General features: G+C 34.1%; 5 protein-coding genes and 1 long non-coding RNA gene across 6 annotated transcripts; 2 read left to right on the plus strand and 4 right to left on the minus strand.

Annotated features, from left to right (window-relative positions):
• Positions 1-3,382: 3,382 nt before the first annotated feature.
• LOC127794522 (uncharacterized) lies at positions 3,383-23,095 on the plus strand. The gene is made up of 2 exons (XR_008021667.1): positions 3,383-3,800; positions 22,620-23,095. It is a non-coding gene; the product is annotated as an uncharacterized LOC127794522 (long non-coding RNA).
• Positions 23,096-28,325: 5,230 nt separating this feature from the next.
• Positions 28,326-31,827, minus strand: LOC127794521 (probable LRR receptor-like serine/threonine-protein kinase At3g47570). The gene is made up of 4 exons (XM_052325690.1): positions 31,312-31,827; positions 31,078-31,149; positions 29,109-29,219; positions 28,326-28,937 (listed from the first exon to the last, which is right to left on the minus strand). The coding sequence occupies exons 1-4, from the start codon at positions 31,793-31,795 to the stop codon at positions 28,684-28,686; spliced, it is 921 nt and encodes a 306-aa protein (XP_052181650.1). The 5' UTR covers positions 31,796-31,827; the 3' UTR covers positions 28,326-28,683.
• A 16,059-nt stretch (positions 31,828-47,886) lies between these two features.
• Positions 47,887-51,166, minus strand: LOC127794211 (putative receptor-like protein kinase At3g47110). Its single transcript, XM_052325153.1, has 2 exons — positions 48,478-51,166; positions 47,887-48,302 (listed from the first exon to the last, which is right to left on the minus strand). Exons 1-2 carry the CDS (start codon positions 51,164-51,166, stop codon positions 47,887-47,889), a joined length of 3,105 nt encoding a protein of 1,034 aa, XP_052181113.1.
• Positions 51,167-56,641: 5,475 nt separating this feature from the next.
• Positions 56,642-79,507, plus strand: LOC127794212 (uncharacterized). The gene is made up of 3 exons (XM_052325154.1): positions 56,642-58,465; positions 78,929-79,300; positions 79,478-79,507. The coding sequence occupies exons 1-3, from the start codon at positions 56,642-56,644 to the stop codon at positions 79,505-79,507; spliced, it is 2,226 nt and encodes a 741-aa protein (XP_052181114.1).
• A 921-nt stretch (positions 79,508-80,428) lies between these two features.
• LOC127794213 (uncharacterized) lies at positions 80,429-81,202 on the minus strand. The gene is made up of 3 exons (XM_052325155.1): positions 80,943-81,202; positions 80,714-80,846; positions 80,429-80,629 (listed from the first exon to the last, which is right to left on the minus strand). Exons 1-3 carry the CDS (start codon positions 81,200-81,202, stop codon positions 80,429-80,431), a joined length of 594 nt encoding a protein of 197 aa, XP_052181115.1.
• Positions 81,203-111,832: 30,630 nt separating this feature from the next.
• Positions 111,833-115,110, minus strand: LOC127794219 (putative receptor-like protein kinase At3g47110). The gene is made up of 2 exons (XM_052325163.1): positions 112,422-115,110; positions 111,833-112,248 (listed from the first exon to the last, which is right to left on the minus strand). Exons 1-2 carry the CDS (start codon positions 115,108-115,110, stop codon positions 111,833-111,835), a joined length of 3,105 nt encoding a protein of 1,034 aa, XP_052181123.1.
• Positions 115,111-144,179: the final 29,069 nt, after the last annotated feature.

Here is a 144,179-nt window from a genome sequence, read left to right on the forward strand (position 1 = left end):
ACTGATTTAATTATCTAAAACTGCGTTAGTGTATCATATAGCCTTATTCTTTCGATAATTCCCGTTATACCCTTCATTAAAAATCATTTATACTCTTAATAATTTCTCGGGTATTACATAAATAATTCTTAGAAAATAGGCATAAATATATCATTAAATTTACTCCTTATTCTACTATTTGCTCTCTTAACAATGAATACTGACTTGTTAGTAAAATAAATTAAAATTAGAGAGACCTTTGTGATATACGTGCAAATAAAATAAAGTAAAATTAATTGAAATTTTAAATTACAAATGTTAGTTTATTTGAATTTTAAATTTATTATTATATCAAAATAAAATAATCAATAGAGCTATTTTTAAAATAAAAAAATTAAATAGAGAACAACTTGAAAAATTAATCTCATAACATAAATAGTTCACAACACATGCTCGGAGCTTGGGTTACCGCAACTTTAAGATATCGAATTTGCCTCCATATAACTCTCAATAATTTGTGTACATCTATGGCCATGGGGGTAGGGCTTGGGTTTCTACTTACAACTCACTTGCTTGTTTGGCTAGTTAAGGGTGTGAGGGCCATAAATTTATGAGAAAGGGGGACAATTATGACCAAAGATTGTGTGTTGATCAAGAACACTTTCGTGTTTCTTATATTAAGCAAAGAAAACTTAAAAGTTAGGGTTTTCAGTTCCTTAAATGATAGAATAGATTAAAGAAGGATAAATTATAAAATTAATTGATAAATAATTATTAATATTTTTCTATTCTATTACTTTTTTAAAAAAATATTTTACATCACATATCTCATATTATTTGGAAAAAATATTTACATTTTTTTTGATTTTGAGAGTTACCAAATAACCTGAATAAATTTATATAATATCATCATAAACTTTTATCTCTTAAATTTAAATATAAACATAGCAACCATTTTATTCATTCAATTACATCTAATTATGTTACCAACTCTTTGTCTAACGTTATATTAATAATTCTCTATTGCCTCTCTAATTTAAAATTAGAAAGATAATTCGTGCTATACACATAAACAAAAATTAAAAATTTTAAATAAAAGTTTATTGAGTAATATTGACAATAACAGTTTACTTTTTATTTTTTAAATAAAATTTTAAACAAAATGAGATTTAGTGTAGTGATAAAGTTGTTTCAGACACTAATTATTATTTAATGATTATGAGTTCAGTTTTTTTTATTGATAGTTAATTCTATTTTTTAAACAATATATGTGAAATCTATTTTTAAAAAATATCTTCTTGACATGATTTTATAATTTATTACACTATGTTCACTCATATAATAACATAAAAGTATAAATAATGAAAAAAATACAAATAATATCCTAAGATTTAAGATAATTATAAATGATATTTATCTTGTTCTTTCAAGGATAAAATTCCTTATGGATGATTGTCTATTATTTTCTTGAAAGAATTTTAAAATGTCGAAATTATTTAGTTTACGTATTATGTGGGAGACCTCGTATTTCAAGAAATACTTTGGCGACGTTGTCGTCATTTTGAGGATATGAGGTGTCATGGGAGTTTCCCACGGATACTAGGGGCTGCGAGGGCTCCCATGTGCCTCTTAAAGCCGTGGGGTCACTCGTGTGCCCTTTAGGACTGCAGGTCCTTCTGTGTGTTTCTTGAGCCCAAGGTCATCAGCAGGCCCTTTGGGGTTGCAAGGCCTCTCGCATGCCTCTTTGGGGTACACCCCCACGACTATCTCTTTCATTCTAGTTTGACACAATTGGACTTGGGTTGACCTTATTTATTAATGTTTTCCTTTTACTCTACCTTTTTGTATCATGGCATATTAATCCCTTCCCACTCTTTTTCTTGGGTTTTTCAGGAAAAAGAACAATTCTTATTTACTGATTATTTTATATGTTTTTCGTAAGCTGTGAGTCATTTTAGAGTGTTTGACTCAAATATCAGAGTATTTGTGCGGATACCTCTTTACACATTTTGACTTTTTTTTTTTTTTTTTGCAGTCTTAGGTGACTTGACAATAATGTTTTCAGTCAAATAAATTTATTATTATATCTTAAAAATAATAATTGGTGAAGCATGTGAGAAACGTTCAAAAAGCTTAAGGATACTAAAATGGTTCTTACACTATTTCAACTCGTAAGTAATAGACACAATAAAGAGAGTCCTAATGTCAATAGCTCTCCTAATACTAATCTTATAAAATTCCAAGATCCACGAGAATAATCTAGTCTTGATCTGCACATTCATCATGATTTCAAAATTCTTATCACTTTTGGTTCAAGCCTGATTGTCCCCTATGCTCAAATTGGGGAGCCAACGAGATATTATTCTAATATTACAAGAATGTTTTATTTAAGATGATCAACTTTTATATAACGGTTCATATGTGGTTGGCAAGTCCAAGGAAAGTATGTTCAAATTACAAAGTCTTATAATTTAAAATCTAGTATCGAAACGTGAAATACACGAGAATGATTTAGGGATCATTGTCAAAAAATCTAGCATCATAAATGCAGAAAGAGTGAGAATGATTTGGAATTAGAAACGCAAAAAACATGAAAATGATCTAGAATCATAAATGTAGAAAGAGTGAGAATGGTCCAGAACAAAAAACTCAAAAAGTGTGAGAATGATCCAAAATCAGAAACTCAAAAAGTGAGAATAATCTGTTATTAGAAATAAGGGCAGACCACGACACAGTTTACTCTTGCATTTGGGAGACTCGAATAAAAGAAGGGAGCAATTGTTAAGTCATAGGAAAAAGCCATTAAATGACCAAAAAAGTCCAAAATAACTTATTAGGTTAAAAAATTTAAATTTCTTCGTATGTCCGGAGGGTCCCATACAACGAACAAATTAGATAATTTCGACATTAATAAATTCCTTCGAAAACAACAAAATAATTTTTTCACTATGATTTTTTTTTCTACGTAGAAAATTTCGTAACAAAATATTAATATTTTGTTACGAAATTATTAAATTGTAGACAATTTAAATGAGGCAAAAATTTTCTCACAAAATATAGTTTTTGGCTATAAAAATTTTATTTAAACTATAATTTTCATAGTAAAAAAGTTAATATTTACTATGAAATTATTAAATCATAGGTAATTTAAAAGAGCTAAATTTTTTGCCCCCAAATATAATTTTTTTACTACAAAAATTTAATTTACGATGTGTAGTCAAAAAATAAGATTTTATTACAAAATTATTAAATTATAGTTAAAAAATAAATTTAACTTTCTCTTAATAAAAATAAAAAATATAAAAAATTAGCTGGAATCTTTCTTCCTAAAATATACCCACCATTCTAATCAAATTAAATGAAAAAAAATTACATTTAGAAAACCCAAATTAAATGAAAAAAATTAGCGGGCAAACCCATTAATTAAGCATACATATTCTCAATTCACTTGCAGAGAATTAAGCATACATATTCGGCTGATTCAATCCGAATCTTCCCGTCATTCCAAATCTTCAATTTTTTCCTATCAAATCCAAATCCTTGCACAGAATTAAGCCTCCCACTATTCACTTGTGCAAACCCAATCCACGACTCTACGATCATTTAGCACGATTCTGTGCAAACTCACTCCAAGCACCCCAATCCTTAGGTTCTTTAGCACGATTCTGTGTGAACCCTTGCATCCCCGATTCTTCGCTGTGGCTTGCTCCAAGAACCCCTCTAGCAGCATCTCCACCGTCTCCTGATCTGACTCAGCCAGCTTCCTCGGCACCCAAAAGAGGCAGTTCGGACTCCTCCTGATTCTTCTCAACGTCAATCCGGTTTGTGCTTTTGTTTTTGCCCTAATTTGGTTTTGGCCTTATTCCCTGGATTCATTGTTTTTGTTTTAGTTCCACAAGCACACCATATGTTTGATAAAATGCCTAAACCAGGTGGACTGCAAATAACGACGTCATTTTGAATACATTGATTTTTAATTATTCTCGTGTATATATATACAGATATCTACGCACGCACAAGAAGGACATTTATGGATTGCTTGTTGCTTCTTTGATTTTTAGGTCTCCAACCGTTCTGCGGTTAAACAATATACTTTGATTTTAACTGTTGCTTCTTTGATTTTAGTTGTAAATATATATATATATATATATATTGATTTAAATTGTTAGTTATTTGTATTTATGTTATATCTCCCTTTCATATGTATCGATTCATGTTGTTTTGATTGGTCGGTTGATAGCCCACCAAAGCTTTCGAGTGAGAGTTGAATTATTTTTGTTAACTTTGCCCACTTTTTGGATGTTTGATGGCGGCGCATATTTGGATGATTTGGCTCTACTTCTTGTCTATGTGTTTCTATTATTTAGAACTTATTATTATTATTATTGTTATTATCATTGTGTTCTTTGTGAATGGATCTCATAATATGTAGCCTTTTTGATTAAATTTTTAACAGATTAATATATTTGATTATCTATATGAACTCTGAACTGCTCTCACATAAGAAGCATAGAGAAGGCGCATACATTAAATAATATGCATTGCAATGATTTGACTATTATCCCATGATTTAGCCTTGTTATCTCATATAACATGCCCTTATTGTTTTTATTTTTTTAAATTTTCATGTTATATTAATATTATATGTCTTAGTTTGTTTTCTCTCACTTTTTCTCTGTTTACATCAAAAGGTAGTTAGAAAAGACATTTTATGACGATAAAAATAATTATTTTGATAGAGAGAGTCATCACTGAATTAATTTGGTACAACTATTTCTAAAACTATGAGTGTGCTTAGTTCTCTTTATTCAAATTATTAATAAATCTCTCAAATTGAAATAAATTATATTAATTTGTCTAATCTTTCGTTTACTTTTGTTTTCCAGTGTCAAGACCCTATGGTGGTTGAGGGTAGTTAGAGGGATTAAACAACGTATGAGAGGTTGTAACAAGTAGAGGATATTGTAACAAGAAGCTGCTAGCTACAGTTGGATGGTTGTAACCAAATAAGAGTAGGTGGTAGCTGGGGGTGTTAAACGATTGAGGGTAGTAGGTGGTTGTAACAGTTGAATCCGCCATTGAGGATGAGCCTATATAAGGGGCTTTCCCTCTCAATAAGGGATATCGATGCATATCTTGATAAACTTCTAGTTTCTCTCTATTCTTAATTTCTCTCTGTTCACCCTTTCCCTCTTGTTTCTCTCTTTCTCGTTCTTTCTCTCTCTCAAACCCAATCGTAATTCTCCTCACATGAGGGGAATTACCATTGTTAGGCCGAGACCCTGAAAAAATAATAAAACTCTTTCTAGAAACATAACAGTAGAAATATTACATGAAATATCCCTCACATTACAAGCCCTAATCTAGAACAAATGCTTTAACAGGTTTATTAGTTGTATATAGAATTAACTATAAAAATTTAAGTATTGATTACAAAATTTTTTGTAGAGAAATTATATTTGCTATGAAAGCTGGTATCATTAGCCATGATTTGTTGTAGTGAAAAACAAGTATTTTCTCTATAATTTGGCATTCGTAGTGAAAGATATGTTATCTACTATAAAAATTGGTGTCAACACCTACGAAAATCAACATAATTAGCTACGATATATGTTGTAGTAGAAAACTAATGCTTTCTCTACGTTTCCCTGATTGTAGCGAAAAGTGTGTTATTTTTTACGAAACATTAAATCATAGCTAAAGACTATTAGCTAAGAGGCTTTTGTTACTATTCTCATTATGAATAAAATTTTGTAGCTAATTGGTTTTGCTATGAAAATTGATTTTTTTGCTACAAAAAGTTTTGTATAGAAAATCAAATTTTGTTGTAGTCATCTATAAAAGATAGGCGTTATTTGAAAGAATCTTAATCATAACAGAATTAGGAAAAGTCAAGATAGACGTTATCTATAAAAATTCTTAAATCTTTTTTGTTATGAGTTTTATGTATATGAGATCACATTGGTTATTGGCATGTATTGTTTGAACTAATCGAAAAGTCCATCTAGTGAGAAAATAATGACAATTCGGTTCATATAATAATATAAAAGTATAGATAAAGAAAAGAAAAAATTACACATAATATCTTAAGATTTAAGATAATTATAAATTACCCTTAGTATTTTAAAAAATATAGTAAGTACTCTTGAAATTTATTATTGTGTTGTAATTTTCATTGTCATTTGTTAACCCATTAAACATTTAAAATTGATCAAATTTTTTTTTCTCATTTTTGTTATAATTTCTCTCCCTTCTCAAAGTTACTTCTCTTTCTCAAATATTAGAATTTTTTTTTTTATAATTTTACCAAACATTAGGACTAGTGTTGGTAATTTACACTAAAATAAATAGAGTGAATTTAGAAGGTTTTTTTTTTTTTTTTTTTAATTTTACCAAATATTAGGACTAGTGTTTAGGGGTATTCGCGGTTCGGTTTGGCCGATTTTGAGCCGACTTAAAGCGCTGAACCGCAGGCTCGGTTTTCGAGGTTTGATTTGGTGTGGAAAACCGAACCGAACCGAACCGCACCACATTTCGTGGTTCGGTTTCCGCGGTTTCACATTTTTTGGGTTTGGTCCGGACGAACCGGAACTAAATTCGTATTTTTGTTGCGAACTCACTGAATTACACTGCAATATGACAATACAACAGATTTAAGTCTACTAAATTTTTGGATCAAGCCAGTTCCTGAACAAACATTTAATACGCATAAATGCAACAGAATGCTTTCCCTAGAACCAATAGATCAACTTAGAATCAAACACTAGCAAACGGAACAAAGGAAATATTAATGAATAATGAGTATAAATGGAGAGCAACAATTCCATTCCTAACACATCATGTAGATGAAAACCTATACATGTATAGCATTTTTTGACTAAAAATAAGTAAAAATATAGAAAATACAAGACGAAGTTGCTGAACGTTTTTCCCACAAGCATTTTGTGACAAAAATAAGTAAATAAATAATCAACTCAACTTCAGTGAGAGAGACCCATACCAGCAACCAACGAATTGGCGATCGGAACGCTGGGGGAAGAAGGCGACGAGACGCTCGGAGTCTCGAACTGTTGTGAGGCGACAATATGCTGGCGGTGTCAAGAGGTGTGTCTGTTGGAGAGTGGAGAGCCTGTGATGTGGGGCTGCCGGTGGGACCTTGGCGCCGATCAGTGATCTGAGGGTCCATGGGGAGAGAAACACGGTGCGACGGGCGTGGGTGGGTGCGGGTTAGGGTTTGGGGGAAAGGGGAGAGAAAGAGAGGAAGGAATAGCTGAAGGAAGAGAAGATGGTGTTTGGCGCCCCCTTTTATATTTAATATTTTAATTTATATTTTTTTAAATTATATATTATATATATATGCGGGCGGTTCGATTTTGAACCGAACCGCTGGTCTGCCAAACTGCAAACCGCGCGGTTTGGCATTTTTCCAAACCGAATCGAACTACCAATTCAAAAAATCGGCCGGTTCGGTCCAGTTAAGCCGGAAACCGCGGTTTGGCGGCTTTTTTGAACACTCCTACTAGTGTTTGTAATTTACTCTAAAATCAATAGAGTTAATTTAGAAGAATTGGGAATTAAGATAAATAACATTTCTTTCTATCCCCTTCTTTGTCAGGAAGAGAACTCCCACCGCCACTGTTAACTGACCCAATAGTGCACAAACAGCACATCACCTAAGATAATGGAAAGCATGCGAGTGTGGAGCCTAGAGCAATTGGAAACTGTCAACAACTAAGCAGTTAAAAACAAGTAAACAGTAAATGAAATAATGAAAATAAAAATACTGGGATAAATCAGATCCCCAAAAAATGGCGGTTGCAGCACAATGCCTGCAACAGAAGTGGCCTGCACGGCCAAGAAGTCCAGAGCCACAATAGAGAGCTGGGGGTAGAAGGGTTCTAGAAACGTGTGCAAAATGTTCATGGCATTCTTCTCTAGCTAGTGTCTCCCCTTATTTTCTAAACTCAAATGTAGACATTGTTCGAAATAATCAAAAGATTCATACAACAACAACAACAACAACATATCCAGCCTTTATCCCACTATGTGAGATCGGCTACATGAATTCTAGACTTCTATGTATTTCTGTCTTTTGTCATATCCTTATTTAGATCCATATATTTCATATCAAATTTTAATGTCTCTCCCAAAGTCTTTTTGGGTCTACCTCTACCTCTTTTTGTGACTAATTGTTCCATTTCATCAACTCTCCTAACAAGAGCGTCTCTTAGTCTCCTTCTCACATGACCAAACCATCTTAATCTAGTCTCTCTCATCTTCTCCTCGATTGGCACTACTCCTACCTTATTACGAATAACTTCATTTCTAATTTTATCCTTTCTTGTATGTCCGCACATCCATCTTAACATCCTCATCTCCGCTACACTCGTCTTTTGCTTATGCTAGTATTTGACTGCCCAACTTCTGAGCCATACAGCAAGACTGGTCTTATAGCTGTCCTATAAAATTTTTCTTTCAATTTTAATGAGATTTTACCATCATATAACACCCCCGATGCATTTCTCCATTTTAGCCAACCTGCCTTAATTCTATGTGCGACATCCTCGTGGATTTCTCCATCTTTTTGAATCACTGATCCCAAATATCGAAAATGGTCTTTTCTTTGTAAGATTTGGTCTTCTAATTTTATTATAACATCATCCACTCTTGCATTTTTACTAAATTTGCATTCCATATATTCTGTTTTCTTTCTACTTAATTTAAATCCCTTAGATTCTAAATTGTTTCTCTACAACTCAAGCTTAGTGTTCACTCCTTCTTTTGTTTCATCCACCAACACTATGTCGTCTGCAAATAGCATACACCATGGCACATCTGTCTGAATATCTTTAGTGAGTTCATCCATTACTAGGGCAAATAAGTATGGATTTAGTGCAGAACCTTGATGCAGTCCTATTGTAGTTATAAATGGTTCAGTATCCCCTTCGCATGTTCTGACCCTTGTCTCTACACCATGATACATGTCCTTAAGGGCTTGTATATAGGCTATTTTGACTCCTTTCTTCTCTAAAACCCTCCATAATACTTCTCTAGGGACCCTATCATAGGCCTTTTCTAGATCTATAAACACCATATATAGGTCCTTCTGATGATCTCGATACCTTTCCATTAGACGCCTCAGTAAATATATAGCTTCCATTGTTGACCTACCAGGCATGAAACCAAACTGATTTTCTGACACCTTTGTTTCCTTTCTGAGCCTCTGCTCTATTACTCTCTCCCAGAGTTTCATGGTATGACTCATTAACTTAATTCTTTTATAATTTTCACAGTTTTGAACATCTCCTTTGTTCTTGTATATAGGAACCAAAGTACTCTTCCTCCACTCATCTGGCATCTTTTTTGATTTAAGGATGGCGTTAAATAGTTGCGTTAGTCAGGAGATGCCCTCTTCTCCCATACATTTCCATGCTTCTATTGGTATATTATATGGTCCCACTGCCTTATGATTTTTCATCTTTTTTAATGCTTGCCTTATTTCATTTGAACTTATGCGTCGATAGAATATGTAGCTCACATTCCTTTCGGAGTTACTAAGATGTCCCAACCTAACTCTTGTGTCACCACCATCATTGAATAATTTTGTGAAATATTCATTTCATCTCTCCTTAATTGCTCCCTCATTTACTAAAACATTTTGATTGTCATCTTTTATGCATTTCACTTGATTTAAATCCCGTGTTTTTCTTTCTCTTGCTTTAGCTAATTTATATATATCCCTTTCTCCATCTTTTGTATCAAGTCGTTTATATAGATTCTCATATGCTTTTGACCTTACTTCACTAACAGTTCTTTTTGCTGCCTTTTTTGCTTCTTTATAATTTTTTTGATTTTCTTTATTGTTGCATTGATATACTGCCTTATAGCAAGTTTTCTTATTTTTAATTTTCAATTGTACCTCTTCATTCCACCACCAAGACTTCTTAAGGTTAGGGGCTCTACCATTTGTCTTTCCAAGGACTACCTTTGCCGTGCTTCTCAGAGCATTAGCCATTTTTTTCCACATTTGGTTTGTCTGTCTTTCTCCATTCCATTCCCTTCTACCCCTTAATTTTTCTTTGAAGATTAGTTGTTTCTCCCCTTTTAAATTCCACCACCTGATTTTTGGATTTTGTTTTATGTGATTTTTTCTCTTCTAATTTCTTACTTGGACGTCAAGTACTAGAAGTCTATGTTGAGTAGTCAAGCACTCTCCCGGTATCACCTTACAATTCCTACAACATAACCGATCCTCTTGTCTCATGAGGAAGTAATCTATTTGGGTGCTTGAGGTGATATTTTTATACGTGATTAAGCGTTCGTCCCGTTTTTTGAACCTAGTATTGGTTATAATGTGCCCATATGCCATAGCAAAATCTAGGATAGATTTACCCTCATTATTAATTTTCCCGAATCCATACCCTCCGTGTACCTCTTTATATCCGTTTCCGTCTCTACCCACGTGCCCATTTAAGTCACCTCCTATAATCACTTTCTCTCCTCTTGGTATCATTTGTATGAGTCCCTCTAGGTTCTCCTAGAATTTTGCTTTTATCTCATCACCTAACCCCGCTTATGGTGCATATGTACTAAAGATATTCATAGTCATTCTTCCTAGACTAATCTTCACCATAATAATCCTATCCCTTATTCTCTTTACATCCACTACCTCATCTATTAAGCTTTTATCCATAATAATCCCCACTCCATTTTTCGCTTGATCAGTTCCTGTGTACCATATTTTATATCCAGCTTCTGATAAAGTTTTTGCTTTTTTCCCTACCCATCTCGTCTCTTGAAGGCACATAATATTAATTTTTCTCCTAATCATCACATCCACCACTTCCATAGCTTTGTCTGTTAATGTTCTTATGTTCCATGACCCAATCCTTAATCTATGATTTTGTTTTTGGCCTTGACTTTGGATTTGATTTTGTTTTTGGCCTTGACTTTGAATTTGATTTTGTTTTTTATTTTGATTTTGGTTTTGGTTTTGATTTTGATTTTGATTTTGGACTAGCTTCTTTACCCACATCCGTCCAAGCAAATGCGGGAACCCTTGTTCATTTATCACTACATCCGGGCGTCGATGCAACGGCCCTATCTCACTTGTCACTACATGGGGGCAGTGTAGCGCGTCGCTATGAAGGGTTACGCCCACGCCCAAACGATTTTTCATAATTTGTCTAGAGTTCATGTTTTGGATCCGACTAAGTTTTACGTTGGCTGTCGGCTACCTAACACAACCCTCTTCCTTTATCCGGGCTTGGGACCGACAGTTGATAATATCCCCAGACGGAGTTAATCAAAAGATTCATATAATTAAAAAATACTTATAACTCAAATTTAGTTTGATTTATATCTAATCGTCAATAAATAAAAGATATCCAAGTATCTAGGATAGAGTGAAAGAAAAAATAGTACCAAAGCCCTTCTCTCTTTATGGTAATATGTAGTAATTACTAAATTTTGATAATTATAATTAGGTTGGTGGAAAATATGCTGGAGGTCACCCTTAAGCATTATGGCCCTTTTCGGAGCCCTTAGAAAATGTCCCCGAGTAGATTCAATTCACAAACAACATTGCTTATGTCCAATCTATCTTGGGGTGACTCCATAGAACATGCCACTCCAATCTTGATCATAGGAATCAAGCAATCATTTTTGTTACTGCTATTTCTTGGGCGGGTGGTTGCCCTTCTCCTCATGTTGCTAGTCGAGACAACCACTTCTTCTTCATCATTGCACACGAGTTTTGGATACACAATGCCCATCACATGGTTGGGTATGGCCATCTTGGCAAAGGCGTGGAGATTGAGACCTGCCTCAAACATCGATTCAGTTGGCCTCTTACCTGTCATCATCTCCAATAGTAAGATCCCAAAGTTGTAGACATCCCCATCTCTTGAGACTTCACTTCCAAGCCCATATTCTGTAGATTTTCAAAATAAATCATCGACTGTTGAGGCTCACATTTCAACATTGATATGGATTTTGTTATGTTACAATAGTAGAAAAATCTCTTGTTGTTTTGTATATATGCGTGGCGTATTTTACTTCAATAAAATAATCAGTTGTTTCGTGGTAATTTTTGGATATGTTAAGTCCACTGCGGTACTTGTGATTTTGGGACGAAAGTGTCTCTGTGTTGATGTTTACAAACAAGACGTTGCAAGCTAAAAGTAAATTCTTACGGCATAAGTTTTAATGTAATAGCATTTGGTTGACAGTCCAGTCATATGTAGCTAACTTGTTATAATTATTCTAATAATTATCTATCCATTAGTTGTAACTATTTGAGACAATGTTATGTGACATTAATAGCATTCACATATTTCACATAATACTCTTTCATTGTAGACATTCTTTGAAAGTATCGAAAGGTCCATCTGGTTAATTAGAAAATTCTTATAACTCAAATGTAGTTTGATTTATAATTAGCCATGTCAATAAACAAAAGATGCCTAAGTATTTAGGACAGAGTGAAAAAATAAAAAAGAAGAAATAGCACAAAAGATCTTCTCTCTTTACAGAAACATGTGGAAAATGTGTTAAGACCATTATAAAAGATGTCTAAATTTTGACCATTATAATTAGGCTGGTGCAAAATATGTTTAGAGGTCACCCCTAAGCATTATGGCCCTTTCCGGAGACCTTGAAAAATGTCCCTGGTCATATTCAATTCACGAAGAGTATTGCTTATGTCCAACATATCATAGAGTGACTCCACTGAACATGCCACTCCAATCTTAATCATATGAATCAAGCAATTATTTTTGTTACTGCCATTTCTTGGGCAGGTGGTTGCCTTCCTCCTCTCATTGTTGGTTGAGGCAGCCACTTCTTATTTATCATTGCACATGAGTTTCGGATCCACAATGTCCATCACATGGTCAAGTATGGCCATCCTGGCAAAAGTGTGGAGATTGAGACCTGTCTCAAATATTGACTCAATTGGCCTCTTGCCTATTATCATCTCCAATAGCAAGATCCCAGAGCTGTAGACATCCCTGTCTCTTGAGACCTCACTTTCAAGCTCATACACTATAGGTTTTCAAAATAAATCATCAACGGTTGAGCTCACCGTTTCAGCATTGATATGAATTTTGTTATGAATCAACACCAGAAAAATTCAGTTTCCTGCACTATTTGGATGAGATCTATGTGTCATCCTCAGCAAAATAGTAATCAAATGAAACACAATCATTGTAATGATTACGTGGAGTTGCATAGCCAATGGTTCCTCTCACACCCATTGAACTGCTTTGATTTGGATTCATTTATAAGGTTAACTTGACCAACCCAAAATCTCCAACATGGGCAACCATGACTGCGTCAAAAAGAATGTTGCTTGGCTTTAGGTCATAGTGAATAATTGTTATGTGGCAATGGCGATGGAGGTACTCTAGTGTAGAAGTCACATCAATTGTTAGGGCCCGCTTCCGGATATACCCGCCAGCATAGGACATCCGAAAGAGAGTTCTTCCAAAATAGAATACAGAAACAAACATAACCAAAAACTTCATATTATAAACGGGCTCACTTCTACTAGGAACGATAATCTTTCTTACAACATTTCTTTAGGCTTACAAGCCATACAATTCTCAAAATAAACAAAGGGCCCATAAACATACAAAAGAAATAACCTTTGACACTAACCCTCCTCACATGTCTCAAAATTCTTTAGGTCAGGGGAGATCTCTGTACACGACTGAACTCAACCTCAAGCCCCACTAGACTCTCTTTTTGCTATAGATTTTCCCTTACCTTGAATAACAACAAGTAAACAAGTGAGTCACAAGACTTAGCAAGCATAAATATAGCAAAGGGAATAAGATAGATGGGTTTCTGAAGACATGCATAAGATAAGAGTCAATAGAAGACTTCTATCCGACATTTAAAAACAAATCTTTTGATCATGTCTTCCTCATTAATAATACCTCAAAAATTGGTATTTCTTCACTTATCAACAATGTACACATTTAATTCATAGAGTAATATTTGCATAATTTAAATGTTGGCATAAAACCCATTTCTTTCCATATGTGACTCATAGCACAAGAAGCCACCAATTCATGCTCATGCAATTTTAATATAATGGTAGAAATACATGCGCCACATTGGCCCTCTAGGCCTCCACATCCATGACTAGAATGCATACATATATATCAAAATCTACCAGTCACCACAGTGGCAAGAGCATCACCTACCGAGTTTATGGCCACCTAACTCGCGCCAGACGCTCAATGGGATATCCCGTCTCACACTTGCGGAACTTAGCCACCGCGCTAAAATAATAACAAGAGGCGCAAAGATAATGATAGCAATGCATCACACAAGAGAGGATATTTCTGTAGACATGCCAACCAAAAAAATTACTTAACAACTTCCCAAAACGTGATCGTTATGGTTAATATAGATTTAAGAAAGCCTTAACCGACTCAAATAATATCCAAAATATATGATATCATATATCAAATCGAAGCCCTCGAAGTCTAGTTTATGACATTTCAAACGGATCGCAATTTCGAGTTCTACATCAAAAGTTATAGCTGAAGCAGTGAAGCATGCGTAGTGCAGGCAAGCTGTGGCCGAGTCGACTCGAGGGCAAATCCGAGTTGATTTGGACCGAGTCGACTCGCCCAAAACCTAGTCAACTTGACCTCTTGGACGAGTTGACTTGGTCGAAAACGAGAGAAAAAAGCCCAAAGAACCCAGCTTCGGTCGAGTCGACTTAACCCACTAACAAGTCGACTCGGTGCAACCCAAAATGCACAAAACGAATACAAAACACCCAAAACCAACCATGGCTAATCTCCTAAACCCCAAGTTGCCATTCCTTGAAGAAAAGATGGGAAAAACAAGCCCCATAGAGACCCAAAAATAAGACTCACTGGCCTTATTGGAAGAAACCCACATATAAGAAAAGATGGAGACAACCATTAACTCAAGTTTTCAAAACATCATTTGGAGATATGAACATATCAACTTGGCTAAACATATAGATATAATCTTGCATCAAAAGATAGGAGAAATGAAGAGGAATGCTTACCTTTTTGATGAAAAAACCCAAGAGAAGGAGAATCACTTCAAGATCTTCAAACCTTCCCACCTTGAGAGATTGCTTCTACCACAACTATTGGAAGAAGAAGAGAAGAAAAAGATGAAGAAGATGATGGAAGATATTGCTGAGAGAAAGAGAGAGAGAAGGAGAAGAAAATTAAAGAAGAAGCAAGAGGGTATGGACAACCCTCTCGCCAGCCACCAAATCCACCAACCTTGCCCCCCTCTTTCATATTTGTCCCTTGCACTCACACACATCACTACTTTATTAAGCCCATTTTAGACTTTTGGCTTATTTCCATTTTCATATCTCTTTTTCTTTAATCATCCATTTTACACACACAATTCACACACATAATTATGAACATGCCCACTTTTATTTGTGGCCCAAGCCCACTCAAAAGCCCATCCCATGCTAGGCCCATGAAATTATTCAACACATCACTTCCTTTGGGCTACAACTCTTGGTCCAAGCCCACTTCATAACACATTTTATACCTTAAATATCACACATACAATAATTTATGTTCAAGCAAAAATCTTAAACAAAAACATTAATTTTATTTAATTGCATCTAACAATTAAGGCCACATAAAATGCACTACACAAAAAATATAATTATCATCTAAGACCCATTAAACGGGTCGTTACATCAATGGCTACATTTATTCTTTTTAGAAGATTAAGTCCCCCCGCTTGATTGTCTTGGTGGTTTTCTGTTTTTGAATTGGGATGCAACCACCTCTCCAAACTACCTCAGGGCATGAATTTGTAAACTATAGCTTTGATAAGGAATTCAACGACGAACGGCTGTGGTAGAGGATGGTCTTGATGCGGGACAAATGCCAGCCGTTGGATTTCTCCGGCATGATCTATTACGATAGCAACGGGAAACATCTATCCGATTGCCAGCGAGATTGCCTTGCGCTAGTCTGCTCTCAGGCTACCTTTACGTCGGAGCAAATCACACGGAGTAGCTCTAGGGTCACCCGTGGGTGTCCTGTATAGGTCACTCCTCGTTATATAGTACACGCATGCCTATGAAATGTTCTCGTTTTTGGTTTCTATAGTGTCTCGAGTCACTGCATATTAGCACCGACAGATGGTTCAAGTTTTAATTTCAAGCCTGAAACTACTGAGTCTGGCTCCTTCAAGCTTACCGTTGTACAAAAGTTGTCAAAATTTTTGTCATGACCCTATGAGCATTAAAGGGTATTATTGTAATATGGTAGAATAGTTTGTTTTGGATATTTTAACAATTAGTTAGGTGCACATGGCTACATGTGCAAGGCTGTTATGAGACAAATATGCCTATATAAGGCTACTGTAAATGGATGGGTTTTACATGTTGAATGATATTTGAAATTCCAATATTTCTCTCTACAATTTCTCTCTAATCTCTCTCCCTCGTTCTTCTGCCATTCTCCATCAATTCTCTCTAATTTTCTCCCCCTATTCTTCTTCAATTTCCCTTCTATACAATTTATTCTTAACTTCAACAGTATCGGATCCTTTCGATTTCCATTCTAGTCCTAGGCTAAACCCTTGGATCATGACAAATTGGTATCGGAGCCACCGTTTCTTGGCGACTTTCCTTGTTGATTCTCGAAATTAGAAGGCAACTTCGGAATCCAGTAGTAGCAGGCGAGTTCAGGCAGTTTAGGCCAACACCTCGACTCTAGCGAAAGATTGTGGAACCGAACGAATGCAGTAGGCGTTTCCGTAAAGCGGCAGTAGAATTGATCGAACAACTGAGTCGATCAATTACAAAGGTATGAGCTTCAAGGGAAGTGAACTGAATTCCGTTCCGGTGATTCCGATAGCCATTGGCAATAGATTTGGGAAGAAGCAGTGACTGAATTCGAAATTAAACTTGGATTCGAAAGGCGAAGCGGAGCAAAGCAAGCTTCGGCTTAGAATTGCAAACGAGCAGGCCAGGCGATCCGAATTGGAAGGCATCACAGAGTGAGGTGCCTTGTAAGAGGCCGAACTGAGCCGATTAGATCACAAGAAGTTGCGATTTTCAGCGATTGTGGTGGTGAAACAAGGCCAGGCGACTTTAGTGATAAATGAATTCAACCTCGGCCCAGAAGGTCGTGACTGGAGTGAGTGACCAGAGGTGAAGTGAACGGCCCAGATGGTTGTGATTGTTCAAGGCGAGCGTGAGTTTGTTGGAGGTGAAGCGGACGGCCCAGTGAGTTGCGACCAGGCCGAAAGACTAGTCTGACCAGATCGATAAGTTTCCTACAGGTGCGGCTGTGTTGTGGAGGTTTTGATTGGAATTCCGACCAGAGTTTTGGGGTGTTGCCGCTTCGATCGGAAGGTACCGTGTGCTACGGTTTTGGTTGCCTTCCGACTTGTGTTGGTGAAGCGACTGGGGGGTGTTGCGATTCAGTGGGTTGGACTCGAGAGTGGGTGTAGCTATTGAACTAGCAGTGAGTTGTGATTTTGGAATCAGAAACGATTGCAAATTGTGTAGGGAGCCCTGGACGGTGATTGAGCAGTAGCTGTTCTTTGGCTGCGATTTTGATTTGAGTTGAAGGCAGGGAAATCAGTTTCCATAGTTAAGGTCCAGGTTGAGAAGGCTTGAAGGCGACTTGGCCTGGCTGGTCCGACTGTGTTTTCGACAACTCCGGTGAATTGATTGAGCTTGGGCTGATAGCTGAGGCCGAACTTGGAAGTGCAAAGCAGATTCCAGTGAGCTCCGACAATTCCACAGATCCGAGTTGAAGGCAGGGGCAATCAATTTCAGCGATTAGAAGTTCAATGACTAATAACAGCGAATCAGTGAAGAGCGGTATGTATACAATCCCTATCCCTTGGTCTTCCAAGTGTCATGTCCGTGAGATGTCGACCATAGGAAGCAGGGCACATGTGACACAAATGGGGTCTCAATTGCAGCCGAATGATGCTGCATTTTCAGTGGTTAATTTTCATGCAAGAGAGCAGCCTCAATTGCAGCCGAAGGATGCTACATTTTCAATGGAATGTCTTGTTCGTGAAGCCTTGGGAAGTGGCGCATGAAGGAGTCCAATGGAGTCTCAATTGCAGCAGGAGAAAGTTTCCTTTTCAGCTGGAATGGAGCCTCAATGGCAGCCAAAGGAGGCTGCATTTTCAGTTGGCAGTAACAAGGACAAATGAACAAGCAATGGGATTCATGAAGAGTGCAAGGAATTCGGTCGAATGTTCCGCGAGAAGTTGCAAGAATTTGTGATGATACTTATTAAGAAGTATCATTACAACTTTTTGGTGGAATATTTTGATGATTATCATGGAAGCTTTAACAAGGAGAAATTTCTTGGAATGGAGCAGCAGGAGGAGAAGCTGAAAGAAAGAGCAAACAAGGAAGCAAGGAGCATTGATCATTTTATGGAAGAGTTGGAGCATGGATCAGAAGTGAAGGAAAGGCGGAACCAGAAGCAGAACTGCTATGAAGATGACCTACTTGTAGCTGAAATATCTTCCAATGTTGTGAAGGTGTGTAGAACTGATCCTAAAATGTGCCACAATGTTGCTGTAAATTTTGAGGTTGAGGAGCAACAACAATTGAAGGCTGAAGGATTAGATAACGTGGAGGGATTTTTATCAAACGATAAGAGGGAGACGGCCCCAGCAAAAGGAAGACTTGCTGATCCTAAACAATGCCACCATATTGCTGCCAATTTTGGAGATGATAAGAAGAGGGGAACATATGTGGTAGCTGGTCGGTTAGAGTTTCAGAATGATCGACATTTGAAGGCTGTAGGGTTGCAGATTTCAGCTGCTACCTACGACAAGGAGCGGCTAAATTCATTGAGGGCATTTGATGTGGACACTTTGACAGGTTTTGGCATTATATTGGATCCTCAGACTATGAGTACTAGCAACCTTAATTTGGTAGCTATTACAAACCCAAGGGAAATAGTATATTACTTTTTGGAGGAAGATGCAGCCTTGTCTGCAATGATTATCATTTTTGTTTCAATTGAGAACCTAAAAATGAAGAAGAAGAGACCTAAAAGGAGGAAGAAGGAAAGAAGGATGAACCAGATGGAAAAGGCTAGAATTGGATGAAGAGCCATGGCTACTTGTTGCAAGTTCTTGGGGACAAGAACTCTCTTAAGGAGGGGAGAATTGTCATGACCCTATGAGCAATAAAGGGTATTATTGTAACAAGGTAGAATAATTTGTTTTGAATATTTTAGCAATTAGTTAGGTGCACATGTGCAATGCTGTTATGAGACAAATATGACTATATAAGGTTGCTGTAAATGGATGGGTTTTACATGTTGAATGATATTTGAAATTCCAATATTTCTCTCTATAATTTCTCTCTAATCTCTCTCCCTCGTTCTTCTGCCATTCCCCATCAATTCTCTCTAATTTTCTCCCCCTATTCTTCTTCAATTTCCCTTCTATACAATTTATTCTTAATTTCAACGGTATCGGATCCTTTCGATTTCCATTCTAGTCCTAGGCTGAACCCTTGGATCATCACAAATTTCAGAAAAATTTCATATCAAAACAGTCCATAAATGCATAATAAAGCCAATACTCAATACTTCATGTTAAATTAATAACATTTTGTGTAAAAAGTATTTAATAATATAAGCTACATTTTCTTAAAATATAAACCCATTAAATTAATCTAGTATATGTTCTAAGAATTTTTAATTTTGAGTTTATAATATAACACTGAAGGCGTAAAAAGAGACCTCGCATGTCAATTTTGAATTCCATCGAGAACAAGCCATAATATTGACTATTTCTATTAGAATTAATTCTTATGATTCTTATCATGGTCGACTGTTATATTTGCACATACTTAAAATTAGAAGTTAAAAAGTTTTTAATTTCTAATTAATTAGTTCGATCTATACTTATATCCTACCTCTACAGTAATTTATATACTTTTGTATTTGTTGGGGCTTATCTTGAGCACCTTTTGAACTTGAATTAAACACCTAATATTGTTTAATTATGAGATTATTGTTGAGTTACGAGGTTATTGTCATCGTCGATCTTGTATGTTGAAAAAGTTTGTACTAAATTTTCATCAATATGTCACATGAAAGTGAAAAGATTGTGCTAATTTTTTTATATCACCCTTGAAAATGTTATTAGAATTAGGTAATTTGACCTGATCTTATTTAATATACATAATGTATAATTTATTGTGCATATTTAATAAATTTATTTGATACACTTCTAGAAGCTAACCTTCAAAGGGTGGGTTTATTTGAACCCCAATTACACCCACTCTGTCTTTGAACTCTAAGTAATCAAGTTGTTAGGTCTTAATAATAATTTAGTTTTTGATCTAAAATTAGATTTAGATTGAATTGAGACTGATAGTTTAAATTTTTTAGAGCGAATATCAAACGAAACTTATTCGATTTAAGATTGAATCAAAATTTTAAAGATACTTAACCACTTTATAATTAAATCATGAATGCAGTATCATTGTCTCTGTCATAATAAAAACCATGGGGTTTGTGTAGTTGAGTGGATTGAATGATTCTAACTCCATGCCAAGAAGAAGAAGAAGAGATATCATATTGTATTTGGGCAAACCATACTTTGAACACTATAGGTGGAGTTCTTTAGCTCTCTAATCAATGTCAAAGTAACAAGAGGAAGAATAATGTCGTATCATCTTTATATATATAGCAGATAATTTGGGGACATACATACAGAAGGGCTTTCCACCACAAAAGCCTGCCTAAGGCATATGGTGGCTTCCATGTATGTTTGCATTTGTAATGACTAGATGATGGTGGTCCTTAAATTATCTATCTTTTTTGTGATGTGCAAATTATAATGTAACATGTATTATTTAAATATTTTTCTAAATTTGAGAATCTCAAGTCAATTATTTTTTTTTTCTGTAAGTGAATCTCAAGTCAATTATTATTGAGGATTCATTCGAGATTTATAGAAAACAAATCTTATTAAAGATCATGCTCACCTCTTTAAGAGTCAAATCATATCAAAACCATAGTTCTTAGAAAATAGATATAAATATATTATTTACTTTATTTATTATTCTGTTACTTGCTCTCTTAATATTAAATATTGATTTGTTCATTAAAATTTATCTTGAAAGATGAAAACTCTGCTCATACAATAGTTTAGCAAAATAAGAAGATGAATTGAATTAACCCGAGTTTGAGATGACAAATTCATTCAAGCTTGGAGCCATGAATGGTCGCCTCTATGTGAGATTTTATTCCATATATATAAATTAGAGAGACCATTGTGATATACCTATGTTAGCGGAAGATAATTGCAAAACAGAGGGTTAGTGCAAACCAGATTCGATAACTAGATTAAACAAAAAACAAGAACACGAAGAACAGTAAGAGTGTTGATAGGGGTGGAAAATGGGGATGGAATTAAAATTCCATCCAAATTTCAAGAAATTCTATCAAACATTTTTTTTTTTTTTTTTTTCTATGGAATTCTAATTCCATCTTAGTTCAAAAAGTGAAGATTTTCCTTGAAATCAAGGAATTGGAATTCCTAGGGGGAGGGGTGAGAATTCAACCGTCCCACTTTCCAGTCCCCAATCAAACACACCCTAAGTAAAACTTCTTGTTGAATCGTTCAAGACTTAGATCTAGTATGTTCGTTCACCACTTTGGTAAGGCCAACGAATAGAGACCATAAAGCCACAAAGAAGCCTCCAAATCGACAACTTAGAAAACCCCCAACACCTCTCGGTCGAAACAGAACGAAACCCTCTCTCCCCAATCGATTAAAACCACACAAAGTAGGTCACCACAGAAGATAGATCGGTCACAAAGATGGTGGGTCAAAAGCACAAAGCCAAGAGAGAAACCTTACTCGTAAAAGAGACCTAAGTCTCAAATATGTACACAAGGAAAGGTGACCGCGAGAATGGAAGGATAGATCAACGCACAAAAGGCAAGAATTCCCAATCACAATCGGATGAACATGGAAGGTGAGAGGAAGTAATCGACCAATGGAAGGAAACACGAGAGGAAGAGGTTTCGGTCGCAAAAGGAGAGACACACAAAGAGGGCCAAAATGCCTTTTTATATGAGGATTTTAGGGCTAAGGACAATAGGCTTCTTCCACTTGAGCAAATGGGCTAAGACCTATTTCTCCTTCAAAGTGGGATTAAGGCTTATGGCCCAACTTTTAAAATGGGCTGCCTAAAAGTGGTGATAGACACAAGTCTCCAATGCTGGACCAAAGCCTATGAAGAAAAATACCTGCCCAAAATTCGTCACGGCCTTGGGTCTTATTAGGAAACATAAACCAACAATCTATCTTTTAAAATTGATCAAAATATTTTTATATTTAAAAACTTTTTTCTCATTTTGGTTATAATTTCTCTCCCATATCTCAAAGTTACTTTTGTTTTTCAAATATTAGAATTTTTTTTTTTATAATTTTACCAAACATTAGGAGTAGTGGTGGTAATTTACTCTAAAATAAATAGAGTGAATTTAGATTTTTTTTTTTATAATTTTACCAAACATTAGGACTAGTGTTTAGTCTAAAATAAATTGAGTGAATTTAGAAGGATTGGGGATTAAGATAAATAACCTTTCTTTCTGTCCCTTTCTCAGGAAGAGAACTCCAACCGCCTAAGCTCTCCGGGCTTCTCTGTCTCTGCGGCAACGTCGTTGTCGCTGGCTCGGCACCATGGTTCCTTATAGTTTTCGGGCATACTGGTCAATACCAAATCCAAATTCATAGCTCTTCAATTTGGGAAGTCATCTTCTACATTGGTCGAAGATTCAGATCCAGGTCTCCTTTGGCGGTACTATTCATTCGACTCTAATTCTCAACATGTTATTGAGTTGACTCTAACAATTTTCTATCAATTGCACTATGGTAGTTAATTAACTTGTTAGGACCACTGCAAATTGGCTCTATATTGAAGTTTACAGACATGAAGTTATATATTGCCTGGGCCCATACTTGGACCAAATAACATTTGATAATAGAAGTACTTGCGGCTAACTTGATATGATTCTAATAATACATCCATCAAATATTTATTATAAATTAAACGAATACAAGAACCTGTGTTTTTCTTATTTATTTTCTGCTATTTACCTTTTAAATCTTCTTTGCTATGAGTTTCATGTTTTTGAGATGACATTGGTTATTGGAATGTTTTGTTTGAACTAATCGAAAGGTCCATCTAGTGAGAAAATAATGACAATTTGGGTTATGTTGGAAGCAGAATGGTATTTTTGATTTGTAGCTAGTCATGTGAATAAGTAAAAGATGCCAATGCATCCAAGCGAGAGTGTAATAAATAATTGCGGGCAAGCGCCTCTCTCTTTACGGTTAATGAGAACTATTGAAAATTTCAAGCTCTCAAGCATTACAAATAGGTTTGTAAAGTGAGTGTTGGCCATCACCCCTAAGCATCATGGCCCTTTCTGGAGCCCTTGAAAAATGTCGTGCAAGTTAAAAAAAGGAAAATTTCGTGCAAGTTTGGGGAGTAGAAGATGACTTACATGTTCCCCCTTTGCCTATGGTTCTCCTAGTAAAAATTTCCTGGACAACCTCCACTAGTATTTCCAAGTCATGATTTGTGTTTCTGTCTGAACCTGCAGCATTGTTATCTGCTGCTGCTGCTGCAGTGGCTGCCAATTCCATCAACCGCTCATAATCTATCTCACTTAACCTACACATGGTCGGGCATGGCCATCCTAGCAAACTTGTGGAGATCAGGACTTGCCTCAAACATCGATTCAATTGGCCTCTTACCTGTCATCGTCTCCAATAAAAAGATCCCAAAGTTCATAAAACAAAGAGAAAGGGTTTATTTTGTACAGTTACTATCAACATTAAAATAGGTTCGCTTAATGTGCTAGTCTTTCCTTAATTTCTAGGTGAGAATTTGATTTGGAAGTGCACTTCTGGGCATTTTCCGCTTTATCATGGCCACAAAGAAATTTTTTGGGTGAGTGGTGACATTGACATGTAAATGCCAATGCTCAAACTAAGATTCTTTATGTCTTTATTGAAAAATTATAATATTGACAATAAAATAAGTATAATTATCAATGTCTTATCACAACATTCAAACTCACACTTGTATTATATAAAAAAAGCTGTTAGAATATATTTTTTTTCTTTTTATATTTACAAGCTAATATGATTCTTTTTGATAAAAAAATAAACAATGTCATTGCTAATTATATTTCCTATACAAATTTTTGTACCAATTTTTCATTCTTAACTTATCAAGCCCCGTAGAGAACTAGATAAAAGATTTAAATCTAGATCTCTGACTCTATTTCTCAACCTATTTAGTGACCTGATTTTTTTATTTTCTCTATTAATTGCTCTGCAAATGTTAAGAGGCCACTCCAATATTTGTGCTTTCTGGGGAAAAAAAGTGGCTCCATGTTTATGTCTGGACAAAATTGGGGAGATTCATTAGCTTCTTTAAATTCACTTAGGGTGCGTTTGATTGGAGGGTGAAAAGTGGGATAAAATTCTATTTCCATGGAATTTCAATTCTCACCTCACCTTCTAAGAATTCCAATGTGCTTAAATGGAGCAAATTTGTCCCTCAAATGATGTAAATTTGCGCCCCGTGTCTCACTCACACAACTATATATATCACTTTATATTATCCCATAATAATAGAAAAATTACACATTTAAATCTCAAGATTCATCTCTATTTCACTTAGACAATTCTCTAATTGCATTTACATCACCAAACGTCAAATTAGTTTGCATTACGATATCGAAAATCCAAAATTAATAATTCATAGCCTATTCGATAAGGACAATTTCGTCCCTGCGCCCTCACCGGACATTTGTTTCGTCTCAAAACCACTCCAGGGTTTATCCTTACGCGAAACCGGAGCATTTTTAGGGTTCCATTTATTTTTTGAAAGTCTTATACGATGATTCGATTTTTCAGCCTGAATTGAAGTTGCATTTTAGCTGTACCGAAAACTGACTCAATTTCGATTTCTTTTAATACCATAAATCCTATCTCGAGATGTTTATAGAAACCATAACATTTTTCATAGATATTTACACTCCGGGACATTCTCTGTAGTTGATTCGACACTTATAACTATAAGAAATTACACTTAAGTCCTTAATCTTTTGATAATTTCACCTATGGTCCACGTTAAAATTACTCTTGAACCCTTTAGAAAATTTGGGATATTACACTCCATATGCTAGTGATAATTTGAGATGTAACACCCCACTTTCTTGGGCGTGTTATAACTTAGAACAATTTTGAGATAATAATTTTTTCCTTCAAAACTAATGTTAAATCATATCATTATTTATATTCATCCCAAAATTTTCATTCATCTATCTCGAATGAGAATTATCATAAACATCAAATGCGGAAGCTAGAATCGAACCTTAACTTTAACATTAACTAATGAAAAAGTTATACATCATCACTCTTCGAAACATTCAGAATTTAAAGTAGCAGAACCTTAAACACGTAGGCAACATGAATGCATAACCATTACATCATGCACTTTAGCTAAGTGTCATTACATACCTCTTTCATCCTCGTTCCTGTTATAATCTCTATTTGGAACGTTTGAAGATTTCAGGGGCAAAGCCCACTTTATATACTGAATCATCTAAGTAAGGGTACATCATTTAATGCACATGTATGTATGCAATGCACATTTATCATTACTCTATGTTTGCGCTGATCGCACGCAATCGTTGCCCGCCATTTTTATAGTCTCCCTATTAGACTGAGGTGTATGGGTGCACACTTGGCAAAGTAACGACGTTAGTTCCTAATCCCAAACCCATGCGTCGTATGACCGAAAATCTTATCGTACACATATGCATATCTCATCATCAAAAAATGTAAATGCACTCTATATGATGCTTAACATACTAAGACATAGTAACATGATAAAAAAAACGTTTGCATGAAATTGGGTTTTGGATTGAACCACTTACCTCAAACGTATCTCAAAATATCTTGATTCTCATGCCAAACTTCTAATTTACTCAATTTGGAACCTCAACATACACTAACTATCATATTTATTCAAGAATATCAATATTATATTTTTTCTTAATTTCCTCATAATTTCCCTCAATTTCTTCCTATTTTTCCTTGATAAATCTAAACTAAATATTTTACGGATATTTTCTCAAATATTTCTTTATAACAATTCATAAAATAAATTTCCTGATTTTTTGAAATTTTCTAAAAAATTTTACTCACCTTAACTTAGCCTCTCAGCCTTCCTCAGTATGAGTGCTCTGACCTCGAAACACGTGCCTGAATAGTTTTCTGGTTTCGAGCATACAACTCTAGCCCCAAATTAATTCATAGATTTTTCTAGAATTTTCGGAACCTTTCACCTATTTTTCTTCATTTTTCTCAATTTTCTTTTCTTTTTTCTTTCTTCTTCCTTATTTTTTCTTCCTCATCCCTGCATCCTGCAACGCAAGAACAGAGCTTCACCATGCCCAGCTCCGTCGAGTCGCCGGCCACCTATGTCGGCTGCCACTGCCTGCACTGGTCGCCTCCGACCACATCGCAACCACCGGCCATCACCGCGCCGTTGCCTGCTCCATCGTTGCTACTGCAACAACTTCTTTGCTTGCCTTTTTTGGCATGGCCATGGCCGCTTGCTGCAGCCGTTTCCGGCCACTATCTCGGCCATTAATCCGGCCAACTTGCCACCCTTTCGACGCCAAGCTTGCTGCTGTTGCTCTGCTTCAGTCGTCACAGATCGCCACTTGCTACCTCTGCTATTCTCGGCTCTCCCATTTCTTCTTCATCTTTCTCAAATTCTCCCTCTCTATTTATAGGCATCTCCACTGCCTCAAGCTTGCCGTGCCCATCCTTCTTTGCGTGAAGGACTCCCCTTGCAACCATGCCATTGCAGAGGCATGGGTATGAAATTACAGAGGCGTGGCCTCTCATATACGTACTATATATATATATAAAATTATATATTATATTATAATAATAAGAAAATTACATATTTAAACTCTAATTTCATCTCTATTTCACTTGGGCGATTCTCTGATTACAATTACATTCTTAAACATAAAATTAATTGGCATTACGATACCAAAAATCCAAAATTAATAACTTAAATCTTACTCGATATGGACGATTTCACCTTTGCATCCTAACGGGACCTTTGTTTAATCTGAAAACCATTTCGGGGTTGATCGTTACGAAAAATCGGAGCCCCCTTAGGGTTCTGTTGACTTCTCGGGAGTCCCCTACGATGATTCGGTTTTCCATCCCAAATCATAGCTGTATCGAAAACTGTCTCAATTCTAATTTCTTTTAATAGCATAAATCCTACCTCGAAACATTCATCGAGATCATATCTTTTTTCTTAGAAAATTATACTCTGGGGCATTCCCTGCAGTCGATTTAATACTGATAACTGTAAGAAATTATACTTAAGTTCCAAATCTTTTGATAATTTCACCTATGACCCACGTTAAAATTATTCTTGAGCTCTTTTGAAAATTTGGGATATTACATGAGATTTCCTATGAAGTGCCTAGCAGCAGTTCAGGATAATATAGAAGACAATGAAGTCTAACTTCAAGTGAGCCATTACAGTTGACGATTACCGTGTGCTATAATCCTTTCGTCACCTTACATTCCAATTGAGCGAGGGTCATGGAATGATGAACTTACAAACTCAGTAACTATATGTTAGATCATATATATTAGTGTGATTAGATGACACTTCAGAAAACATTTTTCCTGACTAATCAATCTGTCATGACTAAGGATTGTCCTATCACACCAGCAGTAGACCATATAGGACGTTCACCTCATCAATAATGATAAGGATACAAATTCTATTCAAGAACACATGTCTCTAAATACTAGCAATACAAAACCACATAGATGAACCTCTCACCTCGCAATTGGATGGTTCGATATATTAACAAATCCCGCATACTAATACACAAGACAACCATGTCAGTTCAAGTCTAACGATCAGCTACACTATCGCAACTAAACGACATGACCATTATCAACAAAGCCATGTGGTCAGTCATCCAATAATCACCCATGAGTTTATTAGAGACATCCATATATCATATGGTACGTGACTCACCACCCTTACTATTAGTAACTCATACTGATCAAGATAGTAAACTCTGTGCTAATCTATACTCGACTAATCAAAGTCCCATTCGATTAATCTTAGGACTATGCATTATTTAAGAAATGCTTCCACTAAATAATCTTTTTACACAATCTTAACATCTTAAGAATAAGACTCTCAAATAGGAAATCTAGATACTCATTCATATAGCAAACTGTACAGTTTATGAATGAAGATAAATTTGTTTTTTATTAATATATATATATATATATATAAAGATACAAGAAATTTATTACAAACCTTGTAGATCTCATCTAAATCTAACATTAGAGCACACATCACTAACAGTAACATACAATAACTACTAAATTTTGATCATTATAAGGTTGATGGAAAATGTGTTGAAGGTCACGCCTAAGCATTATTGCCCTTTCGGAGTCCTTGAAAAATGTCCCTGGTTATATTCAATTTATGAACAACACTGCATATGTCCAACCTCTCTTGGGGTGACTCCACAGAACATGCCACTCCAATCTTGATCATACGAATCAAGCAATCATTTTCGTAACTGCCATTTATTGGCGGGTGGTTGCCCTCCTCTTCTTGTTGCTAGTCAAGGCAACCACTTCTTCTTCATCATTGTACAAGAGTTTTGGATCCACAATGTCCATCACATGGTCGGGTATAGCCATCCTGGCAAAGGTGTGAAGATTGAGACTTACCTCAAACATCGACTCTGTTGGCCTCTTATCTGTCATCATCTCCAATAGCAGGATCCCAAAGTTGTAGACACCCCCGTCTCTTGAGACTTCACTTCCAAGCCCATATTCTGTAGGTTTTCAAATTAAATCATTAATTGTTGGGGCTCATTGTTTCAACATTGATATGGATTTTGTTAAGAATCAATAGTAGAAAAATGAACTACACTATTGGATGAGATCTATATCTCATCCTTGCAAAATAGTAATCAAATGAAAATATAATCAATTGTAATGATTACCTGGAGCTGCATAGCCAATGGTTCCTTTCACACCTACAGAATTGCTTTGATTTGGATTCATTTCTAACATTAACCTGGCCAACCCAAAATCTCCAACATAGGCAACCATGTCTGCATCAAGAAGAATGTTGCTTGGCTTTAGGTCACAGTGAATAATTGGTGTGTGGCAGTGGCGATGCAGATACTCTAGTGCAGAAGCCACATCAATAGCTATGTTTATTCTTTGTAGAAGATTAAGTCTCATGGCTTGATTATCTTGATGGTTTTCTGTTTTTGGATCTGGATGCAACCACCTCTCCAAACTACCCCAGGGCATAAACTCGTAAACTATAGCTTTGAAGTCGTTGCCTTGAAAATCAACACTTGAACAAGAAGTCAAAATCTTGATCAGATTTCTGTGTTGGATTCTTCCCAAGCCTTCACACTCGGCCATGAAGGCCCTAGACACCCCTTGACGTTCAAGGTTAAGCACTTTGACTGCTACAGTTGTTTCCCTAGTATTGCTTTGTATACAGAGCCAGAACTGCCTGTTCCAATCAAGTATGTTGAAGAGAAGCCTTTAGTTGCTTTGAAGAGGTTGTCGTATGATATTCTATCAAATGCATTCATCACAACGAATCAAAAATTGAATCTTTGTTTTTCTTCTTGGAGCAACAAAATACTGTCGATGATACCACAATAACTACAATCGCCATAGATGGGATAGAGATCAGCAAGATGATTCTAAAAGACGTATGATGTCTCTTCGACTTTTTCATGGTGCATGTTGGCAGGTGTAATTCAGGTATGCCTCCACAAAGTCTAGGATTCCCCAAGACTGATATTGCAGTTGCATTTGAGAAAACTCCTTCGATCGGAACTTCACCCTCAAGATCGTTGAAAGATAAATTCAAGTTGTTCAAAGAGAATATTGCCAGGTATTTTGGGATTTGACCAAAAAAGTTGTTTTGAGAAAGATCCAAATTCGAAAGACCTCGAAGAGATTGTAAAGATGAAGGTACAAAACCTTGAAAGGAGTTTCCTTGTAAGAAAAGGGCCACAAGACTATTGCAACTACCAAGCGTGGTTGGAATCTCACCGGACAAGTCATTTTGAGATACATCCAACTCTGCCAAATTTTTTAGATTGCCAACTTCTAAGGGTAGGTGCCCAGAGAAATGGTTCCATGCTAAATTGAGTGAAATTGAAAGAGTTGAAATGTCGAAGAGTTCTTTGGGAAGGGCTCCTATCAGGTTATTGAAAGAAAGATTCAACCTTAATAATTGTTGGCAGTTTTGAAGGGTCTTTGGAACTTTTCCTTGCAACATGTTGTCATCCAAGTAAAAAAGGATCAAGGATGAGAGGTTTCCTATTGACTTCGGAATATCTCCCTCTAGCCTGTTGGAACGAAGAGACAATTTCTGCAGCTTTTTAAGATTGCCAATGTTTGAGGGAATTTTTCCCTTGAATTCATTCTCACCCAGAACTAGCCTTTCTAGTCCTGTTAGATGGCTTATTTCTGAAGGGATCTCTCCATATATATGGTTTTGTTGAAAGGTTAAGATAGACATTGTGGCTGAGAGGTTCCCGATGCTCTTAGGCAAGGATCCTTTTAGTTGGTTGAATGCAACGCTCAATAATCGCAAATTTGTGCAGTTGACCAAAGATTGAAGAAAATCCATTTCGTCAGGTTCTCCAGACCCCAAACTATTGTTGCCTAAGTTTAAAAAATAGAGGCGAGGCAGGAGTTTGAAATCAATTGATATTTTCCCAGTAAAATAGTTAGCTTCTACTTCAAAATATTCTATATTTGAAAAGTTGGGCAGTGATACAGGTAGGGGTCCTGTGAGATGGTTATCACCGAGCGCTAGATATTGAAGCTGGGGAAACATAGATGTAAGTTCTAATGGGATGCTGCCAGAGAGTTGGTTTTCTATTAGGGAGAGTATAATTAATGATGAAAGGTTGTAGATAGATGAAGGTATCTTACCAGAGAGTTTATTGCCATCCAGTGAAAGAAAAGTTAAATTTTGGAGCTGGCCCAAGGCCTCTGGGATGGTTCCTGTGAAAGCATTGAAAGGCACACTTATAAACTGAAGAGATGTAAAATTTCCAATGAAAGAAGGAATCTCTCCGCTAAAATTGTTTTTTCCCATTGTAAGACCAATGAGCTTTGACAATGAACTAAGCTCTGTTGGTAGTTTACCAACCAAATTGTTCATACCAATTCGAAAATACAAAAGATTGGAGCAGTGAGATAAGTTGGCAGGGATTTCACCCGTCAGTGAATTAAGATACAAGGATAGTTCCTGCAGCCTGAATAAATTGCCAACTTGTGGTGGGATTTCACCTTGAAAGCTATTGTTATTGAGCCTCAAGACTCGAAGGAAGCTCAAGTTTCCTATGTAAGGAGATATGAATCCCGTTAACCTTCTCGCGTGCAAGTCCAAGATGGTGACTCGCTGGTGTCGGTTGCCACACATAACCCCTTGCCAGTTGCAGAAGTGGACACTATCGTTCCATGAATCCATAACACCTTCCGGGTCGTGAATAATCTCAGACTTGAAGGCGAGGAGTGCTAGATGATCTGACGTGTTACCACTCCAAATAGCAGCGACCGTGAGAAGAATTCTGAATTGCAACAAAATTGGCACGACCAAGACAAATATAGTTTGGATGTAAGGCAAATAGCAACGCATTGAACTCATTTTTGAAATTGGATAGTTATGCCATAGATTTGCATTATTGGTGTCCTTTTATTTATAATTCCGGGTCCATAACAAAAGTCTGAAGTCTAAATTGAGATGAGATCAAGGTCCTTTCAAATAACAGTACATGAAATGTGAATATTTTAAATATTAACATTTAAAATTTCTTCATCCACACATACTTGTTCAAATGGGTCAAAGTCCAAAGATATTTTACACTTTGAATCACTTTAACCTTTGTTTTGATTCATGATAAAATATTTTGCATTAAAAAATAATTTTAAAATAAAAATACTACTAATATTAGTGCACTAATACTAAATTTAAATAATACTACTAGTATTGTGCCTAATGCATAATCTTATTTGTTATTTAAATAATTATATCTTCGTTGATAATTTTTCAGTTGTATATGAATGAATCCTTAGATACCTTAGTGATCTTATTTTAAATTATTAAGAATATGTGACAATGATCTATAATACAAATTTCCTTAAGTTGTTAATTTGAATACACTAAGTATTGTTCTAATAAACTTTTATTAAAATAATATTATTCTATTGAAAAACTCTGATTCCATATATAGCAAAAATCTAAAGCCTAAATTGAGATGAGATAAAGGTCGTTTCAAATAAAAATGTGAATATTATAAATCATAAATTTTAAATATTAATATTTAAAATTTCTTCATTCACACAGACTTGGTCCAATAGGTCAAAGTTTCAAAGATATTTTAAATTTGGTCTAATAGACTATATATCTTTAAATTAGGGTGTATTTGATTAGAATTATTTTTCATAAAAAATGTCACATCAATAAAATTTTTTTCATACTCGCATGTTTGATTGCTTAACATTTTTTATGAAAAATTTTCATAATACAACACATTAAAGTATATTTTGGACCATTTTCTATAGAAAATTACAATTAGGGGAGGTGAGAATTTTTTTCCATCGAATTAAAAATATTTTCCTTTTCATGGAAAACAATTCCCACCTCCCCCTAGTCATATCTTTATTCATAATTTTTCAATTGTATATAAATGAATCCCTAGATAATTTGATGATCTTATTTTAACTTATTAAGAATATGTGACAATAATTAATATCACTCTTAAAAATATCATTAGAATAGAGTAATTTGACCTATCTTATTTAATATACATAATTTATAATTTATTATGCATAACCTTCTAAGGGTGGATTTCTTTAAACCCCAATTATACCAACTCCGTCTTTTTAACTCTAAGTAATCAAGTTGTTATCTCATAATAATAATTTAGTTATCGCAAAAAAATTGTAAGAAAGTGAAATAACCCCTCTCTCTTTACATGTGAACATGGCTTTTTTCTTCTGAGATATATATTTGTTCTTATTTATCAGTAGTGTGACATCTTCTCCTTGACATCATTGATATATTGCAAAAAAAGCCAAAAGGATATAATTATTATTCTCATAATAATAATTTAGTTATCGCAAAAAAACTGTTAGCATTTTTCTTTAAGATTTGAAGACCAAAGGGAGTAAATGGGGTCTACTCATCTTTTTCCTACTTTCAAGAAGAATACAGTAAGCCCCCAGGGCGTAGCACGTGTGGTTGTGGGGTGGCAGCATGGTGCCAAGAGTCTAAGTTCGAGATTGGCCAGCCGCAGTGTGGGATTTCTTCCTTCTGTTGGGTGGGGTCCTTGTGGGCAGCCAGCACTGGGCCTCTCGTTGACCATGGCTTGCGAGTACCTGATTAACCTCCCCCCTTGGCGTGGGGCAATTGAGGGCCCCTAAGGTGAGGGATTTCATCTTTTGTGCCAAAAAGAATACAGTAAGTATGGCACCAATAATTTTTAGCAACAGTCTAAAGCCAACTTTGACAATAATTGAACGAAACGTGAATAATTGCCTTTTTCTGTGCAACCCAATTTAACAATAATTGTGCATGAAAGTTGAATATTTTAAATTATAAATTTTAAATATTAATATTTAAAATTTCTTAAAATTATCGTTCTTGCGTGATTCTCCATCGCTCGTATTTTTAATTTTAACAGAAGAGATAAATTACAGGTGGGCCTTTGGCCCTTACCTAGACCAAGTATTGAACTCGTGACCTATTAATGCTAATCCTAACGTATCACTTGTCCTCTACTTTAAAATCTCTTCATCCATACAAACTTAGTACAAGATATTTAAACTTTGAATCATTTTAGCCTCTATTTTGATTCTTGATATAATATTTTGTAGTGAAGAATAATTTTCATATGAAAATGCATACACAAAAATATATATCTATTTTTTTTCTTTTATACAAAATTAAGAAACAAAACATAACTGAATATATATAATTTTCCTCTTCATCATTCTTTAGGACCATTATTGGCTTGAGCTAGGGTCACAAATGAGCTGACCCGTTCACAAGTGACTTGGTGTTTAGTTTTGACAAAATCTCGTTCAAATTCGTTCATTAAGATAGATAAACCGATTTCGAGCCTAATTTTGAAACTCAATTTATAAACGAGTTAAGTTTTAGCTTAATAAAACTCAGCTCATAAGAAGTTTTTGAACATATTCAATTGGAGACTTATAAATAGTAATAGACTTGGTTAAAAGTTCGTAAACATTCTCGATTAGAAATTCACAAATAATTCGTGAACAATTTTGTTTATAAAATATATTAATATATATTATCAAATTTTAAGTTATTATAATAATATAATTAAATTAAATATGTTTAAAATTACTATATATATTAATTAAATCATTTAAAAGCCTATCTTTTCATTTATTATATATGTATATATTCATATATATTTGCTTCTCTCAATAATAGATAACGTATATACATATATATTTTAATGTCTATTATATTAATATATTTAACATTTTATAAATTAAACCTAAATTTAAATATAAAATATTACATAAATATATTTTTTAATAATTATATATAATTTATTGTTAACTGCCCCCAACAACCCCTTCAACAAGAAGTTGTTGGCTCGGGAGCTTCTTGCTTTCACACTCCTTTGTTGCTCACGTTAGGGCCCCTCACGATCAAAGTTTCTTTGACCCAAAATGGAATCAAATGACAATACAATAGGTATATGCGCGTGTAAATGCTATATATTTCATCGTCAAAGTAAAGATGAGCAGCTTAGAGTGGAAACCCCAAGGAAAAAAGCCCCCCCACCCCCACCCCCACCCCCCAAGACACGTAAAATTAAAGGCCTGTTTGTTAGACAATCCTCGTGATACACATTGATTCCTAGTTATTGTCTGTTGACTTTCTGCTCTTAGAGGGGGACCCATCTTTTGTGTGGATTTTGCTCTAAAACTTGCTGTTGAATTCAATTCCCCATTTTTTGTGTAACTATTTTTGACAATGTTCAAGAAAATTTTAAGCATCGTGCGTGTATTGGTACAATGCGCCCTTAATGGTAAAAACTTTCTTCTAGCTAAAATCTTTAATAGGGTATGGAAAACATAAGCCAATTGCAAATTAAGGTTGAATAGTCAATATAACCCCAATCATAGAAATTTTATATGGAAACTTGTCCTTCAAAAAAGTTGAATTCCTGGTTATATATAATGGAAAGTTAATAAAATCAATCTTTTGCAGTGAAACCAACCTGCTAATTAAGAAACAATTTCCATACTAGCCAGTAACAAAGACCCAAGCATGAGCTGCCACCCCATCAAATTAAATATTCTTTCAAATAAGGGTTAATTCTTTCAAATAAGTGCACATGAAATGGTAAATACGCTCCTCCGATCCTCACCCCGACCCTGATTGCAAATAAGTCCCGTGTAAAACTAGCTAGAAGATTTAAATCGATCTGAATCTTTATCTGACTCTAATTCTTAACATGTTTAGGAAACTGTTTTTTCATTTTCCCTATCAATTGCTCTACAAAATGTTAAGAGGCCATTCCAATACTTGTGCTTTTTGGAAAAAAAAAAAAAAAAAAAAGATTCTCTCGTTTGAGAATTCGTTAGATTCTTTATATAAATATATAAATAATAAAAATAAAATAAAACCAACCAATAAATTACTAATTTATAATAATAATAATAATTAATAAAAAATATGGACATTAATAAAACTAGCTACAAATGTTTGTACCCTGCAATACAACGAGAAAACTGTCCATCCACAAGGTCAAGCAGAACAGAAGTTTCCAGAGCTATTATAATTTCCAATATTAAAATATAGATATTATTCCAAAAAATCTACCAATCAAATACAAAGTGATAAGGATCCAATTAAATTTTGTGTTTTCTTTGGATTAACTTGGCTATCAACTTTGTCTTAAATTCATGATGCGTTCTCTTTATTTTTTAATTTTTAATTTTGAGTTTTGAATTTATTTTTAATTTTTTATTTTAATAGTTTGTTTTTAAAAAATTAAAAATACATTCTTTTTATTATTTTAAAAAATTATTTCTCAAAATAAAAATTAGAAAACGCGTTCTCTTTGAAAATTTGAAAATAATTTTTTATTAATATTTTATTCAATAAATTTGATTATTCAGTAAATTATAAATATTTAATGTTAATATATTATTAAATATATATATATATATATTTTAAAGTTAATAAATTTTATAATATTTTTTCATTACAATAATAAAATATCAATAAATAAATGTGTTTTAAGTTTAGAGTTTGTTTTGGATAAAAACACTCAAAATAATTTTTTGTTATTTTGAATTTTTTTATAATTTTTTTTGTTTTAAAAAATACATTCTTAAAAATAATAAAAAGAATGTGTTTTTATTATTTTATAAAATTAAAAATTAAAAAAGACTTAAAAACAGTAAAAAGAACGTAAATTCAATTATTCAAAGTGTCAACTCAAATTTGTTTTTTTCTTTTCTTTTCTAAATTGATTAGTCAAATTAGGGATCAAATTTTCTTCCCCCAACCAACCCGCAGGCAGAGGTTAGAGGTGAATATTCTTTTAATTCAAAGAAAAAAGAAAAAGAAATGGGTGATCAATATAAAATTAATTTATTTTTTTTATGAACATAATAAATCAAATTAAAATTGCTTAAAACACAATTAACTGTGTTACACGCTATTCCTGCATCACTTCTTATGGGCCAAGCTCAGTCTAATGGGCTGGCCCAATCGCCTGGAACCCAGAATAGGGTAGGCGACCTTGTCAAAGAAATCCCATACGCCACCAAAGTCCGAAGAGTATAAAGCAAGCACGCGATGAGCTCCCGGTAAAGCCCTAAGCGAACTCTCAACAATTGTCTGACGAGCTCTCAGCAAAACCCTTAGTTCGCTGGATCGCTCAGGTCACTGGCCTAAAACCACCAGCTCGCATAATTGGTAAAGCTGCTGAAAAATTAGATGTAGGGACTATTCACTTTATCTGCAACAGCCTATGCCCCTCGTAATGAGAATCTCACTCCTGATTTTGAGTAGATGATAAGGACTGTTTGTCCCCCCATTATGTAATTATTGTATTTCTATATGTTATCTAAATTGTAAGGGCCCCTCGGTATAAATAAAAATCAGAGATATCATGAGGGATAGGGAGAATAATTAGACACTGTCATTCTAAAAGAATAATCGGAATGCGGTAGTGGAGTAGGCATCGTTTTAACTGAACCACATAAAATTTCTTGTGTTGACTGGTATCTGGAACTTTTGTCTTCCTCTTCTTGGCATTTTGGACTTACTCGCCACGGCCCAAAAACGAATTACAGTCGATTGAAATTGAACGTCGACAAACTATTTTTAACTTTTCATTGAAATTAGAAATGGCTGATTTTTTTTTTAAATCACTCAAATCAGTTAAACAAAATTAATTTAAACCATCAAATTATCAAATAATGAGAGAAATGATTGATTATGATTTAGTTTTAAGTTTTAGATCGTCAAAACGTCTATATGTCAAATCTCAAATAAAATTAATTTTTTATTTAATTTTAATTGATTGATAAGTAAATAATCATTTCATAAATTTTGATTTAATGATATAATAGGGTAAGACTTTTGATAAATAGTTTAAATTTCTTAACGTTTCTCTCGCTCTCAATTGTGTAAATTAGTAATTTTGGTGAGTTTTGTTTATTTTGGTGGTCCACTTATCTTTTCTCTTCTTTTCTCTATCATTATAAAATGAGTAATGTTAGGCGTCATGACTGTCATCAGTCATGATGCCATGACGCCTACGTGGCAGCACACCATTGGGTGTGCTGCGCCTCACATGAGAGAGAATGCAACCTCAATTATTCAAAGTGTCAACTCAAATTTATATTTTTTTCTTTTCTAAATTGATTAGTCAAATTAGGGATCACATTTTGGCGGAGGTTAGAGGTGAATATTCTGAGTAAATGGGGTCCCCGTTATAAAATAAAACCAACCAATTGTTATATCTACTTAGGTTCCAACTAAGTTAGAGGGACACTAGCCGTTGGCAATAGATCAAATCAACTGTGGTCGATTTATATTTTATTTTTATTTTATATTAAATTTAACTTACTTTATTAGTGTTGTGTCATTGGTAAAAATTTCATTAAAAGATTAAAGAAAATCTAAAAGTCCAAAATAACTTTTTGGGCTAAAACGAGTATATTTTGTCGTATATCGGGGGGTCCCATGCAACGCGCAAACTAGATAACTCTAACATTTAAAAATTCAAGATAAATGCCATCTATAAAAGATAAATATCATCCATAAGAATTTTAATCATAACGAGTTCCAAAATATAAAAATTTTAATTTTAATAAAAGTAGAAAATGATAAAATAGACATTATCTGTGAGAATGATAATTCTGAACTAATTGGGATTATTTTATACTTCTCTATAAATAAACATACACTTATTCCAGAAAAGGTATGCCTCTGATACTGGTTTCAATACGACATTCATCATTTTCAGTATATGATTTAGGCACCAGAGTGTTTACGCGGGGACCTCTCCACACTCTTTGATTGTTTTCTTTCTTGTAGACTCAGGTGATGACATTTCCAGTCAAATGAATTTATTGTTCTAATTCAGCACTAACAATTGGTGTCGTATGTGGAAAAAGTTCAAAAAACCTAAGGATACTAAATGGTCCTTACACTATCTCAAGTTGAAAGTAACAAACACAACGAAAAAGGTCCTAATGTAGACAACTCTCTTAATACTAATATGCTAAGATTCTAGGATTCACGAGAATAATCCAATCAACCAACATACTCATCATGATTTCAAAATTCTCATCAATCACTTTTTTGGTTTGAGCCTAACTATCCCATGCGCTCAAATTGGGAGGCCACCAATATTATTCTAAAATGATAGGTCCAAGCAAAACATGTTCAAATTGCAAATTACAAAGTCTTATTATTTAAAACTTAATATTGAAGCGTGAAATATGCAATAACGATTTAGGACTCATTATCCAAAAATCTAGTATTAGAAACGCAAAAAGTATAAGAATGATTTGGAATGAGAAACGCAAAAAGCATAAGAATGATTTGGAATGAGAAATGCAAAAAATGTGACAATGATCTGGAATTAGAAACGCAAAAAATGTGAGAATGATCTGGAATAAAAAAATACAAAAAGGGTGAAAATAATCTAGAATTAGAAATTTAGAAATCGTGAGAATTAATGATTTAGAATTAAAAACGCAAAAAGTGTAAGAATGATCTAGAATCATAAATGCAAAAAATGTGAGAATTATCCAAAATTAAAAGCTCAAAAAATGTGAGAATGTTCTAGCATCATAAATAAGGGCAAACCATGACACACTCTACTTTATCCTCCGATAAACTCGAATGAATGAAAGAGTGAGAAGTAATTGTTGTATCATAGACAAAAGAACATTAAAAGACCCAAAGTCCAAAATGACAAATGCCAACGCATTGAACTCATTTTTGAAAATGGATAGATATGCAAAAGACTTGTGTTATTGGTGTCGTTTTACAAACGTTTTTGAGTAAGAATTCTCAATTCTTAACTGTTAGAATATTTTTTTCTTGTTATATTTACACGCTAATATGATTTTTTTTGATAAAAAAAATAAACAATGTCATTGTTAATTATGTTTTTTATAGAAATTTTTGTACTAACTTTTCGCTGTTAACTTATCAAGCCCCATATATAGAAGATTTAAATCTGAATCTCTATCTAACTTTATTTCTCAACATATATATTTAGTGATATATAAGATTTTTTCATTTTCTCTATTAATTGATTTGCAAATGTTAAGAGACACTCTAATACTTGTGGTTTCCGAGAACAAAAAGTGGCTCCACGTTGATGTCTGGACAAAGTTGAGGAAATTCAGTAGCTTCTTTAAATTTACTTAGATGTCAGTATTTAATTAGTTAATGTTTGCATATTCCTTGTCGCAAGTGAACAGAATTATAACAAATAATATAATGATTAATAAAGTATTGTTATCATGAAAATTAGTTTTTGATCTTTACTTTAATAACTATTAATTTTAATAAGCCACATATAATAAAACAATTACTCACTGTATGTAGTTATCATTTTAATTAAAATTGAATGACTAACTAAAAATGTAAAATAACTCCTTGAATTTTTAAATGCAGAAATCTAATGCACTAGGGTTCATGAATCCTAGTTCTTCAATTGGTTCAATCTTCCAGTGATCAGGTTTTATAATTCTTGCTTTTAGCTGAAAATCGATAATCCTAAGTTAATCAAAAGTCTCTCTTAATGGTCAATCGAATCTATGTTTACATATGAGATTAATTATCTTTAATTAATATATAAATATTCAAACATGCATTTATCCACAATGATCATCTAAATAAGATTTCACAAGGCATAATGATATCTTTATCTATTATCGAATCTTATGTCGTTTATTATCAAGTGCTAATTTATATTAAATCTCTCGAAAGTAATATAAATCACAAACACGTTTTAATGGTGGCCAAACATTAAAACGGAATTCGTCCATAACAAACGATTAACCTGAAAGACAAGAATATAATAAAACCCGAATACTTTTAATTAAACCATCATTGAACTAGGTTTTATCAATCACCTTAGTTACAAAGTATTTAGCCTAACATAGTTTCAACCAATGAAAGAATAATAAAAACGGAGTTCATGATGTCAGAGAGAAGAAAGAATAGAAAAATACAATCAAAACTGAAGTTCTTCAAGAAAATCTCATTCTTCTTCCTCGACTTGCCTTCTTCTCTTCCTCAAAAACTCTCCAAATCTTCCAAGAATCATTCTTTATATAGTGCTTTTTAGGTTATCAAAATTGTGCACCTTAAAGGAGTCTACCCCCACTTGATTTGAAATAAAACGGCCTTTTCATGAAGCTTTTAGTCTTATCGTAGAATGTTTGTCGCGGCAGGACTGTGAGCCACATAACACTTTTCCAACTACGACTTTACCACAGAATGCTTTCCATGATAAGGCCGTGAGCCACATAAAGTTTAAACAGTCACTACCCTACTATAGTATGCTTTGCGTGATAATATCGTGAGCCACATAAAGGAATTCTTACCACGACCGTACCACGCAATGCTTTGCACGATAGTGCCGTGAGTCGTTTCTCCTTGATTTTCAACATTTCACCAATGACGTCCTCCTTCTGATGCTTTGCAACCTTATCAACCTCGACTCTGAGTAGACCTTTGAGTCGTTTCTTCTTAATTTTCAACACTTCACCAATGACGTCCTGGGTTTCTTTAAACCCCAATTGCACCAAATTCGTCTTTAACTCTAAGTAATCAAGTTGTTAAGTCATTATAATAATTTAGGATGTGTTGTCTTTGTTTTTTAATTTTAATTTTTTTTAATTTTTTATTTTGACAGTCCGTTTTTGAAAAATTAAAAATATATTCTCTTTGTCATTTTTAAAAGCTATATTTCAAAATAAAAAAATAGAAAACGCGTTCTGCTTGAAATTTTAAAAATAAATTTTTAATGATATTTTATTAAAAGAATTTAATTATTCAAAAAATTAAAAGTATTGAATTTTGAATAAATAAATAAATTAACTTGGGCAAAAAAAAAAAAGGAAACATTAAAATAAAAATTAAAAACGTGAACTGGTATTACATAATGTGATTATAAATGATAAGACTGTATCAAATAATTCAATAACAAGTGATGTAACATCCCGCTTTCTCGGGTGCGTTATGACTTGGGACAATTTTGGAATAATAATTTTTTTTTATTTCAAACACTAAAGCTAAATCACATCATTTCTCAAATCCGTCCGAGAATTTTCAATCATTTTTCTCGAAAGAGAATCATTATACACATCAAATGCGGAAGCAAGGATCGAACATGACATCTTAACATTGATTATAAATCAATTCTTACATCATCGAGATTCCTCAACACGTTCAGAATTTAAAGTAGTAGAACTTAAATACATGGGCTACATAACATACATTTCATTCCTCATACACTTTGTTAAGTGCCATTTCATGCCTCAATTATCTTCGTATCTGCTACAATCTCCATTTGGAACGTTTGAATATTCTAGAATCAAAACCCAAGTTAGATGATGAATCATCTAAGTAAGGGTACAAAAAACATATTTCGTGCATGAATGAATGTCTTACTCATCGTAGGTGTCAACTACACCCCTCATGCTACCTATCATTTTTGTGGTCATCTTTTTCGAAGTCGGGGTGTATGGGTGCACCCTTGGTAAAACAGCGGTGCCAATTTGTACTCCTTACGGCCACAATGCGTGTGATCAATGATATCAACGTGTACATATGCATTTCATAGCATGTCATGTATACAGTTTACGTGATGGATACATATCCGAACATGTCAACATGATGAAAACATTTTCGAGGAACATAAATCACTTACAAACCAAGCATTTTTCATAAAATTAAATTCAATTGGAAAGTACCACTTACATTCTCAAGCTTATTAGGCTATCTCGATATTCGTGCCTTACCTCGAAATACGTGCATGCCTCGATTTGAGTACCAACCTCAAAATTCGCACAAGTCATTTCAACTTTAGCCTCAAAGTATCATAATCACCATATTTATTTAAATAAGTATTGAAACCTATTTTTCCATAATTTATGGTATTTTCTTTAATTTTCTTTCTATTTCTTCCTAATTTTCTTCAATAAATCCAAACTAAATATTTCTCAAATGTTTTCTCAAATATTTCACTAAAAAAATTCATAAAATAATATTCTTGAATTTCTAAAATTTTTTAAGAAATTTTACTTACCTTGACTTAGTATCTCCGACTTTCTCGGTATGCGTGCCATATTCTCGAAATACGTGCCCAAAGCATTTTTTTGCCCAAAATCTCCGATATAACCATAAAACTCTATTTCCTGTTTTTTAGAATTTTTTTCCATATTTTCTATATTTGTTTCTATTTTTTCTTTCATTTTCCTTTTATTTCCTTTTCTTTTCTTTTTTTTTTCCTCCTTCTTCTTCCTCCCTTCTCCTGCGCGCAGCACCATGCTAGCTTCCTTTCTCTTCCTCATTTCTTCTTTTTCTTTTTATTTTCTTTCTTCTTTCCTCCTCCTCTTCCTCTTTCTTCTTCTTCTTCCGTCTCTGCCATACCTACATAGTGCGCCTCTTGCGCACGACTGCCTCACGGCCAACACAACCTACCGGCCTTGCCGCCGTGCACCGCCATCTCCACCGCATACTTGCTGCTACCCAGCTCCACCGCGTACAGCCGCAACCACCGCGGTCACCCCCTGCTTCACGGTGGCTTGCTGGAGCTCGCGGCCATGGCTGCCATGGCCGCAGCTTCGCTTGCTTGCAGCCATTTCTTGAGCCTCCACCAAGCCCTTTAGTCGTTGCCGCATCGTGCGATTATCACAACAACCGCTACCCCTACTCCGCGTGCTGCTGCTTTGCTCGTTGGCCCGTCTCCATCGAGCTTGAGGCCCGCAGCCATGGCCGCTGAACAGCAACTTGCTACTGCTGCTATGGCCATTTTCGGCCATCTCCCTCACTCTGATCTCTCTCTCTCTCTCTCTCAATCTCCCACTTGCTTGCTGCTCTCAATTGGCCAAAATGCATCTCAATTTATAGGCGGCCATTGCTCACGAATGTGTGTGTATATATATATATATATTACATCACATTAATTGCTAAATCTCTCAAATATTCAGACGCTACCTCTTACAGATTTCTTTCCTTAATTCAGGCTGCCACAATTTCCTCATTTTGCGGCCAAAATCTCGGCCATTAAAGCTTCACGGAAGCTAACCGTCGACCACTCACGCACGTGCACACACACACACACACACACACACATATATATAGCTATTATATAATACACCAACAAAAGGGAAATTACACTTTTAATCCCCATAATTCATCTTAATATCACTTGGCAATTTTTTTAATTGCAACCATGCCCTCAAACCTCAAATTAATTTGTATTTTAATATTGAAAAACCAAAATTAATTACTTTAAGGTTACTCGATAATGATGATTTTGCCTCAGTGTCCTCACTGGGCTATTGTTTTATCCCGAAACCATTGAAGGGTTGCTTATTAAGCAAAACTGAAGCCCCCCTAGGATTCCGTTGATTTTTCGGGAGTCTCCCACAACGATTCGATTTTGTAGCCTAAATTGTAATACCCCATGTTTAGATAAGATTGCCACGTAATTTTAATAAGTTTAGAACACCGAAAAATTGATTTTATAGCAATTTCAGGTACTGAATCAACTGCAGGGAATGCCTCGGAGTGAAATTGTCTAAGGAAAAGTATATAGTATCGATGAGCGTATCGAGTTGGGATTTATGGAGTCGAAAAAAATCGGATCAGGAATAATTTTTGGTACAACTAAAATACAGCTGCTATTTAGACTGTAAAACCAAATCGTCGTAGGAGGCTCCCGAAAAATCAATGAAACCCTAGGGGGGCCCTAGTTTTGCGTAACGAACAACCCTTCAGTAGTTTCAGGAGAAAACGACAGCCCGGTAAGGACACTGGAGCGAAATCATCATTTTCAGCTAAAAATTAGATTATTAATTATGGATTTTCAGTATTGTAATACAAATTAATTTGAGGTTTAAAGACCACACTTGCAATTAGGGAATTGCACTAGTGTAATAGAGATACAATTTGGAGTTTAATGTATAAATTTTAAAGTAATGATGCAATTTTTATATAATTTAAAGCAATATATAATTATATATATACAAGTATGCGCATTCTCTGTAAATCCCACGCGACCCTCCCCCATGCCCTGTAAATCAGCCATCCGCGATTTGCGTAAATTGGAAGAGATTAGCAGCGAGATTTGCGGAAGCAGCAGCTAGATTTGTGGAGTTTTTTCTGGCAAGCGTGGTGGGCAAGTATACAACGATAATATATATATGTATATATAAATGGGTCTTGCGTGGAGCCACTGCCTATAAATTGGCAGCAATCTTGGCCAATTGAGAAGCATCAAGAAGAAATGAAATGTGTGTTGCAGAAAGTGGGGGTCGAGAGCATCAGAGAGAGAGAGAGAAAGATGGCGAGAGAGAGAGAGATGGCCTGAAGCAATGGCCATTTTCCAGCAGTCGAAGTCGGCCATGGCAGACGAAACAGGTAGCAGCGGCTGCGAGCGGTGCAATCAGGGGGGCCGAGGCAGCAAGGTGCTGTGCGGAGGCGATCGGTGACGGCGATGAGGCCGAGAGGCGGCTGGAAGAGGCAAACCCGCGGCCATGGCAGCCATGGCCGTGAGCTCACCAAGCTGGGCCGCGAGCAGGGGCTGGACGCGGGGCCGCAGGTGGCCGCGATGTGCGGCGAGGGCAGCCGCGACGGGCGATGGCGAGGGTGACGGCAAGCCGGGAGCACGCGGGCAGCGGTGGGCATGGCGGTTCGAGCGTGCAAGGCTGAAACAAAAAAAGGAAGAAGAAGAAGAAGAAGAAGAAGAAGAAGAAGAGAAGGAAGAAGAAGAAGAGAGGAAAAAGAAAGAAATAAAGAAAAGAAATGAAAAGAGGAAGGAAGCCGGTTGCAGGTGGTGCATGCGCAGGAACCAGAGGAAGGAGATGATGAACAGTAGAAAAGAAAAGAAAAGAAAGAAAGAAAAAGAAAAGAAATGGAAAAAAATAAAAAATAAAAAATAAAAAATAAAAAATGAAAATGTCGAAAAATCCTAGAAAAATAGGATTTGGATATTTGCTAATATTTCAAAGATTTTGGGTGAGAAAATAGTTCGGGCACACATTTCGGGAATATGGCACGCATATCGAGGAAACTGGAGATGCTGAGTTAAGGTAAGTAAAATCTCCTAGAAAATTTCAGAAATTCAAGAATATTATTTTATGAATTGTCGTAGTGAAATATTTGAGAAAATATTTTTAGAAATATTTGAAATAATGGAGGAAAAATAGGAAGAAATAGAGATAAAATTATAGAAAATGTTAGAAATTATGAAAAAATAGGTTTTAATATTTATTTAAATAATTGTAGTGATTAGGATACTTTGAGGCTAAAGTTGAAGAGACTGGTGCAAATTTTGAGATTGGCACGCAAATCGAGGCGATGCACGAGACAAGGCACGGAGATCGAGGTAGCCCGATAAGCTTGAGAAGGTAAGTGGTACTTCCTTGAAAATGTTTTTATCATATTGACATGCCCTGATATGTATCCATCACATAGATTGCATACATGACTATGAAATGCATAATTACACGTTGATACTGTTGATCACACGCATATGAGGCCGTAGGGAGTACGAACTGGCACCGCTGTCTTATCAAGGGTGCACCCATACACCCCGGGTTCGAAAGAGGTGGCCGCTAAAATGATAGGCAGCATGAGGGGTGCAGTTGACACCTACGATGAAAGACATTGCATACACTCATGACATTGCATTTAGTACCCTTATTTAGATGGTTCATCATCTAACTTGGGTTTGCCCCTGGAACATTCGACGTTTCAGCCGAGACTTGCAGAGATGATTCCGAGATTGGTGATATGTAGTGATGCGAGACGTCAAGAAGCGAGTAAATGTACCATGTTATGTTGTAATATGAGTAGTTTAAGAATTATGTACATTGCATTTATCATCAGACGCTTATGAATTAACCTTGTAATGAATGTCATGTTTAGTTATTATTATATGAGCAGGTTCGATTCAGCTTCCGCTTTGCATTTATTTTCTAGTGTAGATATCTCGCACTAGATAAGGTCTTAGGGAATTTCAGGATAATATAGAAGACAATGAAGTCTAACTTTAAGTGAACCATTACAGTTTACGATTACCGTGTGCTATAATCCTTCTATCACCTAACATTCCCACTGAGCGAGGGTCATGAAATGATGAACTTACAAATTCAGTAACTATGTGTTAAATCATATTAGTGTGACTAGATAACACTTTAGAAAACATCTTTCCTGACTAATCAAACTGTCATGACTAAGGATTGTCCCGTCACACCAGCAGTAGACCATATAGGACGTTTACCTCATCAATAATGATGAGGATACAAATTCTATTCAAGAACACATGTCTTCAAATACTAACAATACAAAACCACATAGATGAACCTCCCACCTCGCAATTGGATGGTTTGACACATTAACAAATCTCGCATACTAATATACACGACAACCATGTCAGTTCAAGTCTAACGATCAACTACACTATCACAACTAAACAACATGACCATCATCAACAAAGCCATGTGATCAGTCATCCAACAACCACCCATAAGTTTATTAGAGACATCCATGTATCATATGGTACGTGACTCACCACCCTTACCCTCAGTAACTCATACTGATTAAGATAGTAAATTATGTACTAATCCATACTCGATTAATTAGAGTTCCCATCCGATTAATCTTAGGACTATGCATTATTTAAGAAATCCTTTCATTGAATAATCTTTTTACACAATCTTAACATCTTAAGAATAAGACTTTCAAACAGGAAATCTGGTAACTAATTTATATAGCAAACTGTAGAGTTTATGAATGAAGATAAATTTGTCTTTTATTAATATATATATATATATAAAGATATAACAAATGTATTTATTACAAACCTTGTAGATGTCATCTAAATCTAACATTAGAGCACACATCACTAACAGTAACATTTAATAACTAGTAAATTTTGATCATCATAAGGTTGATGGAAAATGTGTCGAAGGTCACGCCTAAGCATTATTACCCTTCCGAAGTCCTTGAAAAATGTCCCTGGTTATATTCAATTTATGAACAACACTGCTTATGTCCAACCTCTCTTGGGGTGACTCCACAGAACATGCCACTCCAATCTTGATCATACGAATCAAGCAATCATTTTCGTAACTGCCATTTCTTGGGCGGGTGGTTGACCTCATCTTCTTGTTGCTAGTCAAGGCAACCACTTCTTCTTCATCATTGTACAAGAGTTTTGGATCCACAATGTCCATCACATGGTCGGGTATAGCCATCCTGGCAAAGGTGTGAAGATTGAGACTTGCCTCAAACATCGTCTCTGTTGGCCTCTTACCTGTCATCATCTCCAATAGCAGGATCCCAAAGCTGTAGACATCCCCGTCTCTTGAGACTTCACTTCCAAGCCCATATTCTGTAGGTTTTCAAAATAAATCATTAATTGTTGGGGCTCATTGTTTAAACATTGATATGGATTTTGTTAAGAATCAATAGTAGAAAAATTCATTTTTCTACACTATTGGATGAGATCTATATCTCATCCTTGCAAAATAGTAATCGAATGAAATATAATCAATTGTAATGATTACCTGGAGCTGCATAGCCAATGGTTCCTTTCACACCTACAGAATTGCTTTGATTTGGATTCATTTCTAACATTAACTTGGCCAACCCAAAATCTCCAACATGGGCAACCATGTCTGCGTCAAGAAGAATGTTGCTTGGCTTTAGGTCACAGTGAGTAATTGGTGTGTGGCAGTGGCGATGCAGATACTCTAGTGCAGAAGCCACATCAATCGCTATGTTTACTCTTTGTAGAAGATTAAGTCTCATGGCTTGATTATCTTGATGGTTTTCTGTTTTTGGATCTGGATGCAACCACCTCTCCAAACTACCCCAGGGCATAAACTCGTAAACTATAGCTTTGAAGTCGTTGCCTTGAAAATCAACACTTGAACAAGAAGTCAAAATCTTGATCAGATTTCTGTGTTGGATTCTTCCCAAGGCTTCACACTCGGCCATGAAGCTCCTAGACACCCCTTGACGTTCAAGGTTAAGCACTTTGATTGCTACAGTTGTTTCCCATAGTATTGCTTTGTATACAGAGCCAGAACTGCCCGTTCCAATCAAGTATGTTGAAGAGAAGCCTTTAGTTGCTTTGTAGAGGTTGTCGTATGATATTCTATCAAATGCATTCATCGACAACGAATAAAAAATTGAATCTTTGTTTTTCTTCTTCGAGCAACAAAATACTGTCGATGATACCACAATAACTACAATCGCCATAGATGGGATAGAGATCAGCAAGATGATTCTAAAAGACGTACGATGTCTCTTCGATTTTTTCATGGTGCATGTTGGCAGGTGTAATTCAGGTACGCCTCCACAAAGTCTAGGATTCCCCAAGACTGATATTGCAGTTGCATTTGAGAAAACTCCTTCGATCGGAACTTCACCCTCAAGATCGTTGAAAGATAAATTCAAATTGTTCAAAGAGAATTTTGCCAGGTACTTTGGGATTTGACCAAAAAAGTTGTTTCGAGAAAGATCCAAATTCGAAAGACCTCGAAGAGATTGTAAAGATGAAGGTACAAAACCTTGAAAGGAGTTTCCTTGTAAGAAAAGGAACACAAGACTATTGCAACTACCAAGCGTGGTTGGAATCTCACCGGACAAGTCATTTTGAGATACATCCAACTCTGCCAAATTTTTTAGATTGCCAACTTCTAAGGGTAGGTGCCCAGAGAAATGGTTCCATGCTAAATTGAGTGAAATTGAAAGAGTTGAAATGTCGAAGAGTTCTTTGGGAAGGGCTCCTATCAGGTTATTGAAAGAAAGATTCAACCATAATAATTGTTGACAGTTTTCAAGGGTCTTTGGAACTTTTCCTTGCAACATGTTGTCATCCAAGTAAAAAAGGATCAAGGATGAGAGGTTTCCTATTGACTTCGGAATATCTCCCTCTAGCCTGTTGGAATGAAGAGACAATTTCTGCAGCTCTTTAAGATTGCCAATGTTGTAGGGAATTCTGCCCTTGAATTCATTCTCACCCAGAACTAGCCTTTTTAGTCCTGTTAGATGGCTTATTTCGGAAGGGATCTCTCCATATATATGGTTTTGTTGAAAGTTTAAGATAGACATTGTGGCTGAGAGGTTCCCGATGCTCTTAGGCAAGGATCCTTTTAGTTGGTTGAATGCAACGCTCAAAAATCGCAAATTTGTGCAGTTGACTAAAGATTGAAGAAAATCCATTTCGTCAGGTTCTCCAGTCCCCAAATTATTGTTGCCTAAGTTTAAAAAATTGAGGCGAGGCAGGAGTTTGAAATCAATTGATATTTTCCCACTAAAATGGTTAGCTTCTACTTCAAAATATTCTATATTTGAAAAGTTGGGCAGTGATACAGGTAGGGGTCCAGTGAGATGGTTATCACCGAGCGCTAGATATTGAAGCTGGGGAAACGTAGATGCAAGTTCTAATGGGATGCTGCCAGAGAGTTGGTTTTGTACTAGGGAGAGCATAGTTAATGATGAAAGGTTGTAGATAGATGAAGGTATCTTACCAGAGAGTTTATTGACATCCAGTGAAAGAAAAGTTAAATTTTGGAGCTGGCCCAAGGCCTCTGGGATGGTTCCTGTGAAAGCATTGAAAGGCACACTTATAAACTGAAGAGATGTAAAATTTCCAATGAAAGAGGGAATCTCTCCGCTAAAATTGTTTTTTCCCATTGTAAGACGAATGAGCTTTGACAATGAACTAAGCTCTATTGGTAGTTTACCGATCAACTTGTTCATACCAATTCGAAAATACAAAAGATTGGAGCAGTGAGATAAGTTGGCTGGGATTTCACCCGTCAGTGAATTAAGATACAAGGATAGTTCCTGCAGCCTGAATAAATTGCCAACTTGTGGTGGGATTTCACCTTGAAAGCTATTGTTATTGAGCCTCAAGACTCGAAGGAAGCTCAAGTTTCCTATGTAAGGAGATATGAATCCTGTTAACCTTCTCGCGTGCAAGTCCAAGATGGTGACTCGCTGGTGTCGGTTGCCACACATAACCCCTTGCCAGTTGCAGAAGTGGACACTATTGTTCCATGAATCCATAACACCTTCCGGGTCGTGAATAATCTTAGACTTGAAGGCCAGCAGTGCTAGATGATCTGACGTGTTACCACTCCAAATAGCAGCGGTCGTGAGAAGAATTCTGAATTGCAACAAAATTGGCACGACCAAGACAAATATAGTTTGGATGTAAGGCAAATAGCAACGCATTGAACTCATTTTTGAAAATGGATAGTTATGCCATAGATTTGCATTATTGGTGTCCTTTTATTTATAATGAGGGTTTTTCATTTGGGGTTCATATGGCCACATAAATTTTTGTGGTGAGTGGTGACATAGACATATAAATTAAATGCCCCAAGTACTTTCGCAATTTCCACAACTTACTCTAATTCCATAACAAAAGTCTGAAGTCTAAATTGAGATCAGATCAAGGTCCTTTCAAATAACAGTACATGGAAATGTGAATATTTTAAATATTAACATTTAAAATTTCTTCATCCACACATACTTGTTCAAATGGGTCAAAGTCCAAAGATATTTTAAACTTTGAATCACTTTAACCTTTGTTCTGATTCACGATAAAATATTTTGCATTAAAAAATAATTTAAAATAAAAATACTACTAATATTAGTGCACTAATACCAAATTTAAATAACATCTAGTATAAGTGTTGTGCTTAATACATAATCTTATTTGTTATTTAAATGGTCATATCTTAATTAATAATTTTTCAATTGTACATGAATGAATCCTTACATACCTTGACGATCTTATTTTAAATTATTGAGAATATGTGAGAATAATCTATAATACAAAATTTCTTAAGTTGTTAATTTGAATACACTAAGTATTGTTCTAATAACTTTTTATTAAAATAATATTATTCTATAGAAAAACTCTGATTCCATACCAAAAATCTAAAGTCTAAATTGAGATGAGATAAAGGTCGTTTCAAATAAAAATGTGAATATTATAAATCATAAATTTTAAATATTAATATTTAAAATTTCTTCATCCACATAAACTTGGTCAAATGGGTCAAAGTTCAAAGATATTTTAAATTTGGTGTAATAGAGTGATATATCTTTAACTTAGGGTGTGTTTGATAGACGTGAAAAATGAGAGTGGAATTTCAATTCTCACCCCAATCTCTAGAAGTTTCAATTTCTTGATTTCAAGAAAAATCTTTACTTTTTAAACTAAGATGGAATTCGAATTCAATGAAATTAAAAAGTTGTTTGATAGAATTTCTTGAAATTTAGATGGAATTCGAATTTCACTCTCATTTATGGTGCGTTTAATTGCAAGGTGGAATTTGAATGGAAAGAAAATGAATTCCAGAAAATTGAATTGTAGGGAAAATAAATTCCTGGAAATTGGAAGTTTAAGCAGTTTGATTGGTAGAATTTTCTATTTAGAAAATGATGTTATTTTCCATCTTTGGGTGTTTGATTGGTAATATTTTTCATAGAATTTGATCATTTTCCTTGCATTTCGTGTTTGATAGGCATTATTTTTCATGGAAAATGACACATTTTCTATGGAATTCAATGGTGAAAATGTATTCAAAAACACTAAATCGTATTAAAAAAATCAAAATAATAACCTATTTCAGATTAATTAAATCATTTTTCCAATCAAATCAAATCACAAAATTATTTTTTTTTTGTTTTCCAAATTTACTAATTTTTACGTATTTTTTTACACAATCACACATATATAGACATACACAAATACAGTCATACACACATACATACACAATCACACACATATAAACATACACAATCACACACATAGAGACACAATCATACATACACACATACAGATATATACACATCCTCGCACACAGACATATATATACATACATAAATATATATATATACACACAGATACAATCATATATACACACATATACATATATACACGTCCCAGCACACAGACATATATATACATAAATATATATATATACACACAGATACACACACACACATATATATACGTACACATACATACATATTTTTGGAAAGTAGCCTCCCGCTCACACACCTGCCGTCAACCCACTTGCTCGCTCGCTCGCCCTTTCTCTTGCTGCCTCTCTCTCTCTCGCTCGCTCGCCCTTTCTCTCGTTCGCTCTCTCTCCCTTTCTTACTTTCAGTTGAAGGGGATGAAGACGAGAGTATAGTGGGCATTATTTTCCAATTGCTTGGAAAATCAGAGCTCCTCCCCCCATGGAAAATGGTTTCCGTGATTTGAAGGAAAAACCGATTATGTGACCAAAAATTGGAAAATGAGTTGCCTAAAAAATTTTGGCTGTCAAATACTACACAAGTGAAAATTTAGGTGGAAAAAATGTCTTTTCTCAAGAAATAAATGGTTATCAAACGGGGCCTTAAGTGTGTTTGATTAGAATTGTTTTCCATGAAAAATGTCACATCAATGAAAAAATTTTCATGGTTGTATGTTTGATTGCTTAACATTTTCCATAAAAAAATTTTATAGTACAACACATTAAAGTATATTTTGACCAATTTTTCATAAAAAATTGCAACTAGGGGAGGTGGGAATTGTTTTCCATGTAATTGAAAAATATTTTCCTTTTCCATGGAAAACATTTCCACCTCCCCCTAGTCATATCTTCATTCATAATTTTTCAATTGTATATAAATGAATTCCTAGATAATTTGATGATCTTATTTTAACTTGTCTTATATGTGACAATAATTTATAACACAGAATTTCTTAAATTGTTAATTTTATTTATATCACCCTTAAAAATATCATTAGAATAGAGTAATTTGACCTATCTTATTTAATATACATAATTTATAATTTATTATGCATATTTAATAAATTTATTTGATACACTTCTAGAAGCTAAGACTGTGTTATCTTTGCTTTTCAATTTTCACTTTTGAGTTTTGAATTCATTTTTAGTTTTTTGTGTTGGTAGTCTATTTTTAGAAAATTGAAAACGCGTTCTCTTTGAAATTTTGAAAATAATTTTTGGATGATATTTTATTCAATAAATTTAATTATTTAGTAAATTAAAAATATTTAATGTTTATAAATTATTAAAAAAATATCTACATTTTAAAGTTAATAAATTTTGTAATATTTTTTTCATTATAATAATAAAATATGAATAAATAAATAAATAAATAAATATGTTTTGAGTTTTGAGTTTGTTTTGGATAAAAACACTCAAAATAACTTTTTGTTATTTTAAGTTTTCCTTACAATTTTTTTTTTTATTTTCAAAAATACATTTTTAAAAATAGTAAAGAAAATGCGTTTTCATTATTTTAGAAAATTAAAAATTAAAAATGACTTGAAAACATTAAAAAAAACGCAACCTTCTAATGGTGGGTTTCTTTGAACTCCAATTATACCAATCTTGTCTTTTTAACTCTAAGTAATCAAGTTGTTATCTCATAATAATAATTTAGTTATCGCGAAAAAAACTGTAAGAAAGTGAGATAAAAGAAGTAAACACAAACCCCTCTCTCTTTACATGTGAACGTGGCCCTTTTCTTCTGAGATATATATTTTTTTATTTATCAATAATATGACATCTTCTCCTTGACATCACTGATATATTGTCATCAGTGATGACTCTTAACATTTTTCTTTAAGATTTGAGGACCAAAGGGAGTAAATGGGGTCCACTCATCTTTTCATATTTTTATAAAATAAAGCTAACCAATTTTTAGAATAGGCTCCTATAAAGTTAAGACTGGACACTAGTCATTGGCAATGGATTCAAAAGAATCATAGTTGATTTATATTTTATTTTTATTTTATATTAAATTGAACTTAATTTAATAGATGTTAAAAAATATTTTTAACTCAATTTAATTTATGTTATTTTTATTTAAGAAGTGTTTGCCTATTTTAAAAAAAATTTAAAGACCCATTTGAAGAAAATTAAGAATCATAGGGTGTCAAAGTCTATGAATTCATCATGGCCAGAGACAAATTTTTGGGGGTGAGTCAAGGGCGGATTTACGTGTGAGCTGCCCTGGGCTGAAGCCCAGGGCAGCCCACAAGAAAAATGGATTAGATAGGCTAAATTTTAGCCTTATTTGACCCTAGCCCACCCTAGCCCACCGGCCCAACCCCCAGCCCACCCTAGCCCCCCTCTGGAACCCTTCTCTTCTCTAGTCCGCTTCTTCTTCCTCTCCCGACCTCACTCTCGCTCTCTCTCAGACTCTCACCCTCGCCGCGGCGCCGCCTCTCGTCTCGCTCTCTGCCTCCTCTCTCTTTCTCGTCCGACGTCGGGCGTTCGGTTTCGCTGGCCCTCGCTCTCTGCATCTCTCTTGCTCGCCCTCGGCCCTTCGCTTTCTTCATCTCTCTTGCTCGCGCTCGCCGCTCGCCCTCGTCCCCTCTTGCTCTCGCCTCTCACTTGCCCTCGCTGAGCTCGCTCTCTGCCTCTCTCGCTCGCCCTCGCCCTCGCCCTCGCCCTCTGCCTCTCTCGCTCGTCCCCCTCGCCCTCGAGGCCTCACCCTCTGCCTCTCTCGCTCGCCCTCGCCCTCGCGGCCTCGCCCTCTGCGGCTCTGCCTCTCTTGCTCGCCGTCGCCCTCGCAGCCTCGTCCTCTGCCTCTCTCGCTCGCCCTCGCCCTCGTGGCCTCGCCCTCTGTGGATCTGCCTCTCTCGCTCGCCCTCGCCCTCGCCCTCGCCCTCGCGGCCTCGCCCTCTGCCTCTCTCGTTCGCCCTCGCCTCTTGCTCTCACTGGACTGCTCTCGCCGGCAGCCAGCCCTAGCAGCCTAGGTAATTTTTTTGTTTTTTTTTTTTTGCCTCTGCCTCTGCTTAACAAATAAAATAAATTGTTTGTGGGTTTTGTCTTGTTGATTGATTAATTTGATTCGTTCGTTCGTTAAAGCTGCTGTCTTTTTTGAGCAATTTATAAATATTTTTTTTGCTAATTTTGTGTTTGCTTGGATTGGAGTTGGCTGTTTGATTGCTGCATTCAGTTAAGATTAAGAATTTAGGAATACAATTGTCAATTGTTAATTTGTTTGTTATATTGGCCTTGCATTTGGCTCAAATTAAATATTTTAATTGTTCGATTATTGAATTATGTTATTTTTTGTTTGTGTATCTTAGAATTTAGAATGGAACAATAATCTTCTGCGAAGAAAGGAAAAACATTGTTATCTTTTTTCAGAAAAAGAGATCATCATACTAGTGAAATTACTTCAATTGATGATGTGCAAAATCGATCTAGTGAATTTACACCAATTTCTTCAAGTTTATCTCCTGAAATTGAACTTTCTCCATCTTCAAATCCTGAATGTCAATGGTCTTCTTGTATTGAATGGGATTCGGGGAAAAGAAAACAAATTTGTGAATATCCTATTAATGCACGGGATGAGATTAGACGGGCATATCTACTAGTTGGGCCATATCAACCATTACTTTTGAATTACAAGAAGACCACTTTTGGAAATCAACGTCAGAGTTTTCACAAAAATTGGTTCAATCAATTTAGGTGGTTAGAATATTCATCTTCAGAAGACAAGGCATATTGTTTCTACTATTTTCTATTTTTGAATGATGGTCATTCATTAAATATTTTGACATTGGGTACTGTGGGATTTAACAATTGGAAGAGGATTAACCAAGGAAATAAATGTGCTTTTCTTACTTATGTTGGTTCTTCACCTTCGTCGCCCCACTTGAATTGTGTGAGAATGGCTGAAGATTTAATGAATCCGTCTCAACATATTGAAAGAGTAATTCATTCACAAACAAAAGAGGAATCTCAGAAAAATCGCTTGCGCCTAAGGGCTTCAGTTATAGCTGTCAGGTTACTAGCACTTCAAGGTTGTGCCTTTAGAGGTCACGATGAATCTTCATCTTCATTGAATCGTGAAAATTTTATTCAAATGCTTAAGACTTTTGGACAATTGAGTATGGAAGTTGATAAAGTTATATTAGATAATGCTCCGAAAAATGCTCAATATATTGCTCCAAATATTCAGAAGGATATTTTGCATATTATGGCTAATAGAGTACAACAGATGATTCGTGAGGATGTTGGAGATGAACGCTTTTGTATTCTTGTGGATGAAGCAAAAGATGAATCTAATATAGAGCAATTGGCCATTATTTTGAGGTTTGTGAATAGTTGTGGTATTTTGACAGAACGTTTTTTTGCAATCAAAAGCGTTAGTAACACCACGTCCTTAAACCTAAAAAATGAGATTTCTGATATTCTTGCTCGACACGACCTTCAACTTAGCAAAATGAGAGGTCAAGGATATGATGGTGCTAATAATATACGTGGTACTTGGAATGGACTTCAAGCTTTATTTCTTAGAGATTATCCATATGCATATTATGTTCATTGCTTTGCACACAGGTTACAACTGGCATTGATTTCTGCAGTTAAGGATGTCAGTGTTATTTGGGAATTCTTTTCTCATTTGGATAATGTTATCAATATTATTAATTCTTCTTCTCAACGCATTAGTGAGTTGCAAAATGCTCAAAGAAAAGAAGTTGAGCATATGTTGAGTATTGGAGAGCGTGAGTCTGGAAGTGGAGCCAATCAAATAGGTAATTTGCAACGTGCTGGAGCAACATGTTGGAGTTCCCATTATGATTCTGTAAAAAGCATGATAGGCATGTATTCTGCAACTTGCAAGGTGCTTGAATATCTTAAAGTTCATTGTTCAAAAGCAAGTTCTCGAGCTGAAGTCCGTGGCGCTTATAGACACTTTGCATGTTTTGAATTTGTGTTCAATTTGCTTTTAATGCACAAAATTATGAGAATAACTGATGTTCTTTGTCAAGCTCTTAAAAAAAAATCACTAGACATTTTGGCTGCTATGAGATTTGTTTCTACTGCGAAACTTATTCTTCAAGAATTGAGAGAAGAAGGTTGGGAAGTGTTTCTTCAAGAAGTAAAAGATTTTTGTTCAAGACACAACATTGACATACTGGATCTAGATTCTTCATATATGATTGGTCGTTGTAGGGATGAGACTACAGTTGAGCACCATTATCATTTTGATGTTTTCAATGAAGCAATTGATTTTGTATTGATGGAGTTAAGTACACGCTTTAATGATAAATCATTAGAACTCCTTTCTCTCAGTGTGGCTTTGGATCCCAGAAATTCATTTGAATCATTCAATAGTGATGATATTTGTACGCTTGCAAAGAAGTTCTATCCTGAAGATTTTAGCAGTCAAGATATTTGTGCTTTAGAATATGAGTTGAAGTATTATGTTCATGATGTGATTGCTGACCAAAGGTTTCAAGTATCTACACTTGTTGAATTGTGCCAGGAGTTGACCAACAGTGGAAGGTCAGATACATACATTATGATAACTAGATTGATTCGTCTTGTATTGACATTACCCGTTTCTACTGCAACTACTGAGCGAGCATTTTCAGCAATGAAACTTTTGAAGACAACACTTCGTAACAAAATGGAGGACGACTTCCTTGCTGATTGTATGACTCTCTACATTGAAAGAGAACTTGCTCTTACAATAGATGTAGATTCTGTTATAGATGAATTTTTTGTTTCAAAACCTCGTCAAATTTGTTGTATTGACTTTTTGGTTATATAAGAATTTTATTATGTTAACTTTTTAAAATTTCAGCCCCCCCAACCTAAATTCCTGGATCCGCCCCTGGGGTGAGTGGTCCAATCTCGTGCCATCTTCAGTCACTTCTCGGATGCTTGGACCCATAGATAATTTCAAGAAGAATACAGTAAGTACGGTACCAATAACATTTTAGCAACAGTCTAAAGCCCGCTTTAACAATAATTGAACGAAACGTGACTAATTGCCTTTCTCTGTGCATGCCCAATTTAACAATAATTGTGCATGGAATTTGAATATTTTAAATTATAAATTATAAATATTAACATTTAAATTTTTTTGGGATTATCGCCCTTACACAATCCCCCGTCGCTCGTGTTTTCGATTTCGAGAGAAGAAATAAATTACAGGTGAACCTTTGAATATTGTCTAGATCAAGTATTGAATTTGTAATGTAACGACCCTAAAGTGGGTCTAGGTGTTTTAATACTTGACGTCAGTGTTTCGCAATTAGAATGTTGGACTAAATATTTTTATTAATGCTTAATGTTAATTTCCTTGGTGGCACAGAAATAATTTAGATTACATAATTTTATTCTGTGGTGCATGGAATCAGAAATTTAAGTGAAAGGGCCTCAATTAAATAGTTAATGAGATGTCTAACCCAAGTAGAAAATTAAGCTTGGTGGGCTTGGAATATATGTATATGGGATATATGTGATTTGGGCTTAGGCCCATGGTGAGAAATTATTTGGAAATAATGGGCTTGATGGTGTAATAAGAAAATGTGGAAAAGAAAATAAATTAAGTAGCATTTGGCACTCAAGCCCCTGGATATTTTTGTTTGTAATATGAAAAGAGGGTTATTTCAGTAAATTCTGGAGTTGGCGTGCAGACCTGTGCGCGCTCCTTTTTCCCAGCAGCCTCTGTGCACAAATATCCTATTCAGTGCAAGGTGTATCCCTTCTTTTTGAATGCACTGTTCCATTGCTTCTTTAGTCCATCTCTGTGCTCTTCTTCTTCTTCACCCTCTCCATCCTATTCCATCACTTCTGTTTGCTGCTGCTGTTTGCTTCATATGCGCGGGTGGAACTTCTCTCTAATTGCATTCTCAACAACATTGTTGTTAAAATCCCGATTTTACGCGTACGATTTTACGATTCGAAGACCCCCAAACGATTCAAATCCCATGTAAAATCTAATTTGGGATAAAATCCTATAAAATCTCGATTTTACATGTACGATTTTATGATTTTACGCTTCAGAGATCCCCAAACGATTTTACGATTCAAAGACCTCTATTGATTTAAGTTGTAATTTAGAGGGTGCTTCCAACGTCTCAATGTCACATAACATCTGACATTGGAACTTATGCAATGAATTGTTATATTTTGCCTCTAAATTGGAACTTGATTTAACATTGATTACATAAATTCCAATGTCACATAGCATCTAACATTAATTGCATAAGTTCCAATTTACTTGATTTAAATTATAATTTTTACTTGATTTAACATTGATTGCATAAGTAAATCAAGACAAATAAGTAATTAATTAATGGACCACCCAACCCCAAATTGGGATATTACTTGATTTAATCAATGTTAAATCAAGAAAAAATTACAATCTAAATCTAATGGAAGACATTGGAAGCATCATCTAAAGAATTTTAAGCTATATTTTACCTCTAAATTACCTATATTTTGCCTCTAAATTGCCTATACCAACCTGCTAGTTTTTGAGCTATATTTGAGAAGTATCATTTTTTGAATTATAATAAGGAATAATCAAGTTATTAAATAATATTAATTCATTTTCTACAAAATTATATTATTATAAACATATATTTACAAAAATTAAAGGATATTTTTAATTATCTCTAAAATCTTACGATTTTACGATTCGATTTTATGATCCGATTTTATGGACCCTTTGTCGATCTCACTTAAAATCCTGATTTTAACAACCTTGCTCAACAGGCAAGTTCTCTTACCCATTTTTTTATTCCAATGCAACCACGTTATCTTTCAGTGCGAGCTCCCTCTTAGATATATTCTATATTGTAATGCAAGCTTCCTTGATTTGCAAATTGTTGCTTATTGTGTCACCTCGCTGTTAGTGTTTTCCACTGTGTCTATTGTGTGTATAAAGTTCCTACTTGCTGTGAAGTCCATTTGATGTCTCAAGCGGGGTTTGATTCACTCTAATATTTGTTCAGTGAATGGCTTTCCTTCTTACTTACAGCTGGGTTTTGTTTAGCTCGTTGCTCCCTGTTCAGGCATTTATATATGTACATGTTGCATCACTTTTGGAAGCTCTCACCCATAGCTGAATGTAAAGTGCTAAGTCACTATTAAATGATTTCATTAAGGTATTTGGAGCAAACAGCAAAAGCCTCAATTGAAAATATATATAAACTGTTCGCCTATATATATGAGACCCACTTGTAAATACTTATATACAATATGCGTAACGAGCTGATACCCCCCAGAGATTTGTAAAGCTTATTAAAGCATGCCCTGCCTAGCTAATCCACAATATATTATGCTTAAACAGTCATTCGAATGCCTCTATTCTGTTCTGTTCGGGAAACCCAGTTATATATATATACACGTTCAGCTTCATTGATGTTCTAGCGAGCTCGTTCCAGCTCTTTGCCGCGAGCTCACACCTATATGCTCCCTGACCGCTTAGTCACGAGCTCATCTGTCAAGCTCTTGGCCGCGCGCCTGACCTTAAGCTCGTCCAGTGAGCTCTTGCTCAACCCCTTGACCGCGAGCTCGTTCACCTTATGACCCCGAGCTCGTTCGCTTGTCCTTCCCGCAAGGTCTTTTGAGCTCTCTCCGTAAGCTGCGACCTCAAGACCTCGAGCTGTTCCCGAGCTTGTCCCATATGCCTTTGAATGGGAGCTATCAGCTCTCACCCTATTTATTTACCTTTCAAATGTTTGCATTTTCCTTAATTTATATTTTACTTTCTTTTACTTTAATACATAAATGTAAATAAGAAAGTACCCCCCATTTGGATTCAATAAAAATATCAAAAAAATCAAAATCCATAAAAATAAAAAGTTAGAATTTTGGTTTTAGTATAAATCCATGAATTTGCAATTTTACCACCATCGAAATACATAGTTTCCGTTTCTTGAAAAATTCATTAAAAATCATTTTTACAACAATAAATGCTAGTAATCAAATTACCGGGAGTTAGTTTTTCAAGATGAAGACATTTTCAAAAAAATGTTCTATTTGGTCCATTACCTTAGAAAAATTTCAGGATTATGTTTGATCAGCAATTTCACATGGTGTGGTCATTTGATTGCATGGGGTCGAATAATGAATTTGAGCTATGAGCATGAATGCAAGTAAATGCATACTATCACTGGTTAAATGAAATCACAACAATCATATGATGGGAAGAATAGTTATTAAATTTATAATACTCCTCAATTGGTGAATCGAGATTTAATATTAAATAGCATCTCTCAAAGAAGTATTCTTGTGTTGTAAATTACATTAAGCATTTTTGTGTCATAAATTACATCTTGAATGTGGTAAACATTTTGAAGTAAGATATGTTGAATTTATCTGATGATGGAAAAAATACCCGGTATGGGTAAGTGATGTTAACAGCATGAATATCGCAGAATCAGGAATTTAAATACATGTGGTTGGCAAATGCATACATGATGCATACATGTACAGGTTTCATATATATATATATGTTTTGCGCACCTATTATTTTGCACGGAGGGAGAAAGGGTACCCTAGAGCACTTGACACGGACGAGGTGGTCATAGCCCGGCAAGTTGGCTCCATATTTATTGTGAGGTTTTGTCTATGTGATACGCTTTGGCATGAGTTGATTTATGGCTTGCGAGCCTATGAGACTTGATTTTGATATTACATTTATATGCACATTTGCATAATAGTACTTGGTGGCATGATACATTTAACTTGGAATTGATCAAGTCTTAAATTGTGATACTTGTATACATCAGTGATGTTCTGGAGTACTCTCTTTGGTGTCACCTTATTCTTGGTTCATGATCATTGTTTATTATCCTAGAACTCGCTGAGCCTTGTAGCTCACTTGATCTTCTTTGCCATTCCAAGTAAAAGGAAAGCTATTATTAGGGATGAGTCCAGTGGGACTAAGGCCTGAGGATAGTGGTGTATGGGGATACGTCCTAACTTGAAGATCCTGTTAGCATTTTGGTGAGACTCGAGATGAAATGAGTCTTATTTTGTTAGTTAACATTAGAGTCTCTTATCTATTTTGTATGGCCGCTGAGCTCGACTCTTGAGCTATTGGAAGTGTCATTAAACTTAAGCATGGTTTTCGCTGCTAATGAATGAAATGAGTTGTTTTTTTAATTGTGGTTGTTCTATATCATCTCTGTGATGACCTCCTTTCGAATATCCTATGCTAGCGGGAATATTCGAGAGTGGGCCCTTACATGTAACCTATTGATACTAATATTAGCGTATCAGATATGCGTCACTTTAAAATTTTCTCATCCATACCAAATATTTAGGCTGCGTTTTATTTACTTTTCAATTTTTAGTTTTGAGTTTTGAATTTATTTTTAGTTTTTTGTTTCGGTAGTCTGTTTTTAAAAAATTAAAAACGCGTTCTTTTTGTCATTTTGAAAAATTATTTTTCAAAACAGAAAATTAGAAAACGTGTTCTCTTTAAAATTTTGAAAATATTTTTTTAATGATATTTTATTCAATAAATTTGATTATTAAGTAAATTATAAATATTTAATGTTAATATATTATTAAAAAATATATATATATTTTAAAGTTAATAAATTTTATAATATTTTTTCCCATTACAATAATAAAATATAAATAAATAAATATGTTTTAAGTTTATTTTGGATGAAAACACTCAAAAATAATTTTTTGTTATTTTGAGTTTTCTTTATAATTTTTTTTATTTTTAAAAATATATTTTTAAAAACAACAAAGAGAACGTGTTTTTATTATTTTAAAAAATTAAAAATTAAAAATGATTTCAAAACAGTAAAGAGAATCCAACCTTAAAGTTTGAATTATTTTAGCCTCTATTTTGATTCCTGATATAATATTTTGCATTGAAGAATAATTTTCATATGAAAATGCATATACAAAAATATATATCTAATTAGAGTGGAAACCCCAAGGAAAAAAGCCACACCACCCCCCAAAGCACGTAAAATTAAAGGTTCGCCCTTGGTTTACGCGGATGATCGGGGGCCCAGCTAACCCATGAAACACTCCACTGGGGAGTACGGTCGCAAGACCGAAACTCAAAGGAATTGACGGACGGAGTGGTTCCTAGTTGTTGTTTCTGCTCTTAGAGGGGGACCCATCTTTTGTGTGGATTTTGCTCTAAAACTTCCTGTTGAATTCAATTCCCCATCTTTTGTGTAACTATTTTTGACAATGTTCAAGAAAATAAGGGTTAATTCTTTCAAATAAGGGTTAATTCTTTCAAATAAGTGTACATGAAATGGTAAATACGCTCTTCCTCACCCCGACCCTAATTGCAAATAAGTCCTGTGTAAAATTAGCTAGAAGATTTAAATCGATCTGGATCTTTATCTGACTCTAATTCTTAACATGTTTAAGAAACAGATTTTTCATTTTCTCTATCAATTGCTCTACAAAATGTTAAGAGGCCATTCCAATACTTGTGCTTTTTGGAAAAAAAAAAAAAAAAGAAGAAGATTCTCTCTTTGAGAATTCGTTAGATTCTTTATATAAATATATAAATAATAAAAATAAAATAAAACCAACCAATAAATTACTAATTTATAATAATAATAATAATTAATAAAAAAATATGGATATTAATAAAACATTAAAATATAGATATTATTCCAAAAAATCTACCAATCAAATACAAAGTGATAAGGATCCAATTAAATTTTGTGTTGTCTTGGACTAACTTGGCTACCAACTTTGTCGAAATTCAATTATTCAAAGTGTCAACACTCAAATTTGTTTTTTTCTTTTCTTTTCTAAATTGATTAGTCAAATTAGGGATCAAATTTTCTTCCCCCAACCAACCTTTAGGCGGAGGTTAGAGGTGAATATTCTTTTAATTCAAAGAAAAAAGAAAAAGAAAAAGAAAAAGAAATGGGTGATCAATATTAAATTTATTTATTTTTTGTATGAATATAATAAATCAAATTAAAATTGCTTAAAACACAATTAACTGTTTTCAACTTTTCATTGAAATTAGAAATGGCTGAAAAAAAAATTTTAAATCACTCAAATCAGTTAAACAAAATTAATTTAAACCATCAAATTATCAAATAATGAGAGAAATGATTGATTATGATTTAGTTTTAAGTTTTAGATCGTTAAAACGTCTATATGTCAAATCTCAAATAAAATTAATTTTTTATTTAATTTTAATTGATTGATAAGTAAATAATCATTTCATAAATTTTGATTTAATGATATAATAAGGTAACACTTTTGATAAATAGTTTAAATTTCTTAACTTTTTTCTCTCACTCTCAATTGTGTAAATTAGTAATTTTGGTGGGTTTTGTTTATTTTGGTGGTCCACTCATCTTTTTTCTTCTTTACCTTACCATTATAAAATGAGTAATACTAGGCGTCATGATTATCATTAGTTATAACGCCTATATGACAGCACACCGTTGGATGTGCTGCGCCTCACATGTGAGAGAACGCAACCTCAATTATTCAAAGTGTCAACACTCAAATTTGTTTTTTTCTTTTCTTTTCTAAATTGATTAGTCAAATTAGGGATCACATTAGGTTAGAGGTGAATATTCTGAGTAAATGGGGTCCACTTACCATTATAAAATAAAACCAACCAATTGTTATATCTAAGGTTCCAACTAAGTTAGAGGGACACTAGCCGTTGGCAATAGATCAAAGGAACCGTGGTCGATTTATATTTTATTTTTATTTTATATTAAATTTAACTTACTTTATTAGTGTTGTGTCATTGGTAAAAATTTCATTAAAAAATTAAAGAAAATCTAAAAGCCCAAAATAATTTTTTGTTCTAAAAGGAGTATATTTTGTCGTATACCGGGGGGTCCCATGCAACGCGCAAATTAGATAACTCTAACATCTAAAAATTCAAGATAAATGTCATCTATAAAAGATAAATATCATCCATAAGAATTCTAATCATAACGAGTTCCAAAATATAAAAATTTTAATTTTAATAAAATTAGAAAATGATAAAATAGACATTATATGTGAGAATGTTAATTCTGAACTAATTGGGATTATTTTATACTTCTCTATAAATAAATAGACACTTATTCCAGAAAAGGTATGTCTCTAATACTGATTTCAATATGACATTCATCATTTTCAGTATATGATTTAAGCATCAGAGTGTTTGTGCGGGGACCTCTCCACACTTTTTGATTGTTTTTTTTTTTTTTTGCAGACTCAGATGATGATATTTTCAGTCAAATGAATTTATTGTTCTGATTCAGGACTAACAATTGGTGTGGTATGTGGAAAAAGTTCAAAAAACCTAAGGATACTAAATGGTCCTTATACTATCTCAAGTTGAAAGTAACAAACACAACGAAAAGGTCCTAATGTAGACAACTCTCTTAATACTAATATGCTAAGATTCCAGGATTCACGAGAATAATCCAATCTTAACCAACATACTCATCATGATTTCAAAATTCTCATCAATCACTTTTTTGGTTTGAGCCTAACTATCCCATGCGCTCAAATTGGGGGGCCACCAATATTATTCTAAAATGATAGGTCCAAGCAAAACATGTTCAAATTGCAAATTACAAAGCCTTATTATTTAAAACCTAATATTGAAGTATGAAATATGCAATAACGATTTAGGACTCATTATCCAAAAATTTAGTATTAGAAATGCAAAAAGTATAAGAATGATTTGGAATGAGAAACGCAAAAGACGCGAGAATGATTTGGAATCAGAAACGCAAAAAGTGTGAGAATGATTTGGAATAAAAAAATACAAAAAGCGTGAAAATAATCTAGAATTAGAAACTTAGAAATTGTGAGAATTAATGATTTGGAATTAGAAACGCAAAAAGTGTGAGAATGATCCAGAATCATAAATGCAAAAAATGTGAGAATTATCCAAAATCAAAAGTTCAAAAAATGTGAGAATGATCTAGTATCATAAATAAGGGAAAACCATGACATACTCTACTTTATCCTCCGATAAACTGGAATGAATCAAAGAGTGAGAAATAATTGTTGTATCATAGACAAAAGGTCATTAAAAGACCCAAAGTCCAAAATGACAAATGCCAACGCATTGAACTCATTTTTGAAAATGAATAGATATGCAAAAGACTTGTGTTATTGGTGCCGTTTTACAAGCGTTTTTGAGTAAGAATTCTCAATTCTTAATTGTTAGAATATTTTTTTCTTTTTATATTTACACAGTAATATGATTCTTTTTGATAAATAAATAAACAATGTCATTGTTAATTATATTTTTTATACAAATTTTTGTACCAACTTTTCACTCTTAATTTATCAAGCCCCATATATGTAGAGCTAGCTAGAAGATTTAAATCTGAATCTCTATCTAACTTTATTTCTAAACATATATATTTAGTGATATATAAGATTTTTTCATTTTCTCTATTAATTGATTTGCAAATGTTAAGAGACACTCTAATGCTTGCGGTTTCCGAGAACAAAAAATGGCTCCATGTTGATGTCTGGACAAAGTTGAGGAAATTCAGTAGCTTCTTTAAATTTACTTAGATGTCAGTTTTTAATTAGTTAATGTTTACATATTCATTCTCGCAAGTGAACAGAATTATAACATGTAATATAATGATAAATAAAGTATCGTTCTTATGAGAATTAGTTTTTGATCTCTACTTTAACAATTATTAACGTTAATAAGTCACATACAATAAAATAATTATTCACTGTACATAGTTATTATTTTAATTAAAACTGAATGACTAACTGAAAACGTAAAATAACTCATTGGATTTTTAAATACGAAAATCTAATGCACTAGGGTTCATAAATCCACCATAGTTCTTTAATTGGTTCAATCTTCCAGTGATCAAGTTTTATAATTCTTGCTTTGAGTTGAAAATCGATAATCCTAAGTTAATCAAAAGTCTCTCTCGATGGTCAATCGAATCTATGTTTACATATGAGATTAATTATCTTTAATTAATCTATAAATATTCAAATATGCATTTATCCACAATGATCATCTAAATAAGATTTCACAAGGCATAATAGTATCTCTACCTATTATCGAATCTTATGTCATTTATTATCAAGTGCTAATTTATATTGATTCTCTCGAAAGTAATATAAATCACAAACACGTTCTAATGGTGGCCAAATATCAAAACGGAATTAGTGCATAACAAACGATCAACCTGAAAGACAAGAATATATATAATAAAACCTGAATACTTTTAATTAAACCATCATTGAACTAGGTTTCATCAATCACCCTAGTTACAAGGTACTTAGCCTAACATAGTTTCAACCAATGAAAGAATAATAAAAACGGAGTTCATGATGTCAGAGAGAAGAAAGAATAAAAAAATACAATCAAAACTGAAGTTCTTCAAGAAAATCTCATTCTTCTTCCTCGACTTGACTTCTTCTCTTCCTCGAATATTCCCGCTAGCATAGAATATTCGAAAGGAGGTCATCACAGAGATGATATAGAACAAACCATAATAACAAACAACTCAATTCATCACTAGCAGCGGAAACTAATTTAAGGTTCAGTTACACTTCCAATATTTCATAAGTTTGGGGCTCAAAGGCCATACAAAATAATTAAGAGGCTCTACTATTAACTAACCAAAATAAAAATCATTTCATCTCAAGCCTCACCAAAATACTAAATAGGATCTTCAAGTTAGGACGCGTCTCCGTACATCACTATCCCTGGGCCTTAGTCCCATTGGACTCGCCCCCCAAAATAGCCTTTCTTTTACCTGGAATGGCAAGGAAGATCAAGTGAGCCACAAGGCTCAACAAATTCGAAAAACAATGAATAGCGAACAAGAATAAAAAATAGGGTAATATTAAAAAGAGTAATCAAGAACTTGACAGTTTCATATAAGATTCGTAATTTATGACCTTATCGGTTTCAATTTAAATGTATCATATCACCATATATTACTATGCAAATGTACATATAACATTAATTATCATATTCAAATCTCGTAGGCTTGCAAGCCATTAAACAACATATGTCAAAGTGCATCAAGAGAATAAAAACTCACATTCAGTATGGAGCCAACCTGTCGGGCTATGGCTACCTTGTCCTGTGCCAGGTGCTCTAGGGTACCATTCCCTCCGTGCAAAATAATAAGTGCGCAAAATTTAATAACAATGGTATATATATTATATTTTGACATGCCATTTATGAAATCACGTAAGGTTACCAACCTTGATGCCATGCTCTCAAATGCATAAATAAGTATCCACATGGTTTAATACCACATATTGATGACAAGTATATCTCCACAAAAAATCTAAAATTTATTATTAGAGTTCCCATGCAACTAAAAGAACCACGTCAAGTACATTAGCTCTATTAATCTTTACACACAATGGCATTTAATTTATTGGTCATATTCCGATGAATATTAAAAATGCAAGAAAAATTTTGGTATGAATTCTCATAAATTTGAGCATATTCAAAAATTATTTAATAGCTAATTAAATAATGCTCCTGGCAATATATAATGGGTGCATGGGTGTTAAATATGTGTATACATATATATATATATATTATTTGGGTGCTCTTAAATTTACAGATAATAGCAACACACACACACACATATATATATATATATATTTTAAGTGCCTTACGTTGGTTTTTAAATTTACAGAGAATAGAAAACCTACATATACATATATATATATATATATATATTATTTAAGTGTTTTTAAACTTACAAAAAGTAGCAGCACACATATACATATATATATTTTAAGTGCCTTACGCTTTGAGTGAGTGTTGAACATGGTATTAAACATATACATACATATATATATATTATTTGGGTGCTTATCTCCCTAGTGGGTGTGTATACGTTTATATATATTATTGATTTGGGTGGTTAATATGTGTGTATATATATATTTATATAAATAAATATTATTTATACCATTTTGGTGCCTTGGGCTTTCAGTGGGTCTACATTCTTGGTTAGCATATAAGGTTGTTAAAACAAAACAGAGGCTTAAGAGAGAGAGAGAACTTCCAAGTGAGCAGTTGCACTGCCACACATATAAATGTATAGGTATGAGTATATAACTGGGTGGGTCGGCTGGGACAGGGGCATTAGGATGGTTATATAATATATATATGTATATATATGCTTCAATGAGGCACAGATATATATATATATATATATTAAGCGAGTGATCTGAATATGGCAAGGGAGAGATGAAGTCGAGTTTATATATATATATACGATTTGAAATAAGCAGAGGGTATCCGAATAAACAACGAGAGTACACTGCCCCGCTTATATATCTGTATATGAATATGTAATTGATGGATTGTCTGGGACAGAAACAAGGGGCATGCGTACATGTATATACAAGGTCTGTTAGCATATATATATATATGGATATACAAGTGGGTCACTCAACTGGTACAACAATGGAGGCTATTATATATATATATATATATATATAGATGTGTGTGTGTCTTGCTTGGAATAGGGGAAGAGCGCCTAGACTTGCTACGCATGTAAATATATTATATATATATATAAAATCATTACTTACCTTACACCATTCCACAAGTAAACTTCGGAGTAAATCAAACCCCAGTTGGATACATTAAAAGGACTCATAGGGAATAGAGAAACAGAACAATGGTTGAAATATAGAAAAATAGAATAATGGTTGATTATATTTTACGTAATACATAAGGGGTGTATGGATAGAACTTGGGCTTGAGAATAAAATAGAAATATAGGAGAAACTTGCTTGATGAAAGGTGCAAAGCAACCAACAACAGAACATGCCGCCAATGAATGAAGAAGAAGAAAAAAAACAAAAGAAGAACATGGAGAAGAAGAAGGTTATGAAGCGGTTGGAGAAAAGGATCGAAAGCGATGGCCAATGGAACAGGAGACAGAATCAAGCATCAAATCATCCAAATGGAACAAAATCAGTGTACAAGGAGATCAGAGAATCAAAAAGGAGAGGGAGATAGAGCTACAGGCGCCTGCTACTTCAAGCAGACAACCTGCTACTTTCCATTTTTGTTTTGTTTTGCTTTGTTTTTTTTTTTTTTTTACATAATAAAATTTAAATTCTATTATCTTTGGGCCTAAGCCCAAACCAGAATTCACCTAACCCACTTGATAGGCCCAAGGACTCATTAACTAATTTAATTGTGGCATATTCCATTATTTTTAAATTTCTTAAAAATTTAGATCCATAAACTTATTTTCCGATCACATGAACCATAAAATAAAATATCTAAAACTATTTATATGCTCTTAAAGAAGTTTATCATTAAATATTAAAACACTTAGACCTACCTTTAAAATGCCATTACTAATGTTAAATGTTAAAACATCTAGACCCACTTTAGGGTCGTTACACCAAATCTTCCAAGAATCATTATTTATATAGTGCTTTTTAGGGTTATCAAAGTTATGCACCTTAAAGGAGTCTATCCCCACTTAATTTGGAATAAAACGGCCTTTTCGCGAAGCTTTTAGTCTTACCTCAGAATGCTTGTCGCGGCATGATTGTGAGCCACATCACACTTTTCCAACTACGACTTTACCACAGAATACTTTCCGCGATAAGGCCGTGAGCCACATAAAGTTTAAATAGCCACTACCCTATTACGTACAGTATGCTTTGCGTGATAACATCGTGAGCCATGGAAAGGAATTCTTACCACGACCGTATCACCAATGCTTTGCGCGACAGCGCCGTGAGTCGTTTTTCCTTGATTTCCAACACTTCACCAATGACGTCCTCCTTTCGATGCTTTGCGACCTCATCAACCTCGACTCTGAGTGGACCTTTGATCTTGCCTTTAATGCCCAGTTTAGCTCCAAAAAAATGTGACAACATCATCATTTTTTACTTCAAATGTCTTCAACAGATGTTTCACACATACATAGGCAACTATTGAACAAATTAAAATAGAATATGTGCTAATTAATTAAATAAATACTAAGTTCATATATCAAAATAAGTGTAAAAAGACACTTATCAGTTAACATTTAAAAATTGCTAAATTATGAAGAAAGTGAGGTAAAAGAACACAAACCCTTCTCTCTTTATAAGCGGACGTGACCCTTTTCTTTGGAGACATTTTCCTCTTTATTCTTTTAAGATTTTAATATCTAAGGGAGTACGTAAATGGGGTCAACTCAAAATTTTTTTTTTTTTCCTTTTTGGCACTACTGCGGTTACAGAAGCTTTTTTTTATTATTATTATTCCTTTAAGATTTAAAAGCCTAATTTTTAATTTATTTATATATATATGTTCAAAATTATTATATATATATATAATAATAATAATATTGAAGGAAGCTTCTTGCTTTCAGACTCCTTCGTTACTCTCGTTAAGGCCCCACACGATCAAAGTTTCTTTGACCCAAAATGGAATCAATGCCAATACCGCAGGTTTATGTGCGTGTAAATTAGTAAAGATGAGCTTAGAGTGTCCCCCCCCCCCGGGCGTAAAATTGAAGGCCTGTTTGCTTGACTATCCTCATAATTGTCGCCGAAAATCTCTACAAAATAAATGAATTAATGTAATAACATCGAATTAGATTTAATAAAAAATTAAGACAATATATAAAGTATCGATAACAGTAACAAGAAGATGAACACAAAATAAAAACTTCATATTTAAATAACGTTCAAGGCTCAAATCTAAAGAGTCCGTTTACCACTTTGGTAATGTCAATGAATAGAAACCGCAAGCCACAACGAATCCTTCAAACTGATAGCCTGAAAAGCCCCAATACCTCTCTGCCGAACACAAACGAAGCCTTCTCTCACCTAATCGATCAAAGCCACACAGTAGGTTACCATAGAAGGTAGATTGGCCACAAAGACGGAGGGTAGAAAGCACAAAGTCAGGAGAAAAGTTTATCGAGACCATATGATCGAAACCCTTTAAATAGGGCATGCGCATCGTCAACAAATCGGCCAAGATCAATAAGGGAAAATGCGGCCTCTCAACATGGAAAGAGGCATCAGACTGAGATGGAAATGGAGTCATGGAAGATCAGTCGCAAAAGGAAACCATGAAACAAGCAATTGGTCAAGCAAGGAAACGCGAGAGAGTGAGGAGGGGCTAGGGTTCAGCCAAGAAAGAAAATGCTAAGAGAATGGGCCGCACAAAGGGCCTTTTATATGTGGACTTATGGGCCAAGGGACAAGAGAGCTTTAAGGCTCAGAAGAGTGGGCTTTTCTCACTTGAGCAAATAGACCAAAGGCCCATTTCTCCTCCAAAGTGGGAATAAGGCTTGTGGCCCGACTTCAAAAATAGATTGTCTAAAAGTGGTGATGGATTTGGGTTTTTCAATCCCCAACCGATGCTTATAGAGATAAAATCCATCCGAAAAATCATCTTCCACTTGGGTCTCATTAATATGAAACACAAAACCCACAGTAATAACTCTTCTTTACAAAAGGCTGGAGTTAAATACACAACCACTTCCAGATCTTTAAGGAATTAAACATCTGCCTAGAATATGAATTTCGTGGCCCACTAAGAAAAATAACCAACAAGAACAACTTGAAATAATACAGAAATAATAACCAACAATAATAATAAAGGTATGACCTTGAATAACCGTATGGCATCGGCAACAGGTTCCAACTAAGTCAGAGGGACACTAGCCATTGGCAATGGATTCAAATGAACCATAGTTGATTTATATTTTATTTTTATTTTATGTTAAATTTAACTTAATTTAATAGATATTAAGAATATTTTTAACTTAATTTAATTTATGTTATTTTTTATTTAAGAAGTGTTTGTCCTTGTTTTAGGAAATTTTAAAAGACCGATTCGAAGAAAAATAAAATTCATAGGGTGTCAAGACTAAATATCCATAATTCAAGAGATATACATATAATTAATTTACTTAATATTGTTAGTAACAAAAGGGTGTCATAGCTAATTTACTTAATGTAATTAGTAAACTAACTGAGAAAATTTTAAAGATTAATTTATTAAAATTTAAAATTCAAAAAATACTTAAATTAAAAACCCAAAATTCAAGAGACGTACATTTTAATTTAATTATCTTGGCCTCTGAAAGTGTCTTTTAAATTAAAATATATAATACAACTCAAAACAATTCATAAATGCACAAATTAAATACTCCCTCGATGTTACATTAATAACATTTTTATATAAAATTTATTTAACTATGTAAACTGCATTTTTGTTTAATGTTTCAAGCATTAATAATTTAAAATGAAATATAGCTATTGGAATCAAAGTTTGTATTTTTTGTTGTAAATTATTTTTGTTGTCATTCAATAGAAGTACTTACATCCCTCTCCTTAGTGAAAGTCCTTTTCAAATCCCTAAAAGCTTAAGAGGCATCTCTCCATTACCGTGTTCGATCATCCTATAACTATGCCTTAAAAATTCAAATTTAGGTCTCCGCTGGCTGATTGTCTTAATTCTTTCGACTCATGACCAATTGCTTTGTGATAATTTATGAATATGTGAAACTCACTACAGGAGGGTACAAACTAAAAAATAAACTCTTGAGGCGTACGTTTTAAGCAATAATATTTGGTTGACAATTCAGGCATATGTAGCTAACTTGTTATAATTATTCTAATATTGATCGATCCACTCAGACAGGTAACCATTTGAGACATGGCAATAATAGCATTCATGTATTTCACATAACACTCTTTCATTGTAGACATTTTTTGAAGGTCCATCTAGTTAGAAAATACTTATAACTCAAATGTAGTTTGATTCATAGATAGTTGTCAATAAATAAAAGATGCTTAAGTATCTAGCATATATAGAATGAAAAAAAAAAAAAAAAAAATAGCACAAATGCCATTCTCTCTTTATGGTAACATGTAATTATAACTATTATTTTTTTTTTTTAGATTACGCGTTATCACTCACGTCTCCGTTACTCGGCCCCACGATTCCAGCAGGAGAGGCAAATCAGGAGATCCAGCATATAGGTTTCGACCTCTAACACAACCGCAAACGTGAGGGCAGCAAGCATTTTTCATTTTCAGGGTCGTTTCTTACCTATTGAACTATTTCCTGATCAGAGCTCGAACACGAGACCTGAGGGCCCAAAAAGCAACACCTCAACGAATTCTTCTTTTGCCAATTAATCTACATTCTAGGGGCTATAAAGTCAGTGAATGTGTTAGAGATCATGCCTAAACATTATTGCCCTTCTAGAGCCCTTGAAAAATGTCTTTAGTTATATTTAATCCACGATCGATATTGCATATGTTCAACCTATCTTGGGGTGACTTCATAGAACAAGCCACTCCAATCTTCATCATTGCACATGAGTATTGAATCCACAATGTCATGGCCATCCTGGCAAAGGTGTGGAGATTGAGACCTGCCTCAAATATCGACTCAGTTGGCCTCTTAGTTCGACATTACAAAACTACAAAATAGGTCGAAGTACAATATATTTAATTTTAGCCTATGTTTTGATTCATGATAAGATTATTTTGCATTGAAGAATAATTTTCACAACAAAATGCATACACAAAAATATATATAAATATATAAATTGTTTTCTTTTATACAAAATTATGGAAAAACATAACTTATTTTATAAATATATTAAGAGTAATGCTATTCATCTAACATTTACTATATAAAAATTATTTAACTATGTAAATTATATTTTTGTTTAATGTTTCAAGCATTAATAATTAAAAAATTAAATATAGCTAATGGAATCAAAGTTTGTATCTCTTGCTGTAATTTATTTTGTCGCTTGGTAAAAGTACTTGCATTCCTCTCTTTAGTGGCGGTCCTTTTCAAACTGTCAAAAGCTCAAGAGGCATCTTTCCATCACCGTGTTCGATCATCCTGTAACTATGCCTTCACAATTCAAATCTAGGTCTCCAACATGGACAACCATGCTTGCATCAAGAAGGATGTTGCCTAGCTTTAGGTCACAGTGAATAATTGGTATGTGGTAGTGACGATGCAGATACTCTGGTGCTTGCCACATCAATGGCTACGTTTATTCCTTTTAGAAGATTAAGTCCCACGGTTTGATTGTCTTGGTTGTTTTCTGTTTTTGGATTTGAATGCAACCACCCCTCCAAACTATCCCGGGGCATGAACTCGTAAACTATAGCTTTGACAAGGAATTTGGCTAGGAAAGGCGCTGGTAGAGGACAATCTTGATGGAGACAAATGCCAGCCGTTGGATTTCTCCAGAGTGATCTATTACGATAGCAACGGAAAACAACTCGCCGAGTCTCCGGCGAGATTGCCTCACGCTAGTCCGCTCCCGAGCTACCTTTACGCCGCAATGAACCACACCGAGTAGTTCTAGGGTCACCCCGTCGGTGTCCTGTTCAAGGCACTCCTCGTTATATAGTACACTTAGGCCTATGAAATATTCTCATTTTTGGTTTCTATGGTGTCTCGGGTCACCATAGATTAGCACCGACGGGTACGTATTTCAAGTTTTAATTCTGAGCCTAAAACTACGAGTTTGACTCTTTGATGGTTACCGATGTACAAAAGTTGTCAAAATTTTCAGGAAAATTTCATATCAAAACAGTCCATAAATGCATAATAAAATCAATACTCAATACACCCTTCACGTTAAATTAATAACATTTTGTGTAAAAAGTACTTCATAATATAAGCTACATTTTCTTAAAATATGAACCCATTAAATTTATCTAGCATATGTTCTAAGAATTTTTAATTTTGAGTTTATAATATAGTATTGAAGGCGTAAAAAGAGACTTGGCAAGTCAATTTTGAATTTTATCAACTACAAGCCATAATATTGACTCTTTCTATTAAAATTAATTCTCTTGTGATTCTTATCATGATGGACTGCTAGCTATATGTACATCCTTAAGATTAGAAGTTAAAAAGTTCATAATTTCTCGTTAATTAGTTTGATCTATACTTGTATCTTACCGCTGTAGTAATTTATATACTTTTGTATTTGTTGGAACTTATCTTGAACATCATATGAACTTGAATTAAACACGTAATCTTGTCATCATAATTTAATAATAATTATGAAATTATTATTAAATTATGAAGGTATTGTCATCATGAATCTAATTGTATGTTGAAAAAGTAGTTGTACTAAATTTTTATCAATATATTACATGGAAGTGAAATGAATATGTTAATTTTTTTTATATCACCCTTGAAATTGTCATTAGAATTAAGTAATTTGCCTGAATCTTATTTAATATACATAGTTTATAATTTATTGTACATATTTAATAAATTTATTTAATACACTTCTAGAAGCTAACCTGGGTTTCTTTGAACCCCAATTGCACCAAATTCGTCTTTAACTCTAAGTAATCAAGTTGTTAAGTCATTATAATAATTTAGGATGTGTTGTCTTTGTTTTTTAATTTTAAATTTATTTTAATTTTTTTATTTTGATAGTCCATTTTTAGAAAATTAAAAATGTATTCTCTTTGTCATTTTTAAAAGCTATATCTCAAAATAAAAAAAAATAGAAAACGCATTCTACTTGAAATTTAAAAAATAAATTTTTAATGATATTTTATTAAAAGAATTTAATTATTCAAAAAATTAAAAATATTTAATTTTGAATAAATAAATAAATTAACTTGGCCAAAAAAAGAAGGAAACATTAAAATAAAAATTAAAAATGTGAACTGATATTACATAATGTGATTATAATTAAATGATAAGATTGTATTAAATAATTCATTAACAAGTGATGTAACGTCCCGCTTTCTCGGGCGAGTTATGACTTGGGACAATTTTGGGACAATAAATTTTTTTTCTTTCAAACACTAAAGCTAAATTACATCATTCCTAAAATCCGTCCTAGAATTTTCAATCATTTTTCTCGAAAGAGAATCATTATACACATCAAATGCGGAAGCAAAGGATCGAACCTGACATCTTAACATTGATCATAAATCAATTCTTACATCATCGTCATTCCTTAAAATGTTCAGAATTTAAAGTAGCAGAACTTAAATACATAGGCTACGTAGCATATATTTCATTCCTCATGCACACTCCTAAGTGCTTTTTCATGCCTTAATTATCCTCGTATCTGCTACAATCTCCATCTGGAACGTTTGAATATATTCCAGAGGCAAAGTCCAACTTAGATGATGAATCATCTAAATAAGGGTATAGAAAACATATTTCGTGCATGAATGCAATGTCTTACTCATTGTAGGTGTCAACTGCACCCCTCATGCTACTTATCATTTTTGCGGCCATCTCTTTCGAAGCCGGGGTATATGGGTGCACCCTTGGTAAAACAGCGGTGCCATGCAATTCGTACTCCTTACTGCCACAATGCGCGTGATCAATGATATCAACTGGTACATATGCATTTCATAGCATGTCATGTATGTAGTTTATGTGATGGATACATATCCGAGCATGTCAACATGATGAAAACGTTTTCGAGGAACATAAATCACTTACAAACCAGGCATTTTTCATAAAACTAAATTCAGTTGAGATGTACTACTTACCTTCTCAAGCTTATTGGGCTACCTCAATATTCACGCCTTGCCTCGAAATACGTGCATTACCTCGATTTGAGTGCTAACCTCAAAATTTGCACAAGTCATTTCAACTTTAACCTCAAAGTATCATAATCATCATATTTATTTAAATAATTATTAAAACCTATTTTTCGTAATTTATGGCATTTTCTTTAATTTTCTTTCTATTTCTTCCTAATTTTTCTCAATAAATCCAAACTAAATATTTCTCAAATGTTTTCTCAAATATTTCACTACGAAAATTCATAAAATAATATTCTTGAATTTCTATAATTTTTTAGGGAATTTTACTTACCTTGACTTAGCCTCTCCGACTTCCTCGGTATGCCTGTCATATTCCCGAAACATGTGCTTGAAGCATTTTTTTTGCCCAAAATCTCCGGGATAACCATAAAATTCTATTTCCTATTTTTTAGAATTTTTTTCCACATTTTCTCTATTTTTTTTCTATATTTTCTTTCATTTTCTTTTTCTTTCCTTTTTTTTTTTCCTTTTTTTTTTCCCTCTTTCTTCTTCCTCTCTTCTTCTTCCTCCCGTCTCCTACGCGCAGCACCATGCTAGCTTCCTTTCTCTTCCGCATTTCTTCTTTTTCTTTTTATTCTCTTTCTTCTTTCCTCCTCCTTATTCTTCATCTGCAACTCCCGCCCTTGCCATGCGCGTACAGTGCGTCTCTTGCGCATGGCTGCCTCGCGGCCAACACAGCCTACCGGCCTTGTTGCAATGCACCGCCGTCTCCACGTCATACCCACTGCTGCCTAGCTCCACCGCGTACAGCCGCAGCCACCGCAGTCGCCTTTTGTTTCACCGTGGCTTGTTGGAGCTCGTGGCCATGGCTGTCATGGCCGCGGCTTCGCTTGCTTGCGGCCGCTTCTTGAGCCTCCACCAAGCCTTTCGGTCATCACTACATCGTGCGATCATCACCGCAACCGCTACCCCTGCTTCGTGCACTGCTGCTATGCTCATTGGCCCGGCTCCACCGAGCTTGAGGCCTGTGGCCATGGTCGCCGAACAGCAGCTTGCTGCTGCTGCTATGGCCGTTTTCGGCCCTCTCCCTCTCCCTCACTCTGATCTCTCTCTCTGTCGATCTCCCACTTGCTTGTTGCTCTCAATTGGCCCAAATGCATCTCAATTTATAGGCGACCATTGCTCACGAGGGTGTATATATATATATATTACATCACATTATTAATTGCTAAATCTCTCAAATCTTCAGACGCTACCTCTTGCAGATTTCTTTCCTTAATTCATGCTACCACAATCTCCCCATTTTGTGGCCAAAATCTCGGCCATTAAAGCTTCACAGAAGCTAACCGTTGGCCACTCATGTGCGCGCGCGCGCACACACACACACATATATATAGCTATTATATAATACACCAACAAAAGGGAAATTACACTTTTAATCCCCATAATTCATCTTAATATCACTTGGCAATTCTTTTAATTGCAACCATGCCCTCAAACCTCAAATTAATTTGCATTTTAATACTGAAAATCAAAATTAATTACTTTAAGGTTACTCGATAATGAGGATTTCGCCTCAGTGTCCTCATCGGGCTATTGTTTCATCCTAAAACCATTGAAGGGTTACTCATTACGAAAAATCGAAACCCCTCTAGGGTTCCATTGATTTTTCGGGAGTCTCCCACAATGATTATGTTTTGTAGCCTAAATAGCAGCTACTTTTTAGCTGTACCGAAAACTGTTCCTGATCTGATTTCTTTCGATACCATAAATCCTATCTCGGAACACTCATCGAAAGCATATCATTTTTCTTAGACAATTTCACTCCAAGGCATTCCCTACAGTCGATTCGGTACTTATAATTACTATCAAACTCATTTTTCGGTATTCTAAACTCATCGAAATTACATGGCAACCTCATACGAACATGGGTTATTATAAGTGAGACCCAATTAGAAGCTTTAATACTAAATCTGTGGCTGGGGCTAACAGCCCCATCACTAAACAACGAGTATAGTGACGGGGCTATCAACCCCTGTCACTAAATTTGTGATGGGGCTGACAGCCCGTCACTAAATTTGTGACGGGGCTGATAACTCGTCACTAAATTTGTGACGGGGGTTGACTGCCCCGTCACTAAACAATGAATTTAGTGACGGGGCTGACAGTCCCGTCACTAAATCTTAAATTTGATCTAAAACTAAGCTTGTGCAGATCGTTTCTTGAAAGCTTCATCTTGTTCCCATTTCTGCGTCCAACTATTCCAAACATCATCTGGCACAAAGTTCGATTTTCCATTGGCATGCCACTTACGAATGTTGTCGATATATCGCTTAGCTGTTTTTTGTGCCCATTCTCTTCTCACTAATGCATCAATTGCAGGATCCCACTGAAAAATTTTCTGTAAAAAAAAATAAGATTAAATAGTTTAAACATTTCTACATTAATAATTAAAATATATATATTATTAATTTAAATTTAATACCGTGAATTTATCCCAATACAAGCCCTTTATCTCCGAAGGTACTTCTTTCCAAACATGACCTTCCTTATGAAGACGTTTCTTGAAGATTGTCGATATAATATGGGAGATGTTCATTGTACGACAAAAGATGCTCCTGCATACAAATAATAATAATTAGTATAAAAACTAACACATGTCATAATGTAAAAAAAAATAAAAAAAAATTATAAGTTACCCATCGCCATCTTACTCTATAATATGCAGTGATTCGGATGTAAAATGACTAGCAGTCGAGTGAGATGATGGATGTACTGGTGACTCTGTAGGAAGGGTCGATGCAGAAGCAACTGTAGGGGGAGCAACAGGAGATACTGATGGGAGGGAGGCCGGTGAAACATCCCCCAAAATATGCGGTGCTGTAGTAGATGAGGTGGAAGCAGCAGTGGACCTAGAAGAGTTAGGTCTAGAACCACTGCATCCTGCACGATATCGTCCTCTAACACCTGTCATACCTATAATAAATAAATCAATTAGCAAAATTAATATCATTAATAATTAAACATAAGTATTTAAGTCATAAAATTTATCTCTAATCACTATCATGTAAGTCTACATCTATGTCATTAGATTTTAAGTCGTCATCAGAATCTAATTGAAGAACTTGTTCATCATCTGATTCAGAATCATATTTAGAGTCTGATCACAAGACTTGCTCATCATACGATTCAGACTTATCTTCAGAATCAGATCTCAAAACTTGCTCATCATTCAACTTTGGGGCTTCGTGAAATTCTGATTCCATAACTGGCTCATCATTTAAATCAGCGTGGTCACCATCATTCATTGTCTCAGGGATTTGAACATCATCAACTGCAATATCGTGTAGTTCCACGTCATCCTCTTGGTAAGGCAGCACTTCACGTGGAAGGGTTGCCTCTTGATTATTAAAAGATTGTGGAACCTCTACTATGAACCTTGGTTTGACTTTTGTTACAATCAACCAATTGCTTTTGTTACGCCTCAAGCTTGGATATTCACAAAAATATACTTGAATCGCTTAAGAAGCTAATACAAATTGCTCGTTTGTATTCCATTTCTTCTTTTCATTGACCTCGACGATCTTATATGCATGATGAATCTTCACCCCCTCGTTCAAAGTTGGAATAAACTAATCGCCCTTGAACAATACAACTTTCATGAATGACGATACTAAAGGATACTCGAGCTCGACAATCTTTGTTATCCGACCATAATAGTCCTTCTCGGGATCATCGTAGTTGGATCCTTTAACGCACATACCACTATTCATAGTGCCTTTATTTGAACCATGGCTAATCGTGTGAAATTTAAATCCATTAACAAAGCAGCCGAAGGTACGTTGTAACAGTGTTAAAAGGTCCTTTTGCGAGATCCCTTATGTATGAATTAGTCACATTGTTCGTAGGATCGCGAGCCTATTAAATAAGACAGATATATAAGAAATAATTATATAAGAAATTGAGTGGAATTAATATTGTAATTAATCAACTCATATAGCTATTGAACCAAGAAAGGAATTCCTTATTTGTTAATTGTTCAATGATGTGGTCGCCAATGCCGAGATTACGTTGCCTTAGCTTAGCATCGTAAATTCTTGAAAAATTAAAAAGAAAAATGAAAATAACTACAATAGACTATTCAATTTAAATATAATTTAGAAATTAACAACAATTAATTAGCAAAATCTTACTGCAGATACGGTTCAACTTCTGGAAAATTCATCAAAATATATTTGTGTGCAACATCATATTCTTCACCGAATAACATTCTTGACTTTTTACATCCAAATGGTCGACAAGGATGCTTGAAAATTGATAACTTCCCCTCCTGGTCATCCTCTTCATTTACAACACCAGCATCGTTGCGCGACACTCGTGTATGCCATGTAACAACATGGTCCTCAAAATAATGAGAACATAACAATGATGCTTTTTCCACAACATATGAATTAGAAATAGAGCCTTCCACTCGAGCTTTATTTCTAATTGTTTTCTTCAACTTTCCAAGGTATCTATATAAAATGTGTATAGTAATTAGATAAGTGAACTAGAAAATGAATATGTTTCTTATAAAATAGAAAAAAAAAATTATCAATATAATAAATAGTACTTTTCAAACGGATACATCCATCGATATTGAACTGGACATGCTATCCTTCCTTCATAAGCTAAATGGACTGGAAGATGCTCCATAGAGTCAAAGAAATTTAGAGGGAATATGAGCTCCAACTTACACAAAGTGATAGGGATGTCGTTCTCTAATTTCATCATGTGCTCACTTTTAATAGTGGTCGATGTCAAATCTTTGAAGAAAAGACTCAACTCAGTTAATGCCTCCCATACTTTTTGCGGTAGTAATTCTCGAAATGCAACGGGCCCCAACCTTTGCATGAACACATGACAGTCGTGGCTTTTCATCCCAAACAACTTAAGCTTCTTTGTGTCAACACATCTAGCCATGTTCGACACATACTCATCAGGAAATTTCAGATTTTTTATCCACGCACACAAGACAGCTTTTTCTTTCTTGTTCAGAGTAAAAGTTGGTTGAGTAATGCGGCGACAATATTGATTCAACTCTTCTCTCGACTTCACTGTGTCCTTAGTTTTGCCCGGTACATTCATCACTGTATTGAACACATTTTCGAACACGTTTTTCTCTATATGCATAACATCCAAGTTGAGATTATGTGTTGATTCATACAAGTTAAACTCAATTTGAGTCAATTGCATGAATCAAAACATATTACTATATGCAACCGAAGAACAACATGAAATGCTACTGAATTTTTGTACCATGCATGAGTAAATTAATGCGTATTCGCTGGGCACACAACACGACACCAAATTTTCAAACTATCCAATTGGACAATTCAGTGATCTCCTCGCTCCATACGGGAATCTAAGGTTAAGTTCCAACAAATTTAATTAAATAACTAAAAAATATTTAATTAATTATATTTTTTATTTAATATAATTTTTGAAGAAAATTCGACAAAATCTCTCCTATAAATAGACTACATCCTGTAGGATACACATAATAAAATGTACATAATGAATAATCAAAAACAGAATTAGATACACACATACACATAATCAAATACACTAAACTAACACACATATCTATATACATAAACTAAACTAAATTAAATTAACACTAAATTAATTTACACTAAACTAAATTAACACACATATCTGTATACATAATCAAATAACACACATAATCAAATATAGATTAACACACGCGCACGTGTATATATCTGTATAATACACTAAATTAATAATTTTAAAATATCAAATGTACACAAAACATAAAACACTATAAAAAATACACAAAATAATAGGATACACATAATCAAATGTACATAATAAATAATCAAATACACAATTAGATGCACATATAAACATAATCAAATACACTAAATTAACACACATATCTGTATATATAAACTAAACTAAATTAAATTAAGACTAAATTAATTTACACTAAACTAACACTAAACTAAATTAAATTAACACTAAATGAATTTACATTGAACTAAATTAACACACTAAATTAACACACATATCTGTATACATAATCAAATAAACATAACCAAATATACATTAACACACGCGCGTGCGTGTATATCTATATCATACACTAAATTAATAATTTTAAAATATCAAATGTACACAAAACATAAAACACTATAAAAAATACACAAAATAATAGGATACACATAATCAAATGTACATAATGAATAATCAAATACACTAAATTAACACACATATCTGTATACATAAATTAAACTAAATTAAATTAACACCAAATACATAAATGAAGCAAATACACGTGTAAATCTCTCTCTCTCTCTCTATATATATATATATATAGAGAGAGAGAGAGAGAGAGGACCTTCTTGAAGTGGGCAGCGACAGCGTGGCGGGGGGCGACGGTGGTGCACAGTAGGGGCGGCGATGCAGGGACGCGGCAGGTGATGTAGAAGCGACGATGATGACGTGAGTGGGTTACGCGGTGGCCAGAGTGGGAGAGAGACAGAAAGAAGGGGGCGGGCGAGGGGCGCGCGGCGACGATGGGGTGGGTGGGTTGGCTGCGAGTGAGAGAGAGGAAGAGAGAGAGGCAATGTGGATGAGGGGCGTCGACGATGGGGTGGGTAGGTCGGTCGCGGTTGAGACAGAGAAAGAGAGAGGGAGAGAGAGATGTAGTGTGGGCGATGATGGTGGGTTGGCCGTGGGTGAAAGAGAGAAAGAGAGAGGGAGAGCGAGAGGCAGTGTGGGAAAGAGCGAAAGAGGGGGAGACAGTGAGCGAGGGCGAGGGCGAGGGCGAGGGCGAGATATGAGAGCGAGAGGTGAGAGGTGAGAGCGAGGGCGAGTGCGAGAGGTTAAGGGCGAATGTGAGAGATCGAACGAGAGAGAGGGAGAAGGGCTATGCAGAGAGGGCGATGCAGAGAAGGGAGAAGAGGGGAAAGAGGGAGAGGGGGCGGGGCAGAGTTTTACTAGGGAAAGGAAAGGGGGGAGGGAAAGAGGGGGGGTTTATGGGGGGAGTGAAAGAGGCGGGGCATTAATAAAATTTATTTATTAATAATTTATATAAAAATTTATGTAATATTAAAATTATTAAAATAATAATAATAATTATTTAATTAATAAAATTTATATTAATGTAAAATTATAATAATGAATAAAATTATTAAAATTATGATAATTATTAAATAATTTTATTAATAATTTATTATAATCATTTAAAATATCATAATAAAATAATTTAAATCATTGCATTTTAAATTAATATTAATTTAAAAAATACTTATATTATAAATCCAATAATTATAATAAATTAATTTGATATGTTATAAATACTATTTTAATAAAAAATATATAAAAGATAAAAAAAATTCAAAAATGTTGTAACAATATTCTTAATATATTTTGGATGTTGAGTAGTCTTTAATTTTTTTTACAAATTTTTTTCTGATTATTTTCTCTTTCATAAATAAAGAGTTTTTCTCATTATTAGGGGTACGTAAACGATCGGTTCAATTATCAAATTAATCAAAAATTAATAAATTGAATTGAGAAATTAAACTAAATTGACTTGACCGATTAAACCCAATAAACTAAATTAACTAACAATAGAAAAAAACTAAATATAGACTACATAAACTAAACAGATTCAATAAACCGAACAAACACATAAAAATTTTAATTAAAATTGAATTAACCGATAAACCAAATAAGCTAAAAAATCGAACAAGCTGAAAAATTGTGTGATAGGCCAAAAACGATGTCATTTTATTACCATAAAAACATCATTGTCTTAAAATCCAATCGATTCGTTTATTTTTAACTAAAAAATATAATCGAAAACAAAAAACTAATTTTTTTTAAAAACATTAATTGAATAGAAGCAAATTTAAAAAAATTGATAATTTTTATTAATTTGATTCAATTAATTCGATTATACCAAATTTTAATTAATTTGATTCAATAAAGTAGTAAAAACCAAAAATAAAATTAGAAATTAAAAAATAATACATTTTAAAAACTAACGATATATTGTCATACAAACAAAGAGGTTATATCGAATTTTAATTAATTTGATTCAATAAAGTAGTAAAGAACAAAAATAAAATTAAAAATTTAAAAAATTATAAATATTTAAAACTAACGATATACTGTCATACAAACAAAGAGGTCAAACTATGATCAACAAAACAACCAAGATATAATATTTAATAACATAAGATAATTTGCTGTGACACCAACTAATGGTGCGAGGAAAAAGATAATGGTGATGACGACAAGTGATCGATAGTTGGTTGTTGATAAATAATAGTTAGTGGTTGACAAATACTACCAAATAAGAGAGAGAGATATGGATTATAATTTTTAAATTTATATAAAAATATATTTATTTTTTTCTTGTTCAACGTTAATGTTTTATACAAAACACTTAAATTTCAAAAATAAAAATTAACCCCCTATAATTTTTTTATAGTATAACTATTAAGGGAGAAAACCATTATTCAATATCTTAATTCGAAAACTATTTCGGATTTATCTTTATACTCACTTATCCTGCTCATTTTAATAAGCGCTACATAAATATATTAAATAAATATTTTATTAAATATTTTATTTTTTATTATTTATTGTGAATGACTTAATTATACATTTAATTGTTTCATTTTTATATAATTCTCCTAATTATAGAGAATAAGACATTGATAAGATAGCTCATAAACTCTTTCTATATAATGTAATCTCTCGATATTGTTTTATTTTTATTTTTATGCACATGAAATATATTAATTAATGTATTTAGAATTTAGTAATATTATGATTTTTAAATTTAATATATTTATCTAAATTTATATTTTTTTAATTAAATATACATTAATATATTAAATTTCTTATAGACTTTAATATTTATATATTTAAATATTTATAAGTTAATTAAATAAATAAATAAAAATTAAGTTTAGCAACGGATTGAAAGTTCTGTCTCTATATCAGCGATGAACTTGGACAATCCATCTCTAAATTTATTTATTTATTTTTTGTTATTTGATTCCATATTAAATTTTAATTTTTTATTTTTAAAATTTGCGACTGAAAATACTTTCCGTCTCTATATTTGAAAAGTAAAAAAATTACAATTAAAATTTAATTTTTTAACAATAGAAATAGTTTTACGTCGCTAAAAGTAGTGATAGAATATTAACTTTGTCGTAAAATTTAATTTATTATTTTTTTTAATTTAAACTAATATATTTTTTTTTATTTTAAACTTTAGGGATGGAATTTATTTTCGTCTCTAATATTTGCGATGGAAGATAAATTCCGTCGCTAAAATTAACGATAGAAAATAAATTTCATCTTTATCTAAAAATGTATTTTTTATTTTTTATTATTAAAACTATTATTAAAATAAATTCCTGCCTCTTGAATTTATTTATTTTTAATATTTTAATTATATAAAAAATAATATAACTTATAAAAATAATATTAATAATTATTTAATTGATAAAAATAATGTATTTTAAATAAAATTTTATTATTAAATAATTTAAATAAAATCTTACTGTAATTATCTAAAATGTGATAATAAAATAATTTAAATTATTGTATTTTAAATTAATATTTATTTAAAAATTAATTTGATATATTGAATTATTTATTAATAGTTTTTTATATTAAAAAAATAATTTTTCTATAAATAAAAATTATCTTAAACGAAATCTACAAAACATTTATAAATTTTTAGGGTAATTTTCGAGTTTTATAAAAAAATTTAAAAAATAAAAATTAAAAACATTCACCGAACTTAGGATTCTCAATTATAGAATAGAACAATACTAATGGTAGAACCCATCTGATCAACAAAGTTGGTTTCAGATTATTGAATTTCATCTATAATTCAGAGACAAAATTAGAGAGGACAAATGATAAAGAGATATATTTATTTTTTTCTTGATCAACATTAATGTTTTATATATAACACTTATATATAATATTGACACAATGTCGTCCATATATTGGCCCTGTTTGCTACAGCTTAATTAAATAAATTATAGCTTATAACTTATTAGATTATAATTTTTAAAATTTAAAATAAGTTGTGAACTTATTTGTTGTAATTTTTCATAAAGATGTAGAAGATAGGGTACCCCAATTTTGAAAAAGCCAACTTCTATCTCTTCTAAAAGCTAGTAGAAGCTATAAGTTATAATTCTATAAGATAAAACAAACAATACATTACCATTTTTTTGAAGCTAGAAGTTAACAATTACAACTTTTAAGCTACAAAAAACAGGCGCATTATGGTTTTTAAACTTTTTAGCTTAGCAAAAAATTCTCATATTTATAAAAAGAAAGAGATTGACAAGATAACTCCTAGACTCCTTTCTATATAATGTAATCCCTCAATATTTTTTTATTTATATGATTTCTAAAATTTAAAATAAAGAAAATTTTAATAATATTATGATTTTTAAACTTTTTATTTATTTTTCAAATATAATGTTTGTTTACATTATGTACACAGTTAATAAATATTAAAAATAATTAATTATTATACATTTAATTGATATAGTTAGAATTTAGCAATATTATGATTTTTAATATTAATATATTTATTTAAATTTTATAAATTAATTTTTTAATATTCATCTCATGGTTAAATGTATATTTAAATATTCATTCCAAATTTAAATATTAATAAATTAATTAAATAAAATAAATAAAAATTAAAAATTAATGGTAGCGACGAAATATTCAATCCATGGCTAAATCAGCAACGGATTTGGATAACCCATCGCTAATTTTAATTTTTTTATTTCTTTTTAATTTTTTTAGAATTTTAAATTTAATTTTTTATTATTAAAATTTAGCGACGAAAATATATTTCAGTCGCTAAATGTTAATAATAAAAGAATTAAATTTAAAATTTTATTTTAATTATTTAAACTAATATTAAAATTAATTTTTTATTCTAAAATGTTGCGGCGGCATTTGTTTCTGTTGCTAATAATAGCGACAGAAATAAATTCCGTCGCTATATAAAAATTTAATTTTTATTTTTTTATTATTATTAAAATTTAACGATAGAAAATTATGTCCGTCGCTATTTTTAGCGACGGATTATTTTTTCCGTCGTTAAAAAGTTAGATTTTTTATTTTTTTTCGACGAAATTTGTTCCGTCGCTAAAATTCGTTTCTAATTCTAAAAAAAAAAAAAAAATTTCGTAGTCCATCGCAATTCCGTCGTTGAAAATCCGTCGCTAAATCCCGAATTTCTTGTAGTGCCACTTCATGTTTCACTCTCTCTTTCACCCTCTTTCTCTCCCTCTCACCACAGTCGCTCACCCCACCGTCGCTCCTCCTGCCAACGTCGATTGCACAAAAACAGCTAGTCACACCCGTCATCGTCGCTCAATCCAGTGTCACCTTCTCTAGTCGTACCCCAACCTTCAGTTTCACTCTCTCTCACCTTCTCAAGACCGTCGCCTACACAACCATAACCCCTGCCAACGCCGCTTGTAGCTTTGTCACCCTGACCTAGCCGGCCACAGAAACCTACCACAGCTAGCCTGGCGACTGCCAATGCCAATGCCTTTACGCTGCTCGCAGCTGGCGACTGTCAACCTTCACTTTCTTCTTCTTCAACTGCCCCAGCAACCCTTTCAAGTTGTTGTTGGCTGCGGAGCTTCTTGCTTTCACACTCCTTGGTTACTCACGTTAAGGCCCCACACGATCAAAGTTCTTTGACCCAAAATGGAATCAAATGACAATACAATAGGTATATGCGCGTGTAAATGCTATCTATTTCATCGGCAAAGTAAATATGAGCTTAGAGTGGAAAGCCCAGGAAAAAAGGCCCCCCACCACCCCCCCAAGACACGTAAAATTAAAGGCCTGTTTGTTAGACAATCCTCGCGATACACATTGGTTCCTAGTTGTTGTTTGTTGACTTTCTGCTCTTAGAAGGGGACCCAGAGTGGATTTTGCTCTAAAACTTCCTATTGAATTCCCCATCGTTTGTGTAACTATTTTTGACAATGTTTGTTGACAATGTTCAAGAAATTTTTAAGCATCGTGTATTGGTACAATGAATTTTTCTTGCGAATTCAAATTATGAAAATAACTATTTTATAAAAAATTATTGAAGGGAATATACATTATAACTCACATACAACATTCTCTCAATCTTTATAAAATGAAGAATCTTATACATTAAAGTTTTTTTTATTATTTTTAAGCATTTATACTATGCACCCTTATATTATGGTAAAAACTTTCATCTAAAATTTTTAGGGTATGGAAGACATAAGCCAATTGCTAAGGTTGAATAGCCAATAACCCCAATCATAGAGATTTTATATGGAAACTTGTCCTTCAAAAAAGTTTAATTCCTAGTTATATAATGGAAAGTTAATAAAATCTTTTGCAGTGAGACCAACCTGCTAAGAAACAATTTCCATACGAGCCAGTAACAAAGACCCAAGCATGAGCTGCCACCCCATCAAATATTCTTTCAAGTAAGGGTTAATTCTTTCAAATAAGTGTACATGAAATGGTAAATACGCTCCTTCTCACCCCGACCCTGATTGGAAAATTATTGGGAATTCTCTAAATTTGACTCAACTTTGGTTAAACAACTTTTAATCCTACCCCAACCAAGACACGTCTTCACAGGTTATAGTAAAAAAGCTGTTAGAATTTTTTTTTTTTTCATTTTTATATTTACTCGCTAATATGATTTTTTGACAAATAAATAAATAATGTTGACATTGCTAATTATAAATTTTTGTATCACCTTTTCACTCTTAATTTATCATGTCCCATGTAAAACTAGCTAGAAGATTTAAATCGATCTGAATCTTTATCTGACTCTAATTCTTAACATGTTTAGGAAATTGATTTTCATTTTCTCTCAATTGCTCAACAAATGTCAAGAGTCCATTCCAATACTTGTGCTTTTTGGGAAAAAAAAAAAAAAAAGAGTGGCCCGTTTGAGAATTCGTTAGATTCTTTAAATTCACTTATATGTTAGTATTTAATTAGTTAACATAAAAAAATTGTTAAATTATGAAAAGAGTGAAATAAAAGAAGTAGGGAGATAGGATTTTTTAATTGGGGGCTTCAAAAAAATATTTTCAATCGTGAACTTCACTAATAGAGATTTTTTTTTTTCAATCGCAATGACAAAACTAAAATTTTAAAAGAATTTGGGAAAGAAAAGAAGGAGGAGGGGGGAGCTAGGTTGGGAGGGCTTGGGTTTGGGGGACTTATAATAAAAAATATTAATTTTTAATATTCAAAATCTATTTTTAAAAAAATTTGGGGGCTTGCCTCAGCCCTGAAATTCAAGAACAGAAGCCCCCTTCTATTGACATGTGACCCTTCTCTTTCGGAACATTTTCCTACTCATTTTTTTTTTTTTTTTGAAGATTTTAAGACCTAAGGAGTGAAGAGTCAAGCCACCATCACAGCAGTGGGTTTGGCCATTCTTGGCTTTGTTAGGCAGTGGGAGTTAGGCAGAGAGTTTGGAAGCATTAGGCGAGTTAGGCAATCTGCCTAACCTTGTTGACAATGCTTCCCTCCAAACTCTTATAAATAGCCATGATTCTCCTCTTGTATTTGTATCCCAAATTAAAGAATTAGAGGATCCAGAGAGAGTGAGAGATCCGTGAGAGTTTTTGTGTAAGAAATTCTGGTTGAAATTTCTTCTGTAAATTTATTCGTGAGTAATAGATTGTCTTTTCTCTCATTATATCTCTTCTTTCATTGCTTATTGAATATCTTGTTTCCCAATAAGTGGTATCAGAACCAGGTTGAGTGCTGGTAAGAGAAATTGGGAGGAAATTTGAAGAACAGGTCTCTGTTTTTCAAATCAGATTTTTCGAAATTGTCGAATTGGTATTAAGAACATACCAAAAGACTCCTCGTGCCAAGACGAGCACGAAAAAATTGTTTGGAGGCCAAAACAACACCGCATGCGCCCGCACACTCCGCCTGAAGATTTGTGCGTGGTCCTCACGCGCTGCACGTGCCACACGCGCCGTCTGGAGGTTGAAGACGACCACGTGGCGCCACATCATCCAGTCAACGACCACGTTAACGCCACGTCATTTACCACGTCAGCACAATGTTGAACTTTGAAAAATTGCAGATTGGTCCCTAAAATTTTCTGACATTACAGTTTGACCTCTGGATTTTTTGGTAATTGCAATTTAGCCCCTGAACTTTTCAGTAATTGCAATTTGGCCCCTAAACTTTTCAGAAATTACAATTTAGCCCCTAAACTTTTCAAAAATTACATTTTAGCCCCTACACTTTTCAGAAATTGTACTTTAACCCTCTGAACTTTTTGAAATTACTTTTAAGCCCCATGATTTTCCATAAATTAGAATTTGACCCGTAAGAGTCAAATCTACCATTTTCGACTCTTCCGGATGCAACGGTCAGCTCCGTTTTGGAAGATTCAACTTTGTTTTTGAACAAGTTATTGAAAATGGAGGAAGGAACATCATCAAGAGCCATGATAAAGCTCACGTCCACCAACTACACACTGTGGAGACCTCGGATGAAGATCTTCTCAACTGTAGAGATTTGTACGATCCCCTGGAGTTATTGGGTGTTAACCCTGATCCTTCCAAAGAAGCAGAGTGAAAGAAATTAAATAGAAAAACTATCGGTCAGATCCGGCAATGGATTGATCATAGTGTCTTCCACCATGTCGCACAAGAGACAGACGCACATGCCTTATAGACGAAGCTAGAAGGTATGTACCAGGGAAAGACCGCTCGGAACAAAGCCCTGTTAATGAGGTGGTTAGTTAATTTGAAGCTGGGTAGTGAAACTTCAGTTGCCGAGCACACTAGTGAGTTCCAAAGTTTGGTGAACCAGTTGTCGTCTATGGATATGTCGCTTGGGGATGGAACACAAGCGCTCTTACTTCTCAGTTTTCTTCTTGACAGCTGGGAGACGTCAGTCGTTTCTCTCAGTAATTCGGCCCCAGAAGGAAAACTTACCATGACAATGGTTAAGGATGCCCTGTTCAACGAGGAGGCCAGAAGAAAGGACATGAGCACGAACCAGACTCATGCCCTTGTAACAGAAAATCGAGGAAGACAACAACGAAGTAGTCGAGGCAAGTGGAGAGGAAAGAGCAAGAGTAGGGGCAAATCCACAGATGGAAGAAAGACTTACAAATGCTACCATTGTGGCATTGAGGGTCATTTGAAGAAGAACTGCCAAAAATTGCAACGAGAGTAAGGTCAAAGCAGTTCCCAGCCGAAGAAGAATGATGGAGATGCACTAGTCACTATCCATGGAGAGGTAGCCTACTGTTCCATCCAAGATGAGACATGCCTTCACGTCTCAAAAGAAGACACATAATGGGTGGTAGATACTGCAGCATCTTACCACGTGACTCCCCACAAAGATTTCTTCACAACATACAAAACAAGTGATTTTGGAGCGGTGAAGATGGGAAATTCCAATTCCTCTGAGATAGCTGGAATTGATGATGTTTAGATACGAACGAGCGTCGGGATCACAATCACCTTGAAGGATGTCAGACATGTGCCAGATCTTCGACTGAATCTACTTTCTAGAGTAGCTCTTGACAGACAGGGCTATGGTAATCAGTTTAACAATGGCATATGGAAGTTGATAAAATGCGCTATGGTAGTTGCCCAATGACATATTTGTGGCACATTGTACAAAACTCATGTGAAGATATGCGCAGACAGCCTCAACATAGTTGAAACGAAGACTTCTCAGAATCTGTGGCACCAGAGACTTGGTCACATGAGTGAGAAGGGTTTGTCAACCCTAGAAAAGAATGAGCTTATTACTGTTGCAAAAGGTACTGCTCCAGATCCTTGCAATCACTGTTTGTTTGGCAAACAAAATAAAGTATCTTTCAGTTACTCTTCAAGAAGAAGATCAGAATTGCTCAGTCTGGTACACTCTGATGTTTGCGGTCCCCTGGAAGCTGAATCATTAGGTGGAAACAAGTACTTTCTGACATTCATTGATGATGCTTCTCAAAAAGTATGGGTGTATTTCATCAAGACAAAGGACCAGGTATTTGATTACTTTAAACTGTTTCATACCATGGTAGAGCGTGAAACAGTAAAGGAGTTGAAGTGCCTTCGATCAGATAATGGAGGCGAATACACTTCCAAAGAGTTCGATGCCTACTGCAAGAGACACGGCATCCGACATGAGAAGACGGTCCCACGCACCCCACAGCATAATAGTGTTGCCGAGAGGATGAATTGGACCATTATGGAAAGAGTCAGAAGCATGCTTAGTATGGCGAAGTTACCAAAGCCATTATGGGGAGAAACAGTCAGAACCGTCTGTTATCTGATCAATAGATCACCGTCAGCACCGCTGAATTTTGAAGTCCCCCAGAAAATGTGGTTTGATAAGAACCCCTCATATTCTCACCTAAAAGTATTTGGTTGTTTAGCGTTTGCACATGTATCCAAGGAGCTTAGACAAAAGGTCGATGCAAGGTCAACCCCATGTATCTTCATAGGCTGTGGAGATGAGGAATTCGGATACAGGTTATGGGACCCAAAGGAGAAGAAGGTGATCAGAAGCAGGGACGTTGTGTTCCATGAAAGTCAAATGATAACAGACATTGAAAAGCCCACAATGTCTCAGAATCCAGATTCTAGTACCCATGAAGACATTTCAAGACCAAGACCAACACAATTTGCAATTGATGACGATTTGGTACTTGAGGAAATGCTAGAAGCAGAAGAAGAGGAAGAAGCAGAAGGTGTTGAGTAGGGGGAGCTACAATCCCCTCTACCAGAAGTTGTTGAACCGTCACAAGGATTAGATGATGGTGAACCTCCGAACCCTGAAGTTCGTAGATCGGAACGAGGTTGAATTCTGGCAACGAGATATTCAGAATCCGAGTACATTCTGCTTACTGAAGATGAAGAACTAGAAAATTTTCAAGAAGCTGTATCTTATAAGGATAAAGAAAAATGGCTGTTTGCAATGTAGGACTAGATGGATTCTCTGGAGAAGAATCACACTTATGAGATAGTCAATCTTCCACATGGGAGAAAAGCTTTGAAAAATAAATGGGTGTTCAAGCTGAAGAAAGATGGCAGCGGAAAAGTGGTGAAGCACAAAGCTCGGTTGGTAGTCAAAGGATTCCAACAGAAAAAAGGAATTGACTTTGATGAAATCTTTTCACCAGTTGTAAAAATGACTTCAATAAGAGTCATTCTTGGCTTGGTAGCCAAGTTGAACCTAGAGCTTGAACAGATGGATGTCATGACAACATTTCTTCATGGAGATCTGAATGAAGAAATCTACATGCAGCAGCCAGAAGGTTTTGAGGTGTCAGGTAAGAACCTCGTTTGCAAGCTAAAAAAGAGCTTGTACGATCTGAAGCAAGCACCAAGGCAGTGGTACAAGAAGTTTGACTCTTGCATGGTGAGTCAAGGGTACAAGCGAACTGTTGCAGATTAGTGTGTGTATATTCAGAGATTTCCTGATGGGAACTTCGTTGCTCTTCTACTATATGTAGGTGATATTTTGATCGTGGGACAAGATGCGATGAAAATCAGATAGCTGAAGAAGGAACTCTCCAAGTCCTTTGACATGAAGGACTTAGGTCCAGTTCAACAGATTTTAGGAATGCAGATTGTTCGAGACAGAAAGAACAGGAGGTTATAGCTATCTCAGGAGAAGTACATTGAACGGGTGGTCAAGAAGTTCAATATGCACAATGCCAAACCGGTAAGCATTCCTTTAGCTAATCACTTCAAGTTGAGCAAGAGTTCATGCCCCTCATCCAAGAAAGAGATCGAGGAGATGTCTTCAATACCATATTCTTCAGCAGTGGGAAGCCCTATGTATGCAATGGTGTGTACCAGACCAGATATTGCTCACGCAGTAGGTATAGTGAGCCGTTTTCTCTCTAACCCTAGAAAGGAACATTGGGAGGCAGTCAAATGGATTCTCAGGTACTTAAAAGGTACGTCGAATACATGTCTTTGTTATGGTGGAGCTGATCCAATCTTGGAAGGTTATATAGATGCAGATATGGTAGGAGATCTTGATGGTAGAAAGTCTATTTTGGGATTTCTCTATACTTTTGCTGGGGGAGCCGTGTCATGGCAATCAAGATTGCACAAGTATGTTGCTTTATCCACAACAGAAGCTGAGTACATTGCAGTAGCAGAAGCTGGGAAAGAAATGTTGTGGTTAAAGCGTTTTCTCCAAGAATTTGGGATCATGCAAGAAGACTACAAGATACATTGTGATAGTCAAAGTGCTCTGGATTTGAGCAAGAACTCAATGTATCATTCCCGTACAAAGCACATTGAGATTCGCTATCATTGGATACGCGAAATTATGGATCAACAACTGTTGAGACTAGTGAAGATCCATACAAGTGAGAATCCAGCCGACATGTTAACTAAAGTGGTTACTCGAGAGAAGGTAGAGCTATGCAGAGACATAGCTGGGATGTTTGTCAGATGACAATATATCCAGATGTGACTTGAGGGGGAGAATTGAAGAGTCAAGCCACCATCATAGCAGTGGGTTTGGCCATTCTTGGCTTTGTTAGGCAGTGGGAGTTAGGCAGAGAGTTTGGAAGCATTAAGCGAGTTAGGCAATCTGTCTAACCCTGTTGACAATGCTTCCCTTCAAACTCCTATAAATAGCTATGATTCTCCTCTTGTATTTGTATCCCAAATTAGAGGATCAGAGGATCCAGAGAAAGTGAGAGATCCGTGAGAGTTTTTGTGTAAGAAATTCTGGTTGAAATTTTTTCTGTAAATTTATTCGTGAGTAATAGATTGTCTTTTCTCTCATTATATCTCTTATTTCATTGCTTATTGAATCTCTGGTTTCCCAACAAGGAGTAAATGGGGTCCACTCATCTTTTTTCTTCCTTTTCCTACCATTATAAAATAAAACCAACCAATTGTTATATCTACTTAGGTTCCAACTAAGTTAGACGAACACTAGCCGTCGGTAATGGATCAAATGAACCATGGTCGATTTATGTTTTATTTTTATTTTATATTAAATTTAACTTACTTTATTAGTGTTGTGTCATAGGTAAAATTTTTATTAAAATATTAAAAAAGTATAAAAGCCCAAAATAACTTTTTGAGCTAAAAGACATATTTTGTTGTATACTGGGGGGTCTCATGCAACACGCAAACTAGATAACTTTAACATCTAAAAATTCAAGATAAATATCATTTATAAAAGATAAATATCATCCATAAGAATTATAATCATAACGATCGAGTTCCAAAATATAAGAATTTTAATCTTAACAAAATTAGAAAATGCTAAAATAGACATTACATGTGAGAATGCTAATCCTAAACTAATTGGGATTTTTTTGTACTCCTCTATAAATAAGCATATACTCATTCCAGAAAAGATATGTCTCTAATACTGGTTTCAATACGACATTCATCATTTTCAGTATATGACTTAAGCATCGGAGTGTTTGTGCGGGGACCTTTCCACGTTCTCTGATTGTTTTATTTCTTGCAGACTTAGGCGAAGACATTTCTAGTCAAATGAATTTATTGTTTTGATTCAAAACTAACAATTGGTCCGGTCTATGGAAAAAGTTCAAAAAGCCTAATGTTCCTTCCTGACCGAGAATGATTGGAGGTGGGGTGCGGGCTCCGACGACAGGTCAGTCCAAGGGGTGGCTGGTACTTGTAAACACTCTGACGGTTGAGTGAGTAAGAGAGTAAGGAGATGCAATGTATTAGTAGGTCAGAGATCAGAATATATCTTGGCTCTGAAAAGAGTTAGTTGATATAGGAGGAGGAGATGTCCTCCTACATGCATGCGTCGTGTGTTTACAGGTGATGAGACTGGCTATCTGGTATTGGTGGAGGTTTCCAAGTGATAGCATGGTGGCGAAATGACCCTCATTAATGTGGATGAAATCCGCCATTAATGAGGATGAGATATGAGGTGGCTACACGTACGGATACCTAGTGGGGGTTGCAATGATGCCGTGACAGGCTGACGTTGGACCAAGGCTAGGTCTAGATGGAGGACCAAGATTGGGCATAAGAAGAGGGCCGAGATTGGGCCCAGACGGTCCATAAGAGGGCCAAGATTGGGCCCGGACGGTCCACCTAAGGATACTAAAATAGTCCTTACACTATCTTAAGTTGCAAGTAACAAACACGACGAAAAAGGGTCTTAATGTAGACAACTTTCTTAATACTAATATGTTAAAATTCTAGGATTCACGAGAATAATCCAATTAATCTTAACCAACAAACTCATCATGATTTCAAAATTCTCAATCACTTTTTTGGTTCAAGTTTGACTATCCGATGCGCTAAAATTGTGGGGCATCGATATTATTCTAAAATGACAGATCCAAGGAAAACATGTTCAAATTACAAAGTTTTATTATTTAAAACCTAATATCGAAGTGTCAAATAGGCGACAATGATTTAGGGTTCATTATCCAAAAATTTAGTGTCAGAAATGCGTAAAAGCGTGAGAATGATTTGGAATGAGAAGCGCAGAAAATATAAGAATGATCTGAAATAAAAAAACGTAAAAAATATGAGAATGATCTAGAATTAAGAACACAAAAAGTGTGAGAATGATCTAGAATTAGAAACTCAGAAATCATGAGAATTAATGATCTAGAATTAGAAAAGCAAAAAGTGTGAAAATGATCCAAAATAAAAAAAACGTGAAAAACATGAGAATTATTCAAAATCAAAAACTCAAAAAATTTGAGAATGATCTAGCATCAGAAATAAGGGCAGCCAGACACACTCTACTCTTAAATTTGAGAATTAGTAAAGATGAGCTTAGAGTGGAAACCCCACCCCGCGGCGTAAAATTAAAGGCCTGTTTGCTTGACTATCCTCGTAATAATTCTTCTTTACAAATGGCTGGAGCTAAATACCAGATCTTTAAGGAATTAAACATCTGCTTAGAATATGAATTTTGTGGCCCACTAAGAAAAATAACCAACAATAATAATACAGAAATAATAACCAACAATAATAATAAAGGTATGACCTTGAATAACCGTATGGCATCGGCAACAGGTTCCAACTAAGTCAGAGGGACACTAGCCATTGGCAATGGATTCAAATGAACCATAGTTGATTTATATTTTATTTTTATTTTATGTTAAATTTAACTTAATTTAATAGATATTAAGAATATTTTTAAGTTAATTTAATTTATGTTATTTTTTATTTAAGAAGTGTTTGTCCTGTTTTAGGAAATTTTGAAAGACCGATTTGAAGAAAAATAAAATTCATAGGGTGTCAAGGCTAAATATCCATAATTCAAGAGATATACATATAATTAATTTACTTAATATTGTTAGTAACAAAAGGGTGTCATAGCTAATTTACTTAATGTAATTACTAAACTAATTGAGAAAAGTTTAAAGATTAATTTATTAAAATTTAAAATTCAAAAAATACTTAAATTAAAAATCCAAAATTCAAGAGACGTACATGTTAATTTAATTATCTTGGCCTCTGAAAGTGTCTTTTAAATTAAAATATATAATACAACTCAAAACAATTCATAAATGAACAAATTAAATACTCCCTCCATGTTACATTAATAACATTTTTATATAAAATTTATTTAACTATGTAAACAGCATTTTTGTTTAATGTTTCAAGCATTAATAATTAAAAATGAAATATAGCTATTGGAAACAAAGTTTGTATTTTTTGTTGTAAATTATTTTTGTTGTCATTCAGTAGAAGTACTTACATCTCCCCATCACTGTGTTCGATCATCCTATAACTATGCCTTAAAAAATTCAAATTTAGGTCTCTGCTGGCTGATTGTCTTAATTCTTTCCACTCGTGACCAATTACTTTGTGATAATTTATGAATATGTGAAACTCACTACAATACTTGTGTTTTTGGGATGAAAAGTGTAAATGTGTTGATGTCTGCAAACTAAAAAATAAACTCTTAAGGCGTACGTTTTAATGGAATAATATTTGGTTGACAATTCAGGCATATGTAGCTAACTTGTTATAATTATTCTAATAATGATCAATCCACTCAGACAGGTAACCATTTGAGACAATGGTACATGGCAATAATAGCATTCATGTATTTCACATAACACTCTTTCATTGTATACATTTTTTGAAGGTCCATCTAATTAGAAAATACTTATAACTCAAATGTAGTTTGATTCATAGATAGTTGTCAATAAATAAAAGATGCTTAAGTATCTAGGATAGAATGAAAAAAACAAAAAAACAAAATAGCACAAATGCCATTCTCTCTTTATGGTAACATGTAATTATAACTATTATTTTTTTTTAGATTACGTGCTATCACTCACGTCTCCATTGCTCGGCCCCACGATTCTAGAAGGAGAGGTAAATCAGAGAATCCAGCATGTAGGTTTTGACCTCTAACACAACCGCAAACGTGAGGGCAGCAAGCATTTTTTATTTTCAAAGTTGCTCCTTATCTATTGAACTATTTCTTAATCAGAGCTCAAACACGGGACTTGAGGGCCCAAAAAGCAACACTCCAACGAATTCTTCTTTTGCCAGTTGATCTACATTCTAGGGGCTATAAAGTCGGTGAATGTGTTGGAGATCACGCCTAAACATTATTACCCTTCTAGAGCCCTTGAAAAATGTCTTTACTTATATTTAATCCATGATCGATATTGCTTATGTTCAACCTATCTTGGGGTGACTTCATGGAACAAGCCACTCCAATCTTGATCATACGAATCAAGCAATCATTTTTGTTAATGTCATTTCGTGGGCAACTAGTTGCCCTCCCTCTTTTGTTGTTGTTCAATGTAGCCACTTCTTCTTCATCATTGCACATGAGTATTGAATCCACAATGTCATGGCCATAGACCTACCTCAAATATGGACTCAGTTAGCCTCTTAGTTCGACATTACAAACTACAAAATAGTCGAAGTACAATATATTTAATTTTAGCTTATGTTTTGATTCATGATAAAATATTTTGCATTGAAGAATAATTTTCACAACAAAATGCATACACAAAAATATATATAAATATATAAATTGTTTTCTTTTTTACAAAATTATGGAAAAACATAACTTATTATATAAATATATTAAAAGTAATGCTATTCATCTAACATTTTCTGTATAAAAATTATTTAACTATGTAAAATATATTTTTGTTTAATGTTTCAAGCATTAATAATTAAAAAATGAAATATAGCTAATGGAATCAAAGTTTGTATCTCTTGCTGTAATTTATTTTGTCGCTTGGTTAAAATACTTGCATTCCTCTCTTTAGTGGCGGTCCTTTTCAAACTGTCAAAAGCTCAAGAGGCATCTTTCCATCACCGTGTTCGATCATCCTGTAACTATGCCTTCACAATTCAAATCTAGGTCTCCAACATGGACAACCATGCTTGCATCAAGAAGGATGTTGCCTAGCTTTAGGTCACAGTGAATAATTGGTATGTGGTAGTGACGATGCAGATACTCTGGTGCTTGCCACATCAATGGCTACGTTTATTCCTTTTAGAAGATTAAGTCCCACGGTTTGATTGTCTTGGTTGTTTTCTGTTTTTGGATTTGAATGCAACCACCCCTCCAAACTATCCCGGGGCATGAACTCGTAAACTATAGCTTTGACAAGGAATTTGGCTAGGAAAGGCGCTGGTAGAGGACAATCTTGATGGGGACAAATGCCAGCCGTTGGATTTCTCCAGAGTGATCTATTACGATAGCAACGGAAAACAACTCGCCGAGTCTCCGACGAGATTGCCTCACGCTAGTCCGCTCCCGAGCTACCTTTACGCCGCAATGAACCACACCGAGTAGTTCTAGGGTCACCCAGTCGGTGTCCTGTTCAAGGCACTCCTCGTTATATAGTACACTTAGGCCTATGAAATATTCTCATTTTTGGTTTCTATGGTGTCTCGGGTCACCATAGATTAGCACCGACGGGTACGTATTTCAAGTTTTAATTTTGAGCCTAAAACTACGAGTTTGACTCTTTGATGGTTACCGATGTACAAAAGTTGTCAAAATTTTCAGGAAAATTTCATATCAAAACAGTCCATAAATGCATAATAAAATCAATACTCAATACACCCTTCACGTTAAATTAATAACATTTTGTGTAAAAAGTACTTAATAATATAAGCTACATTTTCTTAAAATATGAACCCATTAAATTTATCTAGCATATGTTCTAAGAATTTTTAATTTTGAGTTTATAATATAGTATTGAAGGCGTAAAAAGAGACTTGGCAAGTCAATTTTGAATTCTATCAACTACAAGCCATAATATTGACTCTTTCTATTAAAATTAATTCTTGTGATTCTTATCATGATGGACTGCTAGCTACATGTACATCCTTAAGATTAGAAGTTAAAAAGTTCTTAATTTCTCATTAATTAGTTTGATCTATACTTGTATCTTACCTCTGTAGTAATTTATATACTTTTGTATTTGTTGGAACTTATCTTAAATATCATATGAACTTGAATTAAACACGTAATCTTGTCATCATAATTTAATAATAATTATGAAATTATTATTAAATTATGAAGGTATTGTCATCATGAATCTTTTATGTTGAAAAAGTAGTTGTACTAAATTTTTATCAATATATTACATGGAAGTGAAATGAATATGTTAATTTTTTTTATATCACCCTTGAAATTGTCATTAAAATTAAGTAATTTGCCTGAATCTTATTTAATATACATATTTTATAATTTATTGTACATATTTAATAAATTTATTTAATACACTTCTAGAAGCTAACCTGGGTTTCTTTGAACCCTAATTGCACCAAATTCGTCTTTAACTCTAAGTAATCAAGTTGTTAAGTCATTATAATAATTTAGGTGTGTTGTCTTTATTTTTTAATTTTTAATTTTTTATTTTGATATTCCGTTTTTAGAAAATTAAAAATGTATTCTCTTTGTCATTTTTAAAAGCTATATCTCAAAATAAAAAAATAAAAACGCTCTCTGCTTGAAATTTTAAAAATAAATTTTAAATGATATTTTATTAAAAGAATTTAATTATTCAAAAAATTAAAAGTATTTAATTTTGAATAAATAAATAAATTAACTTGGAAAAAAAAGGAAACATTAAAATAAAAATTAAAAACGTGAACTGATATTACATAATGTGATTATAAATGATAAGATTGCATCAAATAATTCAATAACAAGTGATGTAACGTCTCGCTTTCTCGGTTGCATTATGACTTGGGACAATTCTGAGATAATAAAATCTTTTTCTTTCAAACATTAAAACTAAATCACATCATTCCTCAAATTCGTCTAGAATTTTCAATCATTTTTCTCGAAAGAGAATCATTATACACATCAAATGCGGAAGCAAGGATCGAACCTAACATCTTAACATTGATCATAAATCAATTCTTACATCATCGACATTCCTCAAAACGTTCAGAATTTAAAGTAGCAGAACTTAAATATATGGGTTACATAACATACATTTCACTCCTTATGCACTTTGCTAAGTGCCATTTCATGCCTTAATTATCCTCGTATCTGCTATAATCTTCATCTGGAACGTTTGAATATTCCAGAGACAAATCTCAACTTAGATGATGAATCATCTAAGTAATGGTACAGAAAATATATTTCACGCATGAATGCAATGTCTTACTCATCATAGGTGTCAACTGCACCCCTCATACTACCTACCATTTTTGCGGCCATCTCTTTCGAAGCCGAGGCATATGGGTGCACCCTTGGTAAAGCAGCGATGCTAGTTTGTACTCCCTACGGCCACATTGCGCGTGATCAGTGATATTAACGTGTACATATGCATTTCATAGCATGTCATATATGTAGTTTACGTGATGGATACATATCCGAGCATGTCAATATGATGAAAACATTTTTGAGGAATATAAATCGCTTACAAACCAAGCATTTTCTATAAAACTAAATTTAGTTGGGAAGTACCACTTACCTTCTCAAGCTTATTGGGTTACCTCGATATTCGCGCCTTGCCTTGAAATACGTGCATCACTTCGATTTGAGTGCCAACCTCAAAATTCGCACAAGTCATTTCCACTTTAGCCTCAAAGTATCATAATCACCATATTTATTTAAATAAGTATTAAAACCTATTTTTTCATAATTTATGGCATTTTCTTTAATTTTCTTTCTATTTCTTCATAATTTTCCTCAATAAATCCAAACTAAATATTTCTCAAATGTTTTCTCAAATATTTCACTACGAAAATTCATAAAATAATATTCTTGAATTTCTAAAATTTTTAAAAAATTTTTACTTATCTTGATTTAGCCTCTCCGACTTTCTCTGTATGTGTGCCATATTCCTGAAACGCCTGCCCGAAGCATTTTTTTGCCCAATATCTCTGGGATAACCATAAAACTCTATTTCCTATTTTTTTAGAATTTTTTTCCACATTTCCTCTATTTTTTTCTTTCATTTTCGTTTTCTTTTTTTTTTTTCCCCTCATTCTTCTTCATTTTTTCTTCTTCCTCCTGCCTTCTGCGCGCAGCACCATGCTAGCTTCCTTTCTCTTCTTCTTCCTCGAGCATACAAATCTAGCCCCAAATTAATTTCTAGATTTTTCTAGAATTTTCGGAACCTTTTACCTATTATTCTTCCCTTTTCTCCATTTTCTTTTTCTTTTTTTCTTTTCTTTCTTCTCCTTCTTCCTCATCCCTGCATCTTGCACCACACGAACAGAGCTTCACCATGCCCAGCTCAGTCGCCTCGCCGACTGCCACTACCTTCACTGGCTGCCTCTGACCACCTCGTAACCACCGGCCATCATCGCGTCGTTGCCTGCTCCGTCGCTGCAGCTACAACAACAGCTTCGCTTGCCTTTTTTCGCGCGGCCATGGCCCGCTTGCTGAGGCCGTTTTCGACCACTATCTTGGCCATTAATCTGACCAACCAGCCACCATCTCGACGCCAAGCTTGTTGCTGTTGCTCTGCTTCAGCCATCACCGATCGTCACTTGCTCCCTCCGCCATTCTCGGCTCTCCTATTTCTTCTTCCTCTTTCTCAAATTCTCCCTCTCTATTTATAGGCATCTCCACTGCCTCAAGCCTGCCGTGCCCATCCCTTTTTGTGTGAAGGACTCCTCTTACAGAGGCATGGATATGAAATTACAGAGGCATGGCCTCCCATACGTGTACTATATACGTATAAAATTATATATTATATTATAATAATAAAAAAATTACACATTTAAACTCCAATTTCATATCTATTTCACTTGGGCAATTCTCTTATTACAATTACATTTTTAAACATAAAATTAATTGACGTTTCGATACCGAAAATTCAAAATTAATAACTTAAATCTTACTCGATGTGGACGATTTGACCTTTGCATCCTAACGGGACCTTTGTTTAATCTCGAAATTGTTTTGGGGTTGATCATTATGAAAAATCGGAGCAGCCCCCTTAGGGTTTTGTTGACTTTCAGCGAGTTCCTTACGATGATTCAATTTTCCAGCCCAAATTATAGTTGTACCGAAAACTGTCTCAATTCTAATTTCTTTTAATAGCATAAATCCTATATTGGAACGTTCATCATGATCATATCGTTTTTCTTCAAAAATTATACTCTGGGGCATTCCCTGCAGTTGATTCGGTATTGATAACTGTAAGAAATTATACTTAAGTCCCAAATCTTTTGATAATTTCACCTATGACACACGTTAAAATTATTCTTGAGCTCTTTTAAAAATTTGGGATATTACATGAGATTTCCTGTGAAGTGCCTAGCAGCAGTTCAGGATAATATAGAAGATAATGAGTTAACTTCAAGTGAGCCATTACAGTTGACGATTACCGTGTGGTATAATCCTTCCGTTACCTAACATTCCAACTGAGCGAGGGTCATGGAATGATGAACTTACAAACTCAGTAACTATGCATTAGATCATATAGTGTGTCTAGATGACACTTCAAAAAACATCTTTCCTGACTAATCAATCTATCTTGACTAAGGATTGTCTTGTCATACCAGTAGTAGACCATATAGGACATTTACCTCATCAACAACGATGAGGATACAAATTATATTCAAGAACACATGTCTTCAAATACTAGCAATACAAAATCACATAGATGAACCTCCCACCTCGCAATTGGATGGTTTGACACATTAACAAATCCCGCATATTAATATACAAGACAGCCATGTCAATTCAAGTCTAACGATCAGCTGCACTATCGCAACTAAACGACATGACCATTACCAACAAAGCCATGTGGTCAGTCATCCAACAACCACCCACGAGTTTATTAGAGACATCCATATATCACTACAACAAAAACAAGCATTAACGACAAAAAATTAGCGACGACATTAGTTTTGGTCGTTAATGTAGTACTATTAACGACTAAATATAAATCTCGTCGTTATAAGATAACTTTTAACGACAGGCAAAATAAGTCGTCGTTAATATACCATTTTTCCGTCGTTAATGAGTAATTTTTTTAATTTGAACCATAAAATAATAAAAAAATTATTAAAATTTAACTAACACTTATATCAACAATTCTTAATATAACTATATTTTTCTATAAATGCACAAATATAATTATTAAACTATGATAATTGAGCATTAGTTATTTATTGATAATATAATATATAATATATTTAAAAAATATGAACATATTAAAAAGAATATAATTTATCGAACTAATTTATTATAATTATTAGATTTAATTATAATATAATTATATTTTTAAATAAATATTAATTTGATGTAATAATTTAAATTATTTTATCAATTATTATAATCTTAAATTATTTTATTTTTATCAATTAAATAATTATTAATATTAATTTCATAAATTATTTTATTTTTTTATTAATTAACAAATAAATGTTTTAAAAAAATAAAAATAAATAAAACTAAAGGCGTCGTCCCCTCTTTCCCCTCAATTCCCAAATCCCTAATTCCCAAATCCCTCCCAAATCCCCTGCTTCCCAAACCTCCTTGCTGCATCCCGACCATCTCTCATCCAACGCCTCAACGCCACCGCCACCTCCAGCTCCATCACCGCCTCCTTGTCGCCATCTCTCATCTGGCCTCCAGCTCTATCACTGCCTCAACTCGGTATGTTCTTCGTTTCTGTTCTGCATATATATACGTATATATACGACAAACTTTGGTCGCGGCCATCCACCTCCTAAAACATCGCCTCATCTCTCCGCGTCGTCCCCATTATAGTTGAAGGGCGTTTGTGGGTTGTGGCATTTAATTGAAGTTCAGTATATTTTCCAACAAATAAATGAATAAACAAAGTAGAAAATACAGTAAGGGGAAGTACGAGGTCACTGGGATGTGTGTGTGTGTTCTGTGTATAAATATGTGTGTGTGTGTGTGTATGTATATAAATATGGCGGCCAACTGCAATGGGATGGGGGGGGAGAGGGGGGGCGGTGATGGCCTTCTGTAATGTTTATGTTTTTTGTCTTCATTCAAACTCTATTTGATGCCCTTTTCCAATCTTTAACTAATGGAGAATAGAACATAATTGGGACATATATATATATATATAAATAGTTATCCTAATTAAATCTATACACCAAAGTTGCTTTCTTCTCCTCATTGATCATATTAAACTAGAGATTTAATTAATTGCATCCTAAGGTAACCGTCAAAAGTGATATCAACGTTTAAACTTAGGGGACTAATTAATATATATTTAAAACCTTGGCATGCAAATATATTAAATTATGTTGTAGTTTCATAGTGTTTAATTGAATCTCACTTTTTCAACGACCCACATCTTCATTACTAAACATTACCTTAAAATGTACTTAATTTTTGAATCTCACGTGGAGATAAGTCTGATTTAATAGTTAATTATATATGTATGGCAATTAGTTTATGGAGCTGCCAGGCTTTTGATATTTCTCTCATCCATATCCATAAGGTAGCTACAACCAATTAAAAGGGCATTACAAAGAACTGATATTGAAATACAAGAAGGGAAAGCCTGATTAAGGTAAGAAGTTGTCGATGGTTAAATGCTGCACATCATATGTTGGTGTATGTTATTTATCTTACATGTGTTGCTTGCTTATGCAAATGTTATGACCAAAGTATGTTTCCACCTACAGTCACATGAGACCACATTTTGTAGGAGGTTGTGGCAGGGCTTTGACTGAGGTAGTCATTTTGGGTGATGGTCTAGCCTACATATTTGTAAAATGGCTTGTTAATCTATCTTGCATTCATTGACATATGAGCATGTTGCTTGCTTGTGTAGTACATGCTTATATTTCTTACTGGGCATCACAGATCATATGGTATTTTTACCACACCACTATCCAGGAGTGGAACAGAGACAGCACTGACTGAACTAGAGACTTGGTCTTTTTGTTGAACATGTGGCCTGCTATTCTTGTCTTCGTGAATAAGAACATGTATATAGAGGTTTTGCAGAGAACACTGTTGTAAGTTTGAATGAGAAGGATTTTTTTATTATGATTATTATTATTTTTGGGGGAAATCGTACAAGCTTAACATTACATCCCCTGTTGTAGTTATTGTGGGATATCTCATTTGATAAGAGAGCTAGACAACAAGAAGGTATGTCGAAATTTTCTCCTACAAGCTGCTTGTTTCTAGATAAATGGCATATAGGGATACCTCAGTATTGTTAGTCCATCTCCAGATATAGGATATCCTTACTGTTTGTCCAGGTCATCCTCTAAAGGGTTGGACTTATCAAGGGTAATTTAGGTGTAGAGTTGATATACTTTGTATATGTTTGTTTGCCAAGTTGTGTGCTCAATTGACATCTGGCTAAAGTTTAAGCCTCAACAACTTGTTCACCATCCTAGTTGTTTATTTCTTATTATTTGTTTGGTCATGGGAATTTTCTCATATTTGATTGGGGCAACTGTGGAATGCAAGCCTTTCCCCATATAGTTGAAGGTTGAAGCTCAGAATAAGTGGATTTAATTAAGTCTACTTTGAAGTTAATATTGTTCATAGGGGAGAAGGAATACCTTATTAATGTGGGTTTGGTTAGTAAAGTAGTTATGGTTCATAACTGCTAACTGACTTATGCACTTACGTGACAGATCATCTTTGTGGATAATTTCTTCCCTTCTTCCATTTTACCATTTGCATATTTGTACATATTTTCATCCCTGCAACATGTCCATCATCTGCTACCACGAATGACTGCTGCTGACATATTGGCATGCATTCTTATTCCTATATGTGACACCTACTTTTGCAGAATGCTGTTTTGTAAAATATGCAACACTAAAGGAAGCTGATCAAGCTATTAGAGCATTACACAATCAATATACTTTTCCTGGAGTGAGTTCCCTCATTGGAGGGCTGAGAACTTTGCTTTTGTTTTATCTCATTTATGTGGTCTTCCATTTTTTTTCTCTCCAGGGAGTGATGCCGATTAAAGTTAAATATGCTGATGGGAACGTGAATGCCTTGGTAAGTCTCCAATCAAAAGATATTTTTCTTTTTCACTTTTTTCCTTTGCTAGTACTTGTACCAATTAATGTAATAATATACAAGCTGGCATGACTGCAATAAAATTCCTCAGCAAATGCAGTGCCATACATGAAGTGAGTTTCTTTGTAGCTTTGATAGGATGAATTGATTCTATATAGAACTAACATGATGTTGGCAACTCAGTAGCCCCCTCATGTGAGCCATAGACATTCTTACTCCTAATTGAGAAACAACATCAATATGTGATAAGGGTTAAATAGTTTTACTTTTTGTAAAATTTTACCAATTTCACAAAATCTCCCTAATTTGTAAGAATTTTCAAAAAAGCTAAATATGTAAATAACAATCCAAATTGATCAAAACCAGTGACACAAAAGGAAGCATGGATTGCTGGAAGGAGATTTTATGTTTGTAAGTTGTTGCTGTAGGAAGAGAAAGTGGTTTTTTGATTTGTGAGATTAGCTATGAATGCAAAAAAATGATATACTTGCTATCTTCCAAATATTTTATGTTGGGTCATAGGACTAATGATCTTACAGAAGATATGATCATGGATAAAGATAATTCACAAATTAGAATTCATATAGGTGGCCCCATTCCATAGAACTAAGGCTTGGTATTTTTGTTAATCTACATCTCAATCTACTCTATATTTAAGGATTTTTATGTTTTGGTACATTTAGTGATTGTATGTTATGTAGTTTGTGATGGAGATGTTTTGGGCTTTGTTAATTCTATTTCTAACATTTTATAGAGAAAACAGGAACACTTCTTTGACTCTAATTTCATGTTTTACTTTATTTTTTTATAGGTCAATGAGACAACAAGACTCTAAAGGAAGCAACTGCTGTCTTGGAATACATGAACAGTTTTATGACTATATATAGTGTTTTGTTGTACATTTTTGAATAATATATATGATTGTTAAAGTGTTATTTTTAGTTGAATATCTTTTTTGGTGTACAGTTTTGAATAGTATATACAGTTGTCAAAGTGTTATTTTTAGTTGAATATAATTTTAGGTGTAATTTATTGGCAATTAACACTTATATATATACTATTTTGGTGTGTAAATGTTAATGGATAATGATTATTTTGGTGTTTTTTGAATGACATGTTTAATTTAATGAGTTTTATTCCAATTTGATATGGATAATGATATATAGGTTTGGTGGTTTATATCAAAACATGATCTTTTTGTCATTGATGACTAGCAATTGTTTTCATATTATTAAAAAAAATTAAAAAATATTTTTTTAACGATAAAAATCATACCATCGTTAATTGTTCACATTATTAACGAGAGGAAATATTGTCGTTATTGGTTTGTGTTTTGATAATTAAAAAATTATTATTAACGATAGGAATCATACGGTCGCTAATTGTTTAGATTATTAACGACGGGAAATATTGTCGTTATTGAGTTATAATTTGGTAGTTAATAATTATTTTTAACAACAGGAATCAGACAGTCGCTAATACAATTAACGACGGATTTATCATTCCCGTCGTTAAAGACTTTTATCCTCGGAGGCAATAACGACGACTAACGACAGGAAAATTCCCTTCGTTACAACTTTTTAACGATCGAAAATCAACTTTCAACGACTGATTTTCTCGTCGTTAAAACCCGTTTTTCTTGTAGTGTATCATATGGTACGTGACTCACCACCCTTACCATCAGTAACTCATACTGATCAAGATAGTAAATTCTGTACTAATCCATACTCGATTAATCAGAGTTCCCATCTTATTTATCTTAGGACTATACATTATTTAAGAAATCCTTTCATTGAATAATCTTTTTACATAATCTTAACATCTTAAGAATAAGACTCTCAAACAGAAAATCTAGAGACTCATTTATATAGCAAACTGTAGAGTTTATGAATGAAGATAAATTTGTCTTTTATTAATATATATATATATATATAAAGATACAACAAATGTATTTATTACAAGCCATGTAGATGTCATCTAAATCTAACATTAGAGTACACATCACTAACAGTAACATTTAATAACTATTAAATTTTGATCATTATAAGGTTGATGGAAAATGTGTCGAAGGTCACGCCTAAGCATTATTACCCTTCCGGAGTCCTTGAAAAATGTCCCTGGTTATATTCAATTTATGAACAACACTGCTTATGTCCAACCTCTCTTGGGGTGACTCCAGAGAACATGCCACTCCAATCTTGATCATACCAATCAAGCAATCATTTTCGTAACTGCCATTTCTTGGGTGGGTGGTTGACCTCCACTTCTTGTTGCTAGTCAAGGCAACCACTTCTTCTTCATCATTGTACAAGAGTTTTGGATCCACAATGTCCATCACATGGTCCGATATAGCCATCCTGGCAAAGGTGTGAAGATTGAGACTTGCCTCAAACATCGACTCTGTTGGCCTCTTACCTGTCATCATCTCCAATAGCAGGATCCCAAAGCTGTAGACATCCCCGTCTCTTGAGACTTCACTTCCAAGCCCATATTCTGTAGGTTTTCAAAATAAATCATTAATTGTTGGGGCTCATTGTTTCACATTGATATGGATTTTGTTAAGAATCAATAGTAGAAAAATTCATTTTTTACACTATTGGATGAGATCTATATCTCATCCTTGCAAAATAGTAATCAAATGAAATATAATCAATTGTAATGATTACCTGGAGCTACATAGCCAATGGTTCCTTTCACACCTACAGAATTGCTTTGATTTGGATTCATTTCTAACATTAACCTGGCCAACCCAAAATCTCCAACATGGGCAACCATGTCTGCGTCAAGAAGAATGTTGCTTGGCTTTAGGTCACAGTGAATAATTGGTGTATGGCAGTGGCGATGCAGATACTCTAGTGCAGAAGCCACATCAATCGCTATGTTTATTCTCTGTAGAAGATTAAGTCTCATGGCTTGATTATCTTGATGGTTTTCTGTTTTTGGATCTGGATGCAACCACCTCTCCAAACTACCCCAGGGCATAAACTCGTAAACTATAGCTTTGAAGTCGTTGCCTTGAAAATCAACACTTGAACAAGAAGTCAAAATCTTGATTAGATTTCTGTGTTGGATTCTTCCCAAGGCTTTACACTCGGCCATGAAGCTCCTAGACACCCCTTGACGTTCAAGGTTAAGCACTTTGACTGCTACAGTTGTTTCCCTTAGTATTGCTTTGTATACAGAGCCAGAACTGCCTGTTCCAATCAAGTATGTTGAAGAGAAGCCTTTAGTTGCTTTGAAGAGGTTGTCGTATGATATTCTATCAAATGCATTCATCGACAACGAATCAAAAATTGAATCTTTGTTTTTCTTCTTGGAGCAACAAAATACTGTCGATGATACCACAACAACTACAATCGCCATAGATGGGATAGAGATCAGCAAGATGATTCTAAAAGACGTAGGATGTCTCTTCAATTGTTTCATGGTGCATGTTGGCAGGTGTAATTCAGGTACGCCTCCACAAAGTCTAGGATTCCCCAAGACTGATATTGCAGTTGCATTTGAGAAAACTCCTTCGATCGGAACTTCACCCTCAAGATCGTTGAAAGATAAATTCAAATTGTTCAAAGAGAATTTTGCCAGGTACTTTGGGATTTGACCAAAAAAGTTGTTTCGAGAAAGATCCAAATTCGAAAGACCTCGAAGAGATTGTAAAGATGAAGGTACAAAACCTTGAAAGGAGTTTCCTTGTAAGAAAAGGGCCACAAGACTATTGCAACTACCAAGCGTGGTTGGAATCTCACCGGACAAGTCATTTTGAGATACATCCAACTCTGCCAAATTTTTTAGATTGCCAACTTCTAAGGGTAGGTGCCCAGAGAAATGGTTCCATGCTAAATTGAGTGAAATTGAAAGAGTTGAAATGTCGAAGAGTTCTTTGGGAAGGGCTCCTATCAGGTTATTGAAAGAAAGATTCAACCATAATAATTGTTGGCAGTTTTCAAGGGTCTTTGGAACTTTTCCTTGCAACATGTTGTCATCCAAGTAAAAAAGGATCAAGGATGAGAGGTTTCCTATTGACTTCGGAATATCTCCCTCTAGCCTGTTGGAACGAAGAGACAATTTCTTCAGCTTTTTAAGATTGCCAATGTTGTAGGGAATTTTTCCCTTGAATTCATTCTCACCCAGAACTAGCCTTTCTAGTCCTGTTAGATGGCTTATTTCTGAAGGGATCTCTCCATATATATGGTTTTGTTGAAAGGTTAAGATAGACATTGTGGCTGAGAGGTTCCCGATGCTCTTAGGCAAGGATCCTTTTAGTTGGTTGAATGCAACGCTCAATAATCGCAAATTTGTGCAGTTGACCAAAGATTGAAGAAAATCCATTTCGTCAGGTTCTCCAGTCCCCAAACTATTGTTGCCTAAGTTTAAAAAATAGAGGCGAGGCAGGAGTTTGAAATCAATTGATATTTTCCCAGTAAAATAGTTAGCTTCTACTTCAAAATATTCTATATTTGAAAAGTTGGGCAGTGATACAGGTAGGGGTCCCGTGAGATGGTTATCACCGAGCGCTAGATATTGAAGCTGGGGAAACATAGATGTAAGTTCTAATGGGATGCTGCCAGAGAGTTGGTTTTCTATTAGGGAGAGTATAATTAATGATGAAAGGTTGTAGATAGACGAAGGTATCTTACCAGAGAGTTTATTGCCATCCAGTGAAAGAAAAATTAAATTTTGGAGCTGGCCCAAGGCCTCTGGGATGGTTCCTGTGAAAGCATTGAAAGGCACACATATAAACTCAAGAGATGTAAAATTTCCAATGAAAGAAGGAATCTCTCCGCTAAAATTGTTTTTTCCCATTGTAAGACCAATGAGCTTTGACAATGAACTAAGCTCTGGTGGTAGTTTACCAACCAAATTGTTCATACCAATTCGAAAATACAAAAGATTGGAGCAGTGAGATAAGTTGGCTGGGATTTCACCCGTCAGTGAATTATTATACAAGGATAGTTCCTGCAGCCTGAATAAATTGCCAACTTGTGGTGGGATTTCACCTTGAAAGCTATTGTTATTGAGCCTCAAGACTCGAAGGAAGCTCAAGTTTCCTATGTAAGGAGATATGAATCCCGTTAACCTTCTCGCGTGCAAGTCCAAGATGGTGACTCGCTGGTGTCGGTTGCCACACATAACCCCTTGCCAGTAGCAGAAGTGGACACTATTGTTCCATGAATCCATAACACCTTCCGGGTCGTGAATAATCTTAGACTTGAAGGCCAGCAGTGCTAGATGATCTGACGTGTTACCACTCCAAATAGCAGCGGTCGTGAGAAGAATTCTGAATTGCAACAAAATTGGCACGACCAAGACAAATATAGTTTGGATGCAAGGCAAATAGCAACGCATTGAACTCATTTTTGAAAATGGATTGTTGTGCCCTAGATTTGCATTATTGGTGTCCTTTTATTTATAATGAGCGTTTTTCATTTGGGGTTCATATGGCCACATAAATTTTTGTGGTGAGTGGTGACATAGACATATAAATTAAATGCCCCAAGTACTCGCAATTTCCACAACTTACTCTAATTCCATAACAAAAGTCTGAAGTCTAAATTGAGATGAGATCAAGGTCCTTTCAAATAACCGTACATGAAATGTGAATATTTTAAATAAAACATTTAAAATTTCTTCATCCACACATACTTGTTCAAATGGGTCAAAGTCCAAAGATATTTTAAACTTTGAATCACTTTAACCTTTGTTTTGATTCATGATAAAATATCTTGCATTAAAAAATAATTTTAATATAAAAATACTACTAATATTAGTGCACTAATACTAAATTTAAATAATACTACTAGTATTGTGCCTAATGCATAATCTTATTTGTTATTTAAATGGTGATATCTTCATTGATAATTTTTTAATTATACATGAATGAATCCTTACATACCTTGACGATCTTATTTTAAATTATTAAGAATATGTGAGGATGATCTATAATATAAAATTTCTTAACTTGTTAATTTGAATACATTAAGTATTGTTCTAATAATTTTTTATTAAAATCTATAGAAAAACTCTGATTCCATAGCAAAAATCTAAAGTCTAAATTGAGATGAGATAAAGGTCGTTTCAAATAAAAATGTGAATATTATAAATCATAAATTTTAAATATTTCTTTATCCACATATTTTATATCTTTAACTTTGGTGTAATAGACTGATATATCTTTAACTTAGGGTGCGTTTGATTGCAAGGGTGGAATTTGAGTGGAAACAAAATAAATTTCAGGAAATTGAATTGTAGGGAAAATAAATTTCTGGAAATTAGAAGTTTAAACTGTTTGATTGGTATAATTTTCTATTTGAAAAATGATGTTATTTTCCATCTTTTGGTGTTTGATTGGTAATATTTTTCATAAAATTTGATCATTTTCCTTGCATTTCGTGTTTGATAGGCATTATTTTTCATGTAAAATGATACATTTTCCATGGAATTCAATGGTGAAAATGTATTAAAAAATACTGAATCGTATTCAAAAAATCAAAATAATAACCTATTTTAGATTAATTAAATCATTTTTTCAATCAAATCAAATCACAAAATTAATTTTTTTTTGTTTTCCAAATTTTCTAATTTTTACATGTTTTCTTACACAATCACACATGCACAATCACACATATATAGATATACACAATCACACACACATACACAGTCATACATACACACATACACAACCACATACAGAGACGCAATCATACATACACACATACAAATATACACATCCCCGCACACAAACATATATATACATACATAAATATATATATATATACACACATATACATATATACATGTCCCCGCACACACACACACACATATATATATATATATATACAGACACAGATACACACACATATATATTCGCACACATACATACATATTTTTGGATAGCAGCCTCCTGCTCACACACCCGCTGCCGACCCACTTGCTCGCTCGCTCGCCCTTTCTCTCGTTCGCTCTCTGTCCCTTTCTCACTTTCAGTTGAAGGGGATGAAGACGAGAGCACAGTAAGTATTATTTTCCAATTACCCGAAAAATCAGAGCTCCCCCCCAAGGAAAATGGTTTCCGTGATTTGAAGGAAAAAACGATCATGTGACTAGAAATTGGAAAATGAGTAGCCTGAAAAATTTTGGCTGTCAAACACTACACAAGTGAACATTTAGGTGGAAAAATGTCTTTTCCCAAGAAATAAATGGCTATCAAATGGGGCCTTAGGGTGTGTTTGATTATAATTGTTTTCCATGAAAAATGTCACATCAATGAAAAAATTTCCATGCTTGCATGTTTGATTGTTTAATATTTTCCATAAATTTTTTTTATAGTACAACACATTAAAGTATATTTTGACCCATTTTTCATAGAAAATTGCAACTAGGGGAGGTGGGAATTATTTTCCATGTAATTGAAAACTATTTTCCCTTTCCATGGAAAACAATTCCCACCTCCCCTAGTCATATCTTCATTCATAATTTTTCAATTATATATAAATGAATTCCTAGATAATTTGATGATCTTATTTTAACTTGTCTTATATGTGACAATAATTTATAACACAAAATTTCTTTAAGTTAATTTTATTTATATCACCCTTAAGAATATCACTAGAATAAAGTAATTTGACCTATCTTATTTAATATACATAATTTATAATTTATTATGCATATTTAATAAATTTATTTGATACACTTCTAGAAGCTAACCTTCTAAGGGTGGGTTTCTTTGAACCCCAATTATACCAACTCCGTCCTTTTAACTCTAAGTAATCAAGTTGTTATCTCATAATAATAATTTAGTTATCTCAAAAAAATTGTAAGAAAGTGAGATAAAAGAAGTAAACACAAACCCCTCTCCCTTTGCATGTGAACGTGGCCCTTTTCTTGAGAGATATTTTATTTATTTATTTATCAGTAATGTGACATCTTCTCCTTGACATCACTGATATATTGTCATTAACGATGACTCTTAATATTTTTTTTTAAGATTTGAAGACCAAAGGGAGTAAATGGGGTCCACTCATCTTTTTCCTACTTTTATAAAATAAAGCTAACCAATTGTTATATCCACTTGATAGAATAGGTTCCAACAAAGTTGATAGATGTTAAAAAATATTTTTAACTGAATTTAATTTGTGTTATTTTTTATTTAAGAAGAGTTTGCCTATTTTAAAAAAATTTTAAGGACCGATTTGAAGAAAATAAAGAATCATAGGGTGTCAAGTCTATGAATTCATCATGGCCAGAGACAAATTTTTGGGGTGAGTGGTCCAATCTCGTGCAATCTTCAGTCACTTCCCGGATGCTTGGACCCACAGATAATTTCAAGAAGAATACAATAAGTACGGCATCAATAATTTTTTAGCAACCCAATTTAACAATAATTGTGCATGAAAGTTTAATATTTTAACATTTAAAATTTCTTAAAATTACCATACTTGCATGATTTTCCATCACTCGTGCTTTCGATTTCAACAGAAAAAGTAAATTACAGGTGGATCTTTGACCCTTATCTAGACCAAGTATCGAACTCGTGACCTATTAATATTAATCCTACCGTATCACTTGTTCACCACTTTAAAATCTCTTCATTCATGCAAACTTACCACAAGATATTTAAACTTTGAATCATTTTAGCCTCTATTTTGATTCTTGATATAATATTTTGTATTGAAGAATAATTTTCATATGAAAATACATACACAAAAATATATATCTATTTTTTTTCTTTTATACAAAATTAAGAAAAAAACATAACTGAATATATATAATTTTCCTCTTCACCATTCTTTAGGACCATTATTGGCTTGAGCTAAGGTCACAAGTGAGCTGACCCATTCACAAGTGACTTGGTGTTTAGTTCGACAAAATCTCGTTTAAATTCATTCATTAAGATAGATAAACCGAGTTCGAGACTAATTTTGAAACTCAATTTATAAAAGAGTTAAGTTTTAATTTAATAAAATTCAGTTCATAAGAAGTTTCTGAACATATTCAATTAGAGACTTTGTACATACTAATAGACTTGATTAAAAGTTCGTAAACATTCTCGATTAGAAATTCACAAATAATTCGTGAATAATTTTGTTTATAAAATATATTAATATATATTATCAAATTTTAAGTTATTATAATAATATAATTACATTAAATATGTTTAAAATTATTATATATATTAATTTAATCATTTAAAAGCCTATCTTTTCATTTATTATATATATATATTCATATATCTTTGCTTCTCTCAATAATAGATAACGTATATACATATATATTTTAATATCTATTATATTAATATATTTAACATTTTGTAAATTAAACCTAAATTTAAATATAAAATATTATATTAATATATTTTTTAATACCAACATGTTAAATGCCCCCAACAACCACCCCCCCCACGCCCCCGGGGAAGTTGTTGCTGGCTGCGGAGCTTCCTGCTTTCACGCTGCTTTGTTACTCACGTTAGGGCCCCACACGATCAAAGTTTCATTGACCCAAAATGGAATCAAATGACAACACAATAGCTATATTCGCGTGTAAATGCTATCTATTTCATTGGTCCAAAAGGTGAAGCGCTCACCCCAAGCGCCCCCCACATCGGGCCTGATAAGACGTGGGGGAGGTTAATCACGGTAATCCAGCCGGATGCAGTGGCTAGACCCGGACTCACCGCACACAAGGAGCCCACCTCACTTTGGAGAGAGGTACCCCACACTGCTGCTTGCGAGACTCGATCCTCGGTCATTGATCCTGTAATACCCTAAGTTACATTTTATAAAATTAAGTTTATTAATTCGGTTTAAATGATTAATTTATTTAGTTTAAGTATATTAATGTTAGAAATTTTATATGAGTATAAAACATGTAATTGGGTATGTGAAATATGAATAAAAATATGTAAATAGAAATAAATATAAATATGTATAAGAATAGAAGTAAATATAAATATAAGTATATAAGTATGTATAAATAAATAGAAATAAATATTAATATGTAATAGGTAAATTCGTATGTATGTATGTGTATAAATTAGTATGTATATGTAAAAAAAAAAAAAAATTCTGAAAAATCCGAAAATTGCAGAACAGCGCGCATGGCCGCCTGCAACCGGGAATTAATAGGGTAAGGGGGGTTTTAATGGCGAATGACCGGTGGTATGGCCTTCTCGGCCACGTGGGCTTTGATTTGACATTAGCGGCGTGTTTTTTGGCTATAAATAGCCCAGTTCACACAAGCCAATCCATCCGAAAATTGCGAGACTTAAATCGGTCGATTGGGAGAGGGTTTGAGAGATTTGAGAGTAGGGTTTTGATCTTCAAGTCACGGGCATCGTTTCTGGAGAGTTTGGAGGCCAACGAAGCAGCGAAGAGGGAGATCCAAGCATCGCTGGAAAATCACGACTTCGCCGGAGCCGAGGAGCATTTCGGCCGATTCGAGGTAAGATCGATCTCTTTTCTTGCTAATTTTTGCACCATTGTGTTCGAAATGTCGAGATCTAAGGGCTAGGTGAAGAAAAATCGAGTTTAGGGGTCGAATCGTCGGCCGGCGGCGAAGCTTCTCGCCGAAGAAGTCAACCCAGCACGGGTGCGTGGCTGCATGCGCCCGCGAGTAGGAAGACGGCGCGTGCAGCCCACGCGCCCGTCAGAAAAATAGAAAATAAGAAAAGAAAAGAAAAGAAATAAAGAAAAAATAAAAATAGAAGAAATAAAATTTTGTAAAAAGTTTTATTAAATCAGAAATTTTATTTATGTCATATTTTGTGAAAAATATTTCTGGAAATGCTAAATTTATTAATTATTAAGTGGAATTTTCTATTATGGAAATAGAGAAAAATAAGATTTTTAATTCCGAAAATTCCAAGAAAATTTCAGGATATTAGAAGTATTATTTAAGAAATATTAGTAAAGAGAAATTGTTAAAATGAAAGATTAGGTAATTATTATGTAATTTAAGTAGATTTCTCTATTATGGAAATAAAGAAAAATAGGATTTTTAAGTCTTAAAATTCCAAGAAAATTTCAGAATGTTATAAGTATTATTTAATAAATATTAGTGAAGATAAATTTAATAAATTGAAAGATTAGGTAATTATTATGTAATAATTACATATTTAGCTATTATGAAATAAGGGAAACTAGGAATTAAAGTTAGAAAAATTACAAGAAAAATTCCAGAATACTAAGAATATTATTTAAGGAATATTGGTAAAAAGAAAGTAAATTTTTATGAAGCCTAAATAATTATTATGTAATTTTGGAAGAAATAAAGCTTAGGAATAAAAGAAAAATGGAAGAAATTATGAAAAACTAGCAAATGGTATTCTAAAAATAAATCTATGTTGTAGGGGTCCTTGTGAGCAAGGAAATTAAGGGATAGCCGCTTGGCACGTAGTTCGAGACAAATTAGCTGTAAGTATGCTGCCTGAATTTAATACAGTTATAAATGTAAATGCTTTTATTATATTGGCATGCTATGGTATGAAACCATCATGTAGACTGCATCAATGGCATGACTATGAAATGCATACATGCACAATAATACTGTTGATCACATGCATATGAGGCCGTAGGGAGTACAAACTGACACCGCTGGCCTATCAAGGGTGCACCCATACACCCCGGCTTCGAAGAGGTGGCCGCTAAAATGATAGGCAGCATGAGGGGTGTAGTTGACACCTACGATGAAAGACATTGCATACACTCATAGCATTGCATTTGGTATTCTTACTTAGATGATTCATCATCTAACATGGGTTCGCCCTTGGAACATTCAACGTTCAAGCCGGGACTTGCAGAGATGATTCAGAGAGTGGTGATGTGTAGTGACACGAGACACCAAGATGCAAGTAAATGTACTATGTTAAAATATGATTGTGTAAGATTTATGTATTTTGTACCGTCATCAAACACTTTATGTATTAACTTGTATTAAATGCCATGTACAATTATTATACATTACCATGAGCAGGTTTGATTCAGCTTCCGCTTGTATTTAATTTCTAGTGTAAACTTCTCGTCAAGCACTAGATAAGGCCTTAGGGAATTTCGGGAATAATGTAACAAAAAAAAAAAAAATAGACCAAATTTCCTAAGGCATAACATACCCAAGAGGACGGGCTGTTACAGATCCAACATTCACCACGGAAGGCACTTTGTGCCCTCCTTCTTGACCAACTGGGCTGCCCATGTGGGCAATGCTATCTATTTCATCGTCAAAGTAAAGATGACCTTAGAGTGTATTTGATAGGGATGGAAAATAAAGGTAAAATTTAAATTTTATTTAAATTTCAACAAATTTTATCAAATAATTTTTTAATTCCATAAAATTCGAATTCCATCTTAATTTAAAAAATAAATTATTTTCTTAAAATCAAAAATTTAAAATTCCAAAAAATTAAAATAAAAATAAAAATTTCATAAAATCAAAATTTCACTCTTATTTTCTACCTCCGTCGGATACACCCTTAGAGTGGAAACCCAGGAAAAAGCCCCCCATCCACCCCCCAAGGCACGTAAAATTAAAGGCTGTTTGTTGACTTTCTGCTTTTAGAAGGGGACCCAGAGTGGATTTTGCTCTAAAACTTGCTGTTGAATTCAATTCCCCATCTTTTGTGTAACTATTTTTGACAATGTTCAAGAAAATTTTAAGCATCGTGCATGTATTGGTACAATGAATTTTTCTTGCGAATTCAAATTATGAAAATAACTATTTTTTTGTGTAACTATTTTTTTCTCTATCAATTGCTCTACAAATGTTAAGAGGCCATTCCAATACTTGTGCTTTTTGACAAAAAAAAAAAAAAAAGAGTGGCTCGTTTGAGAATTCGTTAGATTCTTTATATAAATATATAAATAATAAAAATAAAATAAAATCAACCAATAAATTACTAATTTACAATAATAATAATAATTAATAAAAAAATATGGATATTTATAAAACTAGCTACAAATGTTTGTACCCTGCAATACAACGAGAAAACTGTTCATCCACAAGGTCAAGCAGAACCGAAGTTTCCAGAGCTATTATAATTTCCTATATTAAAATATAGATATTATTCCAAAAAATCTACCAATCAAATACAAAGTGATAAGGATCCAATTAAATTTTGTGTTGTCTTGGACTAACTTGGCTACCAACTTTGTCTGAAATTCAGGATGCGTTCTCTTTATTTTTTAATTTTTAATTTTAAGTTTTAAATTTATTTTTAATTTTTTATTTTAGTAATTTATTTTAAGAAAATTAAAAACGCGTTATTTTTATTATTTTAAAAAATTATTTCTCAAAATAAAAAATTAGAAAACACGTTCTCTTTGAAATTTTGAAAATAAATTTTTAATAATATTTTATTTAATAAATTTGATTATTCAGTAAATTATAAATATTTAATGTTAATATATTATTAAAAATATATATATATTTTAAAGTTAATGAATTTTATAATATTTTTTTTCATTACAATAATAAAATATCAATAAATAAATATGTTTTGAATTTAGAGTTTGTTTTGGATAAAAACACTCAAAACAACTTTTTATTATTTTGAGTTTTCTATATAATTTTTTTTTTGTTTTCAAATATTTATTTTTAAAAATAGTAAAGAGAACGTGTTTTTATTATTTTAAAAAATTAAAAATTAAAAAAAACTTGAAAATAGTAAAGATAACGCAATCTCAATTATTCAAAGTGTCAACTCAAATTTGTTTTTTTCTTTTCTATTCTAAATTGATTAGTCAAATTAGGGATCACATTTTCTTCCCCCAACCAACCTGCAGCGGAGGTTAGAGGTGAATATTCTGAGTGAATGGGGTCCACTTATCTTTTTTCTTCTTTTTCGACCATTATAAAATAAAACCAACCAATTGTTATATCTACTTAGGTTCCAACTAAGTTAGAGGGACACTAGCCGTTGGCAATAGATCAAATGAACCGTGGTCGATTTATATATTATTTTTATTTTATATTAAATTTAACTTACTTTATTAGTGCTGTGTCATTGGTAAAAATTTCATTAAAAGATTAAAAAAAATCTAAAAGTCCAAAATAACTTTTTGGGCTAAAAGGAGTATATTTTGTCGTATATCGGGGTCCCATGCAATGCGTAAATTAGATAACTTTAACATCTAAAAATTCAAGATAAATGTCATCTATAGAAGATAAATATCATTCATAAGAATTTTAATCATAACGAGTTCCAAAATATAAAATTTTTAATTTTAATAAAATTAAAAATAATAAAATAGATATTATCTGTGAGAATGTTAATTCTGAAATAATTAGGATTATTTTATACTTCTCTATAAATAAACACACTTATTCCAGAAAAGGTGTGTCTATAATACTGGTTTCAATACGACATTCATCATTTTAAGTATATGATTTAAGCATCAGAGTATTTGCGCGGAGACCTCTCCACACTCTTTGATTGTTTTTTTTTTTTGCAGATTCAGGTGATGACATTTCCAGTCAAATGAATTTATTGTTCTGATTCAACACTAACAATTGGTGTCGTATGTGGAAAAAGTTCAAAAAACCTAAGGATATTAAATGGTCCTTACACTATCTCAAGTTAAAAGTAACAAACACAACGAAAAGGGTCCTAATGTAGACAACTCTCTTAATACTAATATGCTAAGATTCCAGGATTCACGAGAATAATCCAATCTTAACCAACATACTCATCATGATTTCAAAATTCTCAATCACTTTTTTGGTTTGAGCCTAACTATGCCATGTGCTCAAATTGGGGGCCACCAATATTATTCTAAAATGATAGGTCCAAGCAAAATATATTCAAATTGCAAATTACAAAGCCTTATTATTTAAAACCTAATATTGAAGCATGAAATATGCAATAACGATTTAGGACTCATTATCCAAAAATCTAGTATTAGAAACGCAAAAAGTATAAGAATGATTTGGAATGAGAAACTTAAAAAACGTTAGAATGATCTAGAATTAGAAACGCAAAAAGTGTGAGAATGATCTGGAATAAAAAAATACAAAAAGTGTGAAAATAATCTAGAATTAGAAACTTGGAAATCGTGAGAATTAATGATTTGGAATTATAAACGCAAAAAGTGTGAGAATGATCCAGAATCATAAACGTAAAAAATGTGAGAATTATCCAAAATCAAAAGCTCAAAAAATGTGAGAATGATCGAGCATCATAAATAAGGGAAAACCATGACACACTCTACTTTATTCTCCGATAAACTCGTATGAATGAAAGAGTGAGAAGTAATTGTTGTATCATAGAAAAAGACCATTAAAAGACCAAAAGTCCAAAAAGACAAATGCTCATTTTTTAAAATGGATAGATATGCAAAAGACTTGTGTTATTGGTGCCGTTTTACAAGCGTTTTGAGTAAGAATTCTCAATTCTTAACTGTTAGAATATTTTTTTCTTTTTATATTTACATGCTAATATGATTCTTTTTGATAAAAAAAAAATAAACAATGTCATTGTTAATTATATTTTTTATAGAAATTTTTGTACTAACTTTTCGCTGTTAACTTATCAAGCCCCATATATGTAGAGCTAGCTAGCTAGAAGATTTAAATCTGAATCTCTATCTAACTTTATTTCTCAACATATATATTTAGTGATATATAAGATTTTTTCCTTTTCTCTATTAATTGATTTGCAAATGTTAAGAGACACTCTAATACTTGTGGTTTCCGAGAACAAAAAGTGGCTCCATGTTGATGTCTGGACAAAGTTGAGGAAATTCAGTAGCTTCTTTAAATTTACTTAGATGTCAGTATTTAATTAGTTAATGTTTGCATATTCTTTCTCGCAAGTAAACAGAATTATAACAAGTAATATAATGATAAATAAAGTATTGTTTTCATAAAAATTAATTTTTGATCTCTACTTTAACAACTATTAACTTTAATAAGCCACACACAATAAAATAATTACTCACTGTACGTAGTTATTATTTTAGTTAAAACTGAATGACTAACTAAAAACGTAAAATAACTCTTTGAATTTTTAAATGCAGAAATCTAATGCACTAGGGTTTATGAATCCACCGTAGTTCTTCAATTGGTTCAATCTTCCAGTGATCAGGTTTTATAATTCTTGTTTTGAGCAAAAAATCAATAATCCTAAATTAATCAAAAGTCTCTCTCGATGGTCAATCGAATCTATGTTTACATATGAGATTAATTATCTTTAATTAATTTACAAATATTCAAACGAGCATTTATCCACAATGATCATCTAAATAAGATTTCACAAGTCATAATGGTATCTCTACCTATTATCGAATCTTATGTCGTTTATTATCAAGTGCTAATTTATTTTGAATCTATCGAAAGTAATATAAATCACAAACACGTTCTAATGGTGGCCAAACATCAAAACAGAATTAGTGCATAACAAACGATTAACCTGAAAGACAAGAATATAATAAAACCTGAATACTTTTAATTAAACCATCATTGAACTAGGTTTCATCAATCACCCTAATTACAAGGTACTTAGCCTAACATAGTTTAAACCAATGAAAGAATAATAAAAACGGAGTTCATGATGTCAGAGAGAAGAAAGAATAGAAAAATACAATCAAAACTGAAGTTCTTCAAGAAAATCTCATTCTTCTTCCTCGACTTGCCTTCTTCTCTTTCTCAAAAACTCTCCAAATCTTCCAAGAATAATTCTTTATATAGTGTTTTTTAGGTTATCTAAGTTGTGCACCTTAAAGGAGTCTATCCCCACTTGATTTGGAATAAAACGACATTTTCGCGAAACTTTTAGTCTTACTGCAAAATGCTTGTCGCGTCAGGACTGTGAGCCACATAACACTTTTCCAACTTCGAATTTACCACAGAATGCTTTCCGCGATAAGGCTGTAAGCCACATAAAGTTTAAACAGTCACTACCCTACTACAGTATGCTTTGCATGATAACATCGTGAGCCACAGAAAGGAATTCTTACCACGACCGTACCACGCAATGCTTTGCGCGACAGCGCCGTGAGTTGTTTCTCCTTGATTTCCAACACTTCACCAATGACGTCCTCCTTCCAATGCTTTGCGACCTCATCAACCTCGACTCCGAGTAAACCTTTGAACTTGCCTTTAATGCCCAGTTTAGCTCCAAAAAAATACGACAACATCATCACTTTTTACTTCAAATATCTTCAACACATGCTTCACACACTATAAAAAATCAACGTTTTAGCGACGAAAAATTCCATTGCTCAAACATAAAAATCCGTCGCTAAAAAATTTAGCGACGGATCTAGTGACGGGTACCTTTACGTCGCTAAAAAAGGCATTGCTGAGATTTAGCGACGAGATTATTTTAGCGACAGAATCAGCAACCCCCGTCGCTAAACAGTGACGGAGTTCGCGACGGGGCCCAAATTTGAAATTTATTTATTTATTTATTTTTAATTTTTTTGCGACAGGGCTGACTCGTCGCCAAATCAAATTTATTTATTTATTTATTTATTTTTTTAGCTACGAGGTTGGCCCCGTCGTACCAGGCCCAGCCACCCCTTATGTGCGCCATGTGGTAGCGTTGGAATAATACTCTTAGATATTATCTCATACTCTCAACAAGATTCGAACCCCCAATCTCTCATGACCAAGTTTTGCGCGCGAGCCAGCCGATCTAAAAGCCTCCTTGTTCATTGATGTATATAAAATATATTTATACTATTCTTTTTTAAATATTTTAGAATTATATTTATACACCAAAATTTCTCAAACTTATTTAATGATATTAATTTTAATATTTAATGTTAGTAAAGGGAAATTAATATTAATTTTAATTTTATTTTATTATTAATTTAAATAAAACTTTATTAATTATAACAATAGCAGTGAAAAATTATGTTTTTATTTTCATTTTAATTTTAATATATATAAAAATTATTAGTTTAATTTTTACTAATATAATGTTAGTAAAAATTATTGTGATAAGTTTAAATGTAAAATTTTTAATTTTTTATTTAATTTGTTTTATTTTTTAGCGATGGGTCAACCCGCCACTAAATTTTAATCTCTATTTAATTTTATTTTTATTTTTTAGTGACGGGATTGACCCATGCTAAAGTTCAATTTTTTTTTTTATATTTTAGCCACAAGGTTGACCCTGTCGCTAAATATAAATTTTTTAATTATTTTTTTTAATTTTTAGCGACTAGAGTCGTTAAATTTTAATTTTTTTAATTTTTTTTAATTTTTTAGAAACGGGGTTGGAACCCGTCGCTAAATTTAATTTTTTATTTATTTATTTTTTAGTTTTTAGCAATGGGGTTGACCCGTCGCTAAATTTGAATTTTTTATTTAATTATTTTTAAATTTTTAGCGACGGGAAATATCCTATTGCTAAAGTTTATTTTTTTATTATTTTTTAGCGACGGAGTTGACCCAGTCATTATATTTAATTATTTATTTATTTTTTAATTTTTAGCAACTGGAAATACTCCATCGCTAAATTTTAATTTTTTTTATTTTTTATTTTTTAGTGACAGAGTTGACCCCGTCGCTAAATTTAATTTTTTTTTTTAATTTTTAGCAATGGGAAATATCCCATCCCTAAATTTTAAATTTTTATTTATTTATTTTTATTTTTTACTGAAGGGATTATTCCCGTCGTGAAAAAATAAAAAAAATTAAATAAAAATTTAAAATTTGATAAAAAATAAATAAATTAAATAAAAAATTAAAATTTAGTGACGAGATCAACCTCATAGCTAAAAAAATAAAAAAATTTTAAAATTCCCTAAAAATAAAAAAATAAATAAAAAATTAAAATTTAGTGACGGATTATTCCTGTCGCTAAGAAGTAAAGAAAAAATAGATAAAAAATTCAAATTTGATAAAAAATTAAAAAAATAAAATAAAAAAATTAAAACTTAGCGACAGGGTCAGCGCTGTCGCTAAAAACTAAAAAAAAAAATTAAAGTTTAGTGACGGCGTCAACCCTATCGCTAAACAATTAAAAAAATTTAAATAAAAAATTTTAATTTAGCGACGGATTACTCCTGTCGTTAAAAAATAAAAAAAAATAAAATAAAAAATTCAAATTATTAAAAATAAAAAATATATAAATAAAAAAATTAAAATTTAGCCACGAAATTTCCGTCGCGAATTCTTGAGCTAAATTTAGTGACAGGTATTCCGTCGCTAAATTAAAAAAATATTTAAAGAAATTAGCGACGGATATTCCGTCACTATCCGTCACTTATTAGCGACGGAATAATTCCGTCTCTAAATTCTATCACTTAATACGATTATTATTATAGTGACACCTAAATAGCCAACTATTGAACAAATTAAAATAAAATATGTGCTCATTAATTAAATAAACACTAAGTTTATATATTAAAATAAGTGTACAAAAGAAATTTATCAGCTAACATATAAAAATTGCTAAATTATGAAGGGAGTGAGGTGAAAGAAAAACACAAACCCTTCTCTCTTTATAAGTGGACGTTACCCTTTTCTTTGGAGATATTTTCCTCTTTATTCTTTTAAGGTTTTAATATCTAAGGGAGTACGTAAATGGGGTCAACTCTTTTTTTTTTTTTTTTTTCCTTTTGGACACTACTGCGGTTACAGAAGCTTTTTTTTTATTCCTTTAAGATTTAAAAGCCTATTTTTTAATTTATTTTTTATATATATGTTTAAAATTATTTTATATATGTATATAATAATATTGAAGGAAGCTTCTTGCTTTCAGACTCCTTTGTTACTCACGTTAGGGCCCCACACGATCAAAGTTACTTTGACCCAAAATGGAATCAATGCCAATATGTGCGTGTAAATGGAATCTTTTTGACCGGCAAATGAGTAAAGATGAGCTTAGAGTGAAACCTAAAATTAAAGGCATGTTTGCTTGACCATCCTCTTGCCGAAAATCTCTGCAAAATAAATGAATTAGTGCAATAATATCGAATTAGATTTAATAAAAAATTAAGATAATACACAAAATATCGATAACAATAAGAAGATAAACACGAAGTAAAAACTTCTTATTTAAATAACGTTTAAGGCTCAGATCTAAAGAGTTCGTTCATCACTTTGGTAACGACAATGAATAGGAACCACAAGCCATAACGAAGCCTTCAAACCGATAGCCCAAAAAGCCCCAACACCTCTCGGCCGAACACGAACGAAGCCCTCTCTCACCTAATCGATCAAAGCCACACACAATAGGTTACCACAGAAGATAGATTGGCCACAAAGTCGGAGGATAGAAAGTACAAACCCAAGAGAAAAGCTTACCGAGAACAGATGATCAAAACCCTTTAAATATGGCATGCGCATCGTCAACAAAATGGCTAAGATCAACAAGGGAAAATGCGGCCTCTCAACATGGAAAGAGGCATCGGACTGAGATGGAAATTGAGCCATGGAAGATCAACTGCAAAAGGAAACTCCGAGGCAAGCAATCGGCCAAGCAAGGAAACACGAGAGAGAGAGAGAGAGGGGGTAGGGTTCGGCCAAGAAAGAAAATATCAAGAGAATGAGCCATACAAATGGCTTTTTATATGCAGACTTATGGGCCAAGGGACAAGAGGGCTTTTGGGCTTAGAACTGTGGGCTTCTCTCACTTGAGGAAATGGACCAAATGCCCATTTTTCCTCCATAGTGGGAATAGGGCTTGTGACCCGACTTGTAAAATGGATTACCTAAAAGTGGTGATGGACTTAGATTCTTCAATCCCAGACCGAAACTTATAAAGATAAAATTCACCCGAAAAATCATCCCCTTAGGCCTCATTAGGAAACACAAAACCCACATTAATGACTCTTCTTTACAAATGGCTGGAGTTAAATACACAACCACTTTCAGATCTTTAAGGGATTAAACATCTGCCTAGAATATGAATTTCGTGGCCCACTAAGAAAAATAACCAACAAGAACAACTTGAAATCATACAGAAATAATGACCAACAATAATAATAAAGGTATGACCTTGAATAGCCGTAAGGCATCGGCAACAGGTTCTAACTAAGTCAGAGGGACACTAGCCATTGGCAATGGATTCAAATGAACCATAGTTGATTTATATTTTATTTTTATTTTATGTTAAATTTAACTTAATTTAATAGATATTAAGAATATTTTTAAGTTAATTTAATTTATGTTATTTTTTATTTAAGAAGTGTTTGTCCTGTTTTAGGAAATTTTAAAAGACCGATTCGAAGAAAAATAAAATTCATAGTGTGTCAAGGCTAAATATCCATAATTCAAGAGATATACATATAATTAATTTACTTAATATTGTTAGTAACAAAAGGGTGTCATAGTTATAGCTAATTTACTTAATGTAATTAGTAAACTAATTGAGAAAACTTTAAAGATTAATTTATTAAAATTTAAAATTCAAAAAATACTTAAATTAAAAACCCAAAATTCAATAGACGTACATTTTAATTTAATTATCTTGGCCTCTGAAAGTGTCTTTTAAATTAAAATATATAATACAACTCAAAACAATTCGTAAATGCACAAATTAAATACTCCCTCCATGTTACATTAATAACATTTTTATATAAAATTTATTTAACTATGTAAACAGCATTTTTGTTTAATGTTTCAAGCATTAATAATTAAAAATGAAATATAGCTATTGGAATCAAAGTTTGTATTTTTTGTTGTAAATTATTTTTGTTGTCATTCAGTAGAAGTACTTACATTCCTCTCTTTAGTGAAAGTTTTTTTCAAATCCCCAAAAGCTTGAGAGGCGTGTCCCCATCACCGTGTTCGATCATCCTATAACTATGCCTTAAAAATTCAAATTTAGGTCTCTGCTGGCTGATTGTCTTAATTCTTTCGACTCATGACCAATTGCTTTGTGATAATTTATGAATATGTGAAACTCACTACAGGAGGGTACAAACTAAAAAATAAACTCTTGAGGCGTACGTTTTAAGCAATAATATTTGGTTGACAATTCAGGCATATGTAGCTAACTTGTTATAATTATTCTAATAATGATCGATCCACTCAGACAGGTAACCATTTGAGACAATGGTACATGGCAATAATAGCATTCATGTATTTCACATAACACTCTTTCATTGTAGACACTTTTTTGAAGGTCCATCTAGTTAGAAAATACTTATAACTCAAATGTAGTTTGATTCATAGATAGTTGTCAATAAATAAAAGATGCTTAAGTATCTAGCATATATAGAATGACAAAAAAAAAAAAAAAACAAAATAGCACAAATGCCATTCTCTCTTTATGGTAACATGTAATTATAACTATTATTATTTTTTTTTTAGATTACGCGCTATCACTCACGTCTCCATTACTCGGCCCCACGATTCCAGCATGAGAGGTAAATCAGGAGATCCAGCATGTAGGTTTCGACCTCTAACACAACCGCAAATGTGAGGGCAGCAAGCATTTTTCATTTTCAGGGTCGCTCCTTATCTATTGAACTATTTCCTGATTAGAGCTCGAACACGGGACCTGATGTAACAGCCCACTTCTTCAGGGCGTGTTATGCCTTAGGAAATTTGGTTTATTTTTTTATTTTTTTTTTTATCTTTACATTATCCCGAAATTCCCTAAGACCTTATCTAGTGCGAGATATCTACACTAGAAATAAATATAAAGCGGAAGCTGAATCGAACCTGCTCATATAATAATAACTAGACATGACATTCATTACAAAGTTAATTCATAAGCGTCTGACAATAAATACAATGTACATAATTCTTAGACTACTAACATAACATGGTAGACATTTACTCGCTTTTCGACGTCTCGCGTCACCACATATCACCAATCTCGGAATCATATCTGCAAGTCCCAACTGGAACGTTGAATGTTCCAGGGGCGAACCCAAGTTAGATGATGAACCATCTAAGTAAGGGTACATAATGCTATGTTATGAGTGTATGCAATGTCTTTCATCGTAGGTGTCAACTGCACCCCTCATGCTACCTACCATTTTAGCGGCCACCTCTTTCGAAGCCGGGGTGTATGGGTGCACCCTTGGTAAGGCAGCGGCTCCAGTTCGTATTCCCTACGGCCTCATATGCGTGTGATCGATGATATCAACGTGTATTTATGCATTTCATAGTCATGTATGCAGTCTACGTGATGGATACATATCAGAGCATGTCAATATGATGAAAACATTTTCGAGAAAGTACCACTTACCTTCTCAAGCTTATCGGGCTACCTCGATGTCCGTGCCTTGCCTCGATTTGCGTGCCAACCTCAAAATTTGCACGACTCTCTTCAACTTCAGCCTCAAAGTATCCTTAACTCAGCATTCTCGATTTCCTCGATATGCGTGCTGTATTCTCGAAAAGCGTGCCCGAGCCGTTTTTCTCACCAAAATCTCCGAGATATCATTACATCTTCATTTCATATTTTTCAGAATTTTTCTAGGACTTTTCAGCATTTTTCCCAATTTTCTTTTCTTTTTCTTCCTTTTCTTTCTTTTTCTTTTCTTTCTTTTTCTTTTCTATTTTTTTTCTTTTTCTTTTCTTCTTACTGTTCATCTTCCTCCTTCCCTTCACGCACCTGCAACTTCTCTTCTTCCTTTCCTCTTCTTTCTTTTCTTCTTCCTTTCTTCTCTTCTTTTCTTCTTCTTCTTCCTTCTCCTCTTCTTCTTGTTCTTCTTCTTCTTCTTCTTCTTCTTCTTCCTGTTTGCTGTCTTCTTTGCGCAGCCCCTGCGCGCGCCCGGCCACCGCCAGCCACTGCCTCGGCCAGCTTCACCGGTCATCGCGGCCGCCCTCGCCGTGCCCTCTGCCGCGAGCCGCCGCCGGCGCGACCTCCTCCGCGTGCTGCAGCGCCCGCACGCCGCCCCTACCATTGCTGGAGCTCGCGACCATGGCTGCCATGGCCGCGGCTCGCTGCTTTCGACCGCTTCTCAGGCCTCTGCTCGCCACCACCGGTCGCCCCCGCTGCCCGCACAGTTTCGCCGGTACCTGATCGCGACCGCCTTCGGTCTTCGGCCCTCGGTTGGTTGCTGCTCGTGCGGCCATGGCCGCCCGCAACCTTGGCAGTCCGCAGCTATGGCCGCTCACTGCTTGCTGTGGCGGTTTGCTCCGCCACCCCTCGCGCCTTTGCCTCAGCTCACTTCTCCCTCATGATCTCTTCTCTCTCTCTCAGCCTTGCTCGCCCACGCTCGCTGCCATTTCTCCTTGCTTCCATTCGCCCACATCTCCTTCCTTTTATAGCCGAATTCCACCCTCCAGCTCACCACTTTTGCCCATACTTCCTTGCGTGCAAAACCCTCTTGGCGTGAAAAATCTCCCATAAATCTCGGCAGGCATGGAGTTTGCGTGCAAAATCAGTTTGTAGAGCAGCAGCCATCACTCACGCACACACAGCCACCGAATGCACACGCATTATATATATATATAACTATAAATTACACTATTAATTAAGAGAAATTACACATTTAAATTTCAATTTTTACCTTAATTCCACTTAATTAATTTCCTTATTGCAACTATGCCCTTAAACATTGAATTAAATTGCATTATAATACCGAAAATCTAAAATTAATAACTCAAAACTTAGTCAAAAAGGACGATTCGCCCCAGTGCCCTCACCGGGCTATTGGTTCATCTCGTAATCACTGAAGGGTTGCTCGTTAAGCAAAACCGGAGCCCTCCTAGGGTTCCGTTGATCTTTCGGGAGTCTCCTACAACGATTCGGTTTTACAGCCTAAATGGCAGCTGTATTTTAGCTGTACCGAAAACTATTCCCGATCCGATTTCTTTCAATACCATAAATCCTATCTTGATACGCTCATCGAGACTATATAATTTTCCTTAGATAATTCTACTCCGAGACACTCCCTGCAGTTGATTCGGTACCTGAAATTGCTATAAAATCCATTTTTCGATATTCTAAACTTATTAAAATTACATGGCATCCTCATACGAACATGGGGTATTACATTCTCCCCTCCTTACAAAAAATTTCGTCCTCGAAATTTGCCACATATTCTAAATCTCGAAATCAACACTTGACTGATCAAATAACTAGAGAAAATCTTACTCGAAACTAGTGAATGCCAATGCACATATCAAAATGTAAACCCTTGTGCTAACCATGCTCATCAACCAGTACACTTGGCAACCACGCATACCTTTCGAATTTCACTTTCCAAAAATCATAATCGCATAACTCGGTCCTTGGGCCAAGAATCTCCGCTCGAGCTCCTATCTAAGTCGGTACTCACATCATCATAATGAGCCTACAACTCTCATATCATCAATTTTCAATCTACTTTTCACTAAGTCATCCATTCGATATCACGACACTTTCCTAATTACCGATTTTCCACGACATTAATTCTCTTATACTAATCAATTATGCTTTGATAGTCTCCCAACCTTAGTACAAAAGTCTCTGATCTCAATACATCTTAATTTTTATCCACTGATCCTTAAAGAATTTTTTTTTTTTTTGTTATCAAACGTTTTCACGAACCCTTGGATCCAAAAACATCATAGTTATACATTATCACCTATTCTTGAAACTAGTTATGCCTTAGTTTAGGTCATATCAAACCTAATCATTGCTTGATCCTTATACGAAATTTCTTATAACTGTTATTTTCTCATTCTCGTAGGAATTCATCACCTGATATAACCTCAAGTTTCTGACAATTGACTACAATCATCTTCTAATCATGTAATGTAACTTCAAGAAATCTTTGTTAATAGATTCTATCTATCTCCAAAACTTTGATCAAAATTTAAGGTTGTCTTTTAAGTCTAGCGATACTAATATCCTTGCATGCTTGTTCCTTTGTTACTTGGTCGCCAAACTTATACCTATTTATCCATATACCCATAACTTAAATAACTCCTCGAACTTTTCGAAGTGATCCTCAAATAACATTTTATATCATCAAATCAATCATTTAATCCTCAAATTACTCTTTTTATGTCAACTAACTTTAATCATGCTCGATCCTTTTTCGGAGCTACATACTCAAGTTACCGACCTTTGCTTGAACCAACCTCTACTCAAAACATTTGGCTCATCTCTCGAAACCTACTGGGTTATCTGACTTTTTGGAACTTTCAATCCTCGACCTTGACTTCACAGAGCCTCGTGCTCTCATCGTTTCTTTCTCGATTGGCTCATGACCTAGCAAGCAAGTCTCACCTATCGCGACGTTCCCTAACATTATCCTCAATGTTTCTCATGCGTCTTCCCTATCTGAGGAGTACACCAATATATCCTCGATAAACACAATCACTAAAGCGTCTTTAATGCAGACGGTACTTGGTCAAATCATCTAATCATGACTTTATTGCCGATTTTCCGAAATGTCTCATTCCTCAACCGCACATCAATCGTAATTATCCTAGCCTCTTGTAGTTGTTTATAATTCATTAAATTTGAGGTAATGATATCGATTCTTAACTATCACCTCTTTGATAATTTACGTCCTCAATCAAGCCACTTATAGCTAAGCGTCTAATAATCTCAAGCTATTTATTGGCAATTTCATTATTAAGAAATAATCCTATTAAATCTAACGAGAATATCTCATGGTATTTTTCATTTTTTTCTTATGGCTTTTCACTAACAGCAAGTGCTTGTACAATAAATTAATAGGCTCCTTGTAATCATAACTTGCTAACATCACTTTAATGATTATCTAGTTATACATCTCCCAATTTGCCTACCAGGCTACTTAAACTAACCGTTTAGTCATACGAGGGTTTTATTTTTCCAAAATTGAAAATCTCGGGTTTCTAATCGATCTAGGTCTGCAACTTTTCCTACTGTGACCCATTATCCTGGTACATCTGCCATCACTTGATTCTCTCAACCACATCTCAGTTTTGCACAATCTTCGAGACGACAATCCATAACTATATTATCAGCTAGAACAGGTGGGTACTTATGTTATCCACGGTACTTCAATCTTCGCTGGATTTTTTTTTTTACTCATTGACATCATTTTAATCATCGCCCAACTACACATCCTCGATTTGCCCACCAGGGCTATCTTAGACTAATCGTCTATCCTAACAAGACCTTTACTCTTCAATAATAAAAAATTCTAGATCTCCAATAAATTTTGATCTATTAAGAACGCGACATTTCATACGGTAATCTGACACCCTGGCACATTTGCCATTACTTGTCTCTCTCAAGCATGCCAAAACTCTCAAAGACATCTATTCGTAACCATCCCGCTAACTGGAGTGGGTAAGTACCTATGTCTCCCATGGTACTCCAATCTCTTAGGAATTTCCTTGCAAATCTAAAATCGATTCATCTTTGAAGATCTCTATTCAGATCACGTTACCTGGTTCCAATTAAAAACAACTGAATCTTAAACTTGCAAGAACTCTTTACCGAATGATACTTTAAAGCTCAAATAACGATTTAGATCCACATACTGATGCACAAGGCATAACTTATTCGTGAATCTTCTTTTACAGACTTTCGAATCCTTAAGCCCACTTGGCACACCGAACCGTAATCACAACCTCTATTGACTAGGTCTCCTTATCATTCCTTTACGGTTGATACGACCTATTAAGAAACTCTTTCATCATTTTTTTTTTTTTTTTGATACCCGAACTCTACTCGAACCAATGTTGCTATCTCACTATTTATCGCCAAGGCCTTGAACTGGTCATAGTCTCGTTTACTGAGAATTTCATTGACTCTCACATTTCGATCTTTAGATCCAGCTGACTACCGGCACACGACCATTAATGACCTTATTGTCACACTAGATACCGAGGTATTCTACGTCTTGAGCTTCGCACTGTTCTTTGTGTCACTTACTCCCAAGATGACTGCGAACCCCGATACAATTCTTTAAATATGACACTCGATTTTATTTCGGGTTGACTCCCTAGGTTTCTGACCTCGATTAATCACAGCTAGTGGCACACATTGCATCCTAGACCATTAGGACTTAGACTCCATACAAGGTACAGACCCTACTGGGCTGTCCTAGATTTTCATCATCTGATCGTCTCCCAGGCAGTCTGATATGATGCTTTAATCGACGGGCTTCCCGTACCTTATCGCAAGCCATTCCTCAACCATCTGCACGTGGGTCCCTAGATCCAGATCTGTCACTACGAACACCGAACCAGTAGTGTCGTTACGCTTGCTAGAGTTCCTTATCCCCTTTCTGTGAGTCACATCGGTTGCACCACAATCACTGATTAATTGTCACAACTCATACGCCATCATTTGACTATCTTTGGCCTCTTGCTTGACCTAATCCGTTGGATCCCTGATCTTTACATCTCATTACCAAGACACTAAATGACCCTCGAAAAATATTTATCATTTGATCCTAACTCTTTAGCTAGGCCATGTCACATCAGACTAATCATCCATGATTCGATAACCACAGTTATCCTATCATTTCTCGTAATGATTTTGACTAATGACCTCAAATCAACAGTCTCTAAATCTCTCGGATCCATAATCATGATTACCGAGTCGACCTTATACCCGAATCATATTATTGGCTTCTAACTTCAATAGCTAGATCATTGTATTAGCTTTCCATGAGGCTTTTACATTTCACCGAGAATAGGAATAGTGTTTATACGTGAATAGTACACCAGGTAAGTTCCCAGGAAAGAGAGGTGGGTCACAAATGGACACACTTAAATACCAAGTCTTTCCTTAGCCAGAACTTGCCTAGACATGCACTTCCACTACTCAACACTGAAATCTAGTAACCTCTAAGCCTTCAACCGACAATCCCTGAATCTCCTAAATAGGGATTTCGCCTTACGAACCCTTGTCTCTTTTCCCTAAGCCTCCACTTGGGGTTCCTACTAACTGCTTCCATTAATACTGGATCCTCTTAAGTCTTCAAATTGCACTTCCCTAATTTCCAAATAAGATTTAACTCTGATTTCAACTATATCAGAGTCACGTAGGACTTCCAAAAATCTTAAGCTCTGATACCAACTGTAACAGCCCACTTCTTCAGGGCGTGTTATGCCTTAGGAAATTTGGTTTATTTATTTATTTATTTTTTTTATCTTTACATTATCCCGAAATTCCCTAAGACCTTATCTAGTGCGAGATATCTACACTAGAAATAAATACAAAGCGGAAGCTGAATCGAACCTGCTCATATAATAATAACTAGACATGACATTCATTACAAAGTTAATTCATAAGCGTCTGACAATAAATACAATGTACATAATTCTTAGACTACTAACATAACATGGTAGACATTTACTCGCTTTTCGACGTCTCGCGTCACCACATATCACCAATCTCGGAATCATCTCTGCAAGTCCCAACTGGAACGTTGAATGTTCCAGGGGCGAACCCAAGTTAGATGATGAACCATCTAAGTAAGGGTACATAATGCTTATGTTATGAGTGTATGCAATGTCTTTCATCGTAGGTGTCAACTGCATCCCTCATGCTACCTACCATTTTAGCGGCCATCTCTTTCGAAGCCGGGGTGTATGGGTGCACCCTTGGTAAGGCAGCGGCGCCAGTTCGTACTCCCTACGGCCTCATATGAGTGTGATCGATGATATCAACGTGTATTTATGCATTTCATAGTCATGTATGCAGTCTACGTGATGGATACATATCAGGCCATGTCAATATGATGAAAACATTTTCGAGGAAGTACCACTTACCTTCTCAAGCTTATCGGGCTACCTCGATGTCCGTGCCTTGCCTCGATTTGCGTGCCAACCTCAAAATTTGCACGACTCTCTTCAACTTCACCCTCAAAGTATCCTTAACTCAGCATCCTCGATTTCCTCGGTATGCATGCTGTATTCTCGAAAAGTGTGCCCGAGCTGTTTTTCTCACCAAAATCTCCGAGATATCATTACATCTTCATTTCATATTTTTCAGAATTTTTCTAGGACTTTTCAGCATTTTTCCCAATTTTCTTTTCCTTTTCTTCCTTTTCTTTCTTTTTCTTTTCTATTTTTTTTCTTTTTCTTTTCTTCTTACTATTCATCTTCCTCCTTCCCTTCACGCACCTGCAACTTCTCTTCTTCCTTTCCTCTTCTTTCTTTTCTTCTTCCTTTCTTCTCTTCTTTTCTTCTTCTTCTTCTTCCTTCTCATCTTCTTCTTCTTCTTCTTCTTCTTCTTCTTCCTGTTTGCTGTCTTCTTTGCGCAGCCCCTGCGCGCGCCTGGCCACCGCCAGCCACTGCCTCGGCCAGCTTCACCGGTCATCGCGGCCGCCCTCGCCGTGCCCTCCGCCGCGAGCCGCCTCCTCCGCGTGCTGCAGCGCCCGTACGCCGCCCCTGCCGCTGCTGGAGCTCGCGGCCATGGCTGCCATTGCCGCGGCTCGCTGCTTTCGACCGCTTCTCAGGCCTCTGCTCGCCACCACCGGTCGCCCCCGCTGCCCGCACAGTTTCCCCTGTACCTGATCGCGACCGCCTTCGGTCTTCGGCCCTCGGCTAGTTGCTGCTCGTGCGGCCATGGCCGCCCGCAACCTTGGCAGTCCGCGGCTATGGCCGCTCGCTGCTTGCTGTGGCGGTTTGCTCCGCCACCCCTCGCGCCTTTGCCTCAGCTCACTTCTCCCTCATGATCTCTTTTCTCTCTCTCAGCCTTGCTCGCCCACGCTCGCTGCCATTTCTCCTTGCTTCCATTCGCCCACATCTCGTTCCTTTTATAGCCGAATTCCACCCTCCAGCTCACCACTTTTGCCCATACTTCCTTGCGTGCAAAACCCTCTTGGCGTGAAAAATCTCCCATAAATCTCGACAGGCATGGAGTTTGCGTGCAAAATCAGTTTGTAGAGCAGGAGCCATCACTCACGCACACACAGCCACCGAATGCACACGCATTATATATATATAACTATAAATTACACTATTAATTAAGAGAAATTACACATCTAAATTTCAATTTTTACCTTAATTCCACTTAATTAATTTCCTTATTGCAACTATGCCCTTAAACATTGAATTAAATTGCATTATAATACCGAAAATCTAAAATTAATAACTCAAAACTTAGTCAAAAAGGACGATTCGCCCCAGTGCCCTCACCGGGCTATTGGTTCATCTCGTAATCACTGAAGGGTTGCTCGTTACGCAAAACCGGAGCCCTCCTAGGGTTCCGTTGATCTTTCGGGAGTCTCCTACAACGATTCGGTTTTACAGCCTAAATGGCAACTGTATTTTAGCTGTACCGAAAACTATTCCCGATCCGATTTCTTTCAATACCATAAATCCTATCTTGATACGCTCATCGAGACTATATAATTTCCTTAGATAATTCTACTCCGAGACACTCCCTGCAGTTGATTCGGTACCTGAAATTGTTATAAAATCCATTTTTCGATATTCTAAACTTATTAAAATTACATGGCATCCTCATACGAACATGGGGTATTACACCTGAGGGCCCAAAAAGCAACACCTCAACGAATTCTTCTTTTGCCAGTTAATCTACATTCTAGGGGCTATAAAGTCGGTGAATGTGTTGGAGATCACGCCTAAACATTATTGCCCTTCTAGAGCCCTTGAAAAATGTCTTTAATTATATTTAATCCACGATCGATATTGCTTATGTTCAACCTATCTTGGGGTGACTTCATAGAACAAGCCACTCCAATCTTCATCATTGCACATGAGTATTGAATCCACAATGTCATGGCCATCCTGGCAAAGGTGTGGAGATTGAGACCTGCCTCAAATATCGACTCAGTTGGCCTCTTAGTTCGACATTACAAAACTACAAAATAGGTCGAAGTACAATATATTTAATTTTAGCCTATGTTTTGATTCATGATAAAATTATTTTGCATTGAAGAATAATTTTCACAACAAAATGCATACACAAAAATATATATAAATATATAAATTGTTTTCTTTTATACAAAATTATGGAAAAACATAACTTATTTTTATAAATATATTAAGAGTAATGCTATTCATCTAACATTTACTGTATAAAAATTATTTAACTATGTAAATTATATTTTTGTTTAATGTTTCAAGCATTAATAATTAAAAAATTAAATATAGCTAATGGAATCAAAGTTTGTATCTCTTGCTGTAATTTATTTTGTCGCTTGGTAAAAGTACTTGCATTCCTCTCTTTAGTGGCGGTCCTTTTCAAACTGTCAAAAGCTCAAGAGGCATCTTTCCATCACCGTGTTCGATCATCCTGTAACTATGCCTTCACAATTCAAATCTAGGTCTCCAACATGGACAACCATGCTTGCAGCAAGAAGAATGTTGCCTAGCTTTAGGTCACAGTGAATAATTGGTATGTGGTAGTGGCGATGCAGATACTTTAGTGCAGAAGCCACATCAATGGCTACGTTTATTCCTTTTAGAAGATTAAGTCCCACGGTTTGATTGTCTTGGTTTGTTTTCTGTTTTTGGATTTGAATGCAACCACCCCTCCAAACTATCCCGGGGCATGAACTCGTAAACTATAGCTTTGACAAGGAATTCGGCTAGGAAAGGCGCTGGTAGAGGACAATCTTGATGGGGACAAATGCCAGCCGTTGGATTTCTCCAGAGTGATCTATTACGATAGCAACGGAAAACAACTCGCCGAGTCTCCGGCGAGATTGCCTCGCGCTAGTCCGCTCCCGAGCTACCTTTACGCCGCAATGAACCACACCGAGTAGTTCTAGGGTCACCCTATCGGTGTCCTGTTCAAGTCACTCCTCGTTATATAGTACGCTTAGGCTTATGAAATATTCTCATTTCTGGTTTCTATGGTGTCTCGGGTCACCATAGATTAGCATCGACGGGTAATTCAAGTTGTAATTCTGAGCCTAAAACTACGAGTTTGACTCTTTGATGGTTACCGATGTACAAAAGTTGTCAAAATTTTCAGGAAAATTTGATATCAAAACAGTCCATAAATGCATAATAAAGTCAATACTCAATACACCCTTAACGTTAAATTAATAACATTTTGTGTAAAAAGTACTTAATAATATAAGCTACATTTTCTTAAAATGTGAACCCATTAAATTTATCTAGCATATGTTCTAAGAATTTTTAATTTTGAGTTTATAATATAGTATTGAAGGCGTAAAAAGAGACTTGGCAAGTCAATTTTGAATTCTATCAACTACAAGCCACAATATTGACTCTTTCTATTAAAATTAATTCTTGTGATTCTTATCATGATGGACTGCTAGCTATATGTACATCCTTAAGATTACAAGTTAAAAAGTTCTTAATTTCTCATTAATTAGTTTGATCTATACTTGTATCTTACCTCTGTAGTAATTTATATACTTTTGTATTTGTTGGAACTTATCTTGAACATCATATGAACTTGAATTAAACACGTAATCTTGTCATCATAATTTAATAATAATTATGAAATTATTATTAAATTATGAAGGTTTTGTCATCATGAATCTTTTATGTTGAAAAAGTAGTTGTACTAAATTTTTATCAATATATTACATGGAAGTGAAATGAATATGTTAATTTTTTTTATATCACCCTTGAAATTGTCATTAGAATTAAGTAATTTGCCTGAATCTTATTTAATATACATATTTTATAATTTATTGTACATACTTAATAAATTTATTTAATACACTTCTAGAAGCTAACCTGGGTTTCTTTGAACCCCAATTGCACCAAATTCGTCTTTAACTCTAAGTAATCAAGTTGTTAAGTCATTATAATAATTTAGGTGTGTTGTCTTTATTTTTTAATTTTTAATTTTAAATTTATTTTTAATTTTTTATTTTGATATTCCGTTTTTAGAAAATTAAAAATGTATTCTCTTTGTCATTTTTAAAAGCTATATCTCAAAATAAAAAAATAAAAACGCGTTCTGCGTGAAATTTTAAAAATAAATTTTAAATGATATTTTATTAAAAAAATTTAATTATTCAAAAAATTAAAAGTATTTAATTTTGAATAAATAAATAAATTAACTTGGAAAAAAAAAGGAAACATTAAAATAAAAACTAAAAACGTGAACTGATATTACATAAGGTGATTATAAATGATAAGATTGCATCAAATAATTCAATAACAAGTGATGTAACGTCTTGCTTTCTCGGGCGCATTATGACTTGGGAGAATTGTGAGACAATAAAATTTTTTTCTTTCAAACACTAAACCTAAATCACATCATTTCTCAAATCCGTCCTAGAACTTTCAATCATTTTTCTCGAAAGAGAATCATTATACACATCAAATGCGGAAGCAAGGATCGAACATGACATCTTAACATTGATCATAAATCAATTCTTACATCATCGACATTCCTCAAAACGTTCAGAATTTAAAGTAACAGAACTTAAATACATGGGCTACATAACATAAATTTCACTCCTCATGTACTCTGCTAAGTGCCATTTCATAGGCTACATAACATACATCTCCATCTGGAACGTTTGAATATTCCAAAGGCAAAGCCCAAATTAGATGATGAATCATCTAAGTAATGGTACAGAAAATATATTTCGTGTATGAATGCAATGTCTTACTCATTATAGGTATCA

The sequence above is a fragment of the Diospyros lotus genome, chromosome 2, assembly GCF_014633365.1.
Source record: "Diospyros lotus cultivar Yz01 chromosome 2, ASM1463336v1, whole genome shotgun sequence".
NCBI lineage: Eukaryota > Viridiplantae > Streptophyta > Magnoliopsida > Ericales > Ebenaceae > Diospyros > Diospyros lotus.

Excerpts from the sequence above, each read along its gene's own strand:
- LOC127794521 (XM_052325690.1), bottom strand. The coding sequence starts at position 31,795 with ATGAGTTCAATGCGTTGCTATTTGCCTTACATCCAAACTATATTTGTC. Across the intron at positions 29,220-31,077 it reads GGATGGCAATAAACTCTCTG|ACATGGTTGCCTATGTTGGA; the intron begins GTAAGATACCTT and ends TTCTTGATGCAG. Across the intron at positions 28,938-29,108 it reads CATTGGCTATGCAGCTCCAG|AATATGGGCTTGGAAGTGAA; the intron begins GTAATCATTACA and ends GAAAACCTACAG.
- LOC127794213 (XM_052325155.1), bottom strand. The coding sequence starts at position 81,202 with ATGACAGGTGTTAGAGGACGATATCGTGCAGGATGCAGTGGTTCTAGA. Across the intron at positions 80,847-80,942 it reads GAATCACTGCATATTATAGA|GAGCATCTTTTGTCGTACAA; the intron begins GTAAGATGGCGA and ends ATTTGTATGCAG. Across the intron at positions 80,630-80,713 it reads TGTATTGGGATAAATTCACG|AAAATTTTTCAGTGGGATCC; the intron begins GTATTAAATTTA and ends TTTTTTTTACAG.
- LOC127794212 (XM_052325154.1), top strand. The coding sequence starts at position 56,642 with ATGGCTGAAGATTTAATGAATCCGTCTCAACATATTGAAAGAGTAATT. Across the intron at positions 58,466-78,928 it reads TTACAATAGATGTAGATTCT|TGCGTCTCTTGCGCATGGCT; the intron begins GTTATAGATGAA and ends ATGCGCGTACAG. Across the intron at positions 79,301-79,477 it reads TTGCTGCTGCTGCTATGGCC|ACGCTACCTCTTGCAGATTT; the intron begins GTTTTCGGCCCT and ends TCAAATCTTCAG.
- LOC127794219 (XM_052325163.1), bottom strand. The coding sequence starts at position 115,110 with ATGAGTTCAATGCGTTGCTATTTGCCTTGCATCCAAACTATATTTGTC. Across the intron at positions 112,249-112,421 it reads CATTGGCTATGTAGCTCCAG|AATATGGGCTTGGAAGTGAA; the intron begins GTAATCATTACA and ends GAAAACCTACAG.
- LOC127794211 (XM_052325153.1), bottom strand. The coding sequence starts at position 51,166 with ATGAGTTCAATGCGTTGCTATTTGCCTTACATCCAAACTATATTTGTC. Across the intron at positions 48,303-48,477 it reads CATTGGCTATGCAGCTCCAG|AATATGGGCTTGGAAGTGAA; the intron begins GTAATCATTACA and ends GAAAACCTACAG.